Source organism: Pyrus communis, chromosome 7 (assembly GCF_963583255.1).
Source record: "Pyrus communis chromosome 7, drPyrComm1.1, whole genome shotgun sequence".
Lineage (NCBI taxonomy): Eukaryota > Viridiplantae > Streptophyta > Magnoliopsida > Rosales > Rosaceae > Pyrus > Pyrus communis.
This window is the reverse complement of record NC_084809.1, coordinates 13,395,851-13,537,128: the sequence shown is the minus strand read 5'-3', so window position 1 is coordinate 13,537,128 and position 141,278 is coordinate 13,395,851. Positions and strand designations below refer to the sequence as shown.

Genomic DNA, 141,278 nt, shown 5'->3' with positions numbered 1-141,278 from the left:
GTACGCGCAGGACGGAATAGGACGGTTGTTCCGTCATGCATTTGGTAACATATGGACGGAACGAAACCAAAAGATTAAAATGACTAAAATACCCATGTTCCGTCTGTTGTTTGATACAATTTTATGCGCGGAATGGAACAAGACTCTTTTTTTTTTAATTTTTTTAATTTTTTATAAGTTGTTCAAATTTGAACACTATTATCCATTATTTGTTTTCCTTGGTCCAAATTTTAATATGTATATGTTGTGTTCCATATGCAAACCCCTTTAAAATTTGTAATTTTTCCCGTTTTCTACACCTCCATTCAAATTTTCAGCACAAACCCATCAAATTTTATTATGCAAATTGCAAAACCCACACCCCAATTCAATTTTTAGTCCCTAATTTTGGTCCTTTCAATTGTGGGTTGTTGTTGTTCAAGGAGTTCAGGTTCTACAAACATTAGAATTGTCCTTGTTTAGAAGGACACCCCTTTAAATATTCCCCATTGCAGGAACAAGGTAAACCACACAAGAGCACATGAGAAATGTTGAAAAATATATAAGTTTAATGATCATGCATATCGTAAACATTTTAGGGTTTAAACATTTAGAACTTAAACAAAGAAAATGAAATATGCATAACTTAAACATGAAATATCCGAAATCAAACATTTGTCCTGACTTAAAAAACAAATAATGTCTAGCTAAAGAAATAATGAAAACACTAGAAGTTGATAAAGTTCCTCATACTAAAACCACAAATACTAAAACCCCAAATGCTCAAAGGCTCTCCATAAACACTTTAATGAAATCTGGCTTTTGTGAGTCATCGAAGGTGGTCCAAATACCCATCAGTTCGGTATCTTTCACTAACTTCTTTGAAATTCTTAGCACCTGTTCATATGGAAGACCCATGGCCTGAAGCTCAGAAGGTAGTCTAGCTTTCGCTTCTCTAAAAGTAAAACTTTCACCTAACTTCTTCATTTCAGTAACACCTTTATTCCAACCTTCACTGATAACAGATACAATATTTGCATCACCATCATTCCTACTCTTCTTCCTCTTCCTAACAGGTTGAGAAGCACTAGATGTAGCAACAAAAAGAGATGGGGTGGGTGAAAGCGGAGGCATCTCGGAAGTCTCACAATCCTCACTTTCCAAACCCATATTTTCAATTGCATCTGCTACTGATTCAGCTATACTACCCGTGGCTCGGTCTCTCCCAAACACTGTACATAATCGTGGATACAACGGGAATGGCTTATTTGGTTTGCAAGATGCATTGGGATGTTTCTACAATAACCCAAAGAAATCAAGGTTAAAACTTTCAAGCAACTAATTGATAAAGAATAAGAAAAAAAATTTACCTTCACCCACTCCTATAGTATTTCGTCACTATCCACAACAACACATTTTTTCTCATCATCCCAACCAAATCTAGATGTATTCATCATGTCATATGCAGACGAATACTTTTCTTTTAGATGCTTCAATTTGTTTTGTATATGCTTCGGCTCTATATTAATGCCAGGAATCTGTTCCCTTATCTTGGAGGCAACCGTTACAGAAGTACCAGCCTTAAAACTGTCGATCTCACACCTAACACCATCAGCAACCATCTCCTCGAGGATGGTAAGTAGTACATCCTCCTCATGATCAATCCAATTACGTGAGGTGGCCATATAATCTATCAAAGAAGCCATATATTACATAAGTAACACAAATAAACATAGATATAATGAATAGAAAACCACATTCATGTGTTGTTTCCATTGAAATCTTTAAATTACAAACACAATCAAATGACAATGACTAAATTTATATTAGTTGTACTAATCAATTACCAAATCAAAATTATTTATTAGCTGTACAAATTGAAAGCCACCAAATTAACGAATGGGGTTTTGCAGAAAAGCTTCCAAGATGAGTCAAATTTCCCTAAACATGCAGGAAGCCATAAAATCCTCAGAGGTCTTATAAAATCCTCTTTCAAAATCCTAACTAACTACAGCCTAATTTTAAAATTTATTGAAATTTAGTAACACAAATAAACATATTAAAGAAGCCATAACATCCATATAACTCCCAATTACCATATTACAATAACAAACATCTCAATAGTCTTGATGTTACGAATTTTCTAGCCAATTACAACAACTACATTGAGTCCACATCTCAATAAAAGACAATTACAACAACTACCATGTCAACCAATTTTCAAGCCCTCATTCCTCTCCACTCATCATATATTTCTCTTGCAAGATCATCCCTTCATTGAGTCCATATTTGGCTTGACTCAACGGTTTCAATGTAGGTTAATACTTCTGGTAAATCTTCCCCTATAGGTAATTCATCAAATGCAAGCCTTGCATTTTCCTCAGGATCAACTGCCATATACATTCTGATAAAATTATGAAGTAAACTACATGCGGTGATCATTCATCCTTGAATCTTGATTGGATAGTGGGAAGGACTTCGTAAGATAGCCCAACGTCGTTTGAGGAGGCCAAAACATCTCTCAATGACATTCCTAGCACGTGAGTGTTTCATATTAAAATATTCTTCATGATTCCTAGGTGCACGTGAATTGTCTTCCCACTCTTGCAAATGGTATCTAGTGCCTCTATACGGTGCTAGAAAACCCTCACCATTCGTATATCCGGAATCAACCAAATAGTATGTACCTATATTAGTTGATAATAAATTTTAGTTGTTGGCCAACAAAGGTAAGGAAAAATACTATATGGTTGTCTATCTTACCAGTTGGGACCTTGAGGCCATTAGCTCTTGTAACAGCGTCACCAAGAACTCTTGAATCAGTAGCTGATCCCTCCCAACCGGATAACACATATACGAATTTGAGGTTGTGTGTGCATACGCCTAACACATTAGTTGCTATATGACCCTTCCTTGTTCTATATCTTGGTCTATCGACATCAGGCACAGTGACCCCTATGTATGTTCCATCTAGCGCTCCTAAGCAACCCTAGACAAAAGAAAAACTTATATTAATTAGCAACTAAAAATAATTATGTTATTAATGATTTTACTATGATTATTACCTTAAAGCATTTCCATCTTGATTTTGTGCAATCCTCTGGGATAGGGGTTAGTTTTGCAAACAACACATCTTGCAAACTGAGCAACGCACACAATACTCTACGAACATACCGACTGATAGTTTCACTAGACCTAATGAATCTAACTTGCATTGACCTATTTTTATTGTGGTGGGCTAATATGTTAACAAAAGTAGCTACTTGCTCCTCTATTGTAACATGACCATCATCTACCAATCCACCACGAGTTTGTAGTAAATCACATAAAACTGCAAATGCATTCATATCCATTCGTAGCTCCCACAAACAGTTAGTATCACTCAATCACGTGATATGATTTATTTCCTCTCTCCTAACATGAAGTCTAACAAATGTCCTTTGCTCTAAACTAGCTATTTCCCGTTGTCTCCTTTGTTGTTGTCTATACCTCAACAATTGTGCATTCATAGTAAAGACTTGTGCCATTATAATCCAAACGTTCAAAAGAACAAAGAATTGAGTCTCATATTCATCCATACCTTCACATGCAAAAAAATAACACATGAATGAGTGGAGCATCAACATACGCTAAATTCATTTAAGATACTTAGACTTGGTAAAATTAAGCAAACACATACAAGAGCTTCAACACGAAAAAAACCCTAGAAACCATCACAGAGCAAAGCACATCAGGTATATAAACTTGAAAGTGATTTTAAGAAAGAATCAATCACGCAAGCTAAATGTTAGTCTATGGAAGACTCATCAAATTGTGGAGGTCATAATGATAATATAATGTATAATAAAAAGCAAGGCCTAACAACCTATACAACGCAAAATAGTTCACTTGGAGGGTTTGGTTTAGACTAATGAAGTAAGTCATTGAAATTAAAGGAAGTAATAATATATAATGTTTATGGACGTTGCTTTCTTAGCCTGAAACCATTGAGCCATATGATCATCATGAACTCACATGCTCAATGAGAAATATGACAGCAAGGTCCCACACTTTTTGCAAGGGTAATGGTCTACTCAACAACATATCAATTTTTCTCTAACTTCAATTTCTATTCACTTTTCCATCCATCTAAACAATTATGAACACATAAAACCGATGATCATATGGAAAGGAAGAAAATAGAAGGGAGATGGAGTGAAACCTTGAGCAATTTGAACACGCCGATTTTCTTTGGTTGACTCTTGATAAGCCTGTTATAGATAACAAACCTTAAGTTTTTTAGAACAAATAAGATACTGATTGCATAACAAAAAAGTTGACATGAGATTTATATTCACATATCTAGCTCAGTTCCTTCTGCGTGGGGTTAAGGTTTTACGATTCATCAAATATGCACTTCTCAAAACCTAAAACGCATTTCTAAATAATGAATAATATCTCTCCCCCTTAGCCCACCCTCATCTATCCAACTCTATCTCTCTCTTCCCCTAACCCACCACACCCTTCATAATTCGTACTCCCCTCAATCCACCCACATCCATCCAACTCTCTCTCTCTCCCCCTCTCCCCTTAACCCACACACATCCTTCGTATTTATCTCTTTCATATTTCCTTATTTTTAGGTCTGTCTCTTCCTTCTCTGTTCTCTCTAAAACGACCAAGCCGGACTTGCTGGCCAAGTTTCGGCCAAAACTAGATCTCGACCCAATAGAGAAAACTGATCCTCTCATGGTGAGCTTCTTATCTATGTAAGTGGGTTTCTTCAATTTTAACTTTTAGATTTGAAAAATTCTTGAGATTCAGGACTAATTCGGTTTTAAATTGGCATGTTGAAGATTTGGTTAGTGGTTTTGTTTGGGAGATTGAATTCAGGCTGAACTGTAAGAAAGTGGTTCAAATTCTTGGATTTAGGTAAGAACCCGAGAAACCCTAACCGTAAACGTAGCCTTCTTTCTATTTCTAAGAGCTTGGCTTGTTTTTTGTGTGTTTTTATGTGAATTATTTGAAGAGTGGTGAGTTTATATAGGAAAATCTGAACTTTTTGCCTGGAATTTAAGTAGGTACAATTGTATGGAGGAATTGGTTAGAAGAGATTATATGTGTACCAGATCTGGGTTTTTTCAAACCGCACCGGATCTGAATTAGTGTTCTTTTTGCGGCTTGAGTTTATATATTTTCAGATATGAGTTATTGTTTATTATTTATTTTCTGTATGCATGTCACAGTTTACTCACTTGGAGACTTGCTCCTATCGTACACAATTTTCATGTACCTCCCTGTCTCTCTTGTTCTATCCATTTTTGTAGTTCTACATTTGTGTGTTATGTTTGTTGATCAAATTTAATGAATTAGATCGATGGTTTTAATTTTTTATACTAGTCATGACTTTGGCAATGAGAGGTCCAAATGTTGCATATATCATCCAGATTAGCTCGTTTGTGGAGCAAATGGAAAGATAATGTCATAACAATGTTGAATTGTTTTCTTGGATGGAGAGTTGATTGCCCTATTTTTATGTGTTTGGTAATGCAGATACGGGAATGTGACTCTGGTGGAGAATATAGAGAAGATGGTAGGATCTTATCTTCCAGCAGATAAGGGTAGTTTTTGGTTTTGGCATTTAAGATATTTAAGTAGGGTTTCTCTTGCAGTTGTAGAATTTGTTAATTTTGGAAGCATGAATTAAATGTTTGGGATTAACTTACAATGCTTCCTATCAAAACCAATCAAAACCATTCTCTGAATCTAATGTTACAATGTTGTGCACTCTCATTAATAAGCAGATTTTCATCATGATGAATTTTCAGTTTTTCTAAATTTTCAATAACTAAAATTCATGTGGCATTTGGTGTGAATTTTGTCGGATTTGTCTCATTGCATTGTATTGATTTCTTGTATTGTTACCATGCCCATCAATTTTTCCTTTTTAATCCTAACTGTTTTCGCATTCAAGGAAAAGAGGTTTCTTGTTTGATGCCTTGCAGGAGAGCTGTGCTTTTGACAATTGGGGCAAATAAACGTCACTTATGAAGTATGTTTGTTACTTGTTTCATTATTAGCAAATGAACATAAATTTAATTGGTTGCAGTTTTTCACTTTAACTGGTTTCCCATGCCCAACTCTCCAAAATCCATCGGATCACTTCCTTAAGACCATAAACAAAGATTTTGAGCAGGTAAGAAAATCTCTTTGGAAACAAGAAGTCACACAACATGCTAATAAACTTTTAGAAATCTAATAGAACTTTGTAACACGTCACAGGACATTGAGCAAGGCGTAACCACACCAACAGAAGTAGCAATTGATACTCTAATAAGGTCCTATAAAGAATCTGAAACCTTTCAGCAAGTTCAAAGACAAATAGATGAAATGTGTAAACAGGTAAACTAGTAATCAGATTCATAGAAGTAATTATGTATGAACCTTTTTGAATAAAATTTCAAATTGCAGTAGTGACCCCAGGATTAGTGGGGGGCAACATCGACTAACATTAATTCACATGAAATTTAGGACTCTGGTGAAAAATTGGAGAAGAGAAGCCGAGCTGGCTTTCTTACACAATCTCTCGTACTTACAGGAATATCCTTCATGAACATGCATAGAGATCGAGGCTATTACTGGTTGCGCCTGGCTATCTACATCTCCATGACCCTAGGCCTCGATACTATCTGTCATGACCTTGGACATGGTTATAGATCTATTCAGGTAAGTGAGAGAGATATCTCTATATATACTATGTATACAAGGAAATTGTCCCAGTTAATTAGTACATAACATTCGTATTCGTATGTTGCAGGCAAGAGTCTTGCTGCTCACGTACATATCTAGTTTTCTAACTTTCATGATAAGAAGAAGATGACTGGGGCAGTGGAAATGTCAACCACATAAACAGAGAACAAATAAAAAACATTTGAACAATTGGTTTTCACTATAATACCATCAAATTACAAAAGAAGAGAAACCGAAAGCTACACAAAAATAGATCGAACCTGGAACGGAGATGCAAAGCTGAAGATGCTACGGAAAAGGATGAGGAGGAAAGTTCGCAGAGCTGCTACATGGAAGAGTTGCGAAGGGGAGCTACAAAGCTGCTGCACGGAAGAGGATGAGGAGAAAGGTTGCAAAGGGAAGATGCAGAGGTGAAGAGGCTACACGGAAGAAGATGATGAGGAAAGTTGCGAAGGGAAGATGCTGAGGTGAAGAGGAACACAACGGCTGAGAAGAAGAAAAGATAGTTTTTAGGGTTTGTTGTATGATTTTGATGTAAATTTTGAAAAAGACAAAGGGCATTTTTGTCTTAAAATGTTGGAAATTTCTGTCCCACAGACATAGAACAACCCATTCCAGGGGGGAGGTGGAACAAAAAATCATCCAAAACTTGTTTCGTGGAACAGCGCATTCCACACATTTTAGGCGCACCAAACGTGGGATGGAACACCTCGTCCCACTCTGTTTCGTCCCGTCCCGAGTACCAAACGCGACCTAGGTGGCTGCGGCAAGGGTTGTTCTACCCTTGCCGTGGCTTTATCTTTCTCCTCTTCCTCGAGCAACAGCTTTTCGTCCTTCTTTTGACTTGATTTGGAGGTTTGTGGGTTGGTTCCAACCTCCTTGCCACTTCTCAAAGTGATGGCATTGGCGGTTTCAAAACCTCACCTTAGATTGATAATGGTTGAACTAGGCAGTTTTCCTTGTTCTCTAAACTGTCCCATGAACTCTGCTACTTGCCCCATTTGCTTCTTCAATTCATCCACTTCTTTACCTTGATTTTGCATCTCTTTTGGTTTGATTTTGTACTCCCTGCGTCAAAGAGGTGAGTAATTGAATAACTTTATCATTATCCAAAGATGTACCTGAATTGGGTTGGGCCGAATGTGGTTGAGGTTGTATTGGTGCAAATGGCCTTTGAAATATCCCAGGGGGTGGCTGTCGAAATCCTCCTTGTTATTGAGTTTGTTGAGGCTCCCTCCACTTCATGTTTGGGTGATCTCTCCATCCCGGATTATAAATGTTGGCGAATGGATGCCTTGGTTGATTTTGGCCTTGATAGCCCACGGCATTGGCACTTTTCCATCCCCCATTTTCAATCAATTGAGGACATTGATCATTAGAATGTCCTTGCATAGTTCACACGCCACAAACATTTACTCTTTGCACTTTAGATCCATCAACAACCTATGACACAAGAACAGTGAGATTAGCTAATTGAGATTGAATTTCAGAAATTGCACTTACCTCATTCACTTGTTGTTGTTGTGGTGGGTGGTCTCTTCGTCCAACTCCCTTGTATTGTTGTGCATTCAAGGCTCGATTAGCTATTAAGGTCTTCACTTCAACTGGTGTTTTGTCAACCAAAGCACCTCCTGCCGAGGCATCTAACATTTGTCTCTCAATTGGAAGAAATCCTTCGTAGAAATATTGAATTAGAAGCTCTTCTTTCATTTAATGTTGAGGGCATGATACAACTAGAGTCTTCAAACGGTTATAATAGGCTAGAAAGGATTCTCCTTGATTTGTTGAATTCCACTAATCTTCTTCCTCAAAAGAATGACTCTCGAAGTTGGGAAAAATTTCTCTAAGAATGCTCTCTTCATGCTTTCCCAAGAGGTGACGGTTCCATGTGCCAATTCTTATAACCAATCCTTAGCTTTTTCCAAAATAGAGAATGGAAAAGCTTTCATCTTCAAAATATTACCATCCATGTTGATTGGGGTCATGCTTGAACATACCACTTCGAATTCCTTCAAGTGTTTGTTTGGATCTTCCATGGACAGCCCATGGTATTTGGGAATATGATGCAGTAAACTAGACTTCAATTCAAACTCATCAGTCTTGTCTTGAGCTGCCCTAGGATATTGAATGTATAGGGGTACGACATTGTCCAATCCCAAGGATGAAAGCTCCTTGATTGTTCGATTATCTGCATCCATGAGTTGTTCTTCCTCTTCCTCTTCTTCTTCATCAAACTTAGATTCAAATCTAAAACTAGGTGGATTACGTTCTAGCTCCTTCCTCTTTCTTCTCAAAGTTTGCTCAAAATCGTCGTCAAACTCCAAGATATATGCACGAACAGGTTGAGAACTTCGAGTCATAAACTAGTACCTAAACAAAATAAACCAAAACAAAATCAGAAACTAAAACTAAAAGACACGAAAACAAAGGGGGATTAGCAATTTTGCTAATCCCCAGCAACGGCACCAAAAATTTGATGTGATATTTTTTTAACACACAAATTAAATCCTCTTTTTTATAGTTGTAGTATGTGAAAGTAGGGATCGTTCTAGGCTGAGGATTATGAGGGACTGCTAATCTACACAAATTAGACTCAAAAACAGAAAACTAGACTTTATTGACTCAAAACAAACTAGAATGACTCAAAACAGCACAAAACAAGCAAATTGACTCAAAACAGAAACTAAGGGTGACTTTGGATGAATTTTAACTTAACTTTGACTCAAAACACTAAAAGAAATATATTTAAATAAGTTCTAACTAAGTAAACACGAAATATTAAAAGGGGGATTAGTTTTGACGACTTTAAAGTAAAGGCAACAGATTTAAAGACTCTAAACAACTTTGGACGAAATTGGGTGTTTTAATGGGTGATAAGCTAGCTAGAGGGTCCTTCTCCACACATGAACCATATGCATACAAATCGATTTCCAATTATTATTCCAAGAAACCATGAATGACAATGCCCCAAGTTAACCGTGAACTGCACAAATTAAGTTTCAGATTTTCCTAATTTCATTGAATTGGACTCAGCGACGCAACCAAATTATTCTTATCACGTTCCCTATATGAACAGCATGATAGAGATACATATCAAAGATCATTAAGTTATATGAAAATCATAAGCATTGATGAAACATTCGTAACTATGAAAAGCATGATACTCCTGCCAAGAATTTACTTAACACGATCGTGACTAGTGACCTCCACTACTTGCAAATATAAGTTCATAACAATTAGGTGAAATTCCCTTATATTTTAGCATCAAATTCATGCATGCAAACTAAGTGTGCGCCCTCAATCAACATACAAGAATAAGTTATCAACCAAGCAGTTAAGTAAATTGCATTCACGATTTATGAAACAATAACTGGATGTAATTAATTCATATCACATATATGTTCATGGCTTTGAATTCTCCTCTAGCTAAAATGAGTTTAGCTCCTCATGTTCGTAATTAAACAAGTACAATTAAATTTAAACATTGAAAACAAAAGATTGAATACACCTAGAAACGCTCCAACAGTCCAAAAAGTCTTGAATGACAGGTACGACTCCAAGCTATCCTCTCCTTCCTTCCAAAATTACACCACAAAGGTGTTTGGCTCTGAAATTGTGTTATTGTGTGTGATGGATGGGTGGTGTGAATTATTGTGAGATATGGATGAGTAGTTAACCCTTTTGTACAGCAGAATCATTTATTTAAAGGGAAAGGGACATGGCTTTAATTAATTGTTTTGGGAAAGATTTGCACTCCAAATCCACAAGGAAAAAGGCTAATTAAAATCAGAATCCAAGAGAGAAAAGGGAAAGAGAGGTGCGGCAGATCCTAGAAAGAAAGGGAAAGGATTGCACGGCAAGGTAAGGTTTTCTAGAAGGGATAGATGTGGCACCCCTTTAGAAATAGGAATAAGCCTTCTAGAATCATATATTTAAGTGTCCCAATATAATTAGGAATCCCCTTGGCAGCTGGAACTTAAGTAGGAAAAGATTAGGAAAGGATAAGATAAGATAAGGAAGTTTGGCTCATGTTTCCTTCTTTCTTGCTGATTCCTCATCTTTTTTTATCCTGAATTAATTTCTCCATCTCCTTAGCATATTCTTAGCCTTTTTTGAAATTCAAATTCGTCCATCTACCTTGCTCCATGCATGTGATATCCATTCCAAGCCCAAAACTGCTAAATGCACTTTCTTGCCACTTTAGCCAATTGAACCTACAAACACACGAGAATAGCTTAAATCACTATAATAAATAGAAGCTAACTCACTAAATACAAGGAAATAGGCTAACAAAGTCGCATAAATATGCTCCTATCACTTTAGTTTCCATACTTGGTACCACAGTCCAATAGATTGTCTTGAATGGATTGCATATGTACCCATGTAGTCCCATCCTCACAATCTTCCTATTGATAATGTAGTATTGGAAGCACATGTTAGAAATGTCTATCATAAAGAGGATAACACAACTACATGTGCTTATTCCTTTGTTGAATGAACAAACGAACTCAAGAAGATTAGCACAAAGACATGGACACTTTAAGTGCCATAATTCTTCACTTACAAATTTTTGTATGATGAAGTAAGAGTTGTTCTAAAGAACCCTTAGTTAAAACGAACACTAGTGTTTATCTCTTTGTTAAATGAACAAGGAACTGGAGAAGTAAGCACAAGGGCATTGACACTTTATGTGCCATGATTTTTCACTTACAAATTGTTGTATGAATAAATGAGAGTTGCATTGAACAACTCTTGAATGTTTGTAATCCTGTTTGGAACAAGATAGTTGTTAAAGAACAATATTCCAATATGGAGAATGATGATTTTGAATCATTGAGTGTTAAATTGTTAAACCACTTCACTAGATGGAAACTAGGCAACGACTTCACGTTTATGTCCCTATCCAAATGATTCGCTAAGTTTATTGTAAACTATATAGTGAACAATTATCACACGCTCTCCAAAATATTGGATGTGTATAACATAAATGAAATAATAAGTTTAAAGAGAGACAGTGGGAGTTTAGGGACCATGACTATTGTAGTCATAAGAGAAGTCAACTAAAGAAGGCAAAATATCTCCAAGAGAACAACCTTTCTTTTTGAAATGATGGACATTAGAAGGGGTATTTGCAAGAATTATCTTGCAAGTGTCGAGAACACACCTTCAATGGTACTATAAATTGTTCATAGTTGGTTCTTTTCCTTGAATGTTTGATTATGTACTAGTAACTATGCTTGTAATCATTGTAAAAGATTGACTAGTAAGAAGTAGAAGATTAATGAGAGAAGGGAAAGTGCTTCACATTCGGAACATGAATAAAGATATACATCTCTGCGAAAGCATTTGGTACTTACTTCCTTATATGAACTACAAAGAAATTGGAAAAACAAACATTGTCTTTACATTCCAATTTTAATAAGGAACTTATCCTATCACTATAGTTTTAAGAGATGGATGGATTGTCTTGTTTAACAAAACATTGCTCATTATTATGAATAATTGGATTATTGTAATCAAATTGGTTGTCTCTACATAGTAGAGATGATGTGGTAGTGTTAACTGTTTAGAATAAAATGATGCATAAAGCCCAAAAGAATACAAAGAAATGACTTAACCCTACTGAGGTGTGACACCTTGAAAACATTAATTACAAGTTGCCTTTAGATGGATGCTTTGGATCATTAGATCCGGATCCAATGCCTTCTTGTTAAACTTGTATAAAGGCGAAATGTTTGAATATTTATTCTTTTGGAAAGAAAAAATAGTCACAAAAATGTTAAGGTTAATTCACCTAGATATTAGTGGTATTTGTCCACAACATAACACTGCTCATGTTATGTGACGTTCACCGAAGATCACTCTCAGTGGGACTATCGTGTATTTTGAATAAACACAAGTCTGAATACTTTGCAAAAGGTTTCAAAGAATTCAAGAATGTAAGTTGATGAGTAAGACGTCTAAAGTATTTATCTCCTTAGATTTGATCAAAGGAAAATGAACACTTTAGAAGAGTTTACTTGAAAGGTATCAAGGAAAATAGCATCATATGATAATGGATTTCTCTATTAGGATAAGAACAAACTCTAATTAGATATAGTTTGTTAAATATTGTCAAATTACCTATATCTAGAATATGTACCTCTAAGACAATGTGATTGTCTGTTAAAGTGTCTTCCAAAATGTTTCACAACTCCATCAAATGTAGTTGGGAAGAAAGACAAGTCTTAACCAAGTTGAGATTTGGGGTTGTCATGCATATGTCAATTGACTTAATACATGTGTGCTAATAAGCAATGCTTGTTTGAGCACAATCTTGTGGGATATCCTTAAATTAACCTTTGGATATCACTTCTATAGTCCAACTAACAAAGGTTGTTTATCGCGTAGTTCATTATAATCATACGAATAGGATTTGCCTAAGATAGAGCAAATGAACGAGAGATAGAATTCAAGGAATGAGTTGTTTGAGAAGGCCACAGCTAAATGATGATTCAACGTTTGGACATAGTATGGGCTTCCAAAACCATTATCAAGATAGCCTTGATGATATATTTCTAAGACCAGAAATTAGAAGATTTGTAAGTTGTTGAGATCCATCCATCATGAATCTAAGGGCTGGTTTGGTATTGCTGTGCTTTGAAAAAAAAAGTTTCTTCTGTTGTGCTGTGAGAATAAGCAGCTGTGAAATAAAGCAACAGAGTGTTTGGTAAATTTTTTTGTAAAAGTGCTTTTGAAAAAAAAAACAGTATTATAGTGTTTGGTAAACTTTTATGTAAAACAGATGTGATAAAAAGCCAGTTTTTCAAAGCTGGATTTTGCAGCTTCTTGTTTTTGGCTTTTTTTCACCCAAAACTATGAGAAAAAGCTGAAGCTGAATGTTTACCAAACACAAAAACAGCTCCCAGCTTTTTTTTATACCAGCTTTTTTTAGAATCACCTCAGTACCAAACCAAGCCTAAGCAAGCTAGTGAGGGCTATAAGCATTTCATAAGAAAATATTAAATCATTTGGTTTCTTGTAAGGATGTGAATGAATCCTTTGTTTGCTAGGTTTATAAAAGATTAGTGAGAGTTAATCATGTTCCTAAATTTGAACATATATATACGATATATTAAATTTTCGAAATGAACAGAATTATTCTTCAATAAAGTTATTACTTTAAGCATTCTATAATGATAGGATGTATGTGTTGGAGACATTTTCTATAGACTTAGGATAGAAATCTATAATGACAGATTTTAGGGTATTATTGGATTATCTCAAATCCCTATTGATAGACAAAAGATGCTAGGAAGTTTCTCAAGTGATAAATTTCAAAAGAAGGACAATTCCAGACGGATTAAGAAGTTGCTCTTCTTAAAGGGAGTGTGTCATTTGACTCCCAAATAAACATAGTGCGTAAATAGAGTCCTGTATGCATACACAGAAATGTGATTTATGTATTTCATATAGTATGAAAAACATTGATATGAATTCTACCTAGAACGGTACAAGATGATATCAATGCAAGCCCAGGATCAAAACTATGGCAAATGTCAAGTAAGTCCTTAAGTACTTAAGAAATGCTAAAGGATAGGTTCCTCAAGAATGAGGAAGATTTAGAGTAGTTAATGGAAACGTAAACGTATTAGATTATGAATCCAATATCACATCCATAATTGGATATCTCTTTATTATATAGAGACAATTGGATATCTCTTTATTAAGACTAAAGAGATAATTAAATGGAAACACTAAAAGTAGTTACTATAGTGTTGATTATGAATGTAAAATATATTGCCATACAGAAGCTTACAACAATTTGTTTGGATGGGAAAGTTCATTTATGAACTCTTCATTTAGTTCTAACCAGAAAGCGTCATTAGCGCTCCCCACTACAACACTAATAAGGCGATAGCTCAAGCTAGGGAATCAAGGTCTCATCAAGATCTCATCAAGATCCAAACACTATTGAGAAACTGAACCATATGATTAAGAATCATGTATAATGGTGACGTTGTTAATCTCAAGATTGTTTCTGTGGATAACATATATATATATCCACCAACTAGGCCTATTACTCAGCTATTTGTTAAATGACTTCAGAAGAGGTGTTATCACTAACCACACAACTAAATGGCTCTATTGCAAGTGGGAGATTGTTGGAAATATGCCTCGAGATCAACAAATCCGAGGGTTAAACATCATTGAAGAGTACCAGAGGTAATTTCTTGTTTTCATGCACACGCAACAAATGCAAAGCTTCATCATTACTAACTTTATGGCACCCATGTCTAAATCTAAAACGTCTCCACTACATTGTAAAGAATCGGATCACCACACGAAATTAGAAGACTAAATGGCACATATTCCAACTTACTCCAAAAGGCATAGTCTTTAGATAACTATCCATCCTCAAGGGGAAAAGTTGCCTTTCAGATACATAGTTGGGGGCAATTATGGGACCATGATTTTTCAGGGCCCAAGTAAGGTTAATCAAAATGACGTTACCTTAGAAGTCCGGTATGGACTTAATAGCTCCAAATCGAGCTGGATTAGACAGAGTACCGGTGCCACCATCACCTTGTTCTGGGCAATAGGCGAAGTCTAAACGACTCTGCTACAATGAATATGCTTGTTTTGCAAGACATAAGATCTGATCTAGATATGGACACAATCAGATTCGTCATAAGTCTTAAAGTTCCTACAATCTAAGAATTGGCGTGCACTACAAGTAATCATAACTCCTAAAATGGTGTAATTTCTACTTCTAAATATCTTCTAGTATTTTTTTAGCTTGTTCATGTCTCTCTCCCAACAATATAAATACACCTATCTAAGGTTCATCTCGAGTAATACAATCTCAATACTCTAATTCTCTTACCCATTGCTTGAGTCTAAAACTGCTTACTAACTTGACCAGTCAAAGAGCCTTTGGCTGACACACACATACAACCCCCCTCCCCCCCTGGGCCCTAGTCTTAAGCTTGCTCACGGTTGTTCTCTATTTTCCAGGTTACTTGACTTTATGCCTCCACCATCTGTGATGGTGCACAAATTTGGTTCCAATAGGAAACTAAGTTTTTTTATTTCAAAAAAAAAAAATAGAGATCAACCATAAACCACCCACTAATGTGGGGGTGGGGGAGGGGCTAGGGGTGGGCATGGTTTAAGCCGAACCCAAATTTGGAGGGACCAGACTAAACTCATTTTAAAATGCAACAAGGTGGGCCAAGCCAAGTATAGGAATTATGAGCGTTGGGCATGTTCTTCAGTGTAGTCATGAGCTTGATAAATTCTAGTTTTTGAATTATTCTTCGTATCTTGGTATCTTCTACAATCATGTTTGTGGATGCAAATTTCCGCCTTCTTCTCCTTTGACGAAAATGGACCTGCAAAATAATAACACCTAAGATTATGGCCAAGAGCCTCACGCGCCCATAATGAATAGGGGGCTTTGGCTGAAGAATCTCCAATGCCAAAGTTGGAATTTTAGAGAGAAAGTATTTAGGGATTGTTAGGGAGAGATTGGACTTAGGTTTGTGGAGAAATATGGGGCTATATATAGGGGTGTGGCCAGCCTTATTTGGAGAAATAAGGACCGACCACTTATGGTGGAATTCTAGCTCTAATTGCAAGATATTATGTCAAATAATATCTTGCAATTAATTTGGTAATTAATCCCAATTTGAAAAGAATAATTGGGAGTTACCTTGTGGGTGAGGATTTGATGAGGAGTGAGGAGAGGGTTTTGAATAAATACCATTTTGATCACGTTTGACCTCGATTGAGCCATTATTGTCTGTTGCATGCGCATGAGAATTAGGGGTGGGCATAAAAACCGTCAAACCGCAAAACCGCATCGAACCGTAAGAAAAAAAACCGAAAAAAACCGTGTTGACCGGAAAAGTCAACTTTGAGTGAAAAACCGAACCGAACCGTTCAAACCAGTTCCGGTTCCGGTTTCGAATGACCAAGAACCGGCCGAACCGAACCGAACCGTTTTATTAATAATAAATAAATAAATTATATATACACACACATGTCATGGTATAATAGGTTGAAAAATTGTGTACAGGAGCTGCTGCTTCTTGCTTGCTCTCTGAAGTCTGAAAACTTGCAATTTGTTTCATCATTTTTTTGTTTGTTGACTGATTGACCAGTGCATATGTATTTTAGTTGTCTCTTTTTGTTGACTTGGTGCCACTACCAAAGACATTTGTATTAAAAAAGATGTATTGTATGCAACTTTATGTAATCAGTTTTAGAAGATGTATTTGAATGCATAATGATTTGGTGTTCAAATAATTTATTATTAGGAACCGTAAACCGGCAAGAACCGAATCGGAACCGGTGTAGACCGAACCGTAATGTTCTAGTCATAAATTTAAGTGGAACCGCACCGAATCGAACCGTTAATATATTTCGGTTCCGGTTCCAATTTAGGGGTGGAACCGCACCGAACCGCACCGTGCCCACCCCTAATGAGAATCCCAGTGTACCTCAAGGGTAATTTTATCTTTTTACCCAAGAGTCCACGTGTCGCCTCCATAATTTTCTTGATATTTTTTGCTCCACACAAGATGATGCACGTCATCATGATGCTTCAAATTGCCCATTGTTCCACAATCAAGCAACTTCTCTAATGATTACCTAACGAGCTTGGAGGATACCAAAACACTTATTCACATCTTTCATATACCCCTTTTGTTGTGCTACAAAGTGTTTTTCGTTCTCTGTGTCATTTGACATGGTCTTGCAAAAATGGTCCATAATGGGTTAATTTCATTAACTAAATAGTATGCTCCTGAGTACATTGTACCGTTGATTTCATACGCAATTTAAGGCGACTCTCCTCTCAACACATCAAAACAAGCGATGAACCAAGAACATTTAGGTCATTTTGAGATCCTAGTACACCAAAGAAGCAATGCAAAATGTATGTATCAAATGATGCCATTACCTCTAAAATGACACTTTTTGTAGTGTTTCAATTTTCGTAATCTCCTTGCCATGAACTTGGGCAATTTTTCCACTACCGAAACCTCAACAATCAGCTTTTTAAAGGTACTCTACAGTATATAGTGAAGAACTTATCAAGGTAATCTAGTACAATGGATCTCTCCATCTTCTTGATCTCATCAACTGTGTCTGCAGCTGGCCTATAAGCAAGTATAGGGCAGCCATCATTTTTTGCTTTAGAAGAAGACCTAAAGCATGTTCATGATCCTTCTTTTGAACAAAATAATTACCATAGTTGCAAACAGCAGCTATGATGTTGTTGAACAAATATGGTGATCCTAAATCTTTTACAAAAATAATTTTTTGGGTAAAAACTATTTGGAATAAAGTAATCTTCCAAGACATTCTTACCTCGGTTTCCCTCACATAAGTTGAGGTTCGGCGCACAATCGGTTGTTAAACCACCTGTTTCTTGGTTGTGTTGATCGATTGATGATATCCCTTGCACAATTTGATGAGTTGATGCTTCTCTATGCATTTGGTGTTGGGCACGTCTTCTTCTTCATTCTTCATCTTCTCGCTCGTTTTCTTGCTCGACTCTCTTGCAACCTCCTTAGGTTAGACATTGTTGAAAGAACTTACTTTTCTAAACATCTATGAATGAGATGAGTAGAGGGGATGGAAGAGGCTTAGTGTTAGTAAATATGGTGGTTTGAAGGGTTTTTTATGGAGAAATATGAGGAAATCAGAATATTAGATAAAGACATGTGGCACTACGTGAATGGTTGAGAATCTTATCAAAAATCTAAGTGCATGTATTAATGAATGATGACATATGGCACAATGGGAGTGATTGAAATCTCATAAAAAATCTAAAGGGATGATGACATGTGGAAGATGAGGCCAACAAAGCATAAAAAAATGAAGACATACATATATTTGTCAGTAGTAATTGACCTTACTTTTACCCTTTCTAAATAGGTGGAGTTGCACAAAAGCGAGTTCAAAGTTAATAGTAACGGCAATTTACATGCCCTTGCACTTGCCTTGTCCTTACCTTCATAAAATGGATCGACTTGCTCTAGAGCAACTCTATCATTGCTTGTTGCCTTGGGGATAGGCAACCAAATCCACTCCCCCTCCCAAAACACTTCAACCCACTTGGATAATTGGGCTTAAGGCGAGCTCGATGGAGAAGTCAGATAATAATCGATTGGTCTAACGCCCTGTCTATGTTATGCAAGACTCTACAATTTAAATTATTAAAAACTTAAAAAAAATAAAAATAAAAATTGTAGAAAATTATAAAAAATTAATTACTTAAAAACATAAAAAAATTATAATTTTTTTCCATAACTAACCATGTTCTTCCACTTTACATAACATTTTAATATTTTTAAATACTTTCAACCAATATTTTATTATTATCCAAAGTTAAAAATAAAGTTATCTTTTATTATTTTATTATTAAATAAAAATTACTAATATTTTAATACAAATTGCTTAGGCTATACAGTTTAGGCGTGGAGATGGACTTGAACAGTTGCTATTCACTGTAGACAATTACTGTTCATTTAAGGGGATTGAGTTGTCCATTGCCCAGGGGGCATTACAACACTGGAAGTGCTCTAAGACCATCTCCAACTCATGGGATAGAGCTTAAAATATAAGCTTTAAACTCCCCCCAATCATCTCCAACCATTGGGTTAAAATAAATAAAATATATCTTTAATGTAGATTCCCCCATAAATTAAGTCTGGCTTAAATTATTCTGGACTCACAAAGCTGTCATATTTCAATCATTTTTTTTGTGTTGTTTTACTTATAATCGAAAGGCTATGATCAAATGAGATCAAATCTTACGGTAAAAAAAAAAAATATTTGACGCTTCAAAATTAAATCTAACATTGAAAATAATCTCAGACTAAAATTTTAGGCTATAACTATTAAAAAAGAAAAACAGTTTCTAGATTATGACTTAAAATTTTAAGCTTTATCCTCAAGAGGTGGAGATGGTATATAGGTACATTTTGAATAAATTTACCTTAAACCGTACGACGTGTTCAGAGAAGTCAGTCACACTACTGAATGAGTATTTATCAAATATAGCAAAAAATTAACCCTTAATTTCAAAAATGTCACTTTTTACAAAAACTTTCAAATATATCCAATATTCACTTAAATAGATACAGATACCCTCAAATTTAACAATCAAATAAATTAAAGGTTTTTTTAACCAAAATGGTTCATGACATTGACACAACTCCTTAATATTGTCCTTAACAATGAAAATCAATTGTAGTGTCCTTGAATTTGTATATTGTGAATCATTTTAGTCTTTCTTTGAATTTGTCCTTCATGATCACCGTGAAAAATTTGTCAATTGCTCTATTAGTACAATGATGTGGTGCCACGTGAGCTCACAAATACAATCATATAATGACTGTGGATTAACTTTCAAAACTTTTTTTATATTTAAAACTAAAAATAATATTAGTAAGAAAAATAATAAAAATTATAAATAAAAAAAGAAGTCGTCTTCTTCATTTGGTGGGTAAATCCAACAAACATGCCCAAATCAAAAATCCCTAACCCACCTAAATCCTTATTCTCTCACAATCCAAACCATCCACCTTCCAATCCAAATTTCCGCACACTGAGATAAATTTAGTGGTTCTTTCTTAAAATTGTCCTTTTTCAATTGGGTTCAATGATTATAGAGAATTGATGCGATTCGGAAAGAGTTTATGCGTCCATGAATTGGCAGCCCGCCGGGGGGCGGGGCGCTAAGACTCGGTTCGTGGGAAGAAAGAAAGCGTTGAAGGCATGATTGAAATTTTGCTGCTCCCACTTGCGATAACAACAGCGGCCAGTGATGAGGGGGTCGAAAGGGATAGGGTTATAGGGGTGAAGTGTAGAAGCAAAGGTGAGTTGGACCGAAGCTTGAGGCAACAATAGCTAAAATGCCTTTAATTTATTTTATTGTTAAATTTAAGAGTATTTGTGTCTATTTAAGTGAAATTTTAAATATATTTAAAAGTTTATATAAAAACTGACATTTTTTAAATTAAGGGTTAATTTTTTGTTATATTCGATAAATATAGCAAACAGAAGCGCAAAACAGAACGACCTTGACCCTATATAGTCCCACTTCTCCGCCTCCGCCAAAACCCTAAATCGCAAACAGAAGCGCGCTAACACACAGAGCAGCAGCATCACCGATCAGCCATGGGTACGTGGTCCGCATTTTTTTTCCCTTTTTTATGTGGATTTTCTCGATTTTTGATTGTTCTGCAACGGTGGGTGAGTGCTGTGCAGGCAAGGTTCACGGATCGCTCGCACGTGCCGGGAAGGTTAGGGGTCAGACTCCGAAGGTGGCGAAGCAAGACAAGAAGAAGAAGCCCAGAGGCCGCGCCCACAAAAGGCTGCAGTACAACAGGAGATTCGTCACAGCCGGTAAGCTCATCGCTCTCACTTTCACACATTAAATACTTCATGATTTTTTGGGATTAGGGTTTCTTTGGATTTGATAAATTAGTTCAATTGAAGTCTCTGGGTGTTGAAATTTTGAAATGTGATGTTGATTTTTTTTAGTTCTAATGCGTTTGAGGTGCTAAAGGTTGGTAATTTGGATGGTGCTGATAATTTCTGGTTCGATTTGCAGTTGTTGGATTCGGGAAGAAGAGGGGGCCGAACTCTTCCGAGAAGTAAGGTTGCTCTGTGAGGACTTTTACTGGTTTTTAATGAGGGATTAGTTTCATTTTAAATATGGATTGTGAAATTTTGTAGCAGTTCGATTAGCTACTGGTTATGTTTAACTTGTACCCTTTAGGAGCACTCTCTATGATATTCAGATTGGGAAATGCTTATTAATATGTTCTACTTTTGACCACATGATTGTTTGGTACTGGTCTTTGATTTTAAGCTCTGATTTGCTCATGCCTTGTTGTTTCGTTGTTATAATTGGTTTTGGATCACTAATGCCACCTTTTTATGATCCTACTAGAAATTACTGTTATTCTTGTTTACGAGAGGGTTAAGAGATTAAGGAGTTGTTTGTTTGTTTAGAAATCTTAAGTTAAGTGATAATGTGTTTAGATTTCGGTTGTTTTCTCCCTTCGTAAACCCACAAGCCTTAGAAACCATTTTCCTTTAAAAGTTTAAACCATGGAATAGACGGCATTGCCGTTGAACTCCTTTCTCATACCAAACCATTTTCCTTCAGATTTAGGTGTTCCGTCTTGGAACAGGAGCTAGGGTCACACCAAAGCACAGGCCTTCCAAATTGAACTTTGGAAGAGACCCGAGTGTACAACAAAGCTCTAGCTAGATGTTGTGGTTAAATAGGAGGTAAAATAACTTCAATTTTGAAGTTTGAATGTGCTTATGAGGTAAGCAGTAGCATCCTGTTACACCCTTTGGTCGTAGTGGAACCTATCTCCTCATAGGTGCTTCTTGATGGAACAAGAGCTAGAGTCACACCAAACCGGAGGCCTTCCAAAACTGAGCTTTGTGAGAGACCCTAAATGTAGAGTAGAAACCCAGTTCCTGAGGGGAGTGGTCTTGAATGAGGTGTAAAGGACTTCACTTTTGAAGTTTGAATGTGGTTATGAGTCAGGTGGTAGCATGTTCTGTGCATTATCGAGCGCTTACATTAGTTTGAAATCTGTTAAGAGTTGAGATGGTTTTGCAATACATGACTAGAATTGGGAATGAACCGATGAGTGTATATGAGGAACAGAGTACCATTGGTGAATCCGTCATGATCCTCTGGATGAAAGCAGAAACAAAATTGGTTTCTTGAACATGAAAATCTTAGACACTGCAGAGTGGCGTGTTCCAATTGTATGATTGTATCTAATAGTGTAGCAGTATGTCACAAACACTTGGCACGATGATTTGAACATCACTGCTGGGACTCGTCTCTGCACGATGATGAGATGCTAGAGTAGAGGTCACCACGTTCGAACTCCGTAGTATAATAGCGAGATATAGGTTTAGATGTTGAAAGTGAAGATAGCTCTCGAGGCCTACTGCTTTTCGAGTTCGCCCTTTAAAGATGGCATCGCAGGCGCCCCGGAGGCAGGCTGGCGGGCGGGGTGGATTGATTGCAAGTAATACTCTTCTTCTTGGGAGCTGGAGCTGGTTGTGGAGACAATATCATAGCTTCTCTTTTTACCTGTCTTTTTATCAACAAATAATCATAGTTTTTGTATTGGTTTTATCGTTTTTAATACGAAAACATCGGAATATCCGACCATTCCTACACAGATTGGGAACATGATCCTATTTGGATTCTCTTTTAGGATCTTAGAGGTCAGTTCATCATATCCGTTCATCAATCATCCTATGATCAGAAATTATTTTAAATTAAACACAAACAGACTTAACAAAAGTTAATCGCACGATGTATAATGAACAATTAAGATGATTTGATCCATAGAATCCTCACAAAAAGGATCGTCATCCCACAAATTGTATATATATATTTTTGAATATTTCAGAAGTGTTGACTCGGATCACAAAGATCCAATGGGATTCGGACTGTCAAGTGTTTATTGATCTCTGTCCAGTGATGTCTACGTGACAACGTTTAAAAAAACAAATGGAGATAACAACAAAAAAATGAAAAGAAAAGGTTGGAGTTGGAGGCCTGCCAATTGCTGTCACGTTGTTGCGACGGCCGTTTCAGCCATTTAGTCGTTTCGTAAAGATTGAGAAAGGAGAAAACCAAGCGCTATGCTATGATTTTGCTCACACTACTTTGCTCACAACTACAAATCGAATACGCCGCAGCCCACTTCCTTGTGCGAGGGATTTGTAACTCGTTAGTTAAGAGCATTGACTTTTATACTTAATATCTCGAGTTCAATGTCCTCCTTCCGTTTAATGTTGTATTTTTATTTTTAACAAATAATAATATTTACACTAAAAGGGTGAGGGAGTGGGTTAAATGATAGGGATTTTTACCACATGCAAAAGTAGGAATAAAAATACTTGCAAAAGTACAAGGTCGTAGTATAGCAGCTTAAGCAAAGTCGTTTTCCACAAGAATTGAATGAATAATTTGTGTTTAAAACTAACTCTTAATTAATTATTTAAAACAAAGTTTGGAAAATGTTGATTTTAGCATTTAATATAATAAAAACGAATTTTAAAATAAAACAATTAAAGAAATTAACTAGAGAACAATTTAAAGAAAATCAACTTGTAAAAGCCTAGAGTTCTGTCGTCCCCTTAACAATCCTACGCAATTATGAATTTCCACATACATGCTTTGAAGGTTAGGTTTTCCTAATGCATATCTTCTCCGTGATGTTCAAGCGAAAACGTATATCTAACATGCAACCTGTCTGTGATGTTTAGATCAAATATAAGCATGCAAGACTCATTAAGCCTTGTGAAAATCCTTTGAAAATCATGCAACCCTTAAGAGCGTGATGTTCGCCTTAAGTGAACTTATAATTACTAATCACAGGAAGCCCTCCTCAATTTCAGGGTGATGTTCCAACAGAAATTGCATCAAATTACTTGTCTAAAAACCTAATGGTCGTGAATCACTAAGACAATTAGATAGTTTTAATCGTGGTGATTAATAATTCAAAGCAACCATGCATCGATTCATAAGCAAATTAATAAAATCACATATTCATGTTAAGGCTCAAGGCTTCGCCCTACCAAAAGAACTTAGTTATGAACAATCATAATAAAATATTATTAAGAACAAGGATAGAAAACACCTAGAAAATAAACTTGAATTGTCAAAGGCTTGTGCGTGTGTTTCCTCCTCTCCTTCCCTCCTAACCCTAACGGCTAAAAAGTCTTATTTATACACTACAAAATAAAACCCTAAAAAGTCTTAGAATAAAACTAGGAAACATAATAAAATAATAAAACATAAAATAAAGGGTTTCCTATTTAAACTGAAATTCGGAGTTCTCAGAAAATTAGTCTTTTGACCAACCAAATCAACTCCGATGTGGCCCCAAAAGGTCTCTTTTGAAAGTTGGAGATGTCCCCTACAAATCCTCAGAAGGAATCTTTCTCAAAATATACCATTTTACCTCCAAAATATCCAAAACGTCTAAAAACGTCAATCTGAAAAAGCTACACGCTGGGCCTTTATTTCGTCTTGAAAGAATCACGAACATCTTCCAATTAGAATTACTTCAAAATTCATCCGTTTGATCACTTTTTGCTCCAGAGGAAGTCGCATGTCCTACATTGAGAATATATAACAAAGTATCAAAATTTTACCAAAATAATCAATAAATTAATACTAAGATTAGAGTGAAATATATAGTATAATATGGACTCAACATTAAGCCTTACAATGGACTTGCTATAATAATGTAGTTCAACTTCGTTCTTGGTAAGAATCAAACCTAAGACATTTCACATACAAATGAATAGGATTATCACCAGACCATAGTACGGTATTTTTTTTTTCTTTTTTTAACAAACGATATTATCTATATTAAGGGGATGAGATGGGCTAAGCCTCACAAAGGACTAGCCATAATGTGGTTCAAATTCGCCTTTGGTGAGAATAGAACCTAAGGCCTCTCACTTATAAGTGAAGTACCACTAGACCATAATACTAAGTGGTCGTTTAATGTTGTATTTAAAAACCCAAGAAATAAAAAAAATTATTTTTTATTTTTTGGCTGCGGAAAAAAACAAGTAAATGTGTTAAGGGGACTGTATTTTCTTAGTTTGGGGTTAAAGTTGACTAATAATTGCAATGCCCTCACGGCTCAAGCGTTTGAAGAGGTATTACCCTTGTCGAATTTAATTAGGATATAAATGTTGTCAAATTGTATTCCCCCTATGTTATACATGTTAGTCAAACTGTTTGCCAAAGAGGTGCGTATGTTGGCGATGTGTATGTTGCTAAACTGTAAATATTTATACCTAATTAAGATGTGTATGTTGCCAAATTATAAATATCAACAGTCAACTATAGTTTCATTCTTGACTGACTGTGCGTCGATATGCAAATCTGACCACATCACGAAATGATAAAAAATTAGGCAAAAAATTAAGATGCATTTTCCACTAAAGTATATCTGCCGAAACATTAACAACACCGTATAGGGCCTTTAGATGTTACATACATGTGGCGACCACACACTATATTGATTAATCACCTAACAAATGATGTTTTCTTAGACCTACCCCTACTTTTGAAATAAAACTTAAATTTTAGCTTCTAAACCCATCCCAACTTACTAAAACCTTGAGCTAAAAAATAAGTTTTAACCTAAAAATTAATTTTGGATCAAATTTTAGTCAAGATTCCCCCTTGAGTTAGTGGGCTGACGCACATATGAGAGTAGACATGCCCAAATTTTCCCCAAACATGCAAGCTTCACTCGCCCAACGGACTACAAGAGCAGGGCGCTGACATGGGATGGGTCACATGCACATGGGCGTGTTAGGCACCATTATGAGCCCAACGACTCTTTATTTCATCCAATGGCTGCAGTTATCCAACGGTCCAGATTCAAATTTATTTGATTTTTTTTTATATTTATAAATTCATTGAATTCAACGACTACAATCTAATATGATTAAATCTAACTGTAAAAAAAAAATAAAAAAAATTTAACGGCCCAAAATTAAATCCAACGGAAAAAAACAATTTTAAAAAAAATTATTTAATTGTTCATACAATTATTAGTGATTTTTCAATATTTATCGGAATTTAAATGTTTTTAGGTTAAAATCTTCATAAAATTAAATTTGGATAGTCTACATAAATTTTTTTAAGTTACTTTTGACATTTTTGGAGTGTTAATAACAGTTTCCTGAAAAGAAAAAAAAAACCTAAATTCATTCTTTAATAATCTTGGGCTAAATATTTAACCCAGAATGGTTGGAGTAAAAAAACTATTTCTATGTTAAAACTTAAATTTTCTAGATTTTAACTCAAGAATTGGAGATAGTGTTAGCACATAAATAGTAAGTTAATAGTAAGTTAATACTAAATGATCCCCAAGGTGATTAGTGAAATCTTCTTTATATCATTATATGTAAAGCCAACAACTTCTTTTGGGGTCACAAGCTTCACCAAAAAATAGTTGGACAAAAATGTCCCGAAAACAAAAAAATTCAAAAGCAAAATAATGTAGGGGCATTTTCATCATTTTAACAGTGTTTTTTTAATAATTAATTCATTTTGTATAGTTTTTTTAATTAATATCTCACAATAGACTAACAATAATGTGATTCAATCAGTTGTTCATTAAAAATTATTTTCTCTATTTTTAAACACGTTCAAATCATCTTAAGAGGCGTGTAATGCCGGTTATAAAAAATGTCTTTCTCAAGTGTATAATAATATGATTAAATTAGTTGTCAAATGATTTTTTTTTTTTGAACAAACGATATTATCTAATAGGGAGGGGTGGGCTTAGCCTCACAATGAGCTAGCAATAATGTGATTCAATCAGTTGTTTATTAAATATTATTTTCTCTATTCTTAATGTAAATTCAACTGCTTTGATTGGTTTGTGAGGGGTTTTTTCTAGCACCCAAAATAATGCAGGGGTATTTTAATCATTTTAACCGTGTTTTTTTAATAATTAATTCTTTTTGTACATTTTTTTAATTAGTACCTCACAATAGGCTAGCAATAATGTGATTCAATCAGTTATTCATTAAATATTATTTTCTATATTTTTAAACACATTCAAAACATCTTAAGAGGCGTGTAATAGTGGTTATAAAAAAAAGTATTTTGCACGCGCATAATAATGTGATTAAATTAGTTATCAAATGATTTTTTTTTTTTTTGAACAAACGATATTATCTATATTAAAGGGGATGGGGGTTGGCTTAGTGTAACATCCCGCATCGACCAACGGAGATGGGATGATGTGCCTTATATGTACATGCCCACCACCTCCATATAGCACGAGGCTTTTTGGGAACTCGCTAGCTTTGGATTCCATCGGAACTCCGAAGTTAAGCGAGATTGGGCTAGAGCAATCCCAGGATGGGTAACCCACTGGGAAGTTGATCGTGAGTTCCCAGAAACAAAACCGTGAGGGCGTGGCCGGGCCCAAAGTGGACAATATCATGCTATGGCGGAGTCGGTCTAGGACACGACAGAATGGTATCAGAGTCACCCTGCCGTTTGGTGCGAGTGTGTGAGCGTGTGCATGAAGGCTAGTTATATATAAAGCCAACAATCCCTTTTGGGATCACAAGCTTCACCAAAAATTTCTAGACAAATATGCCCCCAAAACAAAAAAATTCAAAAGCAACCCAAAATAATGCAGGAGTATTTTTGTCATTTTAACAGTGCTTTTTTTTTTAATAATTAATTCTTTTTCTACAATTTTTTTTAATTAATACCTCACAATAGGCTAGTAATAATGTGATTCAATTAATTGTTCATTAAATATTATTTTCTCTTTTTTAAACACGTTTAAAACATCTTAAGAGCCGTATAATGCAAGTTATAAAAAAGGTTTTTCGCACGCGCATAATAATGTGATTAAATTAGTTGTCAAATGATTTTTTTTTTTTTGAACAAATGATATTATCTAAACTAAAGCGGAGGGGGTGGGCTTAGCCTTACAATGGGTTAGCGATAATATGATTCAATCAGTTGTTTATTAAATAATATTTTCTCTATTCTTAATGTAAATTCAATAGAATGTAGATGAAAATTAAAAGACTGATTTTATTATGTGAATTCAGTTGCTTTAATTGGTTTGTGAGAGATTTTTTCTAACATGATCTAAGATTATTCATTTACTTCAAATATTTGAATTTCCTTTTGTCAATTCACGCATATAAATACATTTAAAAAGTGTAAGTCACGCGTAGCACTCCGTAATTCAAAAAATGTCTTTTGCACGCTCGTGAGCATGTGCATGAAGGCTAGTTATATATAAAGTCAACAATCCCTTTTGGGATCACAAGCTTCACCAAAAAAATTTGGACAAATATGCCCCCAAAACAAAAAATTTCAAAAGCAACCCAAAATAATGCACCAAATAATGTAGGAGTATTTTTGTCATTTTAACAATGTTTTTTTTAATAATTAATTCTTTTTGTACAGTTTTTTTTAATTAATGCCTCACAATAGGTTAGTAATAATATGATTCAATCAGTTGTTCATTAAATATTATTTTCTCTACTTTTAAACACGTTCAAAACATCTTAAGAGTCGTGTAATGCCGGTTATAAAAAAAGGTCTTTTGCACACGCATAATAATGTGATTAAATTAGTTGTCAAATGATTGTTTTTTTTTTTTTTAAACAAATGATATTATCTACACTAAGGGGGAGGGGTGGGCTTATCCTTACAATGAGCTAGCAATAATATTATTCAATCAGTTATTTATTAAATATTATTTTCTCTATTCTTAATGTAAATTCAATAGAATATAGATGGAAATTAAAAGATCGATTTTATTATGTGAATTCAGTTGCTTTAATTGGTTTGTGAGAGATTTTTTCTAACATGATCCAAGATTATTCATTTACTTCAAATATTTAACTTTCTTTTTGTCAATTCACGCATATAAATACATTTAAAACGTGTAAGTCGTGCGTAGCACTTCGTAATTCAAAAAATGTCTTCTGCACACGCGTGAGCATGTGCGTGACTGCTAGTTATATATAAAGCCAACAATCCCTTTTGGGATCACAAGCTTCACAAAAAATTTCTGGACGAATATGCCCCCAAAACAAAAAATTTCAAAAGCAACCAAAAATAATGCACCAAATAATGCAAGAGTATTTTTGTCATTTTAACAGTGTTTTTTTTAATAATTAATTCTTTTTGTATAGTTTTTTTTTTAATTAATACCTCACAATAGGTTAATAATAATGTGATTCAATCAGTTGTTCATTAAATATTATTTTCTCTATTTTTAAACACGTTCAAAACATCTTAAGAGCCGTGTAATGTCAGTTATAAAAAAGGTTTTTTGCATGTGCATAATAATGTGATTAATTTAGTTGTCAAATTATTATTTTTTTTTAACAAATGATGTTATCTACACTTAGGGGGAGGGATGAGCTTAGCCTTACAATGGGTTAGCAATAATATGATTCAATCAGTTGTTTATTAAATATTATTTTCTCTACTCTTAATGTAAATTCAATAGAATGTAGATGAAAATTAAAAGATTGATTTTATTATGTGAATTCAGCTCCTTTAATTGGTTTGTGATATTTTTTCTAACATGATCTAAGATTATTCATTTACTTCAAATATTTGACTTTTCTTTTGTTAATTTACGTATATAAATACATTTAAAACGTATAAATCGCATGCATGAACACGGACGTGCATAAAGGCTTGTGTAAATAAAAGGAATGGAATTATTGGAAAATGAAAGCATCTGAACTAACAAATTGGTAAAGCCACGACACGTGCACGACGAAGAAGCCACAAAACAGAGGAACAAGGACACAAACATAAGGTATAACTTTTTGCTTTCTTTCCCTTTCCCTTTGCGCCAACTCAAAGGACCAAACCAATAAAACAAAATCCTCAACACACACACCTTCCCTTCCCCTCTCGATTTTGCCACCACCCTCCCACACACACACACTCTCTCTCTCTCTTTCTCTCTCTCACTATTAAATGCTTTCTTCAGTTTTACTTTTCGTAACACCCCACTAAAACAAAACCAAAAGGTAAAACAAAACCAGTGGAACGAGTGACAGCCCCTTAAACCTCTCTCTCTCCCTCTCTCTCTCTCTCTCTCTCTCTAAATTTCATTCCTTTATTCAATGAATGAGAGCCGGCTCAAACTCGAAAGCAAAACAATTGAGGTGAGACAAGTGTGAATCGATCTGCGTTGCTTCCTCAAACGTATCCGGCATTGATTCATCCACATATTGCTCTCCTTTTTGCAACGCACATGGTACTAGATTCACTCTCTCTCTCTCTCCTCTCTTTCTCAAACCATGTTGCATGTTTTTTCTTATTTGCCAAGATAATGGGAATTCAAGCCTTTGTGATTTGAATTTTGATCCCAAAACTTTCCTTTTTGTTGATTTGAGCCTTGTTGTTTGGAGAAATCCCATTTGGAAAAGTACTTTTTGTTCCTAACTTTCTGATGTGATCTCAATCTTTTGTTGAATTTGGATGCGTTATGGGCCTCCATTGTTGCATAAATTGGAAACCCCATAACGCAAAATCCAAATTTTCTTCACTTTTCTCATTGAAAGTGATTTTTCAGAATCTGGGGTGTCCTTGTGTGATGATTTGAATTGAAAAAGGGGTTGTTTTGAATTTGTCATTGCGAAAACTACACAACCCAGAATTTGAATTTGAATTTGAATTTTTTTGTGTTTGGTGGTAGTTGAATTCGATTAAGATTTGAATCAAGATGCAGTCAAGGGGAGTGGTGGCATTGGAGGAAGGCAAGGATCCTGCTACTACATTTAAATCCAGCCATGCCAGGGCCTTGCCGTTGCGACTCGTTCAATTTCTTGTCATGTTTGTAGTTTTGGGTCTTGGGGTTTCGATGTTGAGTATGCACTCGATTCGGTTTTTCCCTGTTCAGCATGTGGCTCCAACAGCACCTTCCACGATTAGGCCTTGCTTCGAAGAGCCGAGTAGTTTAGAAAGTCGGATTAGACCTCCATCTAATCTGTTGCACGCCATGAATGACACCGAGTTGCTGTGGCTCGCTTCACATGCTTCTCAAATAAAGGAGTATCCGTTTAAGAGAGTTCCTAAAATTGCCTTCATGTTCTTAACAAAGGGACCATTGCCGATGGAGCCTCTTTGGGAGCGGTTTTTAAGAGGACACGAGGGACTTTATTCGATCTATGTGCATTCGCTGCCATCTTATAATGCCGATTTCTCACCTACATCAGTGTTTTACAAGAGACAAATCCCAAGCCAGGTAAATTTACTTTAATTGAATATGTTTCATGCGTTTGGCCTGCTTGTTGTGAGTTGGTTCTGCCAATTCTCCCCATGTTGTGGTGTTGGTTTGGACCATTCCTTGCACAGCGTGCATTTTGCTTCCACGGTTCCACCTTGATCGATGTTAATGTACCGAAAGCGAGTATCTATTTTGAATAACTAATGCATTGATCAGTAGGGAACCTGTGGTTAGAAATAGTTTCCCCCGTTGGTTATCTACATCAATGGGCGCCTGATTATCGATCATTAGATACCTTCATATATATGCAGAAACAGATATGTCATTCCTCTGTGGCTTTCTAAGCGTAATTTTCAGAACAAACTTGTTCTCATGTATTTAGACCTGTGACTATTTATATTCTATGATTCAGGTTGCCGAGTGGGGAGAGATGAGTATGTGCGAAGCTGAGAGGAGACTCCTAGCTAATGCATTGCTTGACATCTCAAATGAATGGTTTATCCTCCTTTCCGAGTCATGTATTCCTCTCTACAACTTGAGCATTGTCTATCACTACCTGTCAAGATCCAGGTACAGCTTCATGGGTTCGTTTGATGAAAATGGGCCCTATGGGAGAGGACGTTATGACGGACGCATGGCCCCTTTGGTCAATCTCTCTGATTGGCGTAAAGGGTCTCAGTGGTTTGAGATTAAACGGGAACTTGCAGTTAGGATTGTTGGAGACACAACTTACTACCCCAAGTTCAAGGACTTTTGCAAACCAGCATGTTATGTGGATGAGCACTACTTCCAGACAATGCTTAGCATCGAGACTCCGCATCTTTTGGCAAACAGGACCCTTACCTATGTAGACTGGTCTAGGGGCGGTGCTCATCCGGCTACATTCGGCAAAGCTGATATTACAGAGGAGTTTTTCAAGAGGATTGGAAGTGATACATGTCTTTACAACAACCAGCCAACCTCACTCTGTTTCCTTTTTGCACGAAAGTTTGCCCCGAGTGCTTTGGAACCCCTGTTAGAATTAGCATCGAAAGTATTTGGGTTTTGACATATCATCGAGTTCTAATTGCGTGTTCGGAGCATGAGTGTAGCTGAGATTGATTACCTTTTTACCCAAATTCAATAGGGTTTTTGAAACTTCAATGTTAAAGCATATTGTATGTATAGAAAAATAGGGCTCAAAATTAGGATCTTACAAAATTTCTGGTACAATAATGATCTGTTTTTATCTGGTTGTTAGTTGATCGAATGTATTGCTTCTGAATCATACTTATTCAATAAATTTACTGCCTCCCATTTTTTCCCCCCTTCTAAAGACTTCATACACTTTTGCTTTCGTTAATCTTCTGATGCGGTTCCAAGTTAAATTTTGTGCTGCAGAAGATACCATAGATTGTAGTACCAAGAATGCTCGTACACTAAACATTGCCCGCTTTATTTGACAAATGTGAATTCAAAGTTACAGCATTTGATGAAAACTAAATGTTGATACATGATTGTATAATTTACTGACGAATGAACCATGCAATGCACAGTTGCTGCAGTATGAAAATCCTTTAGTGAGTATGAAGACTAGGTAATGTTTGAACGAAGGAATTAGTCAATCAGCCTGTTATAATTCATCATGGTGTTCTCGTTCTGGCAAAGGAACTTCCTGTTGAAACTCGAGCAATACCTAGCAGCGAAAGAAGCATGGAGTGCAGCACCATAAGGAAGTGCATCTTCGTTGATACAGAAGTAAGGTGAATGTGGCGTAGGTAGGGGTCCAAGTGCATCGTCTGCCATTCCAAGGAAGGAAAAGTATCCAGGTATTGCATCTTGCTAGTATGCAAAATCCTCGGATCCCATCCACGGTTGATGGTCCTTGACCTTTTCAAAGCCAAGCATATCCCAGCTACGTTTCTGAAGTGTTCGTGCAAGTCCTTATGGTTTATGGTCGGTGGGGACAAAGGTTTCTCATCTTCAAAGAAATTGACAGTTGCGAGGCACCTGTGTACCGATGCTTGTCCTGTTATAACCTGGCAAAAGAAGTACATCAGGCTATCATTATACAAGTCATTAATTAACCGATAAGAAGTGATTAACATACATATTACATGAGCAATGTTAACTGTTTTACCTGCTTAATCCGCTACTTGAGTTGCATTAGGCTTTCCATTGTAAATGCACGGAAAGTACCACCTATTTTGACAGAATCTGGAATAACATTGAATGCATCACCTCCTTGAAATCTTCCAACAGTGATTACCTGAAAATATATGCTTTCAAATTAGTTGACAAGAGTACTTGAAAGAGAAACACCTTTCCTATTAAATTCCATATCGCAAAATTTCAATTCTATACAACCGAAGACTGTAATGCAACGCAGTTATGGTGGTTTCAGACAGTCACCGTATTAGACAACCGGTTGCTACAAATCAAAGTGCAGAACAATGCTGCACTAACTAGTGCTTACAGTCATTTGATCGGGGAATGAATCTAAAATAGGTCCCGACTAAACTGTCATTGTTTAACACAAGCAAAGCAACGAGCAGTAAGCGCTGAGCAATGCCCATTATATTTCAATCAGGTGAGTGTAGATTTTCAGCGAGAAAGGAAAAGTGTAAACAACCAGTACAGAAACCAAATAAGGAATGAATACCCATTGTATTAAGATTAGAATGGAAATGAGGGGTTTTACCTGCGAGTCGAGTGGATCAGCTTCACGCGAGACAAGATGTTGCAAGCTGACAATCACATTAGAAGCTGCCAGGATCGGGTCAACCACGTGGTGAGGAAGGGCTGCATGACCACCTTTTCCACTTATTGTCGCTTCAAAGAAGCCAGCCCCAGCTAAAAAGGGACCGGGTCCGGAGGCCACTTCAGCAATAGGTACGTGGTTTGCAACAGCAACCCAAAAATAGCGCTAACATTCTCTAATGCTCCACCAGCTATCATTTTCTTAGCCCCTGCTCCTCCTTCCTCCGCCGGTTGAAATACAAGAACAACTGTTCCCTGTTGACGTTGAAACAAATGTAAAAAAAAGTTACAACCTTATGAGAATCATAAAGCTCACATTACGCTTTCCAGTTACGAAACCAAACGTGAAAATGGCAATGTGGGGGCAAACGATTTGTCTAATCCCGCAAGCGAATTCTTATTTATGCATACTCAGATCATACACCAAAGACATCAAAAAGCTGTTAAGTTTTACCTGCAAATCTTTCTCATGGTCTTTAAGGATCTTTGCTGCACCAAGAAGCATTGCAACGTGAGCATCATGCCCACAAGCATGCATTTTCCCTGCATTTTTACTCCTGTGCTCCCACTCCACCATTTCCTACAAATACAAAATCCCATCAATCAAATTATAAATTAATTAGTCTATCTACAACAAAAACTCTATCTACACAATCTACACATCCAAACCTGCATGGTCAGAGCATCCATATCAGCTCTGATTGCAACGAAAGGCGGTTTTCGGGTGCCAATGAAGCCTACAACACCAGTAACCCCAACTGGGTGTTTATATTCAACACTCATTTGATCCAATTCTGCTCTGATCAGCTCACTGGTCTCAAATTCCTCATAACCCAGTTCTGGGTTTGCATGTATTTTCCTCCTGATTCCCACCATCCAATCAAACACCTGGGGGTTCTGGGCAAAACTGAGCAACTTCTTAGGGATTTCTGAGACCCCATTTGAGCTCAGAGAGGAATCTGATAGCACGGTTGCTGGAACAACAAACACACGAGAGAGAGTTTCATGCAGAACTTTATGATGAAAGCATAAGAGAGAGTGAAGAAAAAACCAAATATAAGAGAAGAAAACTGATGGATTCTTTGTGCTGCTGAGTGCTGACCAGCTTGTGCAGTCAAAACTGCTAACCAACCTGCTGAATCTTCTAATTTTTCGCACGATTTAGTACCATTTTATTGTTATGGCAAATGTATCTGTACGTGTTAAGGAGAAAATATCAATTGGTCTTGTATTATTCCTAATCAAGCAGCCATCAAATCTAGTTTTGCCACTTCCTTGGCGTGACGAAGAATCTCTTTACCTGAATGCCTAAATAATGACGTGAAGAAGGATCTCTTTCCCTAAATGGCTAAATAATATTGGATTTTGGAGGATTTTGTTGGAGTTTAAGAATCTAACATTAAGACATCTTTGTGCCAATCTTTGTCCTGCCATGGCACGTTTAGGATGTAGGATAACCAGGAGAAGCAAGGCCTTGGCTGAAAAAAGTAGAGCCCATCAGAACTCCTTCGCACTCTATGCAGCATGCGAAATTCTTGAAGATCAAGTTTAGCCCCGTACTACTGATTTTTAGCAGTTCGAAGCAGGTGATGAGTCTGAGAGTGACGGGGCCAGATTGCAGATCGTCATGTCATAACTAACCAAGATGCCCTTTAGTAGCATTTAGTACTACTGTCTAGTAGTATTCCTCTTCACATGGAAATGAGATGTCTTAAGTTCGAATCTCGTGAATGACAAATTTGATACCAAATTAGATTGCTTATTGTGTGACTTAGCCAAACTCTCTCTCCCCCTAGTGTATAAAAATATTGATGTACTCAAAAAAAAAAAAAAAAAAAAAAAACAAAGCCCTTCAACAAGTTTGAGAGGGGAAATCTCAACCTAGGTCAAGGTACAAGGAGGGATATTTGAATATTGGGCTTAACTGAAGGAAGGCTCCAAGTGCGCCAAAACGAGATGATCTTGCCCGAAGCCCAGCTACAAAGCCTGAAGCAAATTGAAGCTTTCTCAACCAAGGCATATGCCATGTGCCTATGAATGAAGTGACAAGTGACAGAGACCAGCTCACTATCAACCAAAAAACACTTTTTGATGGCATAAAGGTGTAAATACAAGATGACTCACTACCCCTGAAAGCCCTCGGCCAATAGTGAAACTAAAGCAATCCGGCCAAGTTGCCTATAAAGGCCAAGAGAGACAACAGAATTATGGACACTCAACCAATCAAACAAACAACATACAAACTTTGCTCTCAAGCCAAATTTACATCCAAAAAGCTAAAATCAACCTTGATTCAACCCTTTTAAAACAGTAGTTTCCTTAGAAAAGTTATCTTTTGTCTAGTGTAAAAGCTCTGTTACCCTCCCTAGTGTTGTAGCATCAATTCCCTCATGTAAAACATGTTTACCATCCATCACTTTTAGCATACAACCCTTGTAAACTCAAAGATAAGTGGCTGCAAGAGGTTCGACCTTGCCCAACAAGGTGAAATCTTGACCGAGTCTCTTTGCTTGCACTTTAAATTTGTAGATATGTTGCTTAATGTACTTTTCAGTATATGTTCAAGTTATTTTCTTCTATTTTCCACTTTAAGAAGGTCCATTTGCATTCGAATCTAGTTAAGTTAATGAACTTGGTCTCATTAAAATAAACTGGAAATGAGGATATGGTTTTAAAGGGCTCTGGACTCCCTTAGTTTCGAGCATACAAGATTATGAACTAAAAGTCCTTGTTTACAAGGCAAGAAAAAGAACTTAATGTATATTTAACCCATCTGTGACAATCCCTTGATAACAAGAAGTTTGAGTAACTTGGGGCACAAGTAATCAACTCAAATCACATCTATTTCAACATCTGTTATACTCAGATAATCTGGATTTAACTCCATTGATTTTAAAGTCTATAGAAATCCGAGTGTATTTAATGGTAATGGTAAAGAAATCTATAAAAATATAGGTGCAATCCGGTGATTTTAAAGTACTTTTTTTTTTATTTATGAAAGATTTAAAGTATTTTGGAAAGTAAATGTTTTGGTAAATTTTGAGTATCTTTTCAGACCAAAACAAATTATGACGTTCCCTCAAGATTTTATTGGATTTTACTTTCCCTTCTTTCATGATATAATCCCGCCACCTGTACGATCACCTCCAGTTTCATCATTTCAAACCTAACACTTCTATGGGTTGAGGCGACCTTGGGTTTCAAAATCGCTGCCCTAGCCAATATACACAAGGAATTGATAACCCCACATTATTTTTCTCTATTTGTACCTTCTGTTTAATTATTTCTCTTTTTTTTTTTTTTTTTTTTTTATTTTATAAATTCATTCAATTTAGAAGTCAGAAATAAATAATAGTGTAAAAAAAATGTATAAATCATTTTCATAAATAAAAGGATTTTTATCACAAATAGTCTCTAAAATTGACTAAACCTATCAAGTTGATCCCTGAAATTGAAAATCAATCAATGTAGTTCCTGAAAATTGATGATGCAAATCAATGTAGTCCTTCCATTACAATTCCGTTAAAATTCAATTATGTGCTTATATGTCACATAAGTAGGTCACATAAGTCTAATTAAATATTACTATGAAATTAAAAAAATTTAAAAACTAAAAATATATTTTTTTATGTCAAAATAAAAATAAATATTTTAAAACATAATTTCTCCCGTCGTCTTCATCGAGTAGGTTTGGCTGCCATGGCAGCACTGCCCACCATGGCTCGACTTTTGGCACTCGACCCATTCAAACATAATATACCATGATAGAAACCCAGTTAAACCAAACCATCTTCTTCGTTTTCGACTCCAACGTCGCTGACACCAACCTTCTCCCCATCGTATACTCCGATCTACCGCCGCACCCAAGGCCCAGATTTAAGGCCCCACACCAATCTTTCCAACGAGTAGCAGAAGATTTCAGGAAAAACCCTCCACACCCAAGGGATTTTTTACTTCGGCTAATAGTAAGGGCTACCATGGTAGGCAAGCATGCGCAAGGAAGACAAAAGAAGAAAAAAAAAATTTATTTTGACATAAAAATTAGATTTGCAGGATGTAACATCCCACATCGTCCAGGGGAGTGATCCTTAAATGTATATTCTCATCCCTACCTAGCACGAGGCCTTTTGGGAGCTCTCTGGCTTCGGGTTCCTTAGGAACTCCGAAGTTAAGCGAGAAGGGGGGCTAGAGCAATCCCATGATGGGTGACCCACTGGGAAGTTGCTCGTGAGTTCCCAAAAACAAAACCGTGAGGGAATGGTAAGCCCAAAGCGGACAATATCGTGCTACGGTAGTGGAGTCGGGCCCGGGTCACCCATACACATCCATACGAATTATTCCTCATTCTCCCCATTCATTCAGCCATCATCCACCCATACACATCCACATCCATACGAATTATTCCTCATTCTCCCCATTCATTCAGCCATCATCCACCCTCTACCACCATCCAACCTATCCATCCATCACCATAATTCATACCCAAACACCCTTGTGCCGCAACAAAGAAGGAGAAAGAAAAGAAGAGAAGCCTTGGACATTTTGGCCATTCAAGCTTGGATTGTTGGAGCGTTTCTAGGTGTATTCAATCTTTGTTTTCAATGTTTAATTTGTATTCTCTTTGTTCTGTTGTAAACATGAGGAACTAATTTTGTTTTGGCTAGAGGAGACTTTGAAACCATGATTATATTTGCCATATGAATTGATTAATTCCAGTTGTGATTTCATAAATTGTGAATGCAATTTACTTAACCGTTTGATGGATAACTTATTCTTGTTTGTTGATTAAGGGTGCACACTTAATTTGCATGCTTGAATTTGGTGCTAGAATATAAGGGAGTTTCACATAATCGTTACAAACTTATGTTCACAAGTAGTTAAGGTTGTTTTCACAATCATGTTAAGTAAATTCCTAGCATGAGTATCATGATGTCATAGTTACAAGTGCTTTGTCAATGCTTATGATTTTCATTGAACGTAATGATCTTTGATTGTATCTCTATTATGATGTCATGTAGGGAACTTTTGAAGAATGCTTTGGGTTGTCGTATGATGTCATCCAATCCAATAACTTAAGGAAAATCTGAGGGTTAATTAGTGATGTCACGGTTAATCTGGGGTGTTGAGGTTCATGGTTTATCGAAAAGCAACTGGAAATCAATTTGTATGCAAGTGTGTCGTGTGTGGAGAAGGACCCTCTAGCTAGCTAATCACCCATCCATATACCCAAATTCGTTCATAACTTTGTCTAGTTTAGTTTCTGTTTTGTTTTAATTCAAATTCGTCAAAACCAAAAACCCCCTTTGTTTTAAGTGTCAATTAGGTTAGAATATGTCCTAATTAGTGTTTTTGAGTATTTTGAGTCAAAACCAAACCTATTTTCGTCCAAAGTAAGTCCTAGAGTCTAGTTTGAGTCTTTTTCATTGTTTTGTGTTGTTTTGAGTCTTTTGAGTTTGTTTTGAGTCATATAAGTTTAGTTAAGAGTCTTTGAGTTTATTTAAGTGTTTTTAAGCATATTTTTGTATCTTTGAGTCAGTTTTCATTAGATTAGCAATCCCTCCTAATCCCCGGCCTAGAACGATCCCTACTTATATCTATACTACAATTGTCAAAAAGAGGGTTTAATTTGAGTGCTATTGTATATCACCTGGGCCCGACTCCACTACCGTAGCACGATATTGTCCGCTTTGGGCTTACCATTCCCTCACGGTTTTGTTTTTGGGAATTCACGAGCAACTTCCCAGTGGGTCACCCATCATGGGATTGCTCTAGCCCCCTTTCTTGCTTAACTTCGAAGTTCCTAAGGAACCCGAAGCCAGTGAGCTCCCAAAAGGCCTCGTGCTAGGTAAGGATGAAAATATACATTTAAGGATCACTCCCATGGGCGATGTGGGATGTTACACAGGACCTACTTATGTGACACAACATAAATTTTAGTGGAATTGTAGCAGAATGACCGCATTGATTTGCAACATATATTTTCAGGGACTACATTGATTGATTTTCAATTTCAAAAACCATCTTGAATGGGCTGGTTCAATTTCATAAGTCATTTGTAATAAAAACCACGATATTTTTAGCTATTATCAATAAAGGTAATATAATATTTTTTTAAGAATTGATTGGGTTACTAATAAAAAACCTCTCATTACTTGAGTAAGTAAAATACTATCCTAGGCTTCTCCTATTTATATATGCACTTTCTCCTTTCTTTTGTTCCTTCTTTTTGTCCTCTTTTATTTTCGTGCTTTCTTTTGTCTTTTTCTCTGTATAATTCGAAATTGTAAATTCTGTGTTTTTCCACATTTAATTTCTAAAAATTATTTTCATCTGTTTAGAAATATCAAATAAATAAATAAATAAAATTAGGGACAAAATTCGTTGTAGGCTATTAATAATGGAAAATGATCCTCACCATATTCTTTTCCTAGGGACCTTAGGATCCCGTGATCTCACTCTTTCATCATATATCGTACGGTTAATTTTCTTTAAATATTATTTATATTTAATTTTAAATTTTGATATGATTACTTACCTCACAATATACGATGAACTCGTTAGATCCAAGGAAAAGATCCGGCATGGATCGTTTTCCATTAATAATGGGCTATATCCCAAAATTTGCCAAAAGAGTGAAAAACAAAAAAAAAACAAGAAAAAGAAACCTAGACTACAAATAGGTGAAGACGAAATTCAGAGGGGGATGAGAAGTCAACCACTACACTCTGGCTCTCGTACAGATTATTCTTGGGGAGACCGCAGGACCAGGTAATTCCTCACAATTCTTACTCCTTTCAATTTTTCTTTCTGTCCTTTCATCTTTCTCGCTGAAATCCAATTGGTATTCGACGACGATCTTCTGTTTTTCTATTCAATTTCCAGGTCAAAGATTGATGCTTCTTTTTCTTTTCTGAAAAGAACCCTAATTTTTCTTCATCTTGTGATTTAATATGGGTTTTATTTGCTGATTAATTCAATCGTGTTCTGTGCATCTTATGTGGTTTGATTGTGTTTGTGGGAATTGTTTTCTGTTAATTTTTGTAGTGGGTAAAATATTTGATCATAACAGATAAATAATTTGCAATCACTAATCAGGTGCCTTGCAAGTAGTGAATAGACAATGTTCAAGAGAGCCTTGCATACAAATCTACCTCGTGATAGGAAGAGGAGGAAAACGGAAGGGGAAGGCGTCTCCGGCGCGTTAGGTTTTGATTTGTGTACAGAAGCGTCTGGAGTTGAAGGAAAACGAAAGAGTGGAGAATTAAGCATGACTGACAAGAGTGTTAAGCTTAAACAGAAGGAAGGGGTGGGAAATTGGAATGGTGTGGAGATGACAGTTGAATGCGTGGATTATGTCTCGCAATTGCCCGAAACTGTCATCCATCTCATACCGTCTCTCCTTCGTGGTACAAAAGATGCTGCTCGAACCAGTACCTTGTCGAAGAGGTGGAGGGACTTGTGGACCTCTTTCTCTGTTTTGGCATTCGATCAGTGCAAGTTTCAAGCACCAGAGGGAGTTAAAGATAAGAAGACGTGCAATGCAATGTTTAAGGATTTTGTTGACAAGTCTCTCCAAAGCCACTTTGAGCGTAATTTGGGTATATATAAGCTTGTGCTGCATTTGAATTCGTTTGATCAAGATATGGCTCATCGTATTGAACAGTGGATTGGACTTGCAGCTGAAAATAAAATAAAAGAGATTGGTTTCCATGCAAGCGGCCACTACACATTGCCTAGGAATGTCTTTGCTTCAGAAACCATAACTGGATTAAGGCTAGAAGGCTGTAGACTGGATACTTCTAGCAATATAACGCTTCCTAATCTGCAAAAGCTATATCTGCGAAGACTTCCTCTTGATCAGTCGATAATTATGAATCTCATTACTAGCTGCCCTCAAATTAACGATTTGAGACTCATACTTTGCACGGGGTTAATCATCTGCAGATTTCAAGTCTCCTTAAACTTTATCGGGTAGAGGTACACTACTGCCATGGACTAGCTTTGATTGAAATCAAAGCTCCAAGTCTTGAAACATTTTGGTTTTGCGGGAAGAAAAACATGCCCTGCAAAATTAACTTGGCTGAATGCGAGTCTCTGAAAAGACTGACGTTAGAGGACAATGGAATGACAGACAACCAGTTTCGTGATCGGTTCTTTATGTTTCCTCTCCTGGAGAAACTGGATCTACATAAATGCCTTTACTTGAAAAATATAAGAATTGCAAGCCATCGGCTGAAAAGGCTAGTCTTAAGAGGTTGCAAGAAGCTAGCGTATGTTGAAATTGATACTACTAATCTTCTTTCGTTTGAGTATGAAGGTGATGAAATGCCCTTTTCTTTTTTGAATCCTATAAGTTTGAAGGAGGCTAAGTTTTCATTTGCACCAGTGAAAAACGTCATATCTGAGCCTGAATGGTTTCTTAAAATGCGAAAATTTCTTGGAAAGCTGGATCATAGAGACTTTAAACTGGTTGTTTACACCAATAAGGTAATCTTCTTTTATTATTAACAATTGCAACTCATTTTTCGCTTCTCATAATTTATCTCATCTTACATGCTTTCATTGGCCAATCCAGAATGTCATCATCCATGAAAATCTTAGAGAAATTTCACTTCCTCCAAACTGTGGTCTGAAATTTGAATTAGTCCAATCATCAGTGGGTACCGAGGAACTATTAGATAGTTCATTGCAGAAACGGCAGCTGGAGACCCTGTCTGTAGTTTGGTCTTCCGGCAGTGAATTCCTCAAGGTATGGTAGTTTTCTTGCATACATTTTGCTAATTGCTACCCTATTACGTTATCTGTAATTTGTATGCTGTGAATTATGTTTTCGGGTCATGGCTCCTTCAATTAAAGCCACCATGTTCAGTGAGATTGTGCCATCAAAGAATAAAGTGACATTTTGCTTTCTCAGCTGTTGTTTTTACTTGAACTGCAGTTGGTACGTAAGAAGATTACCAGAAAGGAAGATCCAACGTGCTGCATAAGTATGAATTCAACCAATAAATGTTGGCGACACTTCTTAAAGGATGCCCGGATGGTGAACTTGAAAGTGGACAAACACGCGGCTCCATGGATGGCGTGGTTGAAGTCACATCCAAGGGTTAATGAGATCACTTGTTTTAGATTGAAGTGGAAATCTGACAAAGATGGTAGGATGGCGTCCCGCTAAGGTTTACATTTAACTTGAATTTTATTTTTATGTCACAATGAAATCCTATTTGAATATTTTTTTTATTTTTTTTAATTTTGGTGTGGAGATTATATGACTATGGTCTTCCTTCTAAGTTTTTCATTTAGGTTAGTGAGTTTCCACGATCTTGTAAATGATCGTTTTAACGACTTTAGTTACAAACTCCCTTCTTGTACTAGAAGTTTTGTAAAAGAAGCCAGGAGGATTCAAGGTATACCGCAAAATATTCATAGTGATTTACGACAGTCAATTTTGATAATTGGGATTTGCTGAGCTATATGACCCTAACTGTGTACGCTCACGTGACGCCGTGAATCCCAGAACTATGAATCGATTGTATACAATTATGAGTCTCTCATGTGTCGAGATTGATAAACTTTCTATGGTTATAAACGCCGGGTATCCCACAACTATGAATCGGTTGTATACAATTATGAGTCTATTTCACGTCATGTATATAAGCGGCCAAAAGGATTGTCAAGGAATTTCTCGGCCTAGATTCCCACAATCAAAAAGTGGAGAAGAGAAGGATAGGAATCGGAAGAGCTAGAAGCACCTAAAACAGCTTCCACACACCACAGAATCACATTCCCAATATAGCAAGATGTGTACCATTCGAAAATGTAATATGCAACTCCCAAAATAAAACCTACGTATCTACAAATATACGAAGTCTCTACGCGTGTCGTCCACTTTAGAGATTCACCAAGCGCAGTTTTTAATTCATTCATATGCTATTACGGTTTCATCGCATTTTTATTTGTCAAAAAGTCAAAGGGAATTGTTTTTGGCATCCTAAAATTCTCATTTTTCACTTTATGCTTTTTATATTTAGAAAGAAAAAATAAACTTGTGAAGAGTGCAAAATGAGATTTTTTGGTTGCCCATAACAGTTTTCAAAATCAAGAAGAGAGCTGATTTTAACACTCTTTCTTAGTCTCTTACACAACCCTCTTTATCTATGGAATTCGATTAAATAAAATCAAATGGAACAATAGACATAGTTAAACCAGGGTGCGTAGGAGAAGAAAAAATATGTATATCATTCTCGATCAAAATTTTTTTTAAGTTTGTAGCTCAGTAGTTTAGAGTGCTAATTTGTGCACTTGGAGTCTTTCACGACCTATGTTCGACTCTCCCTTATCCTCTTATATAAAGAACAAAGATATACAAACTAATATATAGCTTTTCTAGTGATGACCACCACGTCGGAACCGGATTCTCTCCGGGCTCAAAGGAATTGAGCCTACTTATCAAATGATCCTGCCATTGAAATTTGATCCAACAGTTACAAACAGGGGGCCCTCTAAAAGTTATAATAATTGTAACCGTTGAATCAAATTTCAATGGCCCGAATCATTTAATCCTTAGACTCAATTCCTTTGGGTCCGGAGGGGATCCGGTTCCCACCACGTCCTCAAATGTATAAAGCAAAAGCATGATTCCCAGTTCATGCAGAATGTTTGAATAGAATCAGATGCTACCCCCATCCTTACCACTCACCAATTAACCAACAACCATACATGCATATATACATGTATATATATATGTGTGTGTGTATATGTACATGTGTGTGTGTTTATATACACTCTCTATAAAAAGCCTTGTTTTCTTGCTTCACCTCTGTGTTTATCATTTTCTTTCCCATGCTTCCATTAAACGCCAAGGTAAGCATTAAGCTCTTCTTTTCCACATCTATTTTTTACTCTCTTGTTTTTTTTTGGTTTTATTATTAGAAGTGATATTACTAATCTAATCTTCGTCAAAAGAATAGGGAAGAGTTTGAACCCGAGAGACAGTAGGTTGAAAGGAACGCTGTGTCCACCATTACTCAGTTGTTGTGCACTCGATCGTCAATTCTATTTACCTATTAAAACTGTGTATCAACACAAGCTTTGAACAAGAAAATAGCATTTAACGTACGTTTAAACAAGGAAACTGGTTTTTTAACTTTTTATGTAGGAAGATGGCAAGGAGCAAGCAGGCGAGAAGAGGAAGATCATGGAAGTAGGACCATGGGGAGGAAATGGTGGAACTCCTTGGGACGACGGCATCTACAATGGCGTGAGAGAAATCACGCTTGTTTATGGCCACTGCATCGACTCCATCACCGTGGTGTATGATAAAAACGGCACGCCTTTCAAAGCTGAAACGCGTGGAGGTCGCGGAGGCAATCAAACCGCGGAGGTCTGCTTCGTAGCTCATAGTTTTCATTTCATTTCAACAACTATTGTCTCAGAGGATCGAACTTAAGACCTCATTCATACCTTATCTTTTTCATACCTTGCAGATAAAGCTGCAGTACCCCGATGAGTACATAGTCAGTGTGACTGGGCACTATGGCACGATGGTGTATGGCGGCACCCCTATCATCCGTTCGCTTAAATTTCAGAGCAATCGAAGAACATTCGGACCATTTGGAATGGATGAAGGCACACCGTTTACTTACACTCTGGATCGAAGCAAAATTGTTGGCTTGAAGGGAAGACATGGTTGGTACATAGATGCCATTGGGTTTCATGTATCCCCTGCCCCAGCAAGACTCTTTGACAGAGTTCAGAAGAGTTTCAGAAGGCTCGGGAGCTCAGTTACCTTCGGAGCCCAGAGAAACTGAAACGACTCAACTGCTCCAAGTTGAAATATATATGATTCATAGCTAAAGGATTTTGAATGTATAAGCTAGTGTGTTTCTGCTTGTGACTGTTCTGATGTATACTTTTGCTGTCCAAATAACCTACTGGTTTCTGTACAACGATATGAAAACATGCTTCACTTTTTAAGGTCTCCTTTGAAACGTTTCTCCAGAACACACTTCTGATCTTAAGCGTTTCTACTAGAAGCAAAAACATGTTGGAAATTTTTAGTGAATATCCAATCCAAGTGCTTTCTGAAAAGAACTTGAAGTGCTTCTGTAAAGGAAGCAACTATTTTAACTTTTTCGACCAAACGTTGTTACAACCGCCTTTAGTTAGATGCACTACTAAACAGACCCAAGTCCTATCAGCATTACAAAACTCCATTCAATTCAATTCATGATCATCATAGCAAGTAGTGTTCTAACAATAACATTTAACAAGGTAACGATATTCCGTTATCAAAGAAATCAAATGCATCTGAGTCACATTCTGTATCACCTATGTAAAGTTCACATATTGGCTCCCTTAGCAAATATTATTGTAACAAGCGAGGTTTAAAAATTCATCAGATACTTAACGGTAATCATCTGTGGACCGTCATCAAAGAAATCAGATGCATCTGAGTCACATTCTGTATCACCTACGTAAAGTTTACAAGAAGGATATGACTGACTCCGGTTTAGAGAAAGAAACTAAAACACACAGATTCCTCAAAATTGCTTTTCTTTACTGGAAGGCAAGCATTCATAACATCTTTTATATCATAAACCACATACTATGTGAAGCAATAAAACAAAAACCGAATTGCCATTTAGTACACTAGATGAGAACATTCAGATCTCATTTCAAGCCATCGTTGTTAAAACACTGATCCGACAACAAACCAATTATATAGCCATGACCCATGAGTACTAATTCTAACAGTGTGTTGGCATCACGGTGAAAAATCGCTGAACGGTTCTCACAATGGCAGAAAAGATCAGCAAGACTAGTGCTAATAAGAACGTGAATAGCATAATTCCCATGTTTTGTACCCAAAAAAAGTACCACATGCTTGAACATGAAGCATATCAGAGAGACACGTTGTCTACATTAAAAGCACACCACACACCAGTTTCATGTGTAAGAACAAGTTTGTAACATCTTATCCAAGGAACAAGAATTCATCCAATTGAATCACAACTAATGCAAACCTTTCATTGAACACACTTAAGAACCCAAGCCTTTAAAACATACCTGCATTATTCGATCCTGATGAAGAAGTCATTGCAGCCTCTATTCTCAAAACCTTCTCCTCTTTTGCGACGTTAATAGCTCTTCTAATCAATAGGTCTTAGAACAAAACAAGCTGGTGAATCGCAACAGCAGTGGTTTGAACCATATATATAGTACTCCTCCATCCATTCCCTATCAGAATTGGACCAGGATTCAAACTATACAAACCATAAGGAATTGTGACTTTATAAAGTTCCAACACTAAGTTCTTTTCCAAAACCAATTGGAACTTCTCTCAATTCTATTATCCTAAAACATTGAGGACAACCTAACAGCTTTAGCCAAGACTTTTCCATATGAATCTCAAACACTATAACCAATTCTATCATATATTTCATACTCATAATCTTACATTCTCCCACTTGAGTATAAAACACAACAATCAATCTTTAAGATTTATAGAAGTGATCACTAAACCTTATTCAAGCCACATTCATACTCACATACTACATAGGTATGCATTTCAAAATAAGGAACTGAAGAATCTACTATGTACATCACATAAACAATTCAACAATTACTACATATTCAAATTTGCAATAATTCCAATAAGTATGCATCAAACAAAATTTCAAAACTGATTTTCTAGCAAACTTACTTTTATTGATTGAAACTTGTTTTCTGGAACAATTGATCACATTGGAAGAATTGAACACCTATTGAAAGTCAATATAAGCTATAAAACTAGCTAAGCAAATACTAATAACTTCAAAACAAACAAAACTACCTAATTGTGAAGACATGTTGCCTCAATGCCATCATATACAAATGAAACACCACAACAGTCTTCCAATTTCGCAGCAGTTCACTCCTACTGTTCAAAAGACTCTACAACCCCCATCTGTGTAACATGTTCCTTGTATACATTGTTTGGCAAGGCTTTAGTAAGAGGATCTGCAATCATTGCACCAGTAGATAAGTACTGAATATCAATCTCCAATTTCTTGACCATTTCTCTGAACTTTAAGGAACTTTACATCCATTAACCTTGAAGCTGAAGTTCTTTTGCTATTCTTTGAGAAAAATACAGCAGCATTATTATCACAGAACATTTTAATAGGCATTTTGACCTAATCTACAAGCTTCATATTAGCAATTAAGTTTCTGAGCCAAACAACTTGCTTTATCCCCTCGAAACATACTACAAACTCAGCTTCCATAGTTGAAGTTGACACTATAGTCTATTTAGCACTCTTCCATAACCCAGCACCTCCACTTAGCTTAAAAATATATCCACCAGTTGATTCTCTTTCATCCACATCCCCAGCAAGATAAGAATCAGTAAATCCAATCAACTCTAATGAATTACTATGCCCATAAACTAGCATAAACCCTTTAGTTCTCTGCAAATATCTCAACACTTTCTTGGCTGCCACCCAGTGAGCTTCTCCAGGATTTGATTGAAATCTTCCCAAAAGTCTAACAATGAAAGCCAAATCAGGTCTAGTGCAAATATTAGCATACATAAGACTACCAACTAATGAAGTATATGGTTTCATCTTCATTAACTTAGCCTCAAGTTCATTTTTGGGACATTAATCTCGAGAGAACTTATCACCCTTATTTACTGGAACATCAGCCTTGTTGCAACTTTCCATGTTAAACATGTTAAACACTTTTTCTATGTATCCCTTCTAAGATAAACCAAGGAGTTTTTGTTTTCTATCTTTCACAATCTCAATTCCCAAAACATAATGAGCTTCACCAAGATCCTTCATTTCAAAGTTTGAACTCAGCATGTTTTTAGTCTCTTTCAACAGTTGTACATCCGAACTTGCAAACAAGATATCATCAGCATATAAGACCAGAAGAATGAACCTGGATCCCTTGAACTTAAGATAGATACAATCATCCATGTTGTTTTCAACAAACCCTTTTGAAGTAACTACTTGATCAAATTCCAGAAACCATTGTCTTGAAGCCTGTTTTAAACCATAGATTGATATATTCAATTTACAGACCATATCTTATTTCCTCCTTTCAACAAATCCAGGAGGTTGAGACATAAAGATCTCCTCATCAAGTTCACCATTCAAGACTGCAGTTTTGACATCCATCTGGTGCAATTCCAAATCAAAATGAGTTGTCAAAGCCATTATCACTCGCATTGAGTCCTTGGAAAAACAGGTGAAAATGTGTCATTGTAATCAACACCCTCCCTTTGTGTGAATCCCTTTGCAACTAATCAAGCCTTATATCTCTCAATTCTTCCCTTAGCATCTCTCTTGGTCTTAAACACCCACTTGCAGTTATCTGCTTTAGTGTTAATTGAAGGATTCATTAAAGACCAAACATTGTTTTTAGACATTGACTCAAGTTCTTCTATCATTTCTTGCTGCCATAGAGCTACTTGAGGACTTTTCATAGCTTGCTGATAAGTCACAAGGTCATCTATATCACCATAATCAAATTCTGTCTCTTGGAGATACACATAGTCTTATGAGATCACAGGTTTCTTGATTCTGTTATATATCCTTAACCTTGGTTGACCAATCGAATTCTCAGTTGTTTGAACATTGAGATTTTGATCCTGAGTTCCCACTTGATTCTCAATGCTTGTATGATCATCACTTTCATTCTTAGTTTCTGCCATGTCATCATCAAGGTCAGCAATTTCTGAGTGAGCTATTTGAAATACAGGTACTTGATTGTAGTTTAGTTGAGAAGAATTTTCTGACTGCACTATTTCCTCAAAATCGAATTTATCTTGAGTCATGGCTGATACAACTTCATCCTCTAGAAAAAATGGCATTGTGAGTTTCTTGAATCCTTGTATATGCCTGTGTGCAATAGAATGTGAAACCCTTTGACTTCTTTAAGTAACCAATGAAATAACATGTAGTTGTTCTAGGGTCGAGCTTCTTTTCACTTGGATTGTAGAATTTTGCCTCTGCTTTGCAACCTTATACATGAAAGTGATTGAAATTTGGATTTCTCCCATACCATAGTTCAAAAGGTGTCTTAAGCACAGACTTTGAAGGCACTCGATTTAGAATATAACTTGCAGTCTTCAATGCCTTTCCCCAAAGAAAGTTTGGGAGCTTTGATCTTGAAATCATGCTTCTCACCATTTCCATAAAAGTTCTATTTCTCCTTTCTGCCACACCATTCTGTTGTGGGGTACCAGGAGTGGTATATTGAGCCACAATCCCTTGACTTTCATGAAAGTGAGCAAATGGACCATTTTGTTGCCCCGTTCCTATATGCATGCCAAAGTATTCACCTCTTCTATCTGATCTAACAATTTTAATCACATGGTTTAATTGTTTTTCAGCTTCCCCTTTAAAAACTTTGAAACATTCAAGGACTGCAGACTTCTCACTTATAAGGTTAATATAACTGAATCTTGAGAAGTCATCTATAAAGTTCCCAAAATAAGTATTCCCACAAATGGTTTTGACAGGAAAAGGTCCACAAATATATGTGTGAATGACTTCGAGCAAGCCTCTACTCCTTTTGGCATATAACCTTCTAACATTAGTCATCTTGCCCTTGACGCAATCAACACATTCTGTAGCAATTTTAATGTCTATTGCAGGGATCAAATCTAATTTAGATAACTGAAAAACTCTTTCTTTTGAAATATGTCCTAGCCTCTTGTGCCAAAGTTTGAATGATTGATTAGAAACATGCATCCTTTTAGTTGCAATATTCAAAACATGTAGGTTTTCAAAATCTACATTGCATTGTATTTTCTAAAGATGATCATGCAAAAATGCTTTTCCGTGCAAAGATCCCCTTTTAAAAAGCTTGACACACTCATGATCTCCAATAAAAATATAGCCTTGTTTAACCAGCTTTGATGCAGAAACCAAGTTCCTCCTCATTTTTGGCACATATAACACATCATTTAGTTGCATTGTAAAACCAATGACTAATTTCAATTTGACAGAGCCAATGGACTCAACAGACTCTTTGGTTCCTTCTCCAACAAAAACATTAAAATTGTTTGTCTTTTTTTGTTCTTTAAAACCATGAAAGGAATTAGTGACATGCACAGATGCACAAGTATCAAACCACCAAGAATTTGTGGGAATATCAACAAGATTTGTCTCCTCACAAACATAGATATCAGTTCTACCCTTAGATCTCAGCCAATCCTTGAATACTTCATAGTCTTTTCTACAGTGACCCTTAGTTTTGCAATGATGGCATCTAACTTTTTCAACACTTTTAGTTTTCACTTTAAATTTGTTAAACTTAGAGGAATTGAAACTTTTAGCAGGCATAACAGATTTATCATAAGGTTGGGGTTTAGAAGTTTTACCAACATCTAACTCCTTCTTCCTTTTGGCAGCTTGGACAAAATTGACAGTTTCAGGTTCTTTCCCCTTCTCTTGTTTCTGTTTGTTTTCTTCTTGCACACATTGAGCAATGAGTTCATCCACAGTCCAAGTCTTGTCTTGAGTATTGTTGAACACCCTAGGTTGACTAAATTTAGGGGTGGGCATAAAAACTGCCAAACCGCATCAAATTGTATGAAAATAAAACCAACCGTGTTAACTGAAAAAGTCAACTTTCAGTCAAAAACCGAACCGGACCCCTCATACTGGTTTCGGTTCTGGTTTTGAATGAATAAGAACCAATCAGAATAGAACCAAATTGTTTTATTAATAATAATTTAATTATATATACACACACACACACATGACATGGTATAATAGGTTGAAAAATTAGTTTCACCAAGTTAGTTCTGCTGGAGTTCCCCTTGAACAACAAACTTCAGGGAATAACTTGTTAAAGGAGGATTTTGGGAGTTCTCTGTCATTTCAAACAAATTGGCAAGTATTTAATAGCCTATGTGGTTTTTTTTAATCTGTAGTTGGCATGCTCCTTAGCTTATATCATTTGGGCTTATTGATACAGATAATTGCTGAAATGAGGTGCAATGCTTCTTCCATGTGTATGCCTTGGGTTTTTATGTTTTATTGGCATGCTCCTTACTTTTATACTTGAGATTTTTTACACATTTTGGTTTTGCTGCTTCTCTGTTCCCACTCAATCAGTTTTACTGTTATATGTATTCAATTGAGAATTTGAGAGACTTTAATGGATTTATAAATCCATGGATTTTTATGGAGTTTAATTGATTTGTAGAGATTACATATAAAATTTTGATTCAATTCCCTCGAAATCTCATGGGAAGAGGTGAGATTTGTGGATGCTTAATATACACTACGAAATCTCTCCAATTCCCTCTAATTCCTCAACTTTCTCAAATTATTTAAAATCAATTTCTAATTGAATACACCTGGAATGTTATAAACTTATTTAAAATCCTAATTAAATACACCCGAATTTCTAAGGATTTTAATAAACTATCTTAAAGTTCTAATTGAATACATCTTGAATTTCAAAGAATCACTTAAAATCTTGATTGAATACCCCTAGATTCATTAAAAGAATTTAAATCCCACAAAATCCCAATTGAATACACCCCCTATTTGTCTTCCAACTCAATTTCAATAATTGAGTAAGGCTACTATCAAATGTTATATTGTCTCCATTTACGCTTAGTATTCGGAACCGTAAACCAGTAAGAATCGAACCGAACCGAAATCGAGATAGACCAAATCGTATTGTTCTGGTAATATATTTAAGCAGAATCTCACCGAACCGAACCGTTGATATTTTTCAGTTTTGATTCCGATTTATGGGTGGAACCGCACTGTGCCCACCCCTAACTGAATTTGTGCGGCAGTGCTTGGAGTATCATGAACACAAGTTGTTTTCTCCAATGTTAACTTTCATGGAGTTAAGTTTCTCAGTTGCATCAGTCATTTTCATAATGTGATCTCTGATTGAACCTCCACCTTCGAACTTGTACGAAGTCAAAATGTACATATATTGAGCAATCTCAGCCTTCTCTGATTCTTTAAATTTATTCTCAAAGGCTTGGAGATAATCATTTGCAAAAGCTGACTTCTTTAGTCATCCACGCACAGTGTTTGTCATACCACTTTCTAGTATGGATAAAGCCACTTTGTTGGCCCTAGTCCATTTCTCAAAATCAGTTTTCTCAGCCTTAGTGCTTTTGTCTGTCAAGGCCTCAGGTTGTAGATTGTCAAGAGCAATGTCATACTCATTCAGTGTCAAAAGCAATTCAATCTCTCTTCTCCACTTTTTGTAATTGCTTCCAATAGTGAGTATTGGCACTACTGTTAAGTTGAGTGATTTTAGTGAAATTGCATTAGACAACAATGAAATCAGCACTATGAATCTCAATGATTCTTGATTTCAGCCTTTTCACTACCAAATTTGTTCACTGAATCAACTTATTCATACATATGATCTTATATTTTAAAGACATATAGAGTAAACAATTCAATGAGATTCCACAATATCTGCATTAAGGTCAATACATATTGCGCAATATATATATATAGGCTTTACCTTCCTCGCGTTTTTGCTAAACTCTCTCTCCGCTCATGCCAATCCTATGGACTTATTGTTTGGAACACGCCTTACCATTTGAGTTAAGAGTAAACAATCCTACTTAGAAGGTTAACAAATAACATAAACTGTAAATGAAAACTAAGGGATGAACATAATGTAGTGATTATAAAGATGATAACTCAATTACCAACAACTTGGCTCTGATACCGAATGGGGTGCAACTAGTGGTTATGATGATGAGGGCAATGATGATGAAAATCATGTGAATTGGAGATTTGATGTGGTAGATAACCAGGATTGAATAAACTATGAAACCAACTATTATAAATGAATAAGAAAAACCGGATGAAGGAATCATATGTGTTTACCTTGAATTTGAGATATTCGATGAATTGACTGTGACTAAGAATTTTATGCCATTCAAAATTAGTAGTTATGAAAATATTCATAATGAAAATAATGAATTCAAAATAATCAAAAAAATGCCAACATCAAAATACCCCTATCAAATGATCAGATATCAGTATACCATCATATTGGTGCTTGATCAATGAAAGCAAACCAATAAGCATACAAAATAGTTTAGTCAACCTCAACAACATAGAACAATATTTTAACGGAACAATTAAAATCAACTTCAACCCTCAAGTCAAAAAATCTAGTGTCCACTTACACGAGTTAGCCCAGTCACACAAATCTTTAGAGTCAAATAGAAACTCTTTTTCTAGATCCACATCAGCCGATATGGTGGGTCGAGATCAAGATCTAATCAATTCCCTGGTCAATACGAAATTAAAATCAATAGAAACTAGCTTAGTAGTTACCCATTACCCAACAAGAATTAATTAATGATTTGATCAACATGAAGTTAAAATCAGTAGAACCAACCTCTCATATTACTCATCCACGATACCAACCTAACACTCAAAATCAAGGAGAACAAACCTCTACAACAGAGTCTGATTACGAAACAAATCAAGTCAACCACCAATTTCTAGCCCTAAACAAACCATTCAAAATTCGATGAAAGAAACTCAATGCTGACATTTAAGCAATAGAAAACATTCCCAAAAGAAACACCTTTGGGAAAAATATACAAAAGAACGAAAATTGGACATTTACTATAAATGGACCAATTTCATGAAAAAACACAGATTTTAAGTATTTTTCTTTGATTTTGTTGAAAAATATTACGAGTCTAAAAAGAAATTAGAAGTCATCACCAAAAAAAAATTGGGTTAAAGAAGACAAAACCATAGTCTCTTCTAGTCACCCTGTATAAGAAACAATTTTAATTATAACTGCAAACACACAGGTACCAGCCACTCCTTTCAAACTTCCCAAAAAAGATGCAGGAGTCAAGCCAGTCATTGAACAAAACAATTTCACAAACCAAAGTCTACACACCATAGGAAAACAACTAGATAAAATAGAAACCAAAATAGATAGACTTTCACATTCCAAACCAACAATTAAGGAAAAACCCTTAGTCAACTTCCCAGAAGCCTCATTTAGCACAACAGCCTTGAAAATAATCTCCATAAGTAAAAAATTAGATCAAATGTTACAAGAGTTAAAACAAGAAAAAAAGTCAATGTTTTACAACACCTAGATGAATCTCAACCACAAACAACTTCTGCAATATAGGATTCAAAAGGCAAGAGTGAAACAAATTCCATCAGAAAAGTAGAAAAAGCTTTTCAAAATCTTGAACTAAAACGAATCACAAACAAAAGAGTCGATCCGACAACTCTTACCAAAAATTGGTATCCAAGGCCAACACCTCCGGATATTCAATTTGAGGAAAGAAACATCCAAAACCAATTCTCAATCTCGGCTGATAAACTTTATGAATGGAAAATAGATGGATTATCAAAACAAGAACTTTTGAACAAATTACAACACATCTCCGTGGTTGCTAGTAGTTATATTACCAATCATAACCTCAGTCAAACCCAAGTTGTCGACTCTTTGGTCACTAGATTTACAGGAATGCTCCATTCCTGGTGGGAAAACATCTTACTGAATAATCCAGAAATGAAATAAAAAATGCAGTCAAAAGAGATGAAGAATGAACACTTATTTTCGATGAACGTATAGGAAGAGGAGTCTCAGATGCAGTCAACACATTACTTTTCACTATAATAGAACATTTCATAGGGATACCTAGTAATGTTACCTCCAGGATTCATGACCAACTTAGTAACTTAACATGTCCAACCCTAAGCGATTTTAGGTGGTACAAAGATGTTTTCATGTCCAAAGTCATGCTTAGAGAAGACAGTAATCAACCATTTGGGAAAGAAAAATTCATTAATGGATTATCAAATCTATTTGCCCATAAAATCAGAAACATTTAGTTAATGAAATATGTATCATACCATATCATACCTTTACTTATGGAAATATTAATAATATTATCTAGAAAGAGGGATTGAAAATGTGTATTGATATGAAAATTACAAAACAAGTCAACAATGACAAGTCAATAGCCAAATACGAATTAAGCACATTTTGTGAACAATATGGATTACCTCCTATTGCTCCATCCAACAAAAAGAAAAAAATCTGAAGCCTATAATAGATACCCAAATAGGTACTCCAGTAGGAGACACCACAAACATAACAAATTCAAAAATAAGAATTTTGAAACAAATAAATTTTACGAAAAACTCAAGTCCAGCAAGTAGAGGAGGAAACCTTCAAGAAAACTCCACTCCAAAAATCAAGAACAAAAAGGGAACTGCTACAAGTGTGGTAAATTCGGTCATTATGCAAACAAATGCAGAGTCAAGAAAACAATCAATCAGTTGAAAATCTCTAAGGAAGAAAAGACCCAGCTAATCCAAGTCTTAGAATTAAGAGACATAGACCATACTCAATCTGAAGACGATTTAGATTTTAATTCATTCTCTTCCAGTAATTGCTCAATTAGTCTTTCATCCCCTGACATTAAGATAAGATGCACAGATGCTTGTTGTAAAAAGATTTTAGTCCTCAATAAACAAGAAGAACAAGAAGATCTTCTTATCGATCTAATCAGCAAAGTAGATGACCCTGAATTAAAGTCATTTTATTTAAAGAAACTTAAGAAGTTAGTCTTTCCTGAAGAAGCCAGTGCTAGTCAACCCCAGGTAGCCCCAAAAATCTGTCTTAGCAACCCTGGAAAGGTTTAACAAGGCTAAAAAAGAAATTATAGTCAAAGACCTACAAAGGGAAGTCAACAAAATTAAGGAAGAAATTGAGTCCTTAAAATCAAAAAACATAGAAATCCACTCAAATCTCAGTAGTATCCAAACACAAGCATTCCTTAGCAATAATGATGATGAGCACAATAGTTCTTCCTTCGACCAAGAATCAGAATCCAAGTCCATAGAAAATCCAACAGAAAACCTAGTTTTAGGATTACTACAAAAAATTAGGATCCAGAAATGGTATTCTAAAATAAAAATAATAATTGAAGACTTTCAGTTAGAAACAATTGCCTTAATTGACTCAGGTTGCTGACTTGAAGTGTATTCAAGAAGGTTTAATTCCCACTAAATATTTTCATAAATCAACATAAATCCCCAGTCCCCCAATGCAATTAAAATATGAAATTCCAAAAGTTCATGTTTGTCAAAACAATGTTTGTTTTAAAACCCCATTCATTTTAATAAAAAAACATTTCAGGCCCAATCATTCTAAGGCCCCCCTTCATAGCTCTTCTATATCCTTTTAAGGTACACCATAACCGTATAACTACCAGAATGTTAGAACAAAAAATCACATTTGAATTCTGCACGGAAACAGATCTCAAAAAATTAAGACAATTACAAAAAGATAGTATTCAAAAATCATCAATCTAGTCACCAAAAAATCACAACAAATTAATTTCTTAAAAGAATACATTAATTACAAAAGAATCGAAGAACAATTAACAACCAAATCTTTGTTGCAAAACGTTGACAACTTTCAAAAGAAACTTGTTAATGAAATTTGTTCTAACATTCCCAATGCTTTCTGGCACAGAAAGCAACACATTGTTAAACTTCCTTACAATAAGGAATTTGATGAAAAGAAAATACCAACAAAAGCTAGGCCAATTCAAATGAGCCAAGAAGTCATGGAATTCTGCAAAATAGAAATTCAAGAACTTCTCAATAAAGGAATAATCAAGAAAAGTAAATCACCCTGATCTTGTCCTGCTTTTTATGTCCAGAAAAACGTTGAATTAGAAAGAGGAACTCCTAGGTTAGTCATTAATTACAAACCTCTTAATGAAATCTTGGAATGGATACGATATCCAATTCATAACAAAAGAGATTTAATTAAGAAACTCAGTCAAGCTGTAATCTTCTCAAAATTCGACATGAAGTCTGGATTTTGGTAGATTCAAATTCATGAGGATGATAAATACAAAATTGCATTTGTCACTCCTTTCGGTTATTATGAATGGAATGTAATGCCCTTCGGTCTTAAAAATGCACCGACCGAATGTAATGCCCTTTGTGTATTAGTAAATTTCAAGATGATTTATTAACTCAAAAGTTTTTAGTCAGAGTCGATTGCAAATCTGCAAAATATGTTTTACCAAAAGATGTTCAAGACATTGCATCAAAACAGATTTTTACACGATGGCAAGCTATATTAAGTTTTTTTTTTTATTATTTTGAAATCAAATACATCAAAGGTAGTCAAAATTGCATCCCTGATTTCCTAATCAAAAAATTTTTGCAAGGGAAGAATGATAGCAAGAAAACCTAATCAGAGGAGGCTTCCAGCCACTCTACCACCACCACCAATAAAACAAGAATCAAGCTCCAATTCTTCATCGGCCTTAGCCATTACCAACCGTTTCACTCCCTTAGGTTCCACAATAGGAAACCTTATGCCAAATTACCAAAGGGTCATTAGTCTGGTTCTCTCTGAATTTCCCATTACTCCTCCTCTAGTCATCCCAGCACAGCCAATAATGCCAGCTATTCCAGCTTCAAGATCCACGGGCTCAAATCATCAGGCTTAAAGACGAATAAAGCCACTCAGCTCCAAGATTTAGCACAACAATTACTTGCAGAAGCAGCGATGCTCCACACTGAAGAAGAATAAGCTTTAGACTCTGAATCTTCAGATGCATCCTCATAGCAACCAGCCAATTCGATAAGTCAAAAAATACAGTCTGCCAAGTGGGTCGACTATAAGGATTTGCAAGACCATTTTGCATAAGGCCATGTGAATACAGTTAATTACCATGTGAAAATTCAGTCATCATGTATTGTCATCAAGTGAACACTATTGCCATGTGAAAATTCAGTCATCTTTCCAAGTCACCATATGAAGCGTTCAGACAATATTCGCATCAATAATTCCAACAAAGCATGGAATCATTCAGTCATCTGCACATTCCACATTAAAAGAAGAAATTATTCCAACAAGTTCACTATTCATCAATAGTAAAAGTAAATTATCACCCAACAGTAAAGCAATCAATCATCCAGTTCTCTTTTCCAAGTCTATATGAAGGGGACTCAGATGAAGGAGACATCAAGTTAATTTCTACATCTTTTCTTAGTCAAAATTTCTTTGGGACATTGTATCCAAAGAAAACCAAATTGTAAACAATTTAAATTCTCAAATGTCAAGAATGCCTGCATGCACCAATATCCTTTTCACCAGTCAATTTCTTATTTGCCGACTCAATCATCAGTAAATTAATTATAAGTTCCAGTGTCAGTTTTGCAATAAAATTTATTTTCAAATTATAATTGCATCATTATTTTGAATTCATTATTTTCATTATGAATATTTTCATAACTACTAATTTTGAATGGCATAAAATTCTTACAGTCAATTCATCGAATATCTCAAATTCAAGGTAAACACAGATGACTCCTTCATCCGATTTTCCTTATTCATTTATAATAGTTTGTTTCATGGTTTATTCAATCCTGGCTATCCACTGCATCAAATCTCCAATTCACATGATTTGCATCATCATTGCCCTCTTCATCATCATAATCACTAGTTCCGCCCCATTTATGTGTATATATATAAAGACAATCTGATATGTTAGCGGAAGCATCTTATAAAGACAATCTATGCACTTTAAATTATTCTAAATGAGTATGAATCTTTTTAATGTTCTAATCCTTTATCATGATTAAGGAATCAATTTCCAACATTAAATTCATATAAACTCACTCTAAACATTATGTATAATTTGAAAGAATTTGAATTTCAAAAATACATACATACCTCTTCGCAGTTAACTTTTGAGATTTGCCAATTTCAACATCTATCTTGACTCAAAATCATGTTTTAGAGAAGCAACAAGAAAGAAATAGGTCTATCGAAGACGATGAGGGAGAACCCTCTTCGAAGAACATGATGAAAACTGAATCCCAGATTTCCCAATGGTCAAATTTTGGGTATTTAAATATCTTATGAAACGACACTGTTTTGCAGCTTGTTTTCCAACGGCTCTATTAATGAAAACGACACCATTTCTAATTAAAGGCTTTAAGAACCCTAAGAACTCAGTCTGAAACCCAGCTAGTATGTTTTCATGCATTCTACTTTTAATTTTAGTTGAATTCAATGGTTGAAACCTAATGGCTCTGATACCACATGTAACAACAAGTTTGTAACATCTTATCCAAGGAACAAGAATTCATCCAATTGAATCACAACTAATGTAAACCTTTCGTTGAACACACTTAAGAACCAAAGCCTTTAAAACATACATGCATTATTTGATCCTGATGAAGAAACCATTGCAACCTCTGTGCTCAAAACCTTCTCCTCTTTTGCGATGATAATAACTCTTCTACTCAATAGGTCTTAGAACAAAACAAGCTGGTGAATTGCAAGAGCAGTGGTTTGAACCATATATATAGTACTCCTCTGTCCATTCCCTATCAAAATTGGACTAGGATTCAAACTATACAAACCATAAAGAATTATGAGACTTTATAACGTTCCAACACTAAGTTCTTTTCCAAAACCAATTGGAACTTCTCTCGATTATGTTATCCTAAAACATTGAGGACAACCTAACAGCTTTAACCAAGACTTTTCCATACAAAACAAAAAAGTCTCAGAAAAAATATTGCAAGACATCAACATCCATAGACAAGAGGCACAACGTTCTCTGAAAACATTGTCTCATTGAACAACATATTGTTTTAAGACATAATTAATTACCATAAAATTCACCCACATTGTCTTGAAACTTCTTTTTCTTCTGCGAGTATATTGTCTTGAAACTTAACAGCACGTGTTGCACCTCTATTATGCATGCCATCAAGTAAGATAGGTGGCTTCAAAATAAAAGGAAAGAAAATTTTCAAGGCATCAAACACATATATGAAACAACCAGAATTTTCTCTGACTGTAATGCACAATTACACAAAAGCATTTTACAAGCCATCATCAAGCAATTCAAATTTCAGGATCGGATGCAAAAACTCCAAGCACAAATAAAGCACAAACATCAAATCACGTCCTTGTTAGAAAAGCCTGAAGTGTGTATAAGAACACTAAAAGCGAATTGGGCCAACTAACATACCTATAATTCACAGAAACATTAATCCCAATTCCAATCAATAGAAATCACTATGTACCCTGGACCTAAAAACACTGGCACCCATGTACAACTATCCTCAAATGTATAAAGCAAAAGCATGATTCCCAGTTCATGCATAATGTTTGAATAGAATCAGATACTTACCCCATCTTTACCACTCACCAATTATCCAACAACCATACATATATTTACACACACACACACACATATACATATACATATACATATATATATATATATAGACATAAGTTTATAAATGCTCTCTATAAAAAAAAACCTTGTTTTCTTACTTCATCTCTGTGTTTATCATCATTTTGTTTATCATGCTTCCATTAAACACCAAGGTAAGCATTAATCTCTTCTTTTTCACCTCTATTTCTTAGGGCTGATTTGGTATTGCTGTGCATTGAAAAAAAAATTACTTTTGCTGTGCTGTGAGAATAAGCTTATTTTTCCTGCTTCACGTTTTCAACTTTTTTCATCCAAAACTGTGAAAATAAGCTGTTTTTAAGTGTTTACCAAACACCCTTTTTAGCTCAGCTTTTTTTTATACCCACTTTTTATAAAAACACCTCAGTACCAAACCAGTACTTAATCTTGTTTTTTTTTTTGGTTTTATTATTAGAAGTGATATTACTAGTCTAATCTACGTCAAAAGAATAGGGGAGAGTTTGAACCCAAGAGACAGTAGGTTGAAAGGAACGTTGTATCCACCATTACTCAGTCGTTGTGCACTCGATCGTCATTTCTATTTACCTATTAAAACTGTGTATCAACACAAGCTTTGAACAAGAAAATAGCATTTAACGTACGTTTAAACAAGGAAACTGGTTTTTAACTTTTTATGTAGGAAGATGGCAAGGAGCAAGCAGGCGGGAAGAGGAAGATCATGGAAGTAGGACCATGGGGAGGAAATGGTGGAACTCCTTGGGACGACGGCATCTACAATGGCGTGAGAGAAATCACGCTTGTTTATGGCCACTGCATCGACTCCATCACCGTGGCGTATGATAAAAACGGCAAGCCTTTCAAAGCTGAAATGCATGGAGGTCACGGAGGCACTCAAACCGCAGAGGTCTGCTTCGTAGCTCATAGTTTTCATTTTATTTCAACAACTATTGTCTCGGAGATTCGAACTTAAGACCTCATTCATACCTTATCTTTTTCATGCCTTGCAGATAAAGCTGCAGTACCCCGACGAGTACATAGTCAGTGTGACCGGGCACTATTGTACGATGGTGGATGCCGGCATCTATTCCCCTATCATCCGTTCGCTTAAATTTCAGAGCAATCGAAGAACATTCGGACCATTTGGAATGGATGAAGGCACACCGTTTACTTACACTCTGGATGGAGGCAAAATTGTTGGCTTGAAGGGAAGAGATGGTTTATACATAGATGCCATTGGGTTTCATGTATCTCCTGCCCCAGCAAGACTCTGTGACAGAGTTCAGAAGAGTTTCAGAAGGCTCGGGTGCTCGGTTAGCTGCGGAGCCCAGATAAACTGCAACGACTCGACTGCTTCAAGTTGAAATATATATAATTCATAGCTAAAGGTTTTGAATGTATAAGCTAGTGTGTTTCTGCTTGTGATTGTTTGTGTTGATGTACACTTATGCTATCCAAATAACCTGTACTGTGTTTTCCGTACAACGACATGAAAACATGCTTCACTTTTAAGGTCTCCCTTGAAAACGTTTCCCAGAAAACACTTATGACCTTAAGCGCTTTTACTAGAAGTAAAAACATGTTGGAAATTTTTAGTGAGTATCCTATCCAAGTGCTTTCCTTACGCGCAATCATACCAATTCACATGCATTGAATCCCATCCAAACTCCAAAGTTAAACGAATTTGGGCGAGAGTAGTACTAGAATGGGTGACCGTCTGGGAAGTTCTTGTGTTGCATCCCCCTACAGCCGCCCCCACCCAGTGGGAAAAAGCTTTGTTGTGTTGTGTTGTATCCAATCCAAGTGCTTTTTGAAAAGAACTTGAAGTGCGTCTGTAAAGCAAGCGTTTTAACTTTCTCGACCAAACGTTGTTACAAACACTCTGTTAGATGCACTACTAAACAGACCCAAGTCCTATCAGCCTTTACAAAACTCCATTCAATTCAATTCATGATCATCATAGCAAGTAGTGCTAATTCATGATCATCATAGCAAGTAGTGCTCTAACAATAACATTTAACAAGGTAACGATATTCCAAATTCCACAAACCCCGACAGCACATGAACCACCGCAATCACAGAAAATAAACGCAAGAAATCACTATATTCTTGCGATTTATTTAAATAACTTCTGCAAGTACTAAAATGCCAAGTTCATACAATATGTGTCGCATGTTGGCTGCCTAGCAAATATTATTCTAACAAGTGAGGTTTAAAAATCCATCAGATATTTAGCTGTAAACCGTGATCAAAGAAATCATATGACTCACATTCTTTATCAACTATATAAAGATTACAAGAAGTTTATGACCGACTCCGGTTTAGAAAATGGACCTAAAAACACACAGATTGCTGAAAAATGCTCTTCTTTACTGGAACGCAAGCATTCATAACATCTTTTAATCATAAACCACTGACTATGTGAAGCAATAAAATAAAAACAGAATTAGCCATTCAGTACACTAGATGAGAACATCCAGATCTCATTTCAAGTTATTGTTGTAAAACACTGATCCAACAACAAACCAATTATATAGCCATGACTATTACTTATTCTAACAGCGTGTTGGCATCAACGTGAAAAATGGTACATAAGATCAGCAAGACTACTGCTAATAAGAACTTGAATAGCATAACTCCCATGTTTTCTACCAAAAAAATAAGTACCAAATGCTTGAAAATGAAGCAATTATCAAAGAGACACGTTGTCCGCATTTAGCAGCACACCATACAACAGTTTCATGCACATACGCAAAACAAAAAAAGGTGCACTCAGAAAAAATATTGCAAGACACCAGCATCCAAAGACAAGAGGCACAGAGTTGTATGAAAACACTGTTTTGAAAAATTATTAATTACCATAAAATTCACAAACATTGTCTCAAAACTTCTTTTTTCAGCAGGTATACAGTCTTGAAACTTAACAGCACATGTTGCACCTCATATGCATGCCATAAAGTAAGATAGGTAGCTTCAAAATAAAAGGAAAGAAAATTTTCATGGCATCAAACACATATATGAAACAACAGAAATTTCTCTGACCGTAACGCACAATTACACAGAAGCTTTTTACAAGCCCTAATCGAGCCATTCAAAGTTCAAGATCAGATGCAAAAACCCCAAGCACAAATAGAGCACACAGACATCAAATCACATCCTTGCTCAAAACGCGTGAAGGGCGCATAAGAACATTAAAAGCAAATTCAGCCAACTAACATACCTATACTTCACAGAAACATTAATCCTAATTCCAATCAACAGAAATCACTATGTACCTTAGACCTAAAAACACTGGCGCCCATGTACAACATTCAGTAATCCTATGTCGAAATAGTTATGTCCATACACAAATGTATTCATATATCACATTCCAAATAGCACTCAGAACCAAATGGTGTTCATCCCAGAGCGAAACAGCAAAAGCAGCAACATCCAACCAGTCCCAATCGGTCAAATCCACTCAATCAAGAAAAGTTACAAGCCCCTTCCCCAGTAACGACAGGCACACATGCATATATCTATTATACATACAAAACAAAATAAATGCAAACAATGTGACTCGAATGCAACGAAAGCCCACGTAGTCATATATCATAGCGAATTCAAATTTGTCAAATATACACAAATATCAAGTTATAAATTGTTCCAACATGAGTCATAACTCATAATTGGCAATCACCACAAACACATAGCATATCATATATATCGAATTCGCAATGCAAGCTGACCGCTTTCCTAATTTAACCTCTAGCCTTGAGCTCCGCAAGCCTCCTGGAGAGGTCGTCCTCGTCGACCTTCTCCGTTTCCTTGGCAGGCACGGCATGAGCAGCTGCCTGAGGCAGGCCGACAGACACCTCAAGCCCATAGTCATCCGCAACCTGTTGCATCAAGCTATTGACCTCACCTTCCGGTGTCGAAAGCGAGGTGGAGCCAGCCATGGCGGTCTCCATGAACTCGGCCTGGACCTCCATGTTCACAAACTGCTTCTCGAACGAGTCCATGGTCTCCGACATCTTCTGGAGGTTTCCAGTGGCCAGCGACGACTCGAGCGATTTGACGATATTGCCCATTGACTTGTTGATGGTGAACATCTTGGCCTGGGTGTCAAGCCGCGCCACCACGGCGTCGAGCCGCGAGGCGAGGCGGAGGTAGTTCATCTGCTCAGTGCGCTTCCGGATCGCGTTCTCGGCGTAGATCCGGGCGCCGTCGACGTTTCCTTTCTCCATTGCCTTCTTGATCTTGAGCTTCTCAGCTTTCTCCTCCTTCTCGCACTTCCTGGACTGGCGCTGGAGCGACTTGGAGGTGAATTTGAGCTCCATGATCTGGTTCATCAGCTTCTCGGTGTTTCCCATGGCGGAATTTGGGGATTTTTTTGGGGGAATTTGATTTTCTAGGGTTTTGGTTTTCTGATCGGAGGAAGAAAGATCCGAGCTTTCGTGCGTTTTTGGACTTCGATACACGCGTTTCGCGTCCGTGTCTCAGAGACGTCAATAGAGGGCTAGGCCGACGTTTCCCACCTTGCTGTTTTGGGCCCTTATGTGCAATATTTTGGGCCTCGCTTGCAATTATGTTTTTACAAAATTTGAAATTTATAACGTACGTAGTGATATTTTTTGTCATTTATGAGTAATAGGTTTTATGTTTGAGTTACACTGATAACGAGTTCGAGTGCATATCAAGGGTTTTTTGTTTTGAAAAAATTGGAGCTGGGGCATTAAACTGTCGGTGATATCAAGGGTTTTGCCTCAAATTTTCGAACCATTAGTTGGAACCACATCTTCAGAGAGGCGAATGTTGATGTTGACGCTTTGGCCTATGTGGGTCGTTCTTTAACCCTTGATTTTGGAACTCTTGGCTTCCTAGATCGGCTATGGAAGCTTTTAGATTTGATTGTATGGCCAATGGTTTTGCTAAAGATTTTTGTCCTTCAAATATTTTTTCTTTTTTTTTTTTGATAAAACAAATTTGATAACGAGTCCGAGTGCATATAATATATCGTTGTACAAACAAGTAGTTTACAATCATTAGTCGACCTAGAAGGATCTTCAAGCCCAAAACAGGCACAACAAATACAAGAAGGGCCGGAAAAACCCAAGTGAACGCGCCGACTACAAAGAAGAGTGATGCCGATACAAACTAGGAGACATGAAACCCTACCTAAAAACAAACACACTTCCAGCACCCTAGTGGTGACCAAACCAAGGGGAGGCTGATAGAACTTAGCTATCAGACCTCCGCCAAAGGAAAGCCTGTGGGCGGGCCGGTGCGAGAGAGAACTAAGACCAGCACACCCTCGAATCCATCAAAGTAGCTGCCATGTGAGCAGCTTGATTGCAGAACGGGGAACCCAGCTCCATTCAACGGAGGAGGAGTTAGGAGGAGGAGGCAATCCGACCAACTTCTGCGGTAATTTGGAATATACGCCAGTGGCAACGCAGCTATGTTGGTCCACTGATTCGGTTGAATTCCAGTCACTGATTTGATCGTCGAAATAGTTCTTAGCATACACCACATTGATGCGCCCTCATTTTTGAGGTTAGTTGGTCTTGCAGATTACTTACCAACTTTGAAGATTTCTAGTTCCAAGGCCTTCCAAATTGGTTTCTGTAAGTTTTTTTTTTTTTTTTTTTTTTTTTTTTGCTCAAATATATTTATATTAGTTTGATTTTCATTATGTGTAGTACTTTTTACACACTTATTTTTACATCTAACACACCTCTCTTAATTTTCTACTGTCGAATCAAAGAAATTGAAGAATATCAATAAGCAAAAATGAGTGTCTGAATACTATCATCCTTCATATATTGGAATTAGACACTCAAGATATTTTAACACATGTTTTTATTAGTTTAAAAAACAATGAACACATGACATATTTTTATTTGATCTAATCAAAAAGTGAGTACATAGAACATTCACTAGTGAGTACTTAAATATTATTGGTCAAACTCACCCTGTTAGACTCGGGTTTATTTTTATTATATGTGTAAATTTTATTCCAATATACATATGAATTATAATTTACAGTGGATTGTGAAATATTCAACAGCCAACAAGCTTGCTACAAAATAATTTTTAAACGTTGATGTAAATTGCAACAAGAAAAATGTTAAGGAGACTCTCTTAAAAGTTAGACTCTTTATAGATTTTTTGTCACTTTATGTTTTTGGCACAATGTTTTATAATGTTAACATGAAAATTGACGTTAAATCGTGATGCAGCAAAAAGTACGTAAAGATTCCTGTTTTGAGAAGCCTCTTAACATTTTTCTTGCACCAATACGTATGGAGAGAAACAATGCAATATATGATTATACTACCCAAAAAATGGCCCTCATACAACGAAAAGCTACCGATGTTGTTTACTTTAACGAAAAACCACATTTTTACACTAAAAAGTCAATCATGGTATTATTCACTTTATCCTTTATTTTGTCCTTATCGTTAAAACTCAAAGTTTTCAAGTTATTTTCATTAGTTTTTCTAAAATATAATTGAATAGCTATAAGTGAAGATTAGAACATTTTGAAAGCTCAAGAGTGAAGAGTGCTCAAACAAGCAAAAACATTAGAAGACAAATGTGGAACACTGGATTGTCATGTTTTCTTATGATACTAAGTTTTCCATCATTTTTGTTACTTGAAGTAGAAATAAAGGGAAGGACGACAGAGTAATGCTAGGGTAGCATTATTCAGAACAGGTAATGCTAAAGAGATAAAATTTGTAGATAAAATTTGCAAATTAAATGATGTGTCACCAATTAGAAGTGAACATGTTTATCAATGATTAAGTAATAATTCGATCATCAACTTTCATATTATTTAGTTTACAAAATTTTGTCTGCAAATTTAGTCTCTTTACATTATCAAAACATTAACATACCATGAAAGTTTGAGAAAAATTTATATTAACGTTATGATTAATGTAACGTAAAATGAAACATCGAGCCTATAAAAAGTTAAGAAAGTTTCCTTAGCATTTCTTAGCATATATTATACATTTATCACTTTCATTTAACTCTTTAATATCTCAATGCATTTAAATTTACGAAGTATTGGAGCCACACCCAAAAAATTAAAAGCATCTTATGTACTTCCCTTTTAGCAAAAGTTGATGGATTTTAGTAGCATAAGTTATGTATTGTGCATACTAAAGTTTGAAATTTAAAATTTAAAATTTGAAATGTTTAAACGAATAATATTGAATTAGGCTTTGACATTTGAAGTCCTCTCTCTAAAATTTGAAATCTCGATGCATTTAAAAAGAAAGAATGATGTTAAGCAGATTAATTTTTTAATTAAATTTATAAACTATGTAATGTATTAAATAATTTGTGTGGAATTACTTAAAATTAAAGAATAAATCAAATTAAATACTCGTAAAATAGTTAGTCAAAGGGCAAAGCACAAAAACAAAAGAAACATGTCAGAACCCACGTGTCCTCCTCCTTCCTCACCATCCTATGTGTCTGTCCCTCCCCAACTCCTCGGCCCGAATGCCCAACTGCTCAGCCACCTGTAGTCCTCCATTCCTCTCTCTCTCTCTCTCTCTCTCTCTCTAGAAACCCACATTGCTTTGCAACATTTGCAATCCAATTGGACTCCCATTTGAACTTTTATGTTTGATCTGAGCACACAGAGCCCGACATTTGCCTAAAACTTAACGACCCGTTTCGCAATTCGACCCGTTTCGTCAGAAAAATTTGTGTCTTTTGGCTCCGAATAGCTCGAACATTTTCCAAATGTAATTGCCCACTTCGCCATTTAAGCCGGTTTCTGCAAAGTTCACGTCTTTTGGTGATTTGGGCACTGTTTTGATCTTGAAATTTGGGACCCATTTGGCTGTTCTCTGAGGTGGTGAAGTTGTTTGGTGGTGGGCAGGAGATGAACGCCGTCGAGGAGGAACAAACTGCTTTCGAGATTGGGGTGGTGGTTCCGAAGCGAAATGTGAAAGAGGAAGATAAAACTTCTGATTGTGTGGAGGTTTTGGTGGAGGAGTTCAGGAATTTGGGTTTGGTTGTTGAGAGAGTGCACGGCGTTGTCGATGAGTTCATCAAGGTTTGCTTTTTATACATTTGCATGTTTTCTTTCAATTTGTTATCATTTTTGTTGGAGCGATATTGTAATCTCTGTTAAATTCGAACTTTGGTGCAATGAGAGCGATATTCCTTTGTTCTTGTATACTCCGACAATGATTTTTATTTGGGTTTTTAGGAATTGACTTGTATGCAATTGGCTCTTGACAGCAGATTCTGTAAATAGTTTTATGATATTGCTTAATAGGAAAGGAAAGTTAAATACTTTATTACTGAAAGAATCATATTTCTTAAAAAGGAATAAATTTCGGGGCCTTTTGCTAATCTGACCCTGAAGAAAAAAAAGGGTTCCTTTTGCTAATATTTTTTAGATTCTGAATTGTAAATCAGAACTTTTCTTGCCAGTTTATGATAAGTTGATAACCCAACATTATTCGTGTCTCGTTTGGTTGTTTGCTGAATGAAAATGGTACATACAATTGGGCAGTGTTTTGTTTATACTCTTTCTTGAGTTTGGGTTCTACTTTCTAGAGCTTAGCCTTCTTTGTTTCAGCTGGCAGCACCTTTGGAGACGCTGGGGAGGGCTGCAGCTGAGTTGCAGATTAAAAAGCGGACTGCTATCGGTAATGATCCAGTTCTGTTCAAGTTGGCTTTCAAAATTCAAAGCTTCTTATCTATTAAGCATGACATTTGGGATACGATTTCTTTCACTTAAGGTATTGACAGTATGGACAATATGGAATAATGGACAGTATGGAATACTGTCAGTATGGCAGGGAATATTGCAGTCAGTATGGAAGGGCACGTGAAAAAGGAATGTTGTATTATTCCTTGACAGCTAGTCAGTATGGTTTGCTGCTTATTTTTTTCTAGTTGCTGCATCATGGACAGCAAGCACAACACACTGCATTGCATTTGTTTATTGCATGCGTATGTGTGCATGCGTGTATGTAAAATATGTATAAAACACTGCTGCCGTTGCAGCAGTTTAATCAGAAAAAGAACAACAAGTTGAAACCAAAATCGTAAGATGGTATCAGAGCAGGAACCATAGGGTCCTGCCTCTGTTGTTTATTCTTCTAGCCTGTTCTTCATCCTCTGTTCATCATTTGTTGTGATGGCAGAAGATATCCCATCTAGTTCTGAGGCTACAAGTTCCTCAACCCTAACACCAGCCAACATGATACACGGGGAGAGCAACCCACGACTGTGCACCGTGTTGTTGAATGAGTTCAACTACTTGCCATGGTCACGAGCTATATCTCTTGCTCTAGGAGGAAGATCGAAACTAGGGTACGTAAATGGAACCATCAAGCCTCCAGATTCTTCCTCAGCTAACTTTGATGCATGGCACTCAAATGACCAGCTTGTTATGTCCTGGATACTTAACTCGATGGAGCCCAAGTTGTCCGAGATCTTCAGCTACTCAGATTCTTCACACATCTTATGGGAATCGATCAAAGAAATGTACGGCAGTCAACACAATGCTGCCCGTGTGTTTGAACTGAAGAAAAGCCTCGCTGGACTTAAGCAAGGTAATCAAACTTTCATTCAGCATCTTGGAAGCATGAAATCTATGTGGAATGAACTTGATCTATACCGTCCACACACCACTGAATCCGCTGCACTCTTGAAAAGGGCTGATGAAGATAAAGTGTTCCAACTATTGGCAAGCTTGGGAGTTGAGTATGAAGACTTGCGTAGCCACTTACTAATGACTCCTGAGCTACCATCGTTCGTCAACGTGTGTCATGCAGTCCAAAGAGAGGAAACTCGAAGGAAAGTAATGCATGTTGAGCCTCGGTCTAGCCCAGAAGCTAGGGCTTTCACCAGTAACCACAACTTCACTAGTGAAAGGTTTTTTAATGGAAAGAAAGCTGACTGGAAATGCACATACTGCAACACCAAGGGGCACGTAAGGGAAAAATGCTGGATTTTACACCCTGAGTTAAAACCTAAGTTTAACAAGGAAGGAAAAATGATCAGGGATGGGAAAGGGTTTACGCCTAAAGCCTTCCAATCTAAAGAGATGTCAAACTTCACCTCAAGCCCTTTCTCCCTGATCAATGAGTTTGCCGCCTTTCTCCAAAAGAAGAGTGATATCGCTGAGGGTAACAATGTCACCACGGAAAATTCCACAGAAATGCTTGGAAAATTTGCTGGTTTTTTGGCAAATTCAAACACCACTACATCCGGCAATATCCCAGGTATCATTTGTGCACTTTCCACGGCTCTCAATCTCACACACGATTTTTGGATTGTAGACTCAGGTGCCACTGACCATATAACCAACAACCAAGCTTGTCTCCATGAGTTTCAAAAATTACCTAATCCTACTCATGTGTCTGTAGCAAATGGAAAAGGGGAACCAGTCCTAGGAAAAGGAAAAATTAAATTGATGGGGAGTGATGTAGAGTCTACGGCACTATATGTACCCTCATTTCCATTTCAGCTTCTGTCCATAGGAAACATCACACATACTTTGAACTGTCTTGCTATTTTTTCTCCTCACACAGTTGTGTTTCAGGATCGAGTCACTCAGAAGAAGATTGGTGAGGGTTTTTTCTTAAATGGTCTGTACTACATCTCAAAGGAGTTCAATCAAATTAAGGAACCCATTGCCACCCTAAGCCATGTCCAGAAGCATCAACTTTGGCACCAACGTCTCGCTCATCCCTCCGAACCAGTAATGTCTAAATTATTTCCAAATTATTGTACCAACACACATGAGTGTGAGATCTGTCAAATGTCAAAAGCCACTAGGCTACCTTTTGTACCCTCTAAATCTAGAACCAGTAAACTCTTTGAAGTTGTACACTCAGATATTTGGGGACCTACCCGTGTTGAGTCATTTGATGGGTACAAGTATTTTGTTACATTCATAGATGACTACTCTAGGGTTACCTGGTTATATCTCTTAAAGTCTAAAAGTGAATTTTTTACAGCTTTTCAAGACTTTCATAAGCTAATAACCAACCAATTCTCCTCAAAAATATATACCTTACGGTCAGATAATGGCACCGAGTATACCTCCAATAATCTGTCAAACTACTTGAGCAGTCATGGTATCTTGCATCAAACTAGTTGTGTGGGTACACCACAACAAAATGGTGTTGCCGAACGCAAGAATAGGGATTTATTGGAGAAAACTAGGTCTCTTATGTTTCAGATGCAAGTTCCCAAGAGATTCTGGTCCCAAGCACTCCTCACTGCAGCCTATATCATTAACAGACTTCCCACTCGTGTCCTGAATTCCAAATCACCCTTTGAAGTTATGAAGGGAAGAACTGCTGATTTAACTCATTTCAGGATTTTTGGATGCACTTGTTATGTTCACGTTCAAGCAAATCATCGTGATAAACTCGAACCTCGAGCTATCAAGTGTGTGTTTATGGGGTACTCGAGTTCTCAAAAGGGATACAAATGTTATAACCCACACACTGGGAAGCTGGTTGTTTCTAGGGATGTACGGTTTGATGAACTAGTTCCTTTCTTCAACAATCACTCCCCGAATAGTTCTCAGGGGGAGAGTCTAATGGATATTTTTCCACTACCAACTCTTGCTGAAATCCATACAGACACCCCACCATACCACCCTATAAGTGATTCCCCAGTTGATGAGATGGTCAGTGAAGATATACCTCGTGCCCCAGCACCAGTTGTTGCCACACAACCAATTGTAGCAGCACCAAAAAGGAACCCAACTCGCGATCGCAATCCTCCTCTACGGCTGCAAGAGTACATCACTTACAGTGCAAGGCATCCCATTTCTGAAGCTCTTACTTATCACAAACTGTCAGCATCTCATGCATCCTTCCTAAGTCAGGTGACAAATAATGTTGAGCCTAAAAACTTTCAAGAAGCAGTATGTATGCCCGTGTGGAGAGAAGCCATGCAGAATGAGCTCAAAGCACTGAACGAAAATCAAACCTGGAGTGTGGTAGACCTTCCCAAAGGGAAGAAAGCCGTAGGGAGTAGATGGATTTACAAGACCAAATTCAATTCCAATGGTACCATTGAAAGACACAAGGCACGATTGGTTGCACGGGGGTTCACTCAAACCTACGGTATTGATTACAAGGAGACTTTTGCTCCCGTCGCCAAAATGAACACAGTAAGGGTGTTGTTATCAGTAGCAGTCAACCACGACTGGCCCTTGTTTCAAATGGATGTTAAAAACGCATTTCTTCACGGTGAGCTTCAAGAAGAGGTGTACATGAAGCTACCTCCAGGACACCCCCAAGAACAAGAACCTACCAAAGTCTGCAAGCTTCATAAAGCTATATATGGACTTAAACAGTCTCCTCGAGCTTGGTACGCCAAACTGAGCTCCGTTCTTGAAGTGGCAGGGTTCAAAAGGAGTCATGCTGACTCCTCTCTCTTTGTTCGAAGTGGTGTCCAAGGGAAGCTCATAGTTCTTATATATGTTGACGACCTTATCATCACGGGGGACAACATGGATGAACTCGAGGCTCTTAAACGGTCGCTTCACCAACAATTTGCCATTAAAGACTTGGGAACCTTGAAATATTTTCTGGGAATTGAGATGGCTACCTCTTCCAAGGGTCTATTCTTGAATCAAAGGAGGTATGTTCTTGACCTTCTTAAAGAAGCACATATGGTCAACTGCAAACCTGCTCGCACCCCACTTGCTAGCAAACTTCAATTGGATGCTCCAGGTAAACCCCTATCAAATCCTAATGTGTATCAACGCATGGTTGGGAAACTCATTTACCTCACTATCACAAGGCCTGATATTGCTTACTCCGTTAGCCTTATCAGTCAGTTTATGCATTCTCCTACATTGGTTCATTGGGAAATTGTCAAGAGAATCCTCCGATATCTCAAGGGCTCGATCGGCAGAGGCATACTCATGCAGAAAAATGAGTCTAACAACATTCTGGCCTATACCGATGCTGACTGGGCTGGTAATTCCCTTGATCGAAAATCCACCACAGGTTTTTGTACCTTTGTAGGTGGAAACCTTGTCACCTGGAAAAGTAAAAAACAAACAGTGGTTGCACGGTCCAGTGCGGAAGCTGAATATCGGGCCATGGCAGCAACAGCTTCTGAACTCATCTGGTTGAAGAGTCTCCTTCTTGATCTTGGCTTCACCAGCAAGGAACCCATGTCCTTATTCTGTGACAACCAGGCTGCAATGCATATTGCATCCAATCCTGTCTTCCATGAACGGACTAAACACATTGAAGTTGACTGCCACTTCATCCGCACTCAAGTTCAATCCAAAGTCATCGAAACTGTGTACACTAGAAGTCATGATCAACTTGCGGACCTTTTCACGAAAGCTCTCGATTTTACACAGTTTCAACGGTTATTGTTCAAGCTTGGATCAATCAACCCCCTTGATCCAGCTTGAGGGGGAGTATTGACAGTATGGACAATATGGAATAATGGACAGTATGGAATACTGTCAGTATGGCAGGGAATATTGCAGTCAGTATGGAAGGGCACGTGAAAAAGGAATGTTGTATTATTCCTTGACAGCTAGTCAGTATGGTTTGCTGCTTATTTTTTTCTAGTTGCTGCATCATGGACAGCAAGCACAACACACTGCATTGCATTTGTTTATTGCATGCGTATGTGTGCATGCGTGTATGTAAAATATGTATAAAACACTGCTGCCGTTGCAGCAGTTTAATCAGAAAAAGAACAACAAGTTGAAACCAAAATCGTAAGATAAGGATTTAATATGCTGGACTTGGTTTCAGGGATGGATTTACAATTTGAATGGGAGGAGGTTGATGCTTTTGTGAGGCAGCCTGATGGTTCGGTCTTCAGTTGGTGTGAGCGTTTTCGCTGCTATAGGCACTTATTATATGGAATTGTAAGTATTTGGCATATAATAAAACAATAATGTTCCATTGGCAATTTTTTCTTTCTGATGTTTTGTTTCTCCACTTCCTCTTCGGTTTTACATTACAGTTTCATGTTTATCTTATTCTTTATTATTACTTTTTAGTTGAATAGATACCACCAGTTGGCCTCTGATGTTCCAATTGATTAATTTTGTTGTGAGAGCAACTGAAACCCTTTGAATAAGTCTAATTTAAATATATTTATGTGTGCAAAATTAGCCATAAATTTGTGTCTTTGACAAGGATTGAACTTTAAATTTACAGATTAACAAGAGCCGGTCAAGTGTAACTTTAAGATTTGATGATAAAGAATTTTGTTGGGAAGTCGGGGAGTATTTACTTCAGAAGTTGGAGTCAGAGAGGATTGTCAAAGAAGTGTTTCCTTTGCACGGTATGCTGACAAGTTTTCAAACTGTTTGTATATCTGTTAAACATTATGTTAAACTTTATATTAAAATGGTTTTTTATTGATAGATGAAATAAAAAGGAAGAAGCTCCTTCACACGTGGGCACTACACTGGTGGGACTTCACAAACCAGCCAATAGATGAGATTTATGCATACTTTGGTGCAAAGGTGAACTGGTTGCATTAGCAAAATTATCTTTTTCCATATTTTGCCCAACATATTAAACAAGAATTTACTGTCTTTGTAGATCGCCATCTATTTTGCTTTCCTTGGAATGTATACAAGGTGGTTGCTCTTTCCAGCTGCATTTGGGCTTATCATGCACATGTTTGATTTTGGGTGGGTCAGCTACATCATTTTTTAGTTTCCCTGATGGCTGTCAACTTTATTTTATTTGAGCAACTTGCTTATTGAAACTGCTGTGTGCTTGCATAATGTTTCCGCAGGTCATTGCAGTTACTAGTGCTTCCCATTTTCTTCATATGCATAATATTATGGGCTATAATGTTTTCACAGTTTTGGAAACGTAAAAATAGTGCCCTCTTAGCCAGGTAAGTTGGTTTACAAAGAAATTGTCTTGTGGCTTAGATCTATTCTTATTCATTTTCACTCTTCTTTTATTCTTTTTTTCTTACTTTACCTCCTCTTTCTGGATTGTGGGTTTAGATGGCAGATTAGTAATCCAGTTAGAGCTGACTTGGGGTATGGGCAAGGTGTGGAGTGGAGTTCCTCACCATCTGTTGAGCTCGCAAAAAAATGGGGGACCGACAAAACAAAAGAAAAAGAAATGTTCCAAAGAATTGAGTGGTTTGGACGACTCATGAGATTCCGAAATGATGCTATCATTATCTTCAGTATTATATGCCTTCAGTTACCATTTGAACTGGCATATGCTCATATTTATGAGGTTATTGAGTCTGATATTATGAAGTAAGATGCTGAGTCCTCTTGCATTCATATAATTGCAGATACTTTCATGTTATAATTACTGAATGAAGATGACACTTATAGCAATACTTTTCTTTTCAGGGTTGGGTTGACTACCATTTATCTTTTTGCCATTCAGTTCTTGACACAGATTGGTGGCAAGATCTCCGTTAAGCTCATTAAATATGAAAATAATGAAAACACAGAAAAAAGAGCTGACAGCTTGGTCTACAAGGTGGGTTAAGGGGAGACTGATCCACCCCCGCTACTGTTTTGCTCTCTTGTGTAGGAGTTTTTACACTTCAAGGACTTTTTTGTATTTGGCAGGTGTTTGGTCTTTATTTCATGCAGTCATATATAGGAGTTTTCTACCATGCCCTTTTGCACCGCAACTTTTCTACTCTCCGCAAAGTCTTGATTCAACGCCTCCTTGTGTCTCAGGTAAACTATGTCATGTTTCATTCATTTCTTTTTCCTACTTTTCTCATTTCTTGTATTGGACAATGTTTTGTAGGTGTTGGAAAACTTGTTGGAGAACACTTTGCCATATTTGAAGTACAGTTATAAGAAATATAGAGTTCGGTAGGTCTATACTTTGTATTATCTTTTGTACCCTTATGTGTTCGGAGTTTTAAGTTTACATGAACCTAACCTGTTCTGCCATTCTGGTGTAAAGAAGCAAGAAAAAACGTGAAAAGGGTTCATCAATAGGGAAGATCCAGTTTGCTTCCAGGGTAGAAAAGGAGTACCTGAAGCCTTCTTATTCTGCAAGCATTGGTATGGAACTTGAAGACGGGCTGTTTGATGGTAAGATATCAAGTGTATCCAATTTTATTCTTTTTTCTGGTGTCTTTATAATTTGATTTTCCTCATTATTTTGTAGTCATGAGAATACATTATATTTTTATATTTCCGGCTGATTTAAACTGTGATTGGACCTGCAGACTTTCTGGAGGTGGCATTGCAGTTTGGAATGATCATGATGTTTGCTTGTGCATTCCCACTTGCTTTTGCCTTCGCAACTTTGGTATATTTTGCTTTGTGGTTGTTCATTCGTTTAAGTTATATATTGCTGGTAGTAGTATTTTGTTAATTAATGTTAATTGTTGTGGTTGTTCATTTTTCACAGAACAATATCACTGAAATTAGAGCTGATGCATTGAAGCTTCTTGCCATGTTGAGAAGACCAACTCCTCGATTTTCCACAACAATTGGAGCTTGGCTGAACATATTTCAGGTACTTATGGTTTGTGTTTATCTATATATTCTGTCCTGTGAAGGAAGAGAAATGTTTGTTGGGATCTGTATTAGATTTTCTTTCTGATTAGCTGTAATTATAAACACTAGCTGGAGAATTGGATGGTAGAAGACGTTCTTACTGGATTTTCTATTTGCTCGTTTATCGTCATCATTCTAATGTGTGGTTGTCAGCAATTTGTAGTTTCTCATAGTTATGTCTATATGCACCAACTGTGCACTGCTGGTATGGTTATATGATGAAGAGGGCAAATGGAAGATAGAGCCTGGCCTGGCTGCAATATTGGTTATGGAACATGTCCTCTTGTTGATCAAATTTGGTTTCTCCCGTTTTGTTCCCGAGGTGATTTCCTTCTCACCTTTCTTAACACAGTTGCATATTTCCTTGTGACTATACTTACTAATGGTTATTAAGGAAGGTCAAATCATCAAATAAGCATTAAACTGGTTTTTCTTGCAGGAACCCGCTTGGGTAGAAGCCAACCGTGTGAAAAACGCAACAAATGCTGTGAACATGTGTTCTAAACAGCTCTTGAAGAGTATGTCCGGAGCGAGGACGACATTTGGTGATGTTAAGAAGTCACAATGAGGTTAGAGAGTCAAGGGTTTTGTAGATGCCTTATTCTCATTAGCTAGAAAGTAAGACGGAATTGTTCTTCAAAAGAACTTTTCCAGAATGCGGTTAAAGACTTGAGCTTTAACAGAGTTGATGCCGAAATGGCACCGAAATTTCGGTTTTAGTATTTGTTTGTTCTCATGGTGGTGGACTGAAATTGTTTTGTAGGTAGATGTATAGTATTGGCTAGTATTTCGTTTCCCTGGATTGCTTAAATTCACATTAAGAGATATAGCAGAAATGTGAAGCAATTTTGTTATTATTTTGAGTGAAAAATCAAGTATTTACATACAAGTCCATGTCGTGCATCGATCGGTGCCATCCTTTTCTGAAACTCCTATGTACAATGATGTAAAGCATCGATCTTTATGTTGCCCTCGCTTGAAACAGAGTAATATACTTCAGACATTTCAACTAGGCCTTTGTTTCGCCGCGAGAGCTTCCGCTGTGAGAGCTTCCGAAGCGGCCGCTCACTTGGCGGGCGTATGCAACAACAGCCTTAGCCCACCTCTTGATCCCTGTCTTCAACTTCTCGGAATCCATTTCTTTAAGTGATTTTCCCGGTTCTGTAGAAACCTCCATGAAAGAAAAACAACGATCAAAGCGTGTCCGCTTTGCTGCAACCACATCTCCGCTGCTCTTCCCGGCATCACCATTGTTCAGAGACAAAGTCTTCCTTGTCTTCTTTGTAACTGCTCCCCCCTTCCCCGCTCCGCCTCGGTTGAGAGAGAGACTCTTCTTGACAGACATGGCGTCTGGGTTTTGTTGGCTGAGAAATGAGTGGTTGAAAATGTTGCAATTATAGGGGTTAGAGAATTGTATTAAGGCAAGTAATCAACATTTGTATTCTCTTTAATCCGTGTGGGTACTTCATTGACTAAGACCTTTTCATTATTCCATTTGATAATAGTCAAATAAAGTTAAATGGTTAAAAGAAGCGGAACCACAAAGGGGGTGATCCAAATATAGGTATGTATTCCACAGGGCACGTTCTGAGTTCGACTCCTAGCACTAGTGAATCATATGCTAGCAGTCGGGGGCATAACAATGGTGACCACGAGGAAATTGAAATACATCTGTGAACCTTCTCGACTTCCGAAAAAATAGACTGTCGTATCCACCATCTGTTCCTTTTTTAAAAGAAGGAAAGAAATGGTTAAAAGATGAATATGTTGGCTTAAACTTCCCATGCACAACTTGTGCTTAATGTGAGACGAGGTAAATTGCACGTGTTTAAAAGATTCATTAGTTAATATATTATTACCCAACAAAACCACTGACCATAAAATATGATTTTCATTTGAGTTTTTACAGAAGGGTGTATTGGACAGAGAACGTGTTGTGGTTTCTCTGCACGATTGGATTTCAGCAGTTTTTTGAAATAAATAAGTCGTACAATGCTTGCTCACCAAGTTTGTCTAGACCGTTTCACCAAAAAAAACAAATAATAAAGAAAGAAAAAGGGTTTTCCTGCATACGTTCATAGAGCTTTACCTGCTCTGCATCTTTTATGCCTAGATTCGCATGTATCTCTAGGAATGTGATTGTACTATTTTTAGTGTTATAATAAGGTTTGACGATTTAGTTGCTACATTAATAGAAAACATATTAACATATTATATTTTAAGTTTAACAGTAATACCACGTTGTCATGTTATAGGTACAACGAAAATTTGGCTATGGTAATAGTACAACAACACGTGCAAGTTTCCCTCTATTCAGCGTCGTATCATCAGTGCGGGATATCACCTTGGAGGCGTACCTTTGCTATGTATGGTAGTCTCAAATTCCGACCACAAAAAAATGTAAGGTAGTTTATATATAAAATTAAAAAAAACACTAACGAAAAGTTCAAAAAAAAATTTAGTTTTAATAAAAAATAACAAATAAAGGTGTAGTGAATAGTATAAAGAAAATGTAAAAATTTGATTTTTCGTTAAAAATGAAAAAGTACCGGAAATATTTCGTTAAAAGAGTTTAGATTCCAAAAAAAAAAAAGGGCAAAGTATATGTGGGGTCAGATTCCAAGCTGGCGGCTGGTTAGGAAGCAGTACGAACCTTTCAATGTGACGCAAACTGTCCACCCATATATTTATAAACACACAACGAAGTCTTCTCCTTCTCCTTCTCCTTTTCTCCCTCCCTCCCTCCCTCCCTCAACATTCCCAATTCCGTAAGTTTAGACCCAGTTGAATATTTCTACGCTTCATTTCTCAATCTTCCTCGTCGATCATTCCAGTCATGATTCCTGAATAGTACGTAATCTCTCTCTCTCTCTCTCTCTCTCTCTCTCTCTCTCATTACCAATTGCATGCATGTCTACATGTTACCACGTTTTTGTTATAGCTGAAAATTCTTCTGTGCGATTGATATCTGGTAAATGTTCATCCTGTTCATTCGATTGGATTTGGATTTTGGTCAAACCCAGAAAGAAAAATAATAATTATTTTTTTTGTTTATCAATGATGGGTTATTTTGTTCTTAACTTTTGGGTACGTGGGTTGGCTCTCGATTTGCCATTTTGGTTAGAAATTATCTGTTCCAGCTTTTGGGGATCCTCTTTTTTAGTCTTTTGATATTAGATCCAAAGACTTGTTAATGATCTTATGAAATCATGTTTCTTTCTACTGTGGATTGGTGTGCTGCCATGGAATTCATATCTGGTTGCTACGCGTATAAATAGTTTTGTTTGAACGAAAGGCGCTGAAGAAGTATGAATCAGATATGCAGGGTGGCATTATTCGTGACAGACTAGGTTTTTGCTATTAGGATTTGATGATTTTTTTATTTTTTATTTTTGTAGTTATTTGCCTAATTACTGAAGCAAAAAGTTCGAGGCTCTAATTAGTTATCTTCCCCCATTTGGCAGTGATTATCTTTTCAAACTTTTGCTCATTGGAGATTCCGGCGTTGGCAAGTCATGCCTTCTACTGAGATTTGCGGTAAAAGTTTAACGACGTTGTACATAGGGTGGTGTTTTCCTTAAGATATATGTATTCTGTTTGCAATTTCGCTCGCCACCATTAGCTAAGGTGCACCAGTACCACCTCACTTATCCTGTGCTGCATTCGTCCCCAAAGTTTAATCATAATGTGTTACACGTGACACGTACGCTAGTGATCTAAGTTTCTTGAGCTATATACTTCATGTTTACACCTTAGCCATATTGTTAAAATCGTGATGTCTGACCTTTTCGGCCTTCTGTTACAACTTTCTGATGACCAGAAGAATGCCTTTTTCTGCATAATGCAATCTAAATCGGGCGTGAGCTTTGTTGAAGATTTATTGACGATTCTACTCTCACTTGTGTAGGATGATTCTTACATTGACAGCTACATAAGTACCATTGGTGTTGACTTTGTAAGTAAAGTCACATAATATAGCATTTCTGATGTCTGGTTATTTTGATGTCATGGCAGTGATTTCATCTCTTTATTTCCTCTGTTTAGAAAATTCGAACGGTGGAGCAGGACGGGAAGGTTGTCAAACTTCAAATCGTAAGTATATTTATCATTAACGCTGGATTGGATTGAAATCAAAAGTTCATTACCAGAAAATATGAAATATTCATTTCTTCTGCGTAGTGGGACACTGCTGGTCAAGAACGCTTCAGAACAATTACAAGTAGCTACTACCGTGGTGCCCATGGCATTATCGTAAGCGTTGATTCACCTCTTTCTATCCCCGTAAAGTAGATTTTTGGTTCTGCAATCTTTTCATAGGATTCTCCTGTTGCTAGCTTGTCTATGATGTCACGGACCAAGAAAGCTTCAACAACGTCAAGACCTGGCTGCAAGAAATTAATAAATTTGCAGTTGGAAATGTGAACAAGCTCTTGGTTGGAAACAAAAGTGACTTGGCTGACAAGAAAGTGGTCTCTTCTGAAGCTAGCAAGGTTATTTGAGTTACTAATTAATCTTCCATTGATATCATGTCGTCGTGAGTTAAATAAGCATGCATCGGCGCATCGCTGATCAACTTTACTTCTCTTCTAACTCTCTGTTGTTGAAATTCTTCTCTCCTCCACCCACTGGTTTTAAAGGCATTTGCCGATGAGCTAGGTATTCCATTCTTGGAAACGAGCGCCAAAAATTCGACCAATGTAGAGCAGGCATTCATGACTATGGTTGCAGAGATAAAGAACAGGTGAGTTCATCTCTATGTTACCTTTTCATATACATTAAATCTGAGAACTTCCGACTGGTAGCAAAACATCTGCATTTTAATTCAGTATCCGTAACATTTCCTTTTCCTTTCGGCTTGCAGGATAGCTACGCAACCAATGAGTGCCAACAAACCATCCACCGTGCACATGCGCGGACAGCCGGTCTCCCAAAAGACCACCTGCTGCTCATCCTGATTTGTCGTCAAGGACGAGTATGTTCTTGATGGTGGTGGAAAGTTACACAAAGATTTGCAGAACATGCGGTTTGTGCATTGGAACCTTTAGCAACCCAACTTATAATATGTACAGCAGGTGTTCATGATACTTGGTTCCGCCTTCATCCGTTCGTTTAGAAATTCAAGAAATTATTCGAATAATTTCATCAACGACACAGTTCATTGTAATGTCATACTATCACAGATCACTTTATGTTTATCTATATTCATTTTATTGGATACAATTTTTCCAGAAGAAAAACTAGTTGTGTTTATGCATAATATAGGGGTGCTTGCAAAAAATGAAAATTAATCTTGTAATCCCTTCCATTTAGTTGAAAAAAATTATCCAGCACACTCATAATTTCGATATCCATGAAAATTATGCAAAACAAACTGAATATAATCTCAAAATCCAAATACAACTGAGCTTCGAAGGACGACCCAAGCAACCCAAAATCATGAAAAGTAACCCCTATTACTCATTTCCTGCCATAGACTCTAACAGCTTGCCTGTTCCTCTTCTTGACACCAGACTTGGCAATCTTGAGGCTCTTGTGAACAGCACTCAACCTTGCAAGGGCTGCTTTTTTCAGATCCGGCCTGTAATGGTTATTCGCCACCTGCAACGACAGGGAGCACAAAATGAAAAACAGAGACGAATAACAAAAGAGACATCCAGACAAGGCTACTAAAGATTCATCGAATCATTACAATACAACACATGATGGTCCTTGAATCTTCATCCACGAGGATTTACAAAGAGAGACCGATGCATAATAAAAAAACACTACGCATGCTAAAAAAGTGAGCGAAACAAGAATATTTCATAGAAGAATTCATTACAAAATATTCTATGTTACATGCTAAGACTCATCAGTCATCACTGCATAAAAACCGACAAGTATCTTCTCACTAAAATAATCATTCAGCTCCCAGAGATAAACCCATTTCGGATTTCTCCTAGAAAATACACAAAGCTTAACGAAGAGAACCCAACAGAATTAAAAAGATAATGCACGCTCATAAGCCAAGCATAACAAGAGGATTTCACTGAAGAAAAAATTCCGTAATTGATCCCCATGTTAAGGCTCATCACTGCAGCTTAAACCGACAAGTACCTTCTTAATAATTTAATCAATAGGATCCTTGAAACAAACCCCAATTCAGGTTTTGCCCAAAGAAATAAGACTTTTTTCCTACATATGTATATAAGATTTTAACAAAACACATTCGATCTAATCAAATAATACAATGCATGCTACGAAGCAAATGAAACGAGTCATATCATTTCATTCCAAAAATCCATTCGAAACGATCCTTCATACATTTTAAGCCTCATCCCTACATGGTAAGCTCGCAATCCAGTTCTTGTAAACAATTACTCAGCAAGGCAAATTTTGAAACTTCAATTTACCTGATTCACGACCGCCTTCGCCATCCTGCGGAACTCCTGCTTCATCACAGACTTATGCAGCAGAGCAGCAGGCTTGTTCTGCTTCTTGGTCTTACTTGTTGCCAGCAACACAGATTGATCTTTGCCCACACCCTGAATGGTCACGGTTTTCTTGTTTGCCAACCCTAATTGAAACCATTTCTCAATTCTCTCAATTAAAATTGAAGAACACCAAAATTTTCTTGGGAACCAAACAGAAAATAAATGGAATTGGGATGCAATGAAATGTACCAGAGTGCTTGTAGGAGTGGAGATTAAGGAGGTTGTTGGGCTCCTTGGTGAACCGAACGCCGGCGTGGCTCCTCCCGAACTCCTTCACAAGAAAAGAGTTGTTCTTCTTCACTATCTCCCATATCAGTTGCCCTGGAACCGTCGCCATCTCCGAGATTTTGATTCAGCTGCTCAGATTGGGATTTAGGGTTTACAGGAGAGAGGGAACTGGGGGTTTATAATTTGCCCCATGTATATATGTTGTTGAAACCCTAATTCAATTATATTCTTTGGACCCGAGGGGTATCATTCATTTTTCATTATTACGATTATATCCTCTGGTTTTGTTGACCCGTTTGTCCCGTTTGTTGTTAGGAGTAGACTTGGCTAACATGTCAGGTAATGTCATCTCTAAAGTTAAAAGTAGTCTCATCCAGTATTATATCCTACAAAAAAAAATATTTTAAATAAATAATGTTAAACTATGCTCATATACTATATTCAATTAAAGGGGCTAAGTACCTCAATAATTTATTAGTTTTAAGGTTATGCTTAAAATTTTGTTTAATTTAATTAAACTACCTTGGATGTTTCAAATCTAATCATTGACCTTGAATTAATTATTGCAGTAGGGGAGATGGGCTCCAAAAAAAGGGGCTACGAAGGGGATATACTTGGCCAGCATGATGCCCCTTTGGCCAGCCTAATGTCTCTTAGAATTATAGTTCAGTCATCCATTAAAAATAGATTTTTGGGCAAGTCAAATCATATTTTGGCTTTTAAACCTTTGACACTTTCCATTGGAGATGCCCTGAGAGGAAAGGACTTGTCAATTTTTCTGAAAAGAGTTTTTCTATATATTCAATTCGGATTTTGAGACAATAAATTGATTTGAATCCGTGTAATTAGGTGTATTTTTGGGCAAGTCAAATCATATTTTGGCTTTTAAACCTTTGGCACTTTCCATTGAAGATGCCCTGAGAGGAGAGGACTTGTCAATTTTTTCTGAAAAGAGTTTTTCTATATATTCAATTCAGATTTTGAGACAAGAAATTGATTTGAATCCATGTAATTAGGTGTATTTTGTTCACTAGGTAATGGTAATACTCAACATTCTATTTATTACCAATAGATGAGTTTATATTTTGAGATTTGTGTTTATCCACTATATATATCTTGAAATATAAATTCATCCAACAATGATAAATATGATGGTGAGCATTACCATCATTTGAAGGTGCTGAGCAAAAATATTTCTTATAGAATCTCTTTCTGCACTCAATTTCTTCTCTGTACCCATGTTATTTTTAATTAAATTATTATTGTCTCTTTATGTTCAAATTTACTACCTAAAATTGTTCTCACAAACTCAATTAAACATGTAAATTTATTTTTACACCTATCTAGAAATAAAAACCTAAAATCAGTGTTCATGAATGTTCTGCAATTCATACAATCTTAAATCTGTGGAACAAGAGGTCAGTCAAATGAATGATGTTAGTTATTCTATGTGTTTATTAAGTTATTATACTATAGCGCAAAACCATCTTCAAAATAATCAAGTGCAGCTTATGAAATCTTGGGGATTATTGGTGCTACAAGCCCTTGAAACTAAAGTTATTATTCTTCTGAACTTTTACATGAAATAAAAAAAAAAAATGAAGAATTCAATAGAATTCAACAGAAATTTTATATGGAATCGCTATAAATTAATTAAACTCTATCAAAATTAATAAATTTATAAATCCACTAGAATCTCTCAAAATCTCAATTCAAACCTCATTACGTTAACGTTAGTACATGTAAGTCTTTTATAATTTTGTGTGAAAGACAAATGATGACATGTCCCCAAATCATTGTTCATGACCATAAACACTCTCGGTTTTTCTTTGTTTTGCTAACGAAAGAATACGGTTGTTATTCATACTTTCTCGAACACGCCTCCCAAGTAATGAGAGAAAAATTATATTTGAATTTAGATAAGTCAAATGGAAAATTAATAGTTGTTCAGAAAGGGAAATTTCTTAGTGTGCCCGAAACACGAGATTGTACAACATATGTAATTATACAATTAAAGGAACATTGTAAAGAACAAAAGAATTTTCATTAATTATATAATAACATATAACGTATCATTCTAGGTTTTAGACAGACTGAAAAACCTAACGACCAATGCTCTAATTTTTCAAAAGGGATCGAGGGAGAAGTGAAGGGAAGAAGGAATCTGATAGAATTAAATGACATAATCACCCTCAACCCAAAAAAATGGTTCAAACTTCAAATGCATCCATTTAGAGAATTGGTGGAGAAATACAAGGGCAAGGCAACCATGGCCCTCAGGCCTTCAAAGCTACAGCAAACAGAAACGCAACAAAGAGCAGCCTAAAATGATTCATGAAGGCGCACACAAAAACTGCAACGTTAGGGTTTCAGTTCCGAAGATTGAATAGCAGAAGAAGCTGAATGCATCATGATTCAAGGCAACAGAAACAAAAGATTTAATAGCACAAGAAAGTTCAATGCATCGATTTTCAGCACCAAGAAAAGGTGTCTGTCTCAGAAGTTAAGCCTCTAAAAGAACCTGAATTCATAAAATAAAATAACAAAATATCAGGTTACCAAATGTTAAAAAGTTAATGATACATTTATATACAGAGCACAAAGCAGCCTACATTCAGAGACTGAATGCTCCTTCTACAACAACGCAGTTTCTCGAATTGTACAGACGGAGTCAGCCTTAAAAACGACAGCAGACATAACGCTGCTGCTAACTTAACATAGCCAAATAAATGAGAAGCAGCAACTAGGATGTAAAAGGGAAGCATACCCCCGGAAGAATCCATCCACTGCAACATCTTTCTCTCCTCTCTCCCCCCCCCCCCCCCCCCCAAAAACAAGAAGCCATATTCAAGCGTTGCTTGATCTTAGAACACGATGTGATGGTCGTGCCAAACCATTCACTGCTTCATTTATCCTACTGAACACTACTTTAAGGGGGATACAGGATATTACAGGACCCTTCGGCTTCGGAACCAGTGGTTTTCTGTCTTCAGATTGCTTATGACCGGTCAGTGAAGATAGTTTCCTGATCTTTTTTGGCTGTAGCCCAGATTTCTTTGTTTTGGGAGATCTACTTGGTGAATTTCGTGGTTGCACTGCCAATACCTTGGCTGGGATTCTTCCAATTTCTTTTTCTGGCTTTACTGCATAGCCTGTTTTATCAACTTCCCGATCAGAACAGCCATCACCCAAGACCTCAACTGTTAGTGGGTGACCAACAATGGCTTTGCTGTTCAATTTACTCATAAGGGAAACCAGGGGAACATGTTGTGGCCGGTAATTGGATTTCACCTCAAGCTTGACATCATACAACGAACCATCAGAGCATGAAATGCGGGCAGTAGAATCTGCTGTCTGATATCTTGCAGGCACTGTGAAGCGGGACTGCCGATAGGGAAGTGATCTCTGTGTTGGACCATCAGGCAATTCAGTAACCTGTTTGGACTTTGATCGTAAGGTGCCATTATATGCACGGGAACCACTAATGCCATTGCAATTTACTTTCTGATAAGAACCTTGAGACAATCCATTGGAATGCTCGATGCCTGCCGAATAACCATTGTATTCATCATCCATGTCCATAAATCTTCTGGAGTCATGTTTTCTATCTTTACTTGTTTGTCTAGAATTCCTCTTTCCTTTTAACTGCCACTCTGAACTACCTTTCACCATACTTATGCTGATATCATGCAAGGCTGCCGAACTCGTACAACCATATTCATTAATTCTCTCATTTTTCAAAGATACAGCTTCAGGCTGACGACTTTGACTAGATTGCCTTCCCAACGCACCAATCTGAGGTTTACCAGATGAACAAGCTGTACGTATAGGAGAAGAACCTGGTAGAAAAATGATGACAAAATCAGCAGTAAAGAAAGACTAAGCTAATTTATTTTCTGCATAAAATAAAGAGGAAGGAGAGAACATTAATAAGATCCAAAAGGCTTATAGATCCCAGGGGGATCCATAATTGACAGTTGCAGGAATGCCCAAATGTAAATAATGCATGAATATTTGAGTAATACAAGAAATAATTAAGATCGAGAAAGAGCTAAAGACAATGGTGAGTGACAGAGTTGCAGGGTATCTAAATGCAAACAATGCAGGCATAATCAAGTAATAAAAGACATAACTAATAGCATGAAAAAGGCCAAACAGAACAGAGAGGGGCAGAATTGCAGGGGAACGTCAATGTAGATAAAGCAGGCATAATTAAATGAGAGAAGAAACAAATGGTGCAGAGATACCCCATAGGACTATAAGAGATAAGTTAATAACTACAGGAACACAAAGATACAGCCCCAAAACACTATAACTTTAAAATGTTTGAATGACCAGTACCTGAAGGGTCTTTTTCCTCTCCAACAAATGGCACATCAAATAGCCTATCATCAGAAGAATCATATTCCGCTAAGCCAGATATGCTGGGAATCTCGTTCTCTTTCAATTTGTCATTAATAGAGGAAGCCCCAGAAGCTAGTTCGGGAACATTTATAGAGGTTCCATTCTCACACAAAATTCCAGTGTGGTCTGCAGATAAACTCCCTTTTGATTCATTGGATTCTAATCCAGAAACCCTGCCATTAGATAACCCTTGAAGAGGTGAACCACATGAATTTGGCAATTGGTCAGGCATAGCTGGAATAGACACCATTGCCGTACTCTCCAGCACCTTGGTCAATGGTCGACTGCGGTTCTTTCTTTTCAAGAGTTCATTAACATTTGCCACTTGAGATCTCTTTCTTTTCAGCGATGAAGTACCTTTGCTTCCATTTGCAGGACTTCCATTAGGCATTCCATTCCGAGTGTTTGAATCTAAGAGTGAAGCACCATCCTGTTGAACTTGTTCAAGAAGCCCTCCAGTCTGGCCTGACTTTTTTGACAATACACCCATTCCCAGGTCCTCAAGTCCTCTCATGCGCTTCACTCCTTCTGTTCCATCATCCTCTGAATCATTTGGTGTTTTCCTTCTCTTTCCCTGCAGAGATTGCAACTTAGAAGAACTGATATGATTTGGCTCTTCAAAAGATATACCAGATTGAGATAATTCTGGCCCTGAGTGTGAATTGTCTTCAGAATCACTCACATCGTCAACCATATCTTCATTCTCCTCGCTGCAAAGAGACATGGCAGGTGATTCTCTGGCTGCGCAACCATGGTCACCACCTGAATTACTCATTCGAGCACTGAAGTTCAAATCATCCTTGCCTAGGTGAGCATTCTCAATCTCAAGAGCATGGATAATAGCATCTTCCCTCCGTGCATATTTAACTTTTTTCTTATTCCCGCTGGCTGCATGGGCCTTTGCTTTTTCAATGCATTCATCATACTCCCCACAACGAAAAGCTTTCACCCTCTTGGATCTTTCAAGGTTATACCAGTCCCTAAATCAATAGGATCAAGATCAGACAGTGTTCATATATCAATAGAACGCTAAACACCTATACAATGAGTTTTTAATCTGTACTAAAAAGAATCTTAAAGAAAATGCCATAATCCTGAACCACAATGACGAAATATGCTGAAAATAAAAACAAAACATTCTCAGACAGTGTATGATGGGCCCTGAAAATTAATGGTAAAGTAAACCCTGGAACAATGACTAACACAGACAGGAAGGTACTATTTTTCATGTAAAATAATCCAGAGATATCAAGGGTTCTTTCCTAGGTCTCTAATGTTGCCCATCTAACCCGTTTAAAATGCATCCAGCTTAAGCAATGTGCTTCACGAATACCTCAAAATCTAATGCTCTACTCTTCAAGGCCAATCTCTATACATTGCTGCGGTGCCACATAAAGAAAATAATCATCCAGTGACGCAGTTCTCACTGTTTGAATTCCCCGATGTAATAAAGCATTCGTGTAAGGCTACCTCACATATAATGCCGTTAAAAGATTTGAATTTGTACAAACAGGGTGGCAATTAACTTCAACCTAAATTTCGTCATTTACATGAGTATAATCAGATTTGAGAATTAGACCACAGACTAACTCTCATGCTCCACTCAGGCCCTTAAGGCGAGGGTCCAATTGAATAAAAAATAAAGATGTTCAAAAATGCCTGAAGAAAACCATAAGACATTTTTATGATGTATCTGTTGCCGCAAACCACTAAGCACCTCCTTAATATGTATCTTCTATGCATTAGGACTGCACACCAACTATTCCTTAATTATATTGACCAAAAAGAACTTTCCCTCAAGTATGAGCATTTTCTTCTTCCTTCCATACAACACAAGCAGTAATTATTCATACATCAGAAATTTGTATACATGAATGTGTTCTCAAGCTTCAAGCTTACCATCCTTTCGTTTTTATAAAACAACGTACCATCTAAGAATTTCTTTTTTGGAGAATGCATCTCCAATCACTGCATAGTGTTATAATACACAAGAGCCACATAGGAGGTGGCAGAGAAAACTATTGTCTCAAGTAACAAGTTCACATTAAGTGTAAGCTAATCAATATCATTGAGATAATACTTTCAAGCTATAGAACAAGAAAAAACATGATTAAGGGAAGTGATGATCCAGTTGAACTCAAAGGCCCCGGAAACACCAAAGTAAACAACGATCAATCAACCAAATGATAAAAACCCGATCAAGATAAAGTGAAACAAGATAATAAGAAAGCAACACTAAATCCACCAACCCACAAGACCAAAATTTTACCCAAAATCACCTATGAAAATCTCAAGCCAAATGCGTATTCTAATTCCGATTCTACTCAAAGGTAAATGTAGATAACCTAGAAGCTGAAAAACAAGGATTGTTAAGACAATTGTAAATCAGTAAGCCAGCTGACACAATGTTCATCCAAGCTACATCAATCAGACAGAAATTATGATAAGCTTAAAAGGGGGAAAGAAAAGTACTCACACGCTTGCATCATCACGGCCGAGAAGCTTCACCGGAGTGCCCGATTTTGGCGAAACTACACAACTGTCCGGCAACTCGTCCAGACCCATTATCCGACCCGGCCACCAGGACCCGTTTCTGCGGCGGACCCAAACCAAAGTACCCACCGACGCATCAATGCTCTTCTCACTGGTCTCACCAGAACTCCCCATCTAAACCAAACCCCACCAGAGAGCGGTAGAGAGAGAGAGAACAAAAAACAAATGTAACCCAATAAATCTCTAATCTCAAAAAAAATCAAAATTTCAATCTCAGCCCTCCATTCTCAACCAAATTTGAGATTTCGGAAATCGCCCAGAGGCTTAGTTTCCCGGAGAATGCACAAACTCTTCAACCCAAATCACTAAAAACAACAAAACCCAGAAGAGAAAAAATGCTAATCAAAAGCCAACAGATAAAGAGGAGGAGGTAGAGAAGGACCAGATTTGAAGGGTTTATGGGGAGAAGAACATACAGAAGGATCTGAAAAATGGCTTCTTTTTTTTTAAATATTACAAATTTATTTTCATAATTTTATATGTTTTCCGGGTTTTGATTTTCTGATCTTCCACTACTGGATTTAGCTCTGAAATCTTTTGTTCGAGCTCGCTCGTGTGCGGCTCACAGTGTACGGAGGCCCAGAAGAAGGTGGGGGAGGGAGGAGATAGAGAAATACCCAAAAAGCTTTGTGCTTGGATCAAAACCGTACCTTTTTGTATCTCTTTTCCCAACACAGAGAGAGAGGATTTCAGATACAGAGAGAGAGAGAGACTGCGAGTGAGGTAGAAGGAAATACAGAGAAAGAAAATATAAAAAATAAATAAAAAAGGAAGGGGGTGTATAGAGTTATATACGGTTTCCCGTATAGGGTTTCAATATAACACCTACACCAGATAGAGGTGCGTGGTAATGTTAATTTATTCGTATTTTCTTACTAATTGTCCAGTAAGCATACAACAGTAAACAGTAGTAAATTCTTTCCACCGGAGTTTTTATTTTCTTACGTGGCACTGAGTCAATTGAAACCAAAGCCTTCTGCTATCAGATTTGACTTAATAATTTTTTAACATATGTTATGCAATGTATAATAAATGTTGTTCTGTGTTTTAAGTATTTGATTGGTTGTTTCAATAATTGGACCCTTCAAAGAGATGAGAAAAATATAAAATGACATTATTATTTTAACATATCGGGTTGACCAAAAACTTATACAAAATGTCAAATTACCACATAAGTCATCAAATATCATTTGGATTTTTTAAATTTGACATTTCATTTAGAGATGCTCTATATATACTTACTATCAACGAATTATAATGTGATTTGGATTGTGCATTTAAAAAAGAGAATCCATATGATATATGGTCAAGTTTGACATCATAATATGTTTGATAACATGAGTTTATTTGGATTGGATATCTAACGGTTTTACCTTCATTGTTTTTGTTTCAATACAGAAATATAAATTTATCGTATAAAATCCCGGGACTTACCTTTTCATGTTGATAATTTGAATCGTTAATCTTGTAAGCTGACATTTTACCAATAAAATTGCTAGATCGTATATGTTTCTAATAATAGCATAACACGTGTAGCAAACGCTTTATTTTATGAGTCCAAGATCATAGAGTATCTGGATAGTTTGACAATGTAGCACTTAAGATTTTATTTAAATCTACAACGATAAATGACATTAGAAGCGTTAAAGCTTAAAGTTGTCAGTAATTAATAGGGTACTACTGACTCTTGCGATCACATGATACGAAGCATTAATTTTCAAGTTCTCATTAAAGATTCATCTATAATGATGAATAATAATAGAAGCATTAAAATTCTAAGTTGTTAGTATTTTATAGCCCACGACTTCACAATACAAAACCTCAATTTTCAAATTCTTGTTCAAGATTCATCTACAGTGATGAATGATATCAAGATTTATCTATAAAATTCATCTAAGTTGTAAGTGATTGATAAGGTGTTACCAAACAACATGAACAAAAAATCGTTGCCGTTTGATTATTACTACGACCTTTTTAGTCTTAAAATCCCGTTGAGGTCAATTGCTTGAGCTTTGAATTGTAAATGTATATGAAGCCCATAATTGAACCCCACATTTCATCAACTATTAGAAATCGCCTCACAATGGAAGTAGTGTTGTGGTATAGTTTCTGAGTCAGGTGAGTTTCAAAATCTATTATTATTATTTTTTTAACAAACGATATTATCTACGTTAAGGGAATGGAGTGGAGCTTAGCCTCATAATATGCTAGCAATAATGTGATTCAAATTCGCATTTGACGAGAATTGAACCTAAAACCTCTTACTTACAAAATAATAATCTAGTAAATAAAATTTAGCTTAAATTTTTTCTTTGACATGAAATATATAATATATATGTGTGTATATATTTTATACAAATAATTATAAACTTTTTCGATATGATAATCTTAACTACTCTAATCCATAAATTATATTTTGAAAGTAAATGTTTTGTAGTGAAATATCTCAAATTATATTATAGAAACATAGCCCTAATCACCGACCGTTTTGGTTTGGGCAGCATGTAAGACACAACTCGTGGAGAAGAGGTGGTTAGATTCTACACGGACAGGTATATATTAAAATCCCTACACTGGTCCCTCATGCATGCCGAGGGCCCACCACATTTCATCGTATTATCTTACATTATGTCGTTTTGATGATGATGTTAGGCCTTTCAATTGACGGCCACGATTAACTGATTCCCCTTCCGATTTTGATAGAACCATTATACTTTAAATAAATAAATGAATAAAAGACTGTATAAATTGAAATAATAGATAAGGAAATAAGAAGAACAAAACGCGGCGTTTCAGGATAGCTTAGGTTTTCTTCCGCTCTTTGAGGGTGGCTGATTTGGTTCGGAGATACCTCTGAGTAGTGAGAAGAGACGAAATCAGAGAAGAATTTCGAAATCATGACGGGTAATTGATGCTAATTACCCTATTTTTCTAGTAAATTTTGTTTCTTTATCGATTTTATGAACTAAAAGGGTCGCGATTTAAGTTAATTGTATAACTTTTAGCAGCGTGATTAAGCTATATATTCTTAATTTTTGTTAATATTGGGGTTGTAGGATTGAATTTCTATTGTGATATGTATTTTTAATTAAAATTTTGAAATTGTCGATTTTTTTATGTTGATTTTGGAGTTTGTCATTGTTTTTGGTATCTTAGATTGCTTTTTGGGGGAATTTAAAGTAACCCAGGAGCTTCAATGGCATACTTTTTTGTTGTTGAGGTTTTCGGGACATGGGATTGGTCGAAATGTGTGAAGTTTATCAGAAGGCTGTTAAATTTTACTTAATTATGTTCCAAGCAGTGAAATTTACTTGACTGTGTGTTTTACAACTATATTTACAGACTATATACAAGAGCAGGAGATGGAAATCGAAGCGTTGGAAGCAATACTTGCGGATGACTTCAAAGGTATCTGCTATGTGGTGCTTCTGCAGACCAACATTTGTTATAAAGTTTGTTATATGTTATCGTTTTTTATTTCACGAGTACTGAAACTAATAGGAATGTTCTTTTCTGTTGTTTTTGATGTGCCAGAAATACACTCAGGTGAGAGTGGGTTAAATACTTCCAAGAGGTGTTTTCAAATAAAAGTATCTCCAGTGGTAGGTTTACGTTCTAACCGGCATAATTGTTTAACAACCTCATGTCAAGCTGAGGATGTATACGTCTTAACTAGACATATGTTCAGGTTTTCCTTATGTGCATTTCTTTGCCTTCTTTTCAACAGGATGATGAATCAGATGAATTTACAACCACTCCAGGTATTTTCTTTTTGCATTATACGATGTTTTGAATAATGCCTTAGTGTTACTTTCTTAATTGGATAACTTGATTTGTTTTTTCTCTAGAAATTTTCAGGAGTTATTCTTTTTTATTTTTTCGACTTTTTGTATTTTGTATCTTTTACATTTCATCTGGAGATAAGCTGTTTTGGAAACTTCTGTTTCAGTTCAGCTGGCTTTGATTTTCTCGCACACAGAAAGATACCCAGATGAGCCTCCACTTTTGAATTTGAATAGGTATGGTGCAAAATAGTGCTCTTCTCCACTTTTCATTGTTAGTAATGATGGAAAAGAACTTTATCATTTTCATTGCCTTTTTCTTTTGGACAAAGCAAATACAAGTTCTACTTAGTACCTTCTTGCAACTGCATATATAAAATACTGTTACAAAGAAAAGAAAGAAGTTCGAGAAAAAATATCCTTGAGTCTCTGCTATTAATACTGTATTGTTCAACTATAATAGTTCCGTCAGTATTGTGTTGTTAAGTAAGGTTGCGGGAAAGTCAGAAGTGTGGATGCAGGATGGTTTATGAGGTACTATTCTAATGGTTGATTTTTTTTTTCCCTTCAGTTTACGCGGTATACAAGGAGAACATCTAAGAATTTTGAAAGAAAAGCTTCTGCAAGAGGTAATTTTGGGCATTCTTTACTTCTCTACGCAGCTTTTTGTTGTGTCGTTTTTTATCTGTCCTAAAACATCTAAATATTAGTGAGCATATTTTTTCTGTCCTAATACAACTCATTAGATAATGTGAAGTTATCCAAAAAATACCAAATTTGATTCAATATCTATATGTTTTACAGGCATCTGAAAACCTTGGTATGGCTATGATCTACACACTAGTTACATCAGCCAAGGAATGGCTTTCTGAACAATATTGTCAAGACACTAGTCTTGAGGATGCTGAAGCAGAAGAAGCAGCAAAGGATGATGTATGCCTTTTGTCCTACGTCTTCATATCTAATCATCTTGTGGTTATTTGCTTTCTTAGTCTCGAAGCATAAAGGGAGTTTACCTTCTAGCATTCCTGGAAAACTATACACTCAATGACACATCCCGTCCCGAAGGAGGGCATGCTGGCCGTCACGTGAGAGTGACGTAACCATTTACACAGTACGGAAGCTTTAAAGATACAATTTCTAAGATGAAACACCCAAAGGTGAGTCCTAATTTTTGTCCATTCTGTTAGAACACCGTTGGATTCCTCGTAGCTACCAAACTCTGATATCTTAAACCTGGAGGGACGCAAAACAAAGTTGAGTGAGTCAGCAAAACAAAGCTCTTTGAAAACCATTTAGTAAAACACATTCTAACCCCTCGCCGTAAAATCTGTATACTTTCCCAGAAATAAAGTATATACTCATATACGTAATATATCTCAAATTATGCTAGACAATATGAATGTATGTCATGCCAAGTATCATAACAGAATGCTCATCATCTCTATGTGAATATGATGGAATAACATATAATCAATTCAACATTCGGCTATAAACATAGCTCATACTCTTTCATTCTAATCAACTCAGCCATCGGCTGCATATATAGCTCATAATCAACTCATCACATCAACAGCATAACATCTGGCAGCCGGAGTCACCTAACGTGACCTGTACGGCTGCATATAGAGCTCAAATCACAAACTTAATAACTGAACAACTGAACCTGCCCACGAGTCGGAACCACCTAAAGTGGTCTGTACGACAGGACTGGGTGTAACGTATATGTACGCTCTAGTGCTACGATCACGTGAAGGCTGTGCGAATAATCGCGGGTCACCTACGAGTCGGAACCACCTAATGTGGTCTGTACGACAAGCCTGTGCACCTAGCTTGGATCCAAGCTGAGCATGGGGTGCGGGAGGTGAACATCACGTGAAGGACTGTGCCCTGCTCAGGGCAGGAGCACTAACACCGGGGGTGCAGGTTATGAGCTCTCTAAGCATCTCAAACTATATCTCAATCATATTTCAATAATATCACAATCGTATAATTCATCATATCTCAATCATATTTCAAACGTATTTCATACGTATATCAAATGTATATCAAATGTATGTCAAATATAGCTTACCTGGGCCTCCTCAGCACCATGCAACAGTATGCATAATTATGGTAATGCACATATTAAAATATGATGCATATATGACAGGATATTTAATTCGTATTTCTTTTAAAATACGTTTTCTGGAAAATACGTCAAGCATACATATATATATACTGAGAAATAACTGCCCACTCACTGATAAGTAGCCGGTTCGTAACCCTCACGCCTAGTTTGGTTACATTCGTTGTTCGTACAAGTTTCACCTATAAAAGAATAATTATAAAATCATCAATTAAACGCACATACACAAACATTCGTCAATAACTTTCTCATACGTTGATCAATTTGGGTGTATGAATATACCACGGTGATCTACACGACGTCACGAACACGTGACAATTTTTAGAACTCAATTTGGAGCTCTCACGCGCCCTGTATACGCGCTGCCCACGCGCGCGTCTTCTTCCTCGCGTCGCCGGACTAGTTTCGCCGAAGGTGGGTGTTTTGCCGGAATTTCTGGGTAAACTTCAAAGTGTCATAACTTCTTCATTTCTTAACCATTTTCGACGTACTTTATATCAAAATGAAGGTATTGACGAGATGAACACATCCATACCTGCCTCGACTCCTAACTTGCCGTGGATTCGCCGGAAAAAGCCTCGAAAGCTCCGGCCAAACTTTGAACCAAGCTTTCCCGACATCCAAACTTGTCCAACGAAGCATTCCGAGGCTCCTTGGGATCTCACTAAGACATCTACAAGCTTTAAAATCCCAAAAACATGCTAGATTAAGTTTGCATGAATAGTACCTAAATCGGACTACCTCGAATCGACATGAAAACGAAGGATTTCTCACCTGAAAATGGTATGGTTGCACTCGTACGAGCTTCACGAGTCCAAAAATGCCCTTGGTTCCTTCGATCTATGGTGGTTTGGGTGAGTTTGGTGTTTGTCCGTACGAGTTTGAAGAAAGAAGAAGAAAGAATGGAGCTCAGGAGAGAGAGAGACAGGGAAGAGACAGAGGGGGAGGGAATCACGGGAGAGATAGAGACAGTGTGTGTGAGTGTGTGTGTGGTCCAACAAATGCCACACAACACAAAACAACACTAAACGTAAATGTAACGAACTAGGGGTAAAAAGGTAAATTCACACATACGTTTTTAAAATCTCGGGACAGGATGTCACAACCTACCCACCTTAATAGAATTTCGTCCCGAAATTCAAAACAACCAAACATAACCCCTAGTGATCGAAGAACAATCTAGGATACAGATCCCTCATCCGATCTTCTGTCTCCCATGTAGCTCCCTCGACTGAATGATTCCTCCACAAAACTTTCACTAAGTTCACCGTCTTGTTCCTCAGAACCTTTTCTTTCCAATCGATGATCGTCACCGGTTCCTCGGCATAGGTCAAATCTAGATTAATCTCCAACGGTTCAAGAGGTATCACATGCGACGGATCAGCAACATAATGTCGGAGCATCGAAGCATGAAATACATTACGCACTTTAGACAGCTCTGAAGGCAACTCAAGCTTGTAATCACCCTCACCAACTCACTCGGTGATCTGATAAGGTCTGATGTACCTAGGGCTCAACTTTCACCGTGGAAAGGTGTCGTGCGATTTGGAAAGAAGGGAATGTTGTGACATCCCGTCCCGAGATTTTAAAAACGTATGTGTGAATTTACCTTTTTACCCCTAGTTCGTTACATTTACGTTTAGTGTTGTTTTGTGTGGTGTGGCATGTGTTGGACCACACACACACACTCACACACACTGTCTCTATCTCTCCCGTGATTCCCTCCCCCTGTGTCTCTTCCTTGTCTCTCTCTCTCTCCCGAGCTCCATTCTTTCTTCTTCTTTCTTCAAACTCGTACGGACAAACACCAAACTCACCCAAACCACCATAGATCGAAGGAACCAAGGGCATTTTTGGACTCGTGAAGCTCGTAACCATACCATTTTCAGGTGAGAAATCCTTCGTTTTCATGTCGATTCGAGGTAGTCCGATTTAGGTACTATTCATGCAAACTTAATCTAGCATGTTTTTAGGATTTTGAAGCTTGTAGATGTCTTAGTGAGGTCCCAAGGAGCCTCGGAGTGCTTCGTTGGACGAGTTTGGACGTCGGGAAAGCTTGGTTCAAAGTTTGGCCGGAGCTTTCGAGGCTTTTTCCGGCGAATCCACGGCGAGTTAGGAGTCGAGGCAGGTATGGATGTGTTCGTCTCGTCAATACCTTCATTTTGATATAAAGTACGTCGAAAATGGTTAAGAAATGAAGAAGTTATGACACTTTGAAGTTTACCCAGAAATTCCGGCAAAACACCCACCTCCGACGAAACCAGTCCGGCGACGCGAGGAAGAAGACGCGCACGTGGGCAGCGCGTATACAGGGCGCGTGAGAGCTCCAAATTGAGTTTTAAAAATTGTCACGTGTTCGTGACATCGTGTAGACCACCGTGGTATATTCATACACCCAAATTGATCAACGTATGAGAAAGTTATTGACGAATGTTTGTGTATGTGCGTTTAATTGATGATTTTATAATTATTCTTTTATAGGTGAAACTTGTACGGACGACGAATGTAACCAAAATAGGCGTGAGGGTTACGAACCGGCTACTTATCAGTGAGTGGACAGTTATTTTTCAGTATATATATACGTATGCTTGACGTATTTCCCAGAAAACGTATTTTAAAAGAAATACGAATTAAATATCCTGTCATATATGCATCATATTTTAATATGTGCATTACCATAATTATGCATACTGTTGCATAGTGTTGAGGAGGCTCAGGTAAGCTACATTTGACATACATTTGATATACATATGAAATACGTTTGGAATATGATTGAGATATGATGAATTATACGATTGAAATATGATTGAGATATAGTTTGAGATGCTTAGAGAGCTCATAACCTGCACCCCCGGTATTAGTGCTCCCGCCATGAGCAGGGCACAGTCCTTCACGTGATGTTCACCTCCCGCACCCCATGCTCAGCTTGGATCCAAGCTAGGTGCACAGGCTTGTCGTACAGACCACATTAGGTGGTTCCGACTCGTAGGTGACCAGCGATTATTCGCACAGCCTTCACGTGATCGTAGCACTAGAGCGTACATATACGTTACACCCAGTCTTGTCGTACAGACCACTTTAGGTGGTTCCGACTCGTGGGCAGGTTCAGTTATTAAGTTTGTGATTTGAGCTCTATATGCAGCCGTACATGTCACGTTAGGTGACTCCGGCTGCCAAATGTTATGCTGTTGATTATGAGCTATATATGCAGCCGAGGGCTGAGTTGATTAGAATGAAAGAGTATGAGCTATGTTTATAGCCGAATGTTGAATTGATTATATGTTATTCCATCATATTCACATAGAGATGATGAACATTCTGTTATGATACTTGGCATGACATACATTCATATTGTCTAGCATAATTTGAGATATATTACGTATATGAGTATATACTTTATTTTTGGGAAAGTATACAGATTTTACGGTGAGGGGTTAGAATGTGTTTTACTAAATGGTTTTCAAAGAGCTTTGTTTTGCTGACCCACTCAACTTTGTTTTGTGCCCCTCCAGGTTTAAGATATCAGAGCTTGGTGGCTACGAATCCAACGGTGTTATGACAGAATGGACAAAAATTAGGACTCACCTTTGGGCGTTTCATCTTAGAAATTGTATCTTTAAAGCTTCCGTACTGTGTAAATGGTTACGTCACTCTCACGTGACGGCCAGCATGCCCTCCTTCGGGACGGGGTGTGTCACTCAAGATCCCAAAACCTACGTCTTCATATTTAAATGTAGTTAAGTCTTGCTGAGGTTTTTACGTGTCTAAGAATGGCTGGAAGAAGTTCAAGTTATGAAATCATTGAGGTTGTCAATAAAACTGCTAGCTATTCTCTCTAAGGGACCCTCTTTCTTTCTCCTTGGTCCGGGAGTTGTGTATCTGGAAAGGTGAAGCTTCTAGAAGATTAATCATATTTTAAGGGTGTTCATCTTTTCTCTTGTGCATCTTGCAATTTTTGGCTTGAATCTGATGCAACTGTTTGTGAATATTAGTGAAAAAAACTGCATAACCAGCTTCACACTTTCCCATGGGATTTACTTTTTTCATTCAGAGTTGTATGTTTGCATCTCTGGTAACGATTGTTCACCTGAAAAAGATAGTCTGAAGGAGCTGCTTCTTACTTTCCTGCTCCTTCCTCTTTTAGGTAATCATACCACATGGAGAACCAGTTACAGTTGAAACATTTCTGGCATGGAGAGAGATGTTTGAAGCAGAGATGGCACTGGAACGAGCCAAGTAAGTATTATTGTTTTATAATTCCAGTAAGGTTATCTTCGTCAACTCTCAGATTTTTTTTTTTTTCACTATAAAGCATGTGAAAGTAGTGATCAATAATATTGGTGTTGGATTTTTGAATTGGCGGGCCCGTGGGGCCCATTTTAACAACACCGATACTGTCCCCAACTTTACCACCTGCCCGATCCGTGGGTTTTATCACAAAAGGCATCGATATTAGTTAGAGTGGGGTAATCATATTTAAACCCAGTATTTTCTTTTGCACCCACCGATGTGCGATTCCAACACTCTCCCCTCACGTGTAACCCCATTTAGTGGTTCACACGTGGAGATCCACACAACGGCAATTAAAACTTAGAGGTCGGTTCTATGTTAAGAGTCCAGACTTGTTTTCAATGAAACTCAGAGGCCGGCTCTCTATTATGAGTCCTGGGTTGTTTCCTTTGGTGACAAGCTCGTTGCCTTGCACGGGCCCGAACCTTGGCTTTGATACCATGTTAGATTTTTGGATCGGCGGGCCCGTGGCGCGCACTCTAACATCACCGATACTGCTTTAACCAAGACTTCCCAGTCATCAAGAAATATATAAATCCGAGGAATCTTTCTTGAAATTTAATAGTTCCCCAATAGTAGATCATCATATATTTCTGCTTGCAGTCTTTGTTTTCATTTCTGATGGGTGGTGATCAATTTTCAAGGTTAATGCCCGAGTCTGCACTCTCAGCACCCAAGGAAAAGAGGCTCACAGGTAGACAGTGGTTTGAAACCGGAAGGCATGCTGTGGTAATTAATTCATCTTACATTGTTCAGTTTTTCCCAAAACAAGTAAATACAGCGAAAACTAAACTAATTTGTACTGGTCTGATTTGATGGTTGAGTTGGTTTCATGGTATATTATTGAGGGGTAATACGAGGGGAAGTTTTGGGTTATTACAAGTGAGGATTTTATTGTTGGAACATATAATTTCTCAGTTTCAAAGAATAAACAATAATATGAGTGACTTTTTCCCCTCCATAGAAAGGTGCAGCTCCAGCCACTGAAGGGTCCGATGAAGAGGATGAGGACGAGATTGACTTCGATTCTGATGATTTTGAAGGTGATTCTCTCCTTGTAGCGTATATAGTCTTATGTTGATGAGACCAAAATTAGTCGAATCGCATAATTTTGTAAATATGAAGGAATGTTGTGTTCACGATCTGATGAAGAAAGCATCTTGTCTTGTGGTTAATGGCAGATGACGAAGATGATATGTTGGAACACTATTTGGCTGAGAAGTCCGACTCATCAACCCACTCTTCGAAGAGGGTCACTAACTAGAGTCTAAAAGTAAAAACAACCAAACGAGAGCACCATCCGATGAACAATGTGCTTTAGTCTGGGCTCTGTCTTCATATGTATTTCGTGCCTTATATTTACTTTAGGCCTCGAGGACAAAGAGGAGATTGTAGGGTTTATTTTTTTTTTATAAAGGGGATCAGTTGATGGTTTTGTCATGGCAGTCCATCTTTCGGGGGCCGGTAAGATTTACAGAGTCATTCTAGCTTTTGTAAAGAGCAAAGGAGAAGATATGGTATTGCAATATAGAAAATAACTGCATCTTGGTAGGTAAACTCGTGCTTTTGATGTCTGTCAATAATCAATATAATATATATATATATATATATATTTTTTTTTTTTGAACAAAAATATCAATATTTTTTAGACACTGGTGTCGATAAAATCAGCCGAAAGCTGGAGAAATTGGTTAAAATGATCAAAATTTTAACTTTTATTGCTTAATTGGTTAAAATCAAATATCAACAACACAACAATCAGATATGGGGACGGGAAGGAGTCAAATTTAGGACCTCCAATTTCTCAGACATCGGAAAGAGAATTGCTACTAGGCTAAGAGCCAGTCTGTAAACAAAATAATAATAAACACATGAAAATAACACCATTTTCATCGGTCGCGACGTGAAAATAGCAAATTAATAAATTTTATTTCCAACGTCCGTTCAGCATCCAAATATTCCACAAGTAACAAGTAGTTCATGAAATTTCAACTGAGTCAACTCACAAGTGCTTCCTATCCTACCCTAACCCTACTCACCTACTACACAATTTTCACTTGCACTCTTCCTATTATAACCTTTCCTCACTCTTTCCGAGTCACGGCTATTACAACATTACACATTTTTATGTTACAATCGAACCTTGTATATCTGTGATACCACTTTGATCTCGAAACCAGCACGGTCAAGCCGGTAAAGATCTACAGTTTACTACCAACGTCAGTATGCACACCTCCGATAATTGTTCATTGTTGATGACACCAATCAGCTTTGAGGAGCGTGCGAATAATTGAACAATCTTCTTCCACTCTATACACATCCCTGATCGGTCATGGCTTGCGCAATAGTCAGAAAAGCAGAAATGATGGCTCCGTGAACCAAAGATCTGTCAAGCACGTAAAGAAAATTTGATTCTTCGAGTGTTTAACGCTAATGGTACGCAATTTTACATAGCCAACACAAGTCACAACACCAGAGGTTATCTAGTTTCTTCAAAGATTCAAGAGGAAAAGAGAAGGCAAGCGTCAATACAATAACACACTTACTCAGGACTTTCTTTCTGGTAACCAAAGTCAGCTGCAGCTTTAAGGGTTCTCTGGTAAGTCTGTTTCATTGATTCCTACGAGTTACAATGCAAATCAGATATCATAGAGAAAAACAACAAACCAGCTCAAGACCTTGAGCAAACTTTAAGACAGACATTGAAGGGGTGTTGGCTATTTAGCTTTTCTAAAAGATATTGTTTCTTACACTACCAGAAGTCATTAAGACACTTCGTACAAGTACTTAAAAGTTAAAAAATTTATAACAGCAAGATAAAATAAACACAGTGTCACCTGTAATTTGGATTCAAAGTCCTCGGGAGACCAGTTCACTGAATTACACTCGTGGTTCAATTCAAATTCTCCAGCAACCACCTGCTATCATTAAACAACAAAGGGCTATCATTAAACAACAAAGGAATAACATAAATTTAAGGGAAAAGAAGATAACCGGAAGCCATATTGATATAAATGATAAAAATATATTAACTCATGCTGGTCCATCAAATGCCAGACAAAAATAATTAAATTTTAACTCCCAAATGTCACTTCCTTAGAATACCCGATGCTAGATCTCAAACATGTTAACATTGAAGTATTCAACCCAAAATCAATTGGCAATAACTGGAGGCCCGTGATTTCATATATTAGAAGCAAGCTTAGAATACCTGATGTGAGATTTTTGTATTCAATACACCCCTGGTGACGTTGAGCATGCATAGCTAAATTAGACCTAATGCATAGATTAAGACCCCTCAAATCCGTGTTATAATCAAAGCGTAACTGAGAGGTTCATGATTTCATTATCGAGATGGATTAGAAAACTTGATGTAAGATTCTTAGATTCTTAACAGAAACTGATTTTGAGCAATAATCTCATGAGCACATGAATTACATTTTTCTTTAGACCAAATAGTTCCATTTATTTTCATAAACAAACAAGCTTAGCTTGAACTTAGCCTAAATTTGTGCCAATAAAAATATGATACGTATAAACTTCGTGATAGCATTGTCCCAGCACATGTTGAAAAGCATATCTATCAAGCATGTACTGTAAAGATAAGAATCATACTCCACCAGAACCAGCAGCCACTGCAGGAGCGATTAGAACATTAGCTTTTCTCAGAATATCAACAGCATCAGGTGTACATGGCATGTTTGAACCTAGATACAAAAGAAGAACAAATAAGAGGTGTTACAGAGCTAACATTAGTGAATATGAAAACAAACGCCAAAATTTAAAATCGACCATGCATGTTGTTACCAGTAATTATTACCTTCTACTAGCATACGACAACCTGAATTAACCAGATTAATGGCATCAGTCTGATCAATTTCATTCTGGGTAGCACAAGGAAACGCAACATCACACCTTTCAGTCCAAGGTTTTGCTTCATCATAATACTTAGAGCGAGCATAAGTCTTTGAATAGTCTCTGCAGATGAGATGTAAACAATGAATCCTGAAGGTAACTACCGAGCTATTTAATCAACAGATGCAAAATAGACAGCAAGAAGCAGACCTCAAACTTCTCTGTTGAGCTTTGATCTCCCTCAAAAATGATATTTTCATGTAATCAAATCCTTCATCATCCACCAAATAACCCTTCGAGTCTATATGCAATGATTTGAAGATAAAAGGCATGTGATTCATTAAATGCTGATAACAAGTCATATTCACTCTAAATGTTTACGACTCGGAAATCGTAACTTCTGACACAAGGCACTAGAGAATCTAAATAAGAGCATGGAACTAGAAAATGAAATAGCCATGTGGAGGAAAAAAAAAATTAACACCACATTCACAGCACAAGTACTCTAGCTCTTCATATCGTCTTTCTTTCTTCAGATGCAATCAGAAAAATAATTTATTTTGTTATTTAGATCCAAATACAGTCACAGATGTTAACATATCATCTTTACAACCTAAGATACAAACCAATCAAGGCCACAGAAGATACTAGCAAATTGACTACTAGCAACCTCTGGTTTTTACGTAAGTGCTATGTTCATTGTTTTTATAATCTTTTGGATGAAGTGCTCGGAGCATTGTTGACAGCATGATTGTTCTCTAGATCATTCATCACTCAAGTACTAATAGATATGATCACGTCAAACATATAAATTTTTAACATTCTTAGCAAGTAAATTATGTCATAATTCAAGCAGTTAATACACATGATTAGTATGACATCAGGAAATTTTTTCATGTGAAACATTCAAACCAGATATGAATATTACTAAACCTTTCCATCACAAGACCTAATTCAAGTAGTCCCAAAAATACTTCTTGTAAGAAAATACCTGAAACTGTAATGGGAATCGCGCCATATGCGATAAGCTTCTCCAGGACATGCAATGCAATCTTTCCAGAACCACTTACAACACACCTGGAGGGAAATTTATAATATCTTCAAAATAATAAATTTGCAAAACAACCTATAAGCAATCACAAATTATACTCACTCTCGTGGATACACATACATAGATACATATATGCACACAAAAGTTACAAGTTATGTTAAACAGGATTGGATTCTTCAAAAGGCTACGTAAACAGAAAGAACTCCCACGTGCTGTTCTATGTCAACATCCTATGGTGTTTTGTGAAAATTTTAAAAGTTTTGAATGTCAGGTAAAAGGTACCTTAATCCTTTGAAATCTTTATTGAGGTCTGCAAGTAGGAGTTGTGCAAAGAAAACCTGCAGAAGCATGGGAACTTTGTTCACATCATCGGAAATGAAGATGAAAATTACATAGTGAGCTTATAATACCCGCAACAATTACAGACACATCTATTAAGTTCTCACCAAAAAGCAAAAAAGAAAAAGAAAAAGAGGAAGCCCGAACACAAGCATGGGAGAGTTGTGATATTAGTTACCAGTCCATATCCGGTAGCTTCAGTTCGAAGACTAGAGCCAGACCAAAATATCCTTGGCCCTGTAAAACTTCCCTGCATAAGTAAGGCATACATATGAAAACATAAAGACGTTACTTAACCTTCTTTCCAAGAGAAACACATAAGCAGAAACTTTACTTTTGTACGGACAGAAAAGAACACTGAATAGATGAAGATGTACCACTTTCGACCAAAAAAAAAAAAAGAAAGAAAAAGACTTATCACTTAATTATCTTCCATGATAAACAGATAAGCATAAACTTAACTTTTGTACCGATAGAAAATAACAGTAGACTTCAGATGGACAGAAATAAAAAAAGAACAACAGAATTTGTCAGGATAAAAAACAAGACTTCGTAGGGAAAGAAAAGAACAATAGACTTTGTCGGGATAGAAAGAACAATGGCCTTGTCAGGATAGAAAAGAGTAACACTCTTTGTCAGGATAGAAAAGAACAATAGAATTGCTTGTTTAATTACTATTTTCCGAATTTTCATAATCCTGCGGTCCTACATCAGATTTAGAAAAAGCAATGTCATAAATGGCATCTAGATACTAAATTACATCACAAAAGGTAAGAAGTTAAATTCAGAAATAGTTTGTTACCGGTGTTTCTGGTACCTGAAAGTGACCAGCTAGACGTCTATATTGTCCGAAAAGATATCCCATTTCTCGAGTACCAACACCCATCTCCTCTGAAGGAAGGTCCTAAAGTGTACACAGCATTAAACCAGACATGCAGGATACAGCATCGAAATTCCATATAGAGGAAAAAAATATATTCATGGAATGGAATCTTGCTGAAGTTACCTTGTCAACACCCAAATAACGATAGATTTCATTCATAAAACTTTGGCAAAAACGCATCACCTGCCAGCTTAGAAAACAGTCATTCACAACTTCTGAGGAGGTTAAAAATGATGAACCACATATAACAAATTGAAGACTTTTACCTCATTATCACTTTTTCCCTTTGGATCAAAATCACTACCTCCCGCTGCCCCTCCAATTTTGTATGGTGACAAGGCATTCTTTAAAGTCTGCAGAGAAGGTAAATAGCACAATGCAAATCCGTCACAAGACATAGTCACTTCCAATCTGAAGGGTTTAACCTCGTCACTAGTATTTAGCTTGGTGTTCTTATGAGCACCAATCACTAGAATACACAATCAACAGAGGCACAGGAAGAAAAAGATTTGGCAAAAGCTTGACCCAACCTAAAGAAGACAAGTCAACTCAAAAGAACTCAAGAAAACAACTAATACCTGTTCAAATCCAAGAAACTTGGCAATGCTCAAGTTCATAGAAGGATGAAACCGGAAACCACCCCTACATGGACCCAAGGCCTGGTTAAATTGTACTCGAAAGCCTCGGTTAACATGTGTCTCACCTCTATCATCCATCCATGGAACTCGAAAAACAAGCATGCGCTCAGGTTCTAGCAAGCGCTCCATGATGCTTACATAACTGAAAAAAGAAAAGTCACTTGATAAGATTTTACAGAAATCAGAAATAAGACTTTGTTTCCCTTAACCAGCATGACTAAAACAATACTCCATCCTAAGGAAACTCACTGAGAATTTTTTGCAATCACTCTTTCTAACGCATGAACAACTTCTTGCACCGATTGTATGAACTCAACCTCATGAGGATCCCTTTTCAGTGCAGCTTCAACAATTGATCCAGCCGTTTTTGACATAAGAGCTACATTTAAGAGTAATTCCAAAGACAAATCAACCAAACGGGAAAACAATTAAAAAATTAAACTCAAAATTCATTTCTTTCAATCATATGATGGTGTGAAATATGTGCAAATATCAACAAACTAATGTCAACAAACTCCATATAATGCTGGAAGAAGCATTTAGGTGTGGGCATAGTGAACTGCTGAATATAGCATTCCACCGAACCAAAGTTTTCATTCAGCAATGAGCTAAAAAATTAAAAATCCCAAATGCAAACTTAACCGCAAGGGATACTTTCATAAACATGAAAACTAACAATAACGTAACTTCACGAAAGGAATTTCCTGAGAGACACTCCGCAAAAAATTAGTGCAGAATTCAGATGGTGGTTATTTGAAACTTCCAAAGCAAACCAAAGAAAATTGAGCAGAACGTGGTAAGTGTGGGCAATGCTGGAAGAAGCATTTAGGCGTGGGCATAGTGAACTGCTGAATATAGCATTCCACTGAACCAAAGTTTTCATTCAGCAACGAGCTAAAAATTTAAAAATCCCAAATGCAAACTTAACCGCAAGGGATACTTTCATAAACATGAAAACTAACAATAAAATAACTTCGCGAAAAGAATTTCCTGAGACACTCTGCAAAAAATTAGTGCAGAATTCAGATGGTGGTTATTTGAAACTTCCAAAGCAAACCAAAGAATAATGAGCAGAACGTGCTAACCTTTGACATAAATGGGTTTGTCAGCAATGACCTTATCCTTGGAGGCCATTTGAAGGCGAAGTGCCTCTTTGTGAAGCAAACTATTGTTGTGTTCCTCGAGTGCACTCATCTGCATATTCCGGCTACCCTCGTTTCCATAGGGGTTTCTTCTATGCTTCCTACCATACTCTCTACATACAGAGCAAAAAATCCTTGCTGTCCCTTCCTTGACATCAACATAAGCCCATTTGTAGGTATCAGCCCATTCCTCTCTCCATCTTTTCACAACCTTTTTCTTCCTTTTTACTGGCTGTCCCTTTGACATGTCTTGATCATCACTAGGGAGGTGAGAAGCCATTACCATATTCTTACTCTCGTCATGATCCTCAACAGAAGGTTCCCGTGGTGGACCACCTATAAGGGGGGTGTTAGCAAATGAAGGATCATCATCCCCAGTTCCAATTTCTAAATCAATCTCTTCTCCAAGCTCCCGAACCACTAAGTGATGCCTCTGTGCCTGCTGAATCAAGTTCATATCATCCATCATGGAGTTCATCCTTATTCCACCTCCTGGTAGCAACATTCAGCATGACAGACTTAACCGAAAACCAAAATCCTGCAGCATCCGTTTGTCATGGGGAGATTCATTAACTCCTTTTACAATTGTCTAAATGAACCAATTAGAAAACTAAATAATTTCACTATAATAATATAACCAAAAAATCACAAAAATCTAACAAACTCCATTCATTCAGAACCTAGAACGTAGCAAACCTTACAACACTAGTAGCCAAGTTGAGGTTTATGTATCATAAGGTATGAATGAACATATAGCATGAAATCTTCTATTTATATTTTTCACTTATCCTAACTATATTATAACCAATATAAGAGTGTACAAAGGCACATAAAATCCAGTGCACGTGGTATTATGAAACCCTCGAGACTTCATAGTTAGTTTAGCTGAATACTTGGTTGCTCATACCACTTAGGATTCATTGCCCCCTAAAGAAACGAAAAACTCCGGTCCACCGAGCCTAAAAAAGCATACTAGACAAGAGTTCTGACTCCCTAGAAGCCAAAACAACAAGAACCAAAGCACCAATTCACAACATCATCCTAAGAAACTCTATAAACCCCAGATAAAGTAACTAGTCATTCAATTACGCCGAAAACACAGCCATACACCAGAAATCCAAAATTACTTTAAAAAAAAATGAAACTAATCATTCAATTAAGCTGAAAACACAGACAACTACACCAGAAATCCAAAATTACGTACAAATAAAACATAAACTTTGAATTTCTAAGATAAGAATCAAGGAACCCCACAAACAAAAAATGTAACAGAATTCCATTTCCAAACATCCCAAAACTCATTTCTCAAAATTCAACAATACCCAAACAAAACCAGAATCCAGAAAGAAAGAAAAAAAGTCGTGGAGCACCGTGAGAGCAGAGGATCAAAAGGATGAACTCGAAAAGTTTCAAGCTTTCAAGTTGCAGTTTCGAAGTGGGGTCTTTGAGCAGTTATTCTTCACCAAAGCTGGAACCTTTCTGCAAAGGGTCGCGGGAATTGTCGAAGAGGAGGACGCAGAGAGTGAGATCAACGGGTCTGGATAGTCGTTCGATCTGATGCTTGAGTGAGTAGAGGAGACGAGAGGTTGTATGGTATAACAGTAACACATTAAAAAAAAAATACAGAGGTCTTTTTTTATTTATAGTTTCACTGAGGGTTAAACCGCTTTTTCTTTGTTTTTATTTCAGAATAAGTGAAAAAAAAAAAAAGAGATGGACAGGGATTAGTTACAGATATTTGATTACATCTCTATCTTCTTTCCCCCTTCCCATATTAATAAGCTAGAATGAAAAGAAAAAAAAAAGAATATCAATGCATCTGGAAAAAAAAACAATTGATCTCTATCAATAAACCTACTAAAGACCCGAGTCATAGAGCACTTACTACCTGTGCCACGTAAAGATATGTTTTTAGATCTCGCATTTTAAAAATTCCTCTTTTTGTATTCGTTATTGTAATTTTATTGTAATTTGTAATACATAATGGTAATACATTTATATGACCGAATGTGTATATGTAGTTAATGACTTACCACTTGTACGCAGAGTTCCTAATTCAAATTGAAATGTACAAAATAGATATTTATTAAAAGAAAAAAAAAACATCCATTTCCGCCTTAAATTCCTAAAAAATATTAATTTTTTGTGGTAGATTTCATATTTATTTCATTCTTTATATAAGTCTTTGGTAAAGGTCGTAATGTCAAAGGAATCATTACGGCAGGGCATAGAGGGGGAGGTCATAAGCGTCTATACCGTAAAATCGATTTTCGACAGAATGAAAAAGACAAATATGGTAGAATCGTAACTATAGAATACGACCCTGATCGAAATGCATACATTTGTCTCATACACTCGATGGTGAGAAAAGATATATTTTACATCCCAGAGGGACTATAATTGGAGATACCATTGTTTCTGGTACAAAAGTTCTTATAAAAATGGGAAATGCCCTACCTTTGAGTGCAGTTTGAACTATTGATTTACGTAATTGGAAGTAACCAATTAGGTTGACGACGAAACCTAGAAATCGATCACTAATCCAATTTGAGTACCTTTATAGGATAGACCTAGGATTCCCTTTCTTGAAAATCTGCACTTTTCTAAACCCAGAAAATAGACGGAATTATAGGATTCTTCCCTGGGCAAATACTTTTATGCATACCTCTTACTTTTCATTTTTATTTTCTTTTTGTAATTTTTAGATGGGGTACCAGATAAATCTTGATTTGAATCATTGCCTTTTCTTTGACTCTTGTTCTTTATTTATCCGAGAGACAATCCCAAATAAACAGGTATGGAAGCTATAATTGTAAAGCATGATCGAATCTATGGAAGAATTGGTTTATACATTCCTTTTAGTCTCAACTCTGTCCACCTGATGCTACATCATAAGCACATTGGGAACGTAGATAATTGTAACAATATACATATAAAATGACAGCAATCCAATGCCAATCCTTGGGTTTTATTTGTAAAGTTTCTATTCCTTGGTAATCGAAGCCCAAAGATCTATGAACTAACCCATGTTTGACTAACCAATCAAACAAACGACCTTGCATCTTTTTTATCTCTCCCACATTTTTATTTGTATAAGTATTTCACATTTACGATGAAATTTATGAAAATTGACTCGCTCTTTACTTTGTTATTCTGTACAAAATGATCCTACCTAATTCACTAATTCAGGGGAAGCTACTAAACTTTTATATTTGAAAAATATTTTAGGAGGGATCTCTGAAGTAGACAGTGGTTGATAGAGTAATCATTGATTATAATTTCCAGTATGAGTGCTGCGTCCAACACAAAACTTATGGCTAGTAGTAAAACACCGATTTTCCTGTTGAGATCTAATTCGATCTTCATAGATTTCTCGAGAAATTTTCTTACAGAGTTTTGTTATAGCATCTATAACGCCCTCCAGTTTAGGTGGATAGCTTGGCAAATAGACATCCTCATGAATTAGCTTATCAACTCCTCAAACAATACTATAAGAATCGGTACTGAACATCCCCCCTGTAATTGTGCATGCTCCCATAGCAATAACATATTTTGGTTTAGGCATTTGTTCATATAATCTTACTAAAGAAGGAGCCATTTTCATTGTTATTGTACCTGCTGTTAAAATTAGGCTTGCCTGTCTAGGACTGGATCGTGGTACCAATCCATAATGATCAAATTCGAATCATGAGCCTATTAATGAAGCAAATTCAATGAAGCAACAACTGATACCATATAGAAGCGGCCATAAACTGGAGAATCTTGACCAATTTGAAAGATCACTTGATGTAGTTGAAATAACTGAATTTTGGGTTGTTTGATCAAGTAAAGAAAATTCAATAATGGAAGTCATAACTGTCTCAATTTTTTTTTTCTTTATTGTTTGATGACTATTCAAGAGCTAAGACCATTCCAACCTTCTAGTTTGAGTATAATTGCAATCTCATACATCTTTAAAACATTTAAATCTCCTACGTTATTTATTATTTTATTTCAATATTATACATCCGTTAGTCAAACTGTTAGTTTGACCGTTAAGTAACTGTGTGGCAATTGCAGATCCCACTATTTTGCTGACTTGGCAGTCAATAATATGCCACATGGGACAAACAAAAAATAATTTCTTTTAGAAATGTAATTCTAAGAAAGAAAACCTAAAATATGTTATAAAAGGGTTAAAGTTTGAGAGAATAACCTTTTAATGGTAGGTGCAAGGTAGATGTAAAATGCCACACTAAAACTATAGCACAGGCAGATAACAAATAAAAGGCAGATGAATAGATGATGTTACTGATATTTTTCTCTAGTTTTCTTTCGTCTTATTTTTTCTGTTCCATGAAAGCATATGAAGTGCTCTATTTATAGAGCAACTTCATACAGATGCATTAACTGCATTTTGAAACTTGTAACCCGTCTTCTGACAACACAATGCAATTTCCGCTTTCGTTTTCTACAAATGGAACTGTGGGCATTCAATGCCCATGAGACTTTTCAACACTCCCCCTTGGATGCCCACATATCAACATGAGTTGCCTCGTTAAAACCTTGCTTGGAAAAACCCAGTGGGAAAAAAAAAAACCATAGCGAAGGAAAAAGAGTACAACTTTTCCTGGATCGTTGATATAGTGTCAATTATGCTTATGTTGCCTCGTTAAAACCTTGATAGGAAAAACCCAGTGGGAAAAATCCTAATCGAAGGAAAAAGAGTACAACAAGCATGTATCATGGATACTCCCCCTGATATGTATCTCCCCCTGATTCCGCATTCTCCAAATTTAGCTGTTTGGTAAGTCGACGTAATCCGATGCCTTGCACTAACTTCTGAAATGTGCACTTTGGTAGAGATTTGGTGAACAAGTCTGCCAGATTTTCATTTGAACGGATTTGTCTGACTTCAATAACTTTAGCCTTCTGAAGCTCATGTGCACTGAAAAACTTTGGAGATATGTGTTTAGTCTTATCGCCCTTGATGAATCCTTCCTTCATTTGGGCAATACAGGCTGCATTATCCTCATGGATGACAGTTGGATTGTCTGTCTTCGAAGTTAGACCACATGAATTCCGAATATGATGGATCATTGATCTTAACCAAGAACATTCACGACTTGCTTCATGTAAAGCAAGTATTTCTGAATGATTTGAAGATGTAGCAACTAATGTTTGCTTGGTTGAGCGCCATGAGATTGCTGTATCTCCATTCTTAAACACATATCCAGTTTGTGAACGGGCTTTATGCGGATCAGAGAGGAAACCAGCATCTGCATATCCAACAAGGATCTGGTCATCTGTGGAGTTCTTTGAGTAGAAGAGACCCATGTCTGTTGTCCCACGAAGGTATCGCAATACATCTTTGATACCCTTCCAATGGCGAATTGTTGGAGCAGAGCTATACCTTGCTAACAAATTAACTGAAAAAGCTATATCTGGTCTAGTACATTGTGCTAAATACAACAAAGCACCTATTGCACTAAGATATGGTACTTCTGGACCAAGGACCAGCTCATCCTCTTCTTTTGGACGAAATGGATCTTTCTTAATGTCCAAAGAACGAACGACCATTGGCGTGCTTAGTGGATAAGCCTTGTCCATACCAAATCGCTTCAGAATTTTTTCAATGTAAGCTGATTGGTGGACCAAAATTCCACTAGCACAATGCTCGATCTGCAGGCCGAGACAATATTTTGTTTTTCCAAGGTCTTTCATTTCAAATTCGCTTTTCAGATATTCAGCAGTTTTATTGAGCTCTTCAGGAGTCCCAACTAGATTCATATCATCAACATATACTGCCACTATAGCAAATCCAAAATTGGATTTCTTAATGAACACACAAGGGCAAATAACATTGTTGATATACCCTTCTTTGATCAAATACTCACTGAGACGATTATACCACATTCGTCCAGATTGCTTCAGACCATACAATGATCGCCTTAATTTGATCGAGAGTATACCTCGTGGTTTATTACTTGTTTCAGGCAACTTAAGTCCTTCTGGGACTTTCATATAGATGTCAGTATCTAATTCTCCATATAGATAGGCAGTGATGACATCCATAAGTCGCATATCAAGTCTTTCTGAAACCACTAAACTTATTAAGTAACGAAACGTAATTGCGTCCATTACAGGAGAGTATGTCTCCTCATAATCAATTCCAGGTCTTTGAGAAAAACCTTGTGCAACGAGTCGTGCTTTGTATCTTGCGATCTCGTTTTTCTCATTGCGTTTCCTTGTGAATACCCATTTGTAACCCACGGGGTTTACACTAGGCGGGGTTTGGACTACTGGTCCAAAAACATTCCGCTTTTCCAAGGAATTTAATTCTGCCTGGATTGCAACTTTCCACTTAGGCCAATCATGTCTCTGTTTGCATTCATCAACAGAACGGGGCTCAATATCATCACTTAAGATGATTTCAGTGGCTACTGCAAATGCAAACATATCATCAATGATTATTTCATTTCGATCCCACAATTCATTTGTACATGCATAATTTATGGAGATTTCTTTGCTTTCATGTACTTCTGTCTCTTCAGGGACAGATGTCTCATCAAAGACATTTTCTTTTTCTGGAAGTCCAGAATGATGAATTGTGGATGTATCATTCATTTTCTCTTCCTGAATGATTTCATTTGGATTCAGTTGTGCCCTCGACTTTCTCTTTCGAGGAGCTGAATCTTTTGAACCTTGGGGTCTATCACGCTTCAGGCGTGCACCAGATGAATCATTTGCTGCCACTTTATTTTGTCCAACAGGGACATCAATTTTTGCAGGTGCATTTGCAGCTGGTATATGTGATTTTGTCACTTTCATAGCATCATTAAATGCATCTGGCATTTGATTGGCAATGCTTTGAAGATGAACGATCCTTCTCACTTCATTTTCACATTGAATGCTATGAGGATCAAAATGAGACAAGGTGGGAACAACCCATGTCAGCTCTTTCCGTTCTTCTGGAACGGTCTTTTCTCCCCCTAACAACGGGAAAATTGTCTCATCAAAGTGACAATCAGCAAAACGAGCTGTAAACATATCACCTGTCAAGGGTTCCAAATATCTAATGATAGATGGTGAATCAAAACCCACGTAAATTCCCAGTCTACGCTGAGGTCCCATTTTAGTGCGTTGCAGCGGTGCAATAGGCACATAAACAGCACAACCAAAAACTCGTAAATGGGAAATGTTTGGCTGATGTCCAAACACGAGTTGTACTGAAGAGTATTGATGGTTGGCTATAGGTCTCAATCGAACCAATGATGCAGTATGTAAGATGGCATGTCCCCACGCAGAGACTGGTAATTTGGTTTTCATAAGCAGAGTGCGAGCTATTAACTGAAGCCGCTTGATCAATGCTTCTGCTAAACCATTTTGAGTATGGACATGAGGAACAGGGTGTTCAACATCAATGCCCAATGTCATGCAATAATCATCAAAAGTTTGAGACGTAAATTCACCAGCATTATCGAGTCGGATTGACTTAATGGGATAATCTGGGAACTGTGCTCGTAACTTAATTATTTGAGCAAGAAGTCTCGCAAAGGCTACATTCCGAGTAGACAAGAGACAAACATGTGACCATCGGGTAGATGCATCAACCAAAACCATAAAATATCGAAATGGTCCACATGATGGTTGAATAGGCCCACAAATATCCCCTTGAATTCTTTGCAGAAATGATGGGGATTCAGCATCAACCTTTAGTTGAGATGGTCTAATTACCAACTTCCCTTGAGAACAAGCTTTGCAAGGGTTATCATTTAAGGCAGCAATGTGTCTGCTCACTAATGGATGTCCATTAGAGTTGGTAATGATTCTACGCATCATGGTAGATCCTGGATGACCCAGACGGTCATGCCAAAGCATGTAAACTTTTGAATCAATGAACTTCTGGTTCATGACAGTATGTGATTCAATTGTCCTTATGTATGTATAATATAATCCACTCGACATACCATGCAACTTCTCCAATATACGCTTCTGGGTATCATTGGAGGTAATGCATAGATACTCCACATTTTCTGCACTTTTTGTTTCAATGTGGTATCCATTTAGACGTATGTCTTTGAAACTCAACAAATTTCGAGTAGATCGAGTAGCATACAATGCATTCTGTATGGATAATATTGTTCCATTTGGTAACATAATCTGGGCTTTCCCTGAACCTTGAATTACATCTGAAGGTCCTGATATTGTTGTTACCCCTACTCTTGTAGGTATTAAGCTTGAGAAATACTTTCGATCACGAAGTATTGTATGTGTGGTTGCACTGTCTGCAAGACAAATATCTCCGCCATTTCTCATGTTCTGAGAATAACCACAATTTTTATCCATGCTCTCTGAGTAAGAGAATCAGAATTAAAAGCAAGTTATAACAAGAAATTTACATGCCACTTTTATTGAATCTGAAAATACTACAAGTTCAGCATAATAAAAGTACATTAATGATTCAATCAGACCGATATACTTCATTTCCCCTTTCCACAATATAGTCTGAAACATCTAGATGAGTTGTGTTCAACTGCCCTGATAAGTCAAACACTGGATCAGGTATATCCATTGGTCTAGCCTGGTCGAGAAAGTTGGTCTCGACACCCTTCTCCTTGAGGGAGGCTTGATACAGATCCACTAGATGTTTTGGGGTACGACAAGTACGCGCCCAATGCCCATTGCCACCACACCTATGGCAGGCTCCTTCAGAGTTTCTAGGAGCATGGTTCATATGAGCTTTGCCTTTGTGGCGATTCACATTTTTGAAGCTCGGGCCTGAATTATGCCTCGGAACCTGGTTGTGAAACTGAACTCCATGGTTCTTGCCTTTCCTATTCCATCGACCTCGCTTGTGGCCACGTCCTCGTTTATGATTATCACCACCAGAGGATGTGGCGTTCACTTCGAGGGAAGCAGCATTCACTTCTGGGAATGGTGCAGATCCAGTAGGTCGGGAATGATGGTTTTTCATCAGGAGCTCATCATTCTGTTCAGCTACTAAGAGCACAGATATCAGCTGGTTGTACTCAGTGTAGCCTCGCGCTCTATACTGCTGCTGCAGGAGCACGTTGGAGGCATGAAATGTGCTGAGAGTCTTTTCCAGCATATGATCTTCAGTAATAATATCCCCACAGAGCTTCATCTGAGAGGTAATTCTGAACAATGCAGAATTGTATTCTGCCACTGACTTGAAGTCTTGAATCCTCAGATGAGTCCACTCATAGCGGGCCCTTGGAAGAATCACCGTTGTCTGGTGATTGTATCTGTTTCTCAAGGCATTCCAGAGAGCTAACGGATCTTCAACCGTTAAGTACTCGCTCTTTAGCGCCTCATCAAGATGGCGGCGAATGAAAATCATGGTCTTTGCCCGATCTTGAGAGGATGAGTTGCTCTCTTCCCTGATGGTATCACCAAGATTCCCTGCTTCCAAATGGATCTTGGTATCCAATACCCAGGTCAGATAATTCTTCCCGGTAATATCCAGGGCAGCAAATTCAAGCTTCGCCAAGTTCGCCATTTTCTTTTCTGAAAGAAAATGAGATGTGTAAGAACTTGCAATAATATGTATTCCTGAAGGAATATGATGTTAGAACTTCTGGTTCTTACAAATTTTTCATTTTGATCTTCAGGCCAAAATGATAAGCACTCGAAACTTCTGGCTCGAGATTTTCAGGATGAATGAGAAGGGCGATCGTACCGCACCATTCTCATTGAAATAATGTAATATAGAATGGGCGATTATTCCGCACCACTCAAGTAACAGAAAAATTAAATATGCAGAGCAGCGTGGGCGATTATACCGCACCACATAAAATTGCAATGAAATTAAACAGCAGGTAAATTCAAATATGCAGGGTAGGGTGTGCGATTATATCGCTCCACCTAAAAAATTGCAGTAAAATTAAATCTGCAGTCCAAGATAGGCGATGATACCGCACCGTCTTGGATCGCAGTAAGAATAAATTTGCAGTTCAAGATGGGCGATTGTACCGCACCATCTTGGATTGCAGTAGAATTAACATAAATAAATACTGGGTTAGTAATCAATCTCTACACCAAACAAGTAATCAAAGATGTATGTAACCGTTAGTTGGAGAACTAAGAGCAGGCATGGAGCAAACAACTCGTCGCGAGGGTACACGGCGTAGTTGAGGCAGAGGAAGAAGATGAACAGTAAAAACCTTAAAGGAAACATTTTTTTTTTTTTTCTTTCTTTCGTTCGTTCGGCGAAGAGAGATGAGAGAATAATTATATATAGAGACTCGTGCTGATAACGTGTTATAAAAGGGTTAAAGTTTGAGAGAATAACCTTTTAATGGTAGGTGCAAGGTAGATGTAAAATGCCACACTAAAACTATAGCACAGACAGATAACAAATAAAAGGCAGATGAATAGATGATGTTACTGATATTTTTCTCTAGTTTTCTTTCGTCTTATTTTTTCTGTTCCATGAAAGCATATGAAGTGCTCTATTTATAGAGCAACTTCATACAGATGCATTAACTGCATTTTGAAACTTGTAACCCGTCTTCTGACAACACAATGCAATTTCCGCTTTCGTTTTCTACAAATGGAACTGTGGGCATTCAATGCCCATGAGACTTTTCAACAAAATATGATTTTTTTTTTTTTCTTTCTAAAAAATAGTGGGCCCCACCCTATAAATCTTCAACCCCTTCTTCCTTCTCCCTCACCTTGCCCAACACACTGCAAATCCCTGCGATTAATAAAACCCAGCAAATCCAAATCTAAATCCATCACTGCAACATCTCCCCAAACCAACTCACAACCCATCACTCTCTACCCCACCCTATAAATTTCATTTTTCGGATTCTAGGATAGAGATCAACGAATCTGGAGTGGGATGTCACCATGGTAGAGCTACCGCTACCTTCTCCGTCGATTCGCAACCAGACCTACTAGATTTCAACAACGGAGGCTTTTGATTTTGACGGATTCGAGAAATTCCCAATTTCAAACCATGCCAGATTTGAATTGCTAGGTATAAACTACTGCAATTTAGTCGTGGGTGAGGGTGTGGTGTCAAGGGTTAATGGTGATGGAGAGACATGTTGTTGGTGGTTATGGAAGATGGGGTTGATCAGAGAGAGAAGATGTGTAGGGATGCTGGAGGAGGGATCGGATAGGGAAGAGGGGTCGGGTAGGGGTGCATGTGTAGTGGGGTGGGGGTGATTAATAATTTTTTGGATATTGTAATTATTTATTAAATATTTTAAATAATAAATATTTTTATTTTTTATATTTTATATTTTTAAAATTTTTAAAATTTTTTTATCCACATGGCGCCAAATAGACATCCACCTCATTAAAAAATGGGTCAAATATCTGTCATATCATCACTTAACAGCCAATCTAACCAATTATGTAACAGATTGTATGAAATTGCAACTAAATCATATTTGGTGTATCAAATTGTAATGTTTTAAAGATGATGTATGAGCTTATAATTACACCCACACTTGAGGGTGCAAAATGTAATTTACGCTAAATTTTATTATTTTGATAATTCATCTACAGTACTTTATTAAAAAAAAGAAAAAAAGGATTTGTACCATTTAATTTGAACGTTAATATTGTAATACCATAAAGTTCAACTTTAATATACTGATTTAAGAGTGTAATCTAAAGTCCAAACCGTAGATAACAACGATTACAATTATATGTAACTTTCGAGTATAATTTTAAACTAAGGTCATTTTGGTTCCGGTCCTTAGTCAACCTAATTGTTAGAATGAAACCTTATTTGTTTGAATAGTTTTATCAAGGTCCCTGACATTATTCAAAGAATTTAACTCATACATTTATGCATTCAATACCCACAAATTATGAAATTTAAGCAAATTCAAATAATATTTTAACAATATAACAATAACTTTAAAAATAAATAATAGAGTAATATTGTTCTTCACATAATTCTAGCAAAAACTTATTGTGCCCATGTAATTATTAATATAGTTTAAGAAATAACTATTGCTATATTTTAAACATAAAACAAATACATATAATCAGCATGGGTACATTCATAAAAAAAATATGGGTACACATTAAAATTAAAAAATTATGGGTACATATTAAAATTCAAAATTATGTGTACAAACCAAACTAAAAAGAATATTGGTATAAATTAAAAAAATTTAATATTTATAAATAAATACATATTTTTTAAATTTTATAAATGGAAAAAAATACTAAAAAGATATATTTGAAAATGATTAATAAGTTTTTTATTTTTAAAATTGACAATATAATGATTTGTAAATAATTTAATATCTAAATAGTGTTATGGAGAAAAGTCAAGGGACCATGATAAAAAATGCAAAAGGAATAAGGTTTCAATTAATGAGAAAGAAAAAAATGAGAGATGAGAACCTAATTTATCCTTCAAACTAAGGATGGTCGCGGGTTGGGCTGGGTTAATTTTGGGCCAAAATCGAAACCAAACCGACCTAGTCGATTAAGCCAAAATTGCAAATCGAAACCGATCAAGCCAGGTCTAAAATCGATCATGTCAATTAACCGATAAAGGCAAGTTGGTTTGGGTCTGTTTTCGGTTTGTGTGAACACTAGTTAAATTCAAAGTTTAACATTCAAACATTCTTAAAGTTACAAAAAAGAAATTCATCAAAGCTCCAATTTTTCAAAATATTACAATCCAAACGTTCCAAAAGATCAAAAGTTCCAAAGTCCAAAAGATCTATTGGAGAAGGCATTACATATAGATACTTAAATATGACATTCAGGCATTCTTAAAGTTCAAAAGTTCTACTGGAGAAACCATTACATATAGATAATTAAGAATTGAAGTCCCAAAACTTCCAAAAGATCAAAAAGTTCCATGCTTCCAAGCCTCCAGTAACTTTCCCTGCACTTCCTACACTCCAACAATCTACCCATGTAATAATCTACCCATGTAATAATTAATTATGTAAACACAGAAGCATCAACTTTTCACAGGAGTTTGCAAAACTACCACGTTTTGTTTTGTTGTGGTGGGTACATGGTATATCTATTATGATTAAAACAAATAAAAGCAAACACGCGGGTCAGTTCGGTTAACCGATGTCCAAGAATATAGGAACCACTCGTCAAACCGACCTTAGTTGGTGCGGTTCAGGTTTACTCACCGGAAAAAGAAAAGAAAAAAAAAACGTCGGTGTGGTTTGGTAGGTTTAGTCAGGTTTTTTTTTTTTTCCTTAATTGCCCAACCCTACTTTAAACTATACAATGTAATCTTACTTTGGCCTTTATCAGTGGCGGAGTTAGAATTTTACATGAGGAGAGGCCTCACATAAATGTTAAAAAAAAAAAACAATATTTATAAGAGAGTAGAATATATGCTTGGAATTGTGAGCAAATTAGATTTTTTGAGGTGCTAAATGTTTTTTTTTTTCATGTTTAAATTAGCATTCCAATATCAATTCAATATAGAGAGTAATTAATACAAAAATTAAAGATAGGCTGAAAGCTCTAAGGAAAGCAACCACGGTGCCGGTGCTGTTAGTGGTGATAATGAGAAAAAGACGGTTAAAGTTGAAGTTGTTCAAGTTTAGGACTATGCTAAGAAGAACAATAACAAAGGTGGTAGCACTAGTAAGAAGGTGGACGGTGGTAATATGGACAAATCCAATGAAGGTGACGGTGAATCGGCTAAAGCTAGCGGTGGTAGTGGCAACGGGGGTAATAAGAAGAAAAACAAGGGGAAAAAGTGAATGCCACTGCTGATAAGGATGAAGGTGAACAATGTGATGATGCTCCTCCACCAAGCAGTGAGTCACCAATTCAAGGTCATGTGCTTCATGGGGCACAGATGCCTCATAACCAACATGCTTAGATGTATGTGCCTAATGTGCCTTATGGGCATCATGCCCCTCATGGCCCACAGGGTTTTCTTGGCCCACGCTCTCCATATGGTCCTCATCTCCCAAGCTCCGTTCAAGTTCCAGCCAATCACAACCCCCCCCCCCCCAACCGCGGTCGAAAATAAGATGCCACTTCTATCCAATCCCTAAATACGAATTGCCGAGCAATTATTGAGAAAGCTATGCATCGTTTACTTGAGTTTTAAGAGAAATAAATTTTCCAATATCAAGGTAATGAAAAAAAAAATTAACGAAAAGTTAAAAAAAAACTTTAGTTTTGATGAAAAATGACAAATATAGGTGTAGTGAATAGTACCAGGGAAAGGTAAAAATGTGATTTTTCATTAAAAGTGAACAGCATCGGAAATGTTTCGTGAAAACTCCCATGAAAAAAAGAATGGATTGAAAATTTTCAAAACGAAAAATGAAAAAAATGGATTGCAAATTTAGTGAACAAAATATATGAAATTTTATAACTTTAGTAAAAAGTTAGAGAGAATTTCTAAACCTTAATATTGTTGTAGGTTGAAAATTGGAGGACAAAATATATGAAATTTCAAGAAGGAGAGGAGAAGCCACTTAGTACTATGGTCTAGTGGTAATCTTTTCACTTGTAAATGATAGGTCTTAGGGTCGATTCTCGCCAAAGACGAATTTGAACAATATTCTTCATTGTGAAGTTTAGCCCACTCCCCAACCCCTTAGTATAGATAATATATCATATTTGTTCAAAGAAAAAAAAAAGGAGAGGAGGAGAAACTCAAAGTTTATTATTCTTTGCTTGGACAAGATGAGAGAATATTTTTTGATAAAATTAAATCAAACTTTATATTTTAATTTTAAGAGGTATTGATTTTTTTTATAAAATAAGATGTTAAACTTAGTTTAAGATGAGTGATTGGAATTGGGCCTATGCCTATACTAGGCTTATTGTATCTGACTGAGGACCATGTATGTTTACGATGTTATGTAAGTTCATAAAGTTCGTCTCTATTTTAACAATACGCTCATTGGGGTAATAGTAAACATAGATAATTTAACACCTACCTTGATAATATAACAAAACGTCCACAATGTGGCTATTAACCTTGCTATTGAAATAATCACGTCACTCTTATTATTAACTCGAACCTCATCATAATTATGTGACTTTAAAATGTAATTTTTATTAAATTAAATACCACCGATACCTTATTTTTTTTTAATAAAGTACCGTAAAATCTTCCCTATTTATATTTTTGGGTGTGGGGAGACTGTTAATTATACAGCGGAGGTGAATTTCACATATTTATTATTCTCAAAGAGCAATGTTTATGCCTCTGGAAACTGCAAATATTTTAACTTTATGTTTTTATCGTGGAACAAGCTCCACTAAATAATTTCTGCTTTTATTTTTCTATTCTTTTTTAGGACAACCAAAATAACTTAATAAATCAAAGAAAAAAGTAGCAAAGAAAAGAAAACATAACCCTTTACAAAAAAAACTAGTTAATATATGCAGCCCAAACAAAAGTTGAATTGTGTATAGTCACAAAATGATGTCAATAAGCGTCAAATTCTTGTCGTGAATATACTTTCTGGTAAGAGCTCTATAAGGCTCAACAAAGCACCAGTTCAGCCAAGGTAGATGAAAAATCATATAAAGTCATGTTGGAGTGAAATTTTGAAAGTAGAAAGGCAAATTAAGTTTGGAGTCATTTTTGGGTTAAATTTTGAGTAGCATTCTAGGAGGAGATGATCTAATTTGTTTTGGGAATGTAATTGAAACAGGCCAAAGAAAAGAAAAGTTTGTATAGATATGCTAATGTTCAGAAAAGCCTTGCTCATTAGGTGAAATGGGTTACCTAGAATTCTCAATTGGGTTAGCTTTCTTAATGTGAAAAAAAAGGACCAAACTAGTTGGTCAAGGCAATATTCACACCGCACCTTCTTATATTCAACTTTTAATACCCTCCCGTGAATTAGAATAATTTAAAATATCATATTACAAAAACTTAAGAAGCATATTATGCTTTTGCAAACTTTAATGCAACTCCTTATGTGAAGCTAACAAAGTTAGGAAGGGTGCAACTCACATTCTGGGGCTTTATCGTACACTGCCGGAGTCAAATATCATTGGATAAAAATGTACAACTAGTGGGATGGTAAATAGTGTATACAAAAGTGTAGCTTATAAACCGATATTAACATCATTAATCTTCGGAAAGTGATTTTCACGTCTCTTTTTTCTCCCTGCACATCTTTTTATAAAGTTTTTTTTCCTTGAATAAATCACCAAAGAACATAAATAAACAAAAGTGTAGGACGAGAAAAACAGTGTGAGAAAATCATTATGTGAAAAGCTAAAATAAATTACGGAAGAAAAAAAATAAACCATTTGTGCGTGATCCAATATCTTGATAGATAAGACGTTGACTTTCTACCCGTGAGTCCCAGATTCAAAAATCCCTTATATATATATATATATATATATATATATATATATATAAAAGGGAGCCAATCTCAATGAATAACAGAATTTGAATCTCACCCTCCACAAAAGGTGAGTTTCACAGAAGGCAATATGTGCATCAATGTATAAATGATCTCTTTGAGTTCTTCCTACCCTGTGTGTTATGATATACAACTATATCCACAAAAAGCACAATGTCAAGAACAAAAGGCCTGATCTGAATACAAAACTAATGTACATACGAGTTAAATGCTATTTACGGGTATACTGGGCGGGCACGGCAAAACTGCGGATGCTCTCTGAACGTGACATAAGCGTTCATCTTCAGAGAGAGAGGACTCTGTTGTGCTGTTTTCAACATATAACTTCCTAGTCACACCCTCGGGCCTGAAGGAAGAGGTTTCAATTATAGTGAATGACGAGGATGAGATTCTCCCTCTTTCAGGCCATGTATGAGACTGCAAAGTCCTTAATCCTTTGCTTAAGTTGCTGCAGAAAGATGCAAAAATATTCACAACACTCGGTAGAAAAAATTTAAAGGGAAGTGTTATTGGCACTCCAAAAATCTCATCCTACACTCCTCACAAGTGTATTTTTCTTTCCAAATATAATAAGTTTGGAGTGTAAAATGAGATTTTTGAAGTGCCAATAACAATTCCCAATTTAAAACTCAAATGGTAATTGCAAAGTAGATAATTCCTATGACTAACTCCAACACATAACGGCATTAATTCAAAGATGGTGGTCGACGAGGATAGAATGAATCACCTTCAATTCTTCATGAAGTACCACAAATATTCCTTTCAGCCTCTTATGTCTCTGCAAGCGTCAATATTACTTGAGTCAAACCAAAAAGCTCAACATAATATTAGTTATTTGACAAATAAAAATTAAACCGTAAGAGTTAAGTTTAAAGTTATCGGTAACAAAATCAAGAATGATTCTGAAGCACTTTACACTTTATGTATTGTAAATACTCCAGAAAAACAAAACAGAAATAAAGATAATTTAAGCACCTAAATTTTCTGTTTAAAATAATAGTTACCAACACCACATCACTAGCAACACGATGTTAGCTATTCATATATGATCATAGTATTTGTCTCAAAATTTTCCTTATTCATCAAATACAGGATTAATCGAAACACATGCACTACTGAGCTTATCTGGTGAGCTGGGTACCCGAACTTCAAAACGTCTACAAATTCAAGAATGAATTTAAAGTTTCTACATGTTAGCAAGCACGTGTAAATAATTGGACTCCACCAAGACATATGCAAGTGTATATTTATAATATGATAGACTTATTGGCTCAGCCTCATTAAGCATCTTCAACATAAGCAAACCCCTGGAATTCACATATGCCATGCGGATGAAGTTAAAAGGTGAACATCTATTAAATTTTCACAGTTATATCTATCAAGCCAAATTGGAAGCCAATAAGTCTATCATACTAAGCAGTGCATTAAAGTGATTCATTGTGGAGGGTGGCTGACTTTGGCCCTAAGCCCACAGGGCAAACCCTATCCACCATGGCTAGGTAACAAACAACAACTGATTTGTTAAGTTATAAGGGAATCATGAAAACAGAAGTACGTACAACTGATACATAATCAAAATGCATCTGACCAAGAAAACAGTGAGAATGTCTAGCTGAATTACTTCACATACAATGTCTTACTGAATTACTTCACAGTTCAATCATCTACGCACTTCATAGAAAATCAAGAACAGAGCATACCGTTCCACATTGACGATATGAATCCTTCAGCTGCTCCACAATGTTATAATATTTCTCTGTGTCTCCAGTAGCATAATCAAGGTCCGTTCCTAGCTTTTCAAACTCATTCCTACATTTAGCACAAATAAATTGTTTTGACACAATTTTGGATTAAAAAAAAAATAGAAAACAATTAATCAAACAAGTATTAAAAAAAAAAAAAAAAAACGAACAATATTGCCTTAAAAGAAGTGAAAGGAATCTTCAAATGACCTGTAACTCTCTAGGGTCTTGTTCAACGAGCAATAGCTATCATACTTATCACGATATTCTTGCACATACTCTTTGTACCTAAGATAAGAAAAGGAAAAATGTATAAAGTAATTCGGATGTCAAAAACCAGGATTAAATACAACACAGCCAAAACCTGGTTTGATGGTTTTCACTATTGTAAAAGCTTTAACATGTTCACTTACTGAGAGAAATCTTTTATTGGTCCCTTGAACTCGGGCTCATTTTTCTCATACTTAGAATAAGAACAACTATTCTCATCTGAAGAAGAATCCCTCTTTTTTCTATCACTGTCAATGCCCTCTGCCACCATTGATTTCTTGGGTACATCAGTTGAATCCACCATTATATTGGGTGCATGTCTTTTACTTTCTTGTATGGGTTGGGAAACTAGCCTTCGCTTTGAGTCAAGCTGCTGAGGAGCACTTGCGGTTGCTTTCTTATTGCTTTCTCCATGTCCAGCCACACCAATTGCTTGTCTGCCTCCAGCTTCATTCTGTCGAGATTTACTAGTAAGATCCACTGTTTTGCTAAACGAACGCCCCACATCAGGATGATCTACTAGTGATGGGTGCTGTGACTGAGACTGCACAGCTCTCTGTTGCGACCTTGTTAAATCCTCAATGCGATCTTCATAGTTCCTCTTTTTATTCGAGCCTTCCTGATTACATGGAAGCTTAGAGTTTAAATCTGGAGGGGATGGCCTTCGCAAATCAAAATTTGCCTTTCCTGCAGGTTTCACTTTACCGAATTCAGAAACCCTGTTCTCTGAAGTGCTCGTTTTGTTATCTGACTGCTTAAAAGAACTTTTCCTCTCAAATTGCTTCTTAACTGGCGTTTCCTCAAACAAGGGCTCACGAAGTTCCCCCAACTCCAAGTCTGAAAACTCTCTTTGGAGTTTACTGCCTCTGCCATGAACAACAGGGGATGTGTCTGCACCATTTCTGCTGTTATCCTTTGGTGAACCCCCCAGTAACAGGCTGGAAATTTGTGCATTCCCCTTGATCTTTCCAGCCACATCACCGTCTTTCTGGTAATGAGGATCCAAGGGCATTGACTGTTTGCCTCGGGTACCACCTTCCTTAGAATTTCTTGGAACCTTTCTCTCATTAGCATAACCATCCTCATTTTGAGTATCTCTATAAAGTTTATCTTTTTGAGGGAGGAAACCTTCGTGCATTTGAGATCTCTTTTCAGAGTACTTCCCGCCATGCCCTAAGTTTTCGGCATATCTATCTGGTTTTTCTGCTGAATCAGGAACTTTTGTCTGTAAATTATGATCAAAAGACTTCCGACTTGATTGTTTAAACTCTGAAGTATATCTGCCAGAAAATGCTTGGTTGCAAGCCTTTAGGGATCCGGATTCAATATTCCCATCCCTATCATCCCTACTAATCGTTTGAGAGACGGGGTCCTTATGAGAGCCTTCAACAAGTCTATCAGGAGACAAACTGTGAGAAGGTTGCTGTGATATTTCTGTTTTTAATCTATTTTTGCGTTCAGATTTCTCATCAGAGTGCTTTATCCCAGATACCATTTTGGATGTACCTTTAGATATCCTCTCAGAGCTGTCAGACTGCTCATACCTAAAGTCATCCTTGGCGGTACTCTCCCCTCCATACAAAGGATCTACCAAACTTTGGTGGTCTTGCAGCTTACCATGCTCAGGTGAAAAGGGTTTTGTTTCTTCTCGAGGTTCACTTTTATTATGATTAGAGTTACTAACTGGAGCCAATTCAGCAACCTGATCGGCATCAAGCAACTGTTTTTCAATCTCAACTGCGTCAACTTCATGATCATCTTGCTTCTCATCATTCCCACTCTGCAAAGGGTTTCCATCAGGAGTTCTCCATGGGACGGGCAAAGTAGAAAACCCTGGTTCAGAGTCTTGCAATTGATGCTTCAGTTCTTTGTCATCGTCACTTGCCATAATATCCACATCCTCATCAAAACCTTCCTTGCTATTAGAAGATGCATCACTGTCACTATCACTACTACTCCCACTCCCATTTCGTGCTGGACTTTTACTTCTGCTTCTGCTATGACTGCCACTGTCACTTCCGGTATCGCTACTGTCACTATCACTGTCACTGTCACTCCCAGTATCGCTAGAGCTTCCAACTAGCGCTACATTATCGTCGGAGCCCCTTTTTTCACCAAACAAATCAAGGGATTGCTGTTGGTTATCAATTTTAATCAATGCACTTGAATCCTGACCCACTGTAGCATTCAATCGTTCGTGAACCTGCTCCTCCAACCCATTAGGAGAAACTTCCTCCAACCCATTAGGAGAAACTTTCTCCTCAAAGTGTGGTGCTTGAACAGGCATTTGATCACGATTACCATCAGGAGCAGGTTCCTGGTGAAGTTTCTCCTCGGGAGAACTGAAAATAAACAAATACACATTATGACAGATAGAGAACGATATATAATTCCACAAAAGTAATGATTATATAATACACCGTGATGTAACTTGCATCAATATCTATAGTAGGAAATCCTTGCTTGATCCACTGATAATCAGTTTTTACAAAAGAAGATACAAATACAACCACAATAGACTATAAAGAAAAACCATAGTCTGCAGATATTTATTGTTAAAAGGTTAAGCCATCAAAGTAAATAAAAAAGAATGTACTTTTGAGATGTTCTAAAGGATACTAGGTAAAGTAGTTTGGGATAAGAATGTGTCGAACAAATTGTACAAAACTTGGAAGGCACTAAAAATAATTAAATAGGAAAAAAGAGATCGCATAAGGATATTAAATTCAAAACCCTCAACTACAATTTTCGAATTAAGAATTGAAAACCACTCAGATTCATAAAACTTAGATATTCAAATCTGAATGATTGGAGTTAGCATGCAAGCAAGATATAAATAAATTGTGTGACAAATCATGGAGATAACTCGTAAAGCATCTCTAATAATATTATGCAAGCTCAAAGGGAATATGAACGGCTAAAGGATGCCCATTTTCCTTCTATATTTCTACAAATTAACTTTAATACTATTGTGTATCAGGAATACATTCCTTCCTTCTATATTTCTTAGATATTTTGGTTTATTGTTGTGTCAAGTCATCTATTTCTTGAGGACCAATATCGGTACAAGTTAAAAGTCAAAGAATAACAGGAAAACAAGTTTGCCACTAATTGACGTGATCATGCAGACTAAGCCTTAGGGAAAAAATTGGATTACCTTCCACTTTCAGACAAAGGTTTCTTTGAGCTTTCTAACTCCACTCCTGATTTCAAAACGTATCTCCCTGGAGCTTGATAATTAGCAATCTGATGTCAAAATTGAATGAGAAGATATAATATCACTTAATGTTATTCGAATAATAGCATCAAGGATTTTCGTCACTTACCTTCTTAATAATAGGCTCAATTTTCTTTATAGAGTTTGGATATGAATCTGCAATAGCTTTCTCTAAATCCTATTAAAAAAGCAAGATTGAGAGAGATAAGTAGCAGGAGAAGAAAACAAGACATTGTTTGAATTTATAACACAGTTGGATACTGTAGAATTCCAGATGAACTACCACAATATCCAAAGTGATTTGATTGTTTCCCTTCCCATTTCTATTTAACATAATTTTGCTTGGAGAAAAAAGTTTTAAATTCCGTCTCTCTTATCTGCATTCTTACACCCTCCCCAACAACTGGCATTCATTCTTATGCTCCACTCAAAGGATTCCTTTAAATTCAATACTTAGTCTATCATTTTGCCTTTTATAAATATCTGTAACACAATCAGACAATATAAAAGTGTATCAGCTTTTGGTACCCCCTGCTAAAACAGTAACAATGCAGTACGAAACTAACATTTGGCTGTGCAGTTGGCAATAGGAAAATAGCTACCACGTGCTTTGATAAAAATGTGTTTGGAATAAAGTAGGGGAACTCATACTCGCTCTAGTTTCATGATATGATTATCTATTATTATGCATGAAAACAATAGTTCATGCATAGCAAAGAATCTGGTTGGAAGCATGTTTTCTAAAGGATATCTTCAAAAGATCTTTGAAACAGTATTCTTCAATGGATTTTATTTACAAAGCACGTGATTCAAATTGTTGAGAAATCTGTTTGAAGATGTGTATTGGTTTTTTTTTCTGAAAAAGATTTTAAAGTGGTTTTGTTCAAACAGATTGAGAAATAATTGTTTGTCATAAGACTAAAACTGTTTTAGTTATAGCTTGAAATGAAATAAACATGCAGAGCATGCATCATAGTCAAATTTATGAAATGGATATCTGATGGTTTCAGAACTGTTTAGGGAAAACTTATTTTCCATTTATTCAGATAAAGTTGGGTTTTAGGGTGCTTAAGAACAGCAACTACATAAAAAATATGTGATGTATGTGCAGCTTTTGTGGCAAAGCCCAGGGGTTCCCATCGATATCCTGCAGCAGGCTGGCTAGAACTCTCATCCACTCATCTTGTGTCAAGTGGTGGGATGAGTCATATGTCCTTTTTGGGAATATATCATTTACAGTGGCATTTGTCCACGTGGAGTATATTATGTCTAAAATAAATCAAGATAAAACGACCTTATAAGATTGGACGATTTAATAGTAGACACATGGCCAATATCAAATATATTAAATGTCATTTTTTTTAGTGCATACCTTTATTCTCATCCCCTTGGAATTCTCCGTGAGCAAAGCAATCAACATACTCTGCAAATCTGTAGGGTTAGCTCCACTATTGTCTTTGCCCACTGTTTGTCGTGGTGCAGTACTGTTCCTGATTGGGATTTCTTTATCAGAGCTTGGAGCGGGCTTATCTTTTCTAGTCACTTGAAAGGGTATAACATCTTCTGCACTTGCATGACTCTTCAAACTATTTCCAGTTTTTAATGGAGATGATAGAGCCCCAGATTGCTCAGGTAGAGTTGGAAGAGGTGATGATGAGTACCTGCCCTTTGCAGCAGTTGCTGATGACATTCCAGTTTTAAATGTAGTTTTAGGGGGAGCTGAAAATTCAAATAATAGACTTCTTCAATGAAAATTTAAACTCAAATAAAACAATTTTACAGCTGTAAGCCTGGAAGAATATAAAATAGTGAAATGGAGGGAAGAGGGATAGTTACAAGGTTTACTTTGGCCGAGGATAGAGACAAGGTTCAATAGAGGGGACAGTTGTAAGAGAAATTTTCGGCGAAAGTTTATTATGATGAGCTAATTGGGGAAGTAGAAGACGAATCCTAGAAGATTGAATTAGGGTGTTCGGACGAAATAGTTTTTCTTGTACAGACAGTGGCACAAGATAAGTGTAAATGGTGGATCATTTAGATAGTAGAGGTATGGCATTAGAGAATCACAGCATCATGTGCATGAAGGCACAAGAAACAGCCGACCACTACCCCAACAGAAAAAAAAGGTTAGAAAACAAAAGCTTCTACAAGGCTCCACTCACCTTGAGGCAGTTCAACTTTCTGCTTCTTAAACGGAGGCTCTTTTTTATGTTTGAAATTCCTCCATGGTTGATTAGCTGGAAACAAGTGAGGTATCAGATGCATCTGTTATGTAGTTCAGTGGCTTCAAAATTCTCATATTGCACTCCAAACTTTCCATATTTAGAAAGAAAAATACACTTGAGTGGAGTGCAAAATGAGATTTTTAGAGTGCAAATAACTGTTCCCAAATTAAAACCAATAAATAATAGTTAAGTGAACATACATGATCAGCAGTCATTTAAACAAAACCAGAAGAAACAAAATTTAAAAATTTTTCATTAACATATATAACATTTTTATGAATTTTTTTCAATTTAGACTGGGGCTAAAAATTTATCGATCCTAATGACACTGCATTTCTAGCTAGTTCAATCTGATTTGCTTATAAGGTAATGTACATAGTGGAAAAATTTACATTAACTACACATCTCAAGCTCAGTGTTTTCCTACTTTGCACTAAACTATTAACTTCTACTCAAGTCAGAAAATGACTGTAGTTTATTAAAAAAATATGGAAATATATGATACTTGGATTGAAAACCTTACCTGCTGTAGTATCATATTGCTTTAACTGATTTGTTGGAGCTTTACATTGTTCTAGCACAATGGCTCTGTTTTCAGGAACAAAAACAAATTAAAGGGATAAGACACCAGTCGGAACAACTCAAAGGCATAACACAGTTGACGGTTGCAACACAAAAGACGTCAACCTTCTGATAATTGTACTAAAATAAGTCTTGAAACTAGTCATGAAACTAAAATCATCAAATTACTTCTAGAAAAAAATGCAACTAATTGGTAACCAGAACTACACAAGAATGATGGCAATTGAAGATAGATTTTGAAGATGTGCTAGGACAAATCTTCTGAAATGGATGAAAAACAAGTTGTTCTATCATTTGGAATGGGTGTAGAGGAATTTTGGATGTTAAAGGCAATTATAATGATAGTATTAGCACCTAAGTACCACCAAAAATAGTGTTCTATGTTGCAACCTCCTGAAGCAACCAAAGCAGATGCCGTTAAAGAAAATTAATAGTGCCAAAGTAAAAGAAACTGAAGAATGAATATGCATAAAACTACTGAATAATCAAAAAGCAAAGGAACTCCACGGTAACAATCAGACTACATACTTGCGGGATTTATTCTTGCGCTCAGCTTCCTCTGACCGCTGTTTAACACGGTTCTTGGTTGACTCGTCTAAGATACGCTGCACATTAATTTTGCGCCATGCACATCCTGTTTCAACTAGCAAACCATTTCCACCTTCACCACTTTCACGCTCTTCATAAATGTCACAGAGGTCACCCAATTCCTTGTCCCATGTAAATGTAAATTCCTTCCCACCCAGATCAATAACCTGAAGCAATATTGAACCATTCAAAGCAATAAAAACATTAAGATTAATCACCACATCTAGATTAACAAGTATTAACAAAAATTCCATATTCCAATGGAGAGAATTAAAAGCACTCAAATTTTGTTATGTGGCCATGATAAAACTAAAGCAAAAACTCTGCAAAACATCAACCTTGCCAAAAGAATAACTTCAAAGTAATAATTCTGCATAAGAGTAACAAATAACCCCAAAAAGGAACAACATTTCACCTATATAAGCAACGCCAACCCGAATGTACCACTTCCACAAGAGAACTCAAAGTTCCCAAGAAAAAAAAATATAAGAATAACTTCAAAGTAAAAAAAACCACAATACACCCAAACGAAAAAGTACAAAACTGATTTATGCAAAACCCAATTGAAGACTAACTAAGAAGAACACAAACCAAGTATAAGCTCATGAAAAAAATTGAATAGTATTCCCACACACCAGAATGTACAGAACCTAACGAAAAATTGAAGAAATTAAGCAATGCCCAAAATTTCTTCTCCATGAAACTTCATAAAGCAACAAGATTTAAACAATTGACACGATACCGAAAAACTTGAGCAATGAACAATTGAAACACAACCCAGAGACACACACAAGCAAAGTACAAACACTAGGAAATCCAAAACCCAACAAAATTAGCAAAATTTAAGCAATTCCCAGTTCAAATACAAGAAACTCACATTGCCCATTGGGTTATTAGGCAACGGACCGAACTTGATGCGGGGCGCCCCACCTTGGTCTTCGACGCGCTTGATCTCTTCGACCAAGTCCGGCGCCATACGAATGATCACAGAGAAAGCAAGTGGGTTGCGGCCGGGGACTAAATTGAACTGCTCTTCCACGGCCGGCGGGGCGGCTGATGCCGTGGGGGGGCCTGAGTTGCGGCCTCTGGGATTGGAGCCGCCGCCGAGGGAGAGGCGGCTGGTGGTGTGGGCGGAGGAGCGGTGGGGTGGAGGGAAGGAGGGTCGGCCAAGCTTGCCGGCTCCGGGTCCGCGGCCTGAGCCGCCGCCGCCGCCAACTCGGCCGGACTTGGATGAGTACATTGGTGAGAGGTTCAGGGAAGACGGGAGGTGGAACTGGATTTGGAATTTGGAATTGGGATTCTTGTTGTGAATTTTTCGAGTCACAAACAGAGCGAACCAAGTGGAATTTAAAAATAGGGAGTTTTAATGAAAAGGTATTAGGGCAACTTTTTTTTTTAATAAAAAATCATCTTAAATTTTTATTTAATTAAAAGGATTTGAGATTTAACCATAAAAACACAACTATTTATACATCAGCCCTACAAACATTAAAATTACGGACCGAATTAAAGCCCAACCTGCAATAAAATATTTCTTTTTCCATAATTATCCTTAACTAACTAGCGACTCACCTTTTTTTATCGGTTTCCAATTGGCTAAAAGGTACCATTGGGTTTGTTCGCAGCCATAAGCATTTCAATTAGCCCTAGAGAGAGGAGGAGGCGGGGGAATTACAATAAACCGACACTAGGTAGGACAGAAAGTAGCTTGGGAGATGGAGGTGGTTTTTATTGTACAATATCTTTGCTGTTTATTTCTACATTTGGCACATTAACACTTATTTGGTAATTAATTTTCTTTTTTTTTTTTAGTTTTGGGAAAGAAAAAGAATTTTTGTTTGAATTTGTTTTGGGTGTTTGTCGTTCAACATCGTTCTTATTTTGTTGTATTTTTAGAAAGGGAACTGTTATTGGCACTCCAAAAATCTCATTTTACACTTCAAACTTTCTATATTTGGAAAGAAAAATACACTTGTGAGGAGTGTAGATAGATATTTTTGGAGTGCCAATAACACTTTCCTTTAGAAATAGTGTTTATTTTGTTCAATTCCATAAATAGTGTGGATTATTTTGCTTCAGTTTATGAAATAGTGTGGTTATTTTGCTATAGTTCCAGAAATGATACGGTTTATTTTGCTGTAGTTCCAGAATAGTGTGGATTATTTTGGTTCAATTTCAAAAATAATGTATGTTATTTTATTGTAGTTCCAGAAATAGTGTGGTTATTTTGGTTCAGTTTCAGAAATAATGTCGGTTATTTTGTTGTAGTTTCAAAAATAATGTTTATTTAGTTCACTTCCATAAATAGGTGTGGGTTATTTTGATTCAGTTTCAAAAATAGTGTGCATTATGTTGCTGTAATTTCATAAATAATGCGGGCTATTTTGGTTTAGTTTCAGAAATAGTGTATCATTTTGCTGTAGTTTTAGAAATAATGTGAATAAACTAAGCTCACTAATCAATGAATTTGATTTGCTGAAATTTGATCCAACAGCTACAAATAGGGAGCCCCTTTAAAAGTTATAATAATTGTACCCATTTGATCAAATTTCAATGGGTCGAATTCATTGATTAGTGGGGTCAGTTTCCTTGGATCCGGAGGGGATCTAGTTCTTTTGCTCGAAACTGAATCCCCTCCATATCCCAATAAACTAAGCCCATTATTCAAAGAATTCGGATCATTGAAATTTGATCTAACGACTACAAACAGAGAGCTCATCTAAAAGTTATAATAATTGTAGTCATTAGATCAAATTTCAACAGTCCGGATTCATTGATTAGTGGGCTCAATTTCCAAGCCATTTTCACTAGTTTTTTCTAAAAAATTAAGGGTAGTGCTTCTTCTTTTTTTTTCACATATAGACAACTCCCTTTAATTTAATTTTAATTTTTATAATTTTTCAATTCATTCAATTTGACGACAAAATATTTAAAAAATTTGATACTCAAAATTGAGAGTATATGTGGAAGCTAAAAGATAGTATATAGATGCAACTTAATACTGTGGTCTAGTGATATTCCTATTTACTTGTAAGTGAGAGATCTTATGTTCGACTCTCAGACTCTCGTCAAATGCGAATTTAAACCATATATTGCTAGCCCATTGTGAAGCTATGTTTACCCCCTTTGTCACATCCCGGCCCGGGCGGGACCACTTCCCGGGCCCGCTCCACTACCGTAGCACGATATTGTCCGCTTTGGGCTTACCATTCCCTCACGGTTTTGTTTTTGGGAACTCACGAGCAACTTCCCAGTGGGTCACCCATCATGGGATTGCTTTAGCCCCCTTCTCGCTTAACTTCGGAGTTCCTACGGAACCCGAAGCCAGTGAGCTCCCAAAAGGCCTCGTGCTAGATAGGGATGAGAATATACATTTAAGGATCACTCCCCTGGGCGATGTGGGATGTCACAATCCACCCCCCTTAGGGGCCCGACGTCCTCATCGGCACACACGCGGCCAGGGTTAGGTTCTGATACCAAATTGTCGCATCCCGGCCCGGGACGGATCACTTCCCAGGCCCGCTCCACCACCGTAGCACGATATTGTCCGTTTTGGGCTTACCATTCCCTCACGGTTTTGTTTTTGGGAACTCATGAGCAACTTCCCAGTGGGTCACCCATCATGGGATTGCTCTAGCCCCCTTCTCGCTTAACTTCGGAGTTCCTACGGAACCCGAAGCCAGTGAGCTCCCAAAAGGCCTCGTGCTAGGTAGAGATGAGAATATACATATAAGGATCACTCCCCTGGGTGATGTGGGATGTCACACCCTTCCCTCAGTGTAGATACTAGTATTTGTTCAAAAAAAAAAAAAAAAAGATAGTATACAAATAGCACCACCCTTATATTAGAAGTATGTTACTCTCCTAGTTAATTAGACATGTTTATGATTCCTACGTCGTTGTTTAGGATTTTTAGTACCTACGAAAAAAAGGTTAAAATCACACAAAATACTTACAAGAGTACAAGAATGTTGTAGTATAAATGCTTATGCAAGGTTATTCTCCACAAGGACTATTTAAATAATTTATGTAAAAACAATCCTAATTAACTACTTAAAACTAAAAATTTAGAAGTATGATTTGGAAATTGGGTAATATTAAAAACGAATTTTAATTAAAAAAATAGTAAATTCGTCCAAAATTAATAAAAGAAAAGAGTTTTTAAATATCAATTCATAAAAGCACTAAGGTTCCTCTATTACCTAGCAATTCTATGTTTTTCCTAATATATATCTATTTAGAACCTCCAACATATAACGTATATCTAACAAGCACTCCGTCCGGACGTTTGGATCAAATATAAACATGAGAGGCTCATTATGTTTTGCGAAAACCCTTTGAAAAATCATGCAAACCTTAAGACATGGTGTTCATCTTAAGTGAAATTACAATTATTAATCACAAGAAACCATCGTCAATTTCATGAAACCTTCCGACCAAAATTGCATCAAAAATTTTCGATACCAACTGTGATTCCAACCCCATATTAAACTGTGTTATCCTGTGTTCGCCCTTTCTGTCACTAAAATTAGCATCGACACCGTCAAACACGTGAACCTTAACATATAAGTAATAAATAAATAAATAAAAATTTCAACAATGAGCACATCTAAGCTCAAAACATACAATATGTAAATGCTTTTTCGAACACATAAATTATGAGTGGGCACCGAAGCAACTAAACTAACAAATTAGAATCATTTTGGTCGGTTTGGTTTGGTTTTGACTAATAGAAAAGTCAAATAATTTAAATCTGCATCGAATCGATTTATTTTTAGTTTCGTTCAATTTTTATACTTTTAAAACTGATCAAAACTAAACCGGACCTACCATATCTCTTGTAATTATTTATTTTATTTATTATAAAAATGTCAACGTTAGGTTATTTTGATGTCTTACCATACACATATTACAAGTTGTAACGATTGGTAACAATTAGAAATTTGTCTGCATTTTATGCTTATATGAGATTGCAACTAACAAAATCGTTTGCTAACGTGAAATTTAATTTAGCTAAAACTTAGTCTTGGTTGATTTGATGTAAATTTTATGTTTCAAAAACTTAATATTTTGATTGAATTGGAATGTGTGAGAGGTTTGAATTTCAGAAAATTAAAAATATAAAATACTGGACGTTTAATTGATGTGTTGGAATAGGTTTAAACCAACCAAACCAAACTGATTAATAATGGCTTAGTTGGTTTGGTTTCAATAGTGGTATGGTCAAAATCAAACCAAACCAAACTATCCATAGGCCATGTTATTGTTAACAAAGACAAATCCATTGCTGATTTATTTATAAGTGATAAGTCTTAGGTTAAATTCTCGTTAATTGTGAATTTGAACCACATTATTACTAGCCCGTTGTGAGACTTAGTCTACTTACTCACCTCTTAGTGTAGATAATATAATTTGTTCAAAAATATCAATTATTCTTTCAGCCTAATAGGTTCCAGCCTCCTCTCACCTAAACATTTTGAAACCCCCCCCCTCCCCCCCCCCCAAAAAAAAAAAATCTCATTAGATCATTTTCAATGGAAATGTCAAATTAAGCAGTCAAATTAAAATTGATAGTTGATGAGGCAACTTGAAATCTTATGTTAAATTTTGTGTTTCTCCAACCAAATTGTCATTGAAACAAAATTTTTATTAGTTGAAATGCTAGTGAAATAGGAAATTCATCATTAAACTAATAAAAAATGAATGGATGTCGACGTCAAATAATTCATATTTACAAAGACTTCAATTCAATCCGCAAATAACATTTCGGTTGAGATGATTTTCTATGCTGGTAGTGACATTTCCACCCAAGTTTGTCTTTCACGTTGGAGATGCTGTTAGGTTTTTGTTACCGACACGGAGTCGAAAACTCGGGTCGGACTTGCCCACTTTAAAACAAAAGCCAGAAAGCCTGGAACATTGAAGCACATTTCTCTTTGCCTGTTCTACAAGCCAATAAACTCTGCAAAAACCCGAACCTCCGTTACTCACCGATCTTCGAAGCTCCAAACCTTTTCCGCCATGCTTAACGGTAAGAGCGCTGATCGAGCTTAATTTTATATTATATTTTATTGATTTTATCTGTATTTCAAATTGGTATTTATACTTGATTGTTTTTAATTTCGAGCATTTCTGGCGTGTAATGTTTCACTTTGGGGGCGAACTTAGGGGTTTTCATTCAGTTCTGTGATCTAGGTTACCGGAGATTTGTGGTGTTTGATGCGCCTAAGCAGTTTGTTCGTCCGTCTTTTTTTGAGTAATTTGAGCTCGATTTGTAGGTTGTATTTGGAAATTAGGATCTGTGTCCTTGTAGTTTTGGGATTTCTGATGTGGGTTTTCGTGTTTAAGTGGAGTGGTTTAGTTACGCATATAAATTTCTCTGTCAATTAGGTGTGTTTGCTATTTCATCTTATGCAACAATGTTCATACCATACAATCGAAGAATCCCATTAGAGGATTAACTAGTTTTAACTTAGCTGAAATTTGGGATTTCTCATGTGGGTTTTTATATATCAAGTGG

General features: G+C 36.7%; 16 protein-coding genes, 1 long non-coding RNA gene, 1 other non-coding gene and 2 pseudogenes across 25 annotated transcripts in view; 12 read left to right on the top strand and 8 right to left on the bottom strand.

Annotated features, from left to right (window-relative positions):
* The first annotated feature begins 4,587 nt into the window (after positions 1-4,587).
* On the top strand, positions 4,588-5,992 carry LOC137738771 (uncharacterized). Its single transcript, XR_011069055.1, has 3 exons — positions 4,588-4,710; positions 4,815-4,890; positions 5,512-5,992. It is a non-coding gene; the product is annotated as an uncharacterized lncRNA (long non-coding RNA).
* Positions 5,993-20,745: 14,753 nt separating this feature from the next.
* LOC137740389 (small ribosomal subunit protein eS30z/eS30y/eS30x) lies at positions 20,746-21,544 on the top strand. Its single transcript, XM_068480265.1, has 3 exons — positions 20,746-20,884; positions 20,971-21,108; positions 21,317-21,544. Exons 1-3 carry the CDS (start codon positions 20,881-20,883, stop codon positions 21,361-21,363), a joined length of 189 nt encoding a protein of 62 aa, XP_068336366.1. The 5' UTR covers positions 20,746-20,880; the 3' UTR covers positions 21,364-21,544.
* An 8,677-nt stretch (positions 21,545-30,221) lies between these two features.
* On the top strand, positions 30,222-32,817 carry LOC137740049 (glycosyltransferase BC10-like). The gene is made up of 3 exons (XM_068479837.1): positions 30,222-30,545; positions 30,987-31,535; positions 31,930-32,817. Exons 2-3 carry the CDS (start codon positions 31,014-31,016, stop codon positions 32,563-32,565), a joined length of 1,158 nt encoding a protein of 385 aa, XP_068335938.1. The 5' UTR covers positions 30,222-30,545; positions 30,987-31,013; the 3' UTR covers positions 32,566-32,817.
* A 312-nt stretch (positions 32,818-33,129) lies between these two features.
* LOC137740592 (IAA-amino acid hydrolase ILR1-like 4) lies at positions 33,130-38,094 on the bottom strand (annotated as a pseudogene).
* A 2,807-nt stretch (positions 38,095-40,901) lies between these two features.
* Positions 40,902-44,081, top strand: LOC137740911 (uncharacterized). The gene is made up of 4 exons (XM_068480716.1): positions 40,902-41,024; positions 41,352-42,743; positions 42,832-43,005; positions 43,195-44,081. Exons 2-4 carry the CDS (start codon positions 42,315-42,317, stop codon positions 43,426-43,428), a joined length of 837 nt encoding a protein of 278 aa, XP_068336817.1. The 5' UTR covers positions 40,902-41,024; positions 41,352-42,314; the 3' UTR covers positions 43,429-44,081.
* On the top strand, positions 41,377-42,231 carry LOC137740591 (F-box/FBD/LRR-repeat protein At1g16930-like). The gene has a single exon (XM_068480431.1). The coding sequence runs from the start codon at positions 41,377-41,379 to the stop codon at positions 42,229-42,231; it is 855 nt and encodes a 284-aa protein (XP_068336532.1).
* A 936-nt stretch (positions 44,082-45,017) lies between the features above and the next one.
* On the top strand, positions 45,018-46,304 carry LOC137740910 (jacalin-related lectin 19-like). Of its 2 annotated transcripts, none has more exons than XM_068480714.1 (3): positions 45,018-45,116; positions 45,412-45,636; positions 45,740-46,304. In XM_068480714.1, exons 1-3 carry the CDS (start codon positions 45,096-45,098, stop codon positions 46,061-46,063), a joined length of 570 nt encoding a protein of 189 aa, XP_068336815.1. In that variant the 5' UTR covers positions 45,018-45,095; the 3' UTR covers positions 46,064-46,304. The 2 variants fall into 2 exon arrangements, with proteins under 2 accessions (XP_068336815.1, XP_068336816.1); XM_068480715.1 differs by having other exon boundaries at positions 45,078-45,116; positions 45,224-45,636; positions 45,740-46,303.
* A 15,330-nt stretch (positions 46,305-61,634) lies between these two features.
* On the top strand, positions 61,635-62,852 carry LOC137740590 (jacalin-related lectin 19-like). Its single transcript, XM_068480430.1, has 3 exons — positions 61,635-61,664; positions 62,171-62,395; positions 62,499-62,852. Exons 1-3 carry the CDS (start codon positions 61,644-61,646, stop codon positions 62,850-62,852), a joined length of 600 nt encoding a protein of 199 aa, XP_068336531.1. The 5' UTR covers positions 61,635-61,643.
* Positions 62,853-63,111: 259 nt separating this feature from the next.
* Positions 63,112-63,230, top strand: LOC137741193 (5S ribosomal RNA; annotated as a pseudogene).
* A 1,822-nt stretch (positions 63,231-65,052) lies between these two features.
* On the bottom strand, positions 65,053-65,961 carry LOC137740062 (ESCRT-related protein CHMP1B). Its single transcript, XM_068479850.1, has one exon. The coding sequence runs from the start codon at positions 65,838-65,840 to the stop codon at positions 65,229-65,231; it is 612 nt and encodes a 203-aa protein (XP_068335951.1). The 5' UTR covers positions 65,841-65,961; the 3' UTR covers positions 65,053-65,228.
* A 536-nt stretch (positions 65,962-66,497) lies between these two features.
* Positions 66,498-79,024, top strand: LOC137739690 (anoctamin-like protein At1g73020). Of its 2 annotated transcripts, XM_068479355.1 has the most exons (17): positions 66,498-67,094; positions 69,368-69,544; positions 70,076-70,145; positions 75,252-75,367; positions 75,663-75,789; positions 75,873-75,973; positions 76,053-76,144; positions 76,252-76,356; positions 76,472-76,735; positions 76,835-76,967; positions 77,060-77,173; positions 77,247-77,314; positions 77,409-77,539; positions 77,677-77,759; positions 77,862-77,969; positions 78,174-78,332; positions 78,450-79,024. In XM_068479355.1, exons 2-17 carry the CDS (start codon positions 69,371-69,373, stop codon positions 78,576-78,578), a joined length of 1,974 nt encoding a protein of 657 aa, XP_068335456.1. In that variant the 5' UTR covers positions 66,498-67,094; positions 69,368-69,370; the 3' UTR covers positions 78,579-79,024. The 2 variants fall into 2 exon arrangements, with proteins under 2 accessions (XP_068335456.1, XP_068335457.1); XM_068479356.1 differs by lacking the exon at positions 66,498-67,094 and having other exon boundaries at positions 69,001-69,544.
* A 1,720-nt stretch (positions 79,025-80,744) lies between these two features.
* Positions 80,745-83,218, top strand: LOC137738887 (GTP-binding protein YPTM2-like). Its single transcript, XM_068478358.1, has 8 exons — positions 80,745-80,860; positions 81,475-81,547; positions 81,918-81,965; positions 82,055-82,102; positions 82,190-82,261; positions 82,345-82,500; positions 82,648-82,751; positions 82,872-83,218. Exons 1-8 carry the CDS (start codon positions 80,847-80,849, stop codon positions 82,963-82,965), a joined length of 609 nt encoding a protein of 202 aa, XP_068334459.1. The 5' UTR covers positions 80,745-80,846; the 3' UTR covers positions 82,966-83,218.
* A 70-nt stretch (positions 83,219-83,288) lies between these two features.
* On the bottom strand, positions 83,289-84,896 carry LOC137738888 (large ribosomal subunit protein eL28z-like). The gene is made up of 3 exons (XM_068478359.1): positions 84,673-84,896; positions 84,403-84,566; positions 83,289-83,608 (listed from the first exon to the last, which is right to left on the bottom strand). Exons 1-3 carry the CDS (start codon positions 84,818-84,820, stop codon positions 83,468-83,470), a joined length of 453 nt encoding a protein of 150 aa, XP_068334460.1. The 5' UTR covers positions 84,821-84,896; the 3' UTR covers positions 83,289-83,467.
* On the bottom strand, positions 84,004-84,090 carry LOC137741215 (small nucleolar RNA R24). Its single transcript, XR_011069245.1, has one exon. It is a non-coding gene; the product is annotated as a small nucleolar RNA R24 (small nucleolar RNA).
* Positions 84,897-87,517: 2,621 nt separating the features above from the next.
* LOC137739603 (uncharacterized protein At1g51745-like) lies at positions 87,518-92,392 on the bottom strand. 2 transcript variants are annotated; one of them, XM_068479230.1, is made up of 4 exons: positions 91,592-92,392; positions 89,798-90,095; positions 89,053-89,689; positions 87,518-88,550 (listed from the first exon to the last, which is right to left on the bottom strand). In XM_068479230.1, exons 1-4 carry the CDS (start codon positions 91,780-91,782, stop codon positions 87,559-87,561), a joined length of 2,118 nt encoding a protein of 705 aa, XP_068335331.1. In that variant the 5' UTR covers positions 91,783-92,392; the 3' UTR covers positions 87,518-87,558. The 2 variants fall into 2 exon arrangements, with proteins under 2 accessions (XP_068335331.1, XP_068335330.1); XM_068479229.1 differs by having other exon boundaries at positions 89,053-90,095.
* A 2,040-nt stretch (positions 92,393-94,432) lies between these two features.
* On the top strand, positions 94,433-103,425 carry LOC137739570 (uncharacterized). The gene is made up of 11 exons (XM_068479189.1): positions 94,433-94,572; positions 95,011-95,076; positions 95,203-95,270; positions 95,396-95,429; positions 95,618-95,687; positions 96,022-96,079; positions 96,255-96,383; positions 101,723-101,814; positions 102,513-102,597; positions 102,833-102,911; positions 103,050-103,425. Exons 1-11 carry the CDS (start codon positions 94,566-94,568, stop codon positions 103,130-103,132), a joined length of 771 nt encoding a protein of 256 aa, XP_068335290.1. The 5' UTR covers positions 94,433-94,565; the 3' UTR covers positions 103,133-103,425.
* Positions 103,426-103,778: 353 nt separating this feature from the next.
* LOC137740093 (uncharacterized) lies at positions 103,779-111,426 on the bottom strand. 5 transcript variants are annotated; one of them, XM_068479895.1, is made up of 16 exons: positions 111,147-111,426; positions 109,720-110,352; positions 108,884-109,013; positions 108,575-108,776; positions 108,263-108,349; positions 108,120-108,179; positions 107,916-108,017; positions 107,292-107,363; positions 107,057-107,112; positions 106,715-106,800; positions 105,934-106,024; positions 105,689-105,846; positions 105,484-105,575; positions 104,706-104,789; positions 104,415-104,488; positions 103,779-104,254 (listed from the first exon to the last, which is right to left on the bottom strand). In XM_068479895.1, the coding sequence occupies exons 2-16, from the start codon at positions 110,279-110,281 to the stop codon at positions 104,179-104,181; spliced, it is 1,932 nt and encodes a 643-aa protein (XP_068335996.1). In that variant the 5' UTR covers positions 110,282-110,352; positions 111,147-111,426; the 3' UTR covers positions 103,779-104,178. The 5 variants fall into 5 exon arrangements, with proteins under 5 accessions (XP_068335996.1, XP_068335995.1, XP_068335998.1 ...); XM_068479894.1 differs by having other exon boundaries at positions 109,720-110,314; positions 111,147-111,418; XM_068479897.1 differs by having other exon boundaries at positions 107,931-108,017; positions 109,720-110,314; positions 111,147-111,413.
* Positions 111,427-118,070: 6,644 nt separating this feature from the next.
* Positions 118,071-119,278, bottom strand: LOC137740589 (uncharacterized). The gene is made up of 3 exons (XM_068480429.1): positions 119,173-119,278; positions 118,685-119,058; positions 118,071-118,109 (listed from the first exon to the last, which is right to left on the bottom strand). The coding sequence occupies exons 1-3, from the start codon at positions 119,276-119,278 to the stop codon at positions 118,071-118,073; spliced, it is 519 nt and encodes a 172-aa protein (XP_068336530.1).
* Positions 119,279-126,196: 6,918 nt separating this feature from the next.
* LOC137739725 (uncharacterized) lies at positions 126,197-136,081 on the bottom strand. The gene is made up of 12 exons (XM_068479408.1): positions 135,636-136,081; positions 134,699-134,925; positions 134,112-134,176; positions 133,526-133,600; positions 132,736-133,082; positions 131,473-131,541; positions 131,304-131,392; positions 128,290-130,488; positions 128,087-128,164; positions 127,835-127,943; positions 126,862-126,912; positions 126,197-126,582 (listed from the first exon to the last, which is right to left on the bottom strand). Exons 1-12 carry the CDS (start codon positions 135,996-135,998, stop codon positions 126,535-126,537), a joined length of 3,720 nt encoding a protein of 1,239 aa, XP_068335509.1. The 5' UTR covers positions 135,999-136,081; the 3' UTR covers positions 126,197-126,534.
* Positions 136,082-140,568: 4,487 nt separating this feature from the next.
* The window catches only part of LOC137739237 (ubiquitin carboxyl-terminal hydrolase 6-like), a 6,381-nt gene continuing 5,671 nt past the window's right edge, over positions 140,569-141,278 (top strand). Inside the window, exon 1 of the mRNA XM_068478789.1 lies at positions 140,569-140,789. Coding sequence (XP_068334890.1) covers positions 140,780-140,789 — 10 coding nt within the window. The 5' untranslated portion in view covers positions 140,569-140,779. The remainder of the gene's footprint in view (positions 140,790-141,278) is intronic.

Bases quoted from the DNA above. Each gene is read 5' to 3' on its own strand.
- LOC137740911 (XM_068480716.1), top strand. From the start codon at position 42,315: ATGCCCTGCAAAATTAACTTGGCTGAATGCGAGTCTCTGAAAAGACTG. The intron at 42,744-42,831 runs GTAATCTTCTTT...TGGCCAATCCAG, and splicing joins TGGTTGTTTACACCAATAAG to AATGTCATCATCCATGAAAA. The intron at 43,006-43,194 runs GTATGGTAGTTT...CTTGAACTGCAG, and splicing joins CCGGCAGTGAATTCCTCAAG to TTGGTACGTAAGAAGATTAC.
- LOC137739725 (XM_068479408.1), bottom strand. From the start codon at position 135,998: ATGTACTCATCCAAGTCCGGCCGAGTTGGCGGCGGCGGCGGCTCAGGC. The intron at 133,083-133,525 runs GTGAGTGGAGCC...TTGAATTTTCAG, and splicing joins GAAAGTTGAACTGCCTCAAG to CTCCCCCTAAAACTACATTT. The intron at 126,583-126,861 runs GTGATTCATTCT...ATCTTTCTGCAG, and splicing joins TACTTCATGAAGAATTGAAG to CAACTTAAGCAAAGGATTAA.
- LOC137740591 (XM_068480431.1), top strand. From the start codon at position 41,377: ATGTTCAAGAGAGCCTTGCATACAAATCTACCTCGTGATAGGAAGAGG.
- LOC137738887 (XM_068478358.1), top strand. The intron at 81,548-81,917 runs GTAAAAGTTTAA...TCACTTGTGTAG, and splicing joins GCCTTCTACTGAGATTTGCG to GATGATTCTTACATTGACAG. The intron at 81,966-82,054 runs GTAAGTAAAGTC...TCCTCTGTTTAG, and splicing joins GTACCATTGGTGTTGACTTT to AAAATTCGAACGGTGGAGCA.
- LOC137739690 (XM_068479355.1), top strand. From the start codon at position 69,371: ATGAACGCCGTCGAGGAGGAACAAACTGCTTTCGAGATTGGGGTGGTG. The intron at 75,790-75,872 runs GTATGCTGACAA...TTTTATTGATAG, and splicing joins AGAAGTGTTTCCTTTGCACG to ATGAAATAAAAAGGAAGAAG. The intron at 75,974-76,052 runs GTGAACTGGTTG...CTGTCTTTGTAG, and splicing joins ATGCATACTTTGGTGCAAAG to ATCGCCATCTATTTTGCTTT.
- LOC137740590 (XM_068480430.1), top strand. From the start codon at position 61,644: ATGCTTCCATTAAACACCAAG. The intron at 61,665-62,170 runs GTAAGCATTAAT...CTTTTTATGTAG, and splicing joins TGCTTCCATTAAACACCAAG to GAAGATGGCAAGGAGCAAGC. The intron at 62,396-62,498 runs GTCTGCTTCGTA...CATGCCTTGCAG, and splicing joins GAGGCACTCAAACCGCAGAG to ATAAAGCTGCAGTACCCCGA.
- LOC137740910 (XM_068480714.1), top strand. From the start codon at position 45,096: ATGCTTCCATTAAACGCCAAG. The intron at 45,117-45,411 runs GTAAGCATTAAG...CTTTTTATGTAG, and splicing joins TGCTTCCATTAAACGCCAAG to GAAGATGGCAAGGAGCAAGC. The intron at 45,637-45,739 runs GTCTGCTTCGTA...CATACCTTGCAG, and splicing joins GAGGCAATCAAACCGCGGAG to ATAAAGCTGCAGTACCCCGA.
- LOC137740049 (XM_068479837.1), top strand. From the start codon at position 31,014: ATGCAGTCAAGGGGAGTGGTGGCATTGGAGGAAGGCAAGGATCCTGCT. The intron at 31,536-31,929 runs GTAAATTTACTT...TCTATGATTCAG, and splicing joins AGAGACAAATCCCAAGCCAG to GTTGCCGAGTGGGGAGAGAT.
- LOC137740062 (XM_068479850.1), bottom strand. From the start codon at position 65,840: ATGGGAAACACCGAGAAGCTGATGAACCAGATCATGGAGCTCAAATTC.
- LOC137739570 (XM_068479189.1), top strand. The intron at 95,271-95,395 runs GTAGGTTTACGT...TCTTTTCAACAG, and splicing joins AAATAAAAGTATCTCCAGTG to GATGATGAATCAGATGAATT. The intron at 95,688-96,021 runs GTATGGTGCAAA...TTTTCCCTTCAG, and splicing joins CCACTTTTGAATTTGAATAG to TTTACGCGGTATACAAGGAG.
- LOC137738888 (XM_068478359.1), bottom strand. From the start codon at position 84,820: ATGGCGACGGTTCCAGGGCAACTGATATGGGAGATAGTGAAGAAGAAC. The intron at 84,567-84,672 runs GTACATTTCATT...GGTTTCAATTAG, and splicing joins CCACTCCTACAAGCACTCTG to GGTTGGCAAACAAGAAAACC. The intron at 83,609-84,402 runs GTAAATTGAAGT...CTGTCGTTGCAG, and splicing joins CGAAGGCGGTCGTGAATCAG to GTGGCGAATAACCATTACAG.
- LOC137740389 (XM_068480265.1), top strand. The intron at 21,109-21,316 runs GTAAGCTCATCG...TTCGATTTGCAG, and splicing joins CAGGAGATTCGTCACAGCCG to TTGTTGGATTCGGGAAGAAG.
- LOC137740589 (XM_068480429.1), bottom strand. From the start codon at position 119,278: ATGGCGAACTTGGCGAAGCTTGAATTTGCTGCCCTGGATATTACCGGG. The intron at 119,059-119,172 runs GTGATACCATCA...TAACGGTTGAAG, and splicing joins TTTGGAAGCAGGGAATCTTG to ATCCGTTAGCTCTCTGGAAT. The intron at 118,110-118,684 runs GTGAATGCTGCT...TCTCTTACTCAG, and splicing joins GATCTGCACCATTCCCAGAA to AGAGCATGGATAAAAATTGT.
- LOC137740093 (XM_068479895.1), bottom strand. From the start codon at position 110,281: ATGTTGCTACCAGGAGGTGGAATAAGGATGAACTCCATGATGGATGAT. The intron at 106,801-107,056 runs GTACCTTTTACC...ATTTCCCTCCAG, and splicing joins AAAGATTTCAAAGGATTAAG to GTGTGTTGTAAGTGGTTCTG. The intron at 106,025-106,714 runs GTATTTTCTTAC...CATTGCATATAG, and splicing joins GATTCCCATTACAGTTTCAG to ACTCGAAGGGTTATTTGGTG.
- LOC137739603 (XM_068479229.1), bottom strand. From the start codon at position 91,782: ATGGGGAGTTCTGGTGAGACCAGTGAGAAGAGCATTGATGCGTCGGTG. The intron at 90,096-91,591 runs GTGAGTACTTTT...CTATTGATTTAG, and splicing joins GGCCGTGATGATGCAAGCGT to GGACTGGTATAACCTTGAAA. The intron at 88,551-89,052 runs GTACTGGTCATT...TTTTTCTACCAG, and splicing joins AGAGGAAAAAGACCCTTCAG to GTTCTTCTCCTATACGTACA.